The sequence below is a fragment of the Mustela nigripes genome, chromosome 2 (genome assembly GCF_022355385.1).
Source record: "Mustela nigripes isolate SB6536 chromosome 2, MUSNIG.SB6536, whole genome shotgun sequence".
Lineage (NCBI taxonomy): Eukaryota > Metazoa > Chordata > Mammalia > Carnivora > Mustelidae > Mustela > Mustela nigripes.
This window is the reverse complement of record NC_081558.1, coordinates 157432224-157576402: the sequence shown is the minus strand read 5'-3', so window position 1 is coordinate 157576402 and position 144179 is coordinate 157432224. Positions and strand designations below refer to the sequence as shown.

General features: G+C 40.2%; 1 protein-coding gene across 1 annotated transcript; it reads left to right on the top strand.

Moving 5' to 3' along the window:
* The first annotated feature begins 29143 nt into the window (after positions 1-29143).
* On the top strand, positions 29144-130958 carry GAP43 (growth associated protein 43). The gene is made up of 3 exons (XM_059388115.1): positions 29144-29292; positions 83072-83681; positions 130277-130958. Exons 1-3 carry the CDS (start codon positions 29263-29265, stop codon positions 130363-130365), a joined length of 729 nt encoding a protein of 242 aa, XP_059244098.1. The 5' UTR covers positions 29144-29262; the 3' UTR covers positions 130366-130958.
* The last annotated feature ends 13221 nt before the right edge of the window (positions 130959-144179 follow it).

The following is a 144179-nucleotide window of genomic DNA, read 5'->3' as shown; positions in this document are numbered from 1 at the left end:
TTCATTCTTTGGTTCAAAAAATTAGAAGAAATACCCACAAAAAGGCAACTAGAGTTGATTCAAAAGGAAAGAGAAAAGTGTTTCTGAAATAAGCACGGAGATGAAAAGTACAACAGAGGAAATATAGTTAGTTAATATTATAATAATGTTCTTTAGTGATAGGTGGTAACTTACCATGGTATTAGTGCTGAGTCATGTCTGAGACTGTTGAATCAATATGTTGTCCGCATGAAACTGACATAATAGTGTATGTTAATTATACTTCAGTTAAAAAAAAAAAAAAAAAACAGGGATGGCTGATGAGGGAACAGAAGGCTGACAGGACAAAGCAAAAGCTGACACCTTGCAACCTTTCCCCACCCCCATTCCTGAGTGGGACCTATGTGCCATTCTTTAGGACTCGCCCACCTATCTTAAGGTTAGTACCTTGCTAGAGGGAAAAACCTGACAAGCACAAGGCCTCAAGTCCTCCTGTATCTCTCTCATAGGTCATCTTTAGCACATAAAAGTTCTTTTGAAACCTCCCTTTTTCCTTACCTCCTCCAACCCCATCTATTTAACCTGCCACCCCTCACAATCCCAGGCTCTGCCCATGGGTCCTGTCCCTGTGCTTTAATAAACCACCATTTTGCACCAAAGGTGTCTCAAGAATTCTTTCTTGGTCATCGGCTCTGGACTCTACCCCACTGAACCTCACCTACATTCTAAAACCTCAGATGCAGGGACATTCCTGCATGTGAAGCCGAACACCACTAACAGTGTGATGTGGAATGAGTTTCTCAGGCAAGTGAGCAGAGAATGGATGCTGGCTCAAACCCTAGCTCTACCTTACTTAGCTCCTGGTCTGGACAAGTTCCATAGCTTCAGTTCCATAGCTTCAACATCCTCACTTGCAGCATGGAGAGATGGTACTATGCCTGATTCCGTCGGATTTTGTGAGGCTCAAGGCCAACTGCCTAGCTTATGGTGTTAGCTGAACAAACAACAAGGCCTACTGAATTATGGAAGAATGAGAGGGAGCAAATATGGAAGGGAGATGAAAAGGTTTCCAAGGACCAACCTCTGTTCTGAATTTTGCCAGAATCAGATCTTGCCCTTCCTCTCCGAAGATAAACATGAATACTGGCTAATTCAGTTTGGGTCTCACGCCCTCTTTTTGTCTTTCCCTGTATAGCAGTGATTCTTGAACTCTGACATACATGAAGCAAACATGGACACTTGTCAAAAAGGATCCAGACTCCTGAATTCAAATTTAAGAAACTCTGATGTTGTAGGTCTAAGACAAGGCCCAGGGATCTACATTTTAAAATGGCACTTCCAGTAATTTTAGTGAGTATTACAGGTGGATTCTATTCTGAAACCTGCAAGAGAACTGCAAATAGAGAGTATCTAAATGAATCCATGACACGGAAGGAGCAATACATCAAACATTAGAAAGCGTAAGCAGAGATTAATGTACAGAGTGTAATAGTAATTATATTTGGGAGAGGCCTGACTCAGGATGACATTTGGAATGAGTAATTTGATGGACTGAGGCCCTGCTATTTTTTAACCTTTCAATAAAACAGCTATCAGTTTGGCTCCCTTTATGTGACTCAAAAGCCCAAACATATAAATATTTGGTACTCAGGTGGTAGCCTGGATATCCTCTTTTAATCTTACTGACTCAGACAGATGACCTTAATCGTCTAAGTCTTTACAACAGTTCTAGGCTTAAGTTATTTCTGTAATCAAGTAACTATTCACAAATAACCAATTTCACAAAATTAGCAAGACAGGAAATAAGCAAGAGCAGACTGCCATAAGTAGCACATGTTTCCATGTGGCTAATTGCTGAAGACTAGCTCTTCTCAGAATGTCAATGTAACCAAAGGAATCTATGTAGGGAAAAGGGACAGTAACAATGACAGCAATGAAAACAAAATTTTTAAGTAGAAAGAAAATCTCATAGTTCCAAATAGAGTTCGCCACAGTAGGCCTCTTTAATAGTGATGGGGATATCCATGAAATAAAAGCTTACTGGCAGTGTAATGCCATTTAATCCCAGATTAAGATGTGTTCTAGGAAAATGAAAATTTGTGTCTTCACTTCTCAATTTAACTGAGTAGTGAGAAATCAAATCCTTCAAGATTGTCCTGTCTACACCCATCTCTTGCAGACCTTGTCTTCACCCCATCACAGCATACATACTTCTTCTGCTATACTCCATGGGCTCTTTCCCAAAAAAAAAGAAAAAAAAAAAAAAAAAAAAAAGAAACAAACTTGTAATGGCATTATCATATTGGTATGCTAGACCTATTACCTCGATGGCCCCAAAGGAGCCATGCCTCTTTCAGCGCTTGGGTAGTCCCCTCCCACACAGAGTGTGAACTAACTGATGATTTGGCCATTGAGATAGCAAGCATGAGGGCTGATAAATATTTGCACACTGGGGATTATCTTTTGGAACGTTCGCTTCTAGAAGCCAGCTGCTATATTATAAAGAAATTCGGTCCTGACTACTGACCGATGAGAAGACCAAGTAGAGTGAGGTTCTGGAGAATATCTTGGACATTCCATCCCCAAAGTGAGCTCCCAGCTAAGTGCAACCACTGGAGTGACCTCATTTCCATGACAAGGAGAAACAAAAGAATGCTCAGCTGAGCCAGTCAACCCACAGAACTGTGAGAAATAAAAAATAATGAACATGTTAAGCCATTGGTTTCGGGGACTGTTCTGTAGCAACAAAAAATTAGCGCAGAAATTGGTGCCTAAAAGTAGGGGGCTATTATAACAAAAACCTTAAGTATATGACATTGGATTTCTTTACACCTAGGAATTTGTTTTTACTGAGGTACAGGTAGGTTAACAGATGAGGAGAGGAGAAGATTGCCAATCAAAAGGCAGTTTGTTCACTTATAGTTAGCTCTCAAGAGGAAGAGGCATGTGAGGCCACAGGGAAAGAACCAGGGTCTGTCAGGAAACAGGAGTAAAGGAATAGCATGGGTAAGAGCCTTTATTGCAGTTTTCATGGGAAAGAATGGGCAAGGTGGAGAATCAAGGTAAGCCGATTTAGGATTGGTTAGTTTGAATAATTTCGGCAGGCTCTGGGAATACAGATGGAGTTGTATGATACCTGCCCCTGGAGTGATTAGGGCAGGAGCTAATGTGTGAGAGCTTGGCAAAGTGGGTAGTTGGTGGTATGGGCTCTGGATTACTTTGGCATATGTGAAGGGTAGTCATTCGCTATCTCTAGGAAATAGCTAACCAGGGGAGGGACAGTCTCTCCTGGGTCAGCAAGGCCCCAAGATTCTTCAAAGCATCATGAAATACAAAAACTAAAAAACATGCTTAACACAGAATTTAGGACTGCATGGAAGATAGAAAAATGAGAAGACTGCGGATGGATCCTGAAAGAACTAAACTTTCTGTCAAAGGCTGGAGAAAAAGGGACCAATGTTACATATTGGTAGAGGAATGAAGGAAATTTTTAACCTGTCGTTGTTACAGGATTTCTTTTCCTTCAGTGTCCTCTGCTCTTGGTCATGCTGTCTCAAAAGAGTGAAGAGGTAGAGGGTGCCTGGTTGGCTCAGTCAGTTAAGCATCTGCCTTCCATGATCCCAGGCTCCTGGGATGGGTCCTCTGGTAGCATCAGGTTCCCTGTTCGGTGGGGAGCCTGCTTCTCCAGTTCCTGCTGCTTGTGCACTCCAGCGCTTTCTTTCTCTGTCAGGTATATAATAATAATAATCTCTAAAAAAAAAAAAAAAAAAAGAAGAAGAAGAAGAAGTAGACCAAAGGGTGATGGGCAGCAGAGCTAAGTTTTTTGAGTGATACTGAGTGATAGTACAAAGCTCCCCAAGAGGCATGGGACCCAGGACGGTTGCTGATTTGGTGTTTATATCTAGGGGTTTTTATGGGCTTCTTAGTGGACTGTTTTAATTTGATTAATCCCCCACGTGCCTGTCAGCCAATCAGGTTTTTTCAACTACCTATCACATGGGAAAGGGTGGAGGGCCCCTTCTAGAGCAGTGTGAAATCCTTGTAAGGGTGGTTTCCTCTTAGGTTGGGGCCCTTGTCCCAGCCTGCCTGCCTTTCAACTATCCTTTGTTAGTGGTAACTTAGAAGATAGAAAAATTATATACCTAATAAAGTTGAGAATTTAGCTAAGAATTTGTCTAAATTTAGGTGGAATACTGAATATGCCAGTTGGTGCTTTAAGTCACTTACGGTAAGATATTGCAAGAGAGGGGCACCTGGGTGCCTAAGTGGGTTAAGCCTCTGCTCAGGTCATAGTCTCACGGTCCAGTCCTCGGATAGAGTCCTGCATCGGACTCTCTGCTCAACAGGGAGCCTGCTTCCCCCTCTCCCTCTGCCAGTCTCTCTGCCTCCTTGTGATCTCTCTCATTCTCAATTAAGTAATAAATAAAAATCTTGTAAAAAGATATTGCAAGAGAATTAGAAGCTTAAGATAGTACTATTCAGTTTTCAAGCAGAACATAGAGAAAATATTTCCAACTCAGGACTTTTTGAATGAGACAAGATAGCTGTTTCTCATTTTCAGTCTTTCGAGTGGGTAAAACATCTTAACATAAGAATTTTCCGCAGGGAAAAAGATCAACCCCAAGATGCTATCAGTCTAGAGGCCTGAGGGCAAATAGAGAATCAGGGTTGCAGCTGTTTGATCCCTTGTCTAGGCCCCTGAAAGATTTAAGGCAATGCTTCATAGATCCTCTCACATGAACAAAATCACTTCTTCTGAGAATCTTAAGGGCATTTTACCACAAAACCTGTATTCTGAGCTCAAATCGGGGAGACCTCTGTATCTGTGGGTGTGGGCTTTGCCTAATGGAATGGATTTTAAAACTGGATATCTACAAGTCCACGGCATTTTTTAAAAGAGTTGTATCAGCTTGGACTCAAAGGAATAAGTCAAAATGAAAAGATGTCTGGGCCCCCAACTTCTCAGGAAGCCATCTGAGAGCACCACTTAGCAGTAGGCATAGACATTATTCATAGAAAGGAAAACCATCTCCGAAAGTGGAACCAATAATCAAGAAGATCAAAAAATGGAGGACAGCAATGGATTAAGGAACCAGTTCTCGGGATCACAACAAACATTCTGTTCCCCCAAGTAACATGTGTCCCAGTAGATTACAAAATTGCTATGGAGCAATAAACATACACCTTCTGCCTCCTCCCCCTGCAGTCATTTTTGGAAAGGGAATATCCATTGAGTTTATCCTTTCCTATTTTCACAATTGAATGTATGAGGACATCCTAGGGACCACATCTTCATGTAAAACAGATTTCTATGACAAAGTGCTTGACCCCGGGCCTGAACCTGATGCTGAAGTGGAATGGTATTATTTGGGTCTGGGAAGAAACTGAATGTACTTTGAATGTAGGAGACAAGCATCATTGAGGGTTAGAGGGCAGACTCTGGTGTTCTTTCCCATTGGTTGCCCAATGATGGATGCTTCAGGGTATTCCTACCCCTGTGTAGCCCTGTTCCACATCAGGCCTGGGACTGACCCTGTGACTTGTGTTGGCAAATGAGAATTTCACAAAGTGATACAAGCTGAGGCGTAATAAGCACCCGTAATCTGGAGCTTGACCTCTTGGTGCTCTAGTCTAGTCAGACTAGACTGCTGAATAATGAGAAACTGTATGGAGAGAAGTTCTGGAGGATGAGGAGCTATTTGGGATGTTCCATCTCTAGTTGAACTACCTGTGAGTTCCAGCCAAATATGTGACCTCACTCATACCCCATGGAATTGAAAAACTTCCCTGCTCAGTCAGGGCAGTGACGCAACTCACAGGATCACAAGAAATGATAAATCACTGTTGTTTTAAGTCAAGGGATGGCAAACTACAACCTGAGAGCTAAATTCAGCCCACTGCCTGTTTATAAATAAAGTTTTATTGAGAAACATTATACCCATTTGTTTACATATCATCTGTGGCTGCCTTCGCATGACAATGGCAGAGACCACATGACTCATAAAGCTGAAATGTTTACTATACAGCCTTCACAGAAAATTTTGCTGATCCCTGTGTTAAGCCACTAACTTCAGCAGTGGTAAATATGTAATAGGACATTAATGAAACAGGGGTTTCATTCAATGGAAGTAGAGAAATGTCTAAGTTTTTACTAAAAGTAAGTATATGTTACAAAGAAGTAGAAAAGAGGAAGAAAAGCAAGGAGAGAAGAGAGGACAAAATGCCTAGAAAGGAAGATGAGTTATAGGAAAGAGATTTAATAAAAAACAAACAAAAAACAGGGAGAAGAAAGAGAAACGGAGAACAAGCTTCCTGTGGAGTGGATGTTAAAGACAAGAGTAATATTTGAACCTTGGAAATTTTTGGTTATAATCTAGGAAGTCATGTTTTTGTTTTGTAGATGGTCATTATTTATATTATAACTAGTGAAAGCATCAGTGTGGGTGGTTAGCACAATATTCATTATACCTTAATCTGTACCTCAGAATTATGATTTTTATTAAGTGTACAATATGCTAAATTAAACTGCTAAGGAATGACTCCTGACCAACTTCAGCAAGAAATGGTGATGTGTCCTAACCCCTTCAGGGTGCTGTAACAGAACGCCATAAACTGGGTAGCTTATAAACAACAAGAATTTGCTTCTCACAGTTCTGGAGGCTGAGAAGTCTCAAGATTAAGGCACCAACTGATTTAGCGTCTGATGAGAGCCCTTTTTCTGGCTTATAGAAGACGCCCTATGGCTCTAACTTCCCCGTGGCAAAAGGGCAAGGAGTTTCTCAGCTCCTTGTATAAGGACGCTGATTCTGTGCATGAGGGCCCTCATGACCCAGTTACCTCCCAAAGGCTCCCCCTCCTGATACCATCACATTGGCATTAGGTTTTTCAATACACAATAGTTCCCCCACATCCCAAGGGAGTATGTTCCAAGACTCCCAGTGGATAGTACCGGACCCCAAATATGCACATGTTCCCCGACTTCAAATGGGTGAACTTACGATTTTTCAACTTTGCAATGGAAAAGCAATACATGTTCAGTACAAACTGTACTTCATATTTTGAGTTTTCACCTTTTCTCAGACTAGCAATATGTGGTAGGATGCTCTTTTGTGATGTTGGGCAGTAGCAGCGAGCCACAGCTCCCAGTCAACCAGGCAATCATGAGGGTAAAGTATATGCTTACTGTTTGTACTACAACCATTCTGATTTTTACTTCCAATAGCATATTCAATAAATTATGTGAGAAATTCAACTCTTCATTAGAAAACAGGCTTTGTGTGAGGTGATTTGCCCAACTGTAAGCTACTGGAAGTGTTCTGAGCACATTTAGTGTAGACCAGACTAAGATATGATGTTGAATAGCTTAGGTGTATTAAATGTATTATCAATTTATGATATTTCCCTCTTACAAAGGGTTCATTAAGATGTTACCCCATCATAAGTCAAGGAAGATCTGTATTATGCCTTTTCCTATATATACATACCTAGGATAAAGCTTAATTTATAAATTAGGCACAGTAAGAGATTAATAACTAATAATAAAATGGAACACTTAAAACAATATACTGTAATAAAAGTTACATGAGTGTGGTCTCTCTCCCTTTTCCTCTCTCTCTCTCTCTCAGTATCTTATTGTGCTATATTTACCTTTCTTCTTCTTGTGATAGATGTGAGATGATAAGATGCCTACATGCTCAGATGTAGTGAGGCGAATGATGTAGGGGTTGTGACGTAGCTTTAGATCACTACTGACCTTCCGATAGTAGGATCATCTGCTTCCCAACCATGCTTGACCACAGGTAACTGAAACCACAGAAAGGGAATCTGTGAATTGTTATTGTTAGACTACTGTATGAAATCTGAGGTGGCACATTCAATCAGTACTATCATGTGACTCAGGTCTGCTCAGTGACATATAAGAAGAAATCACTGGTAGGGACTTTATGGAAAGCTTTTTAGAAGGACAGACCACTGGCTTTTTGCCTCCTTTTGCCCTTTGCTTTTGTCATTTCACTCATTCTACCTGGAACACAAATGTGATCTGTGTAATTATAACTATGATCTTGTAACCACAAAGATGATGCCCTGAGCCATGGTTGATAAAGCAGAAAGACAGAATGAGCCTTGGCCCCAAAGAGCACCTCTGAATTGCCAAATCAGCCCTGGATTACATATATCTTATATATTTTGTTATGTGAGAACAGCAAATCACTTCTTTGTTTATGCCATTATTTTCCAGTTTTCTTTTATTTACAGCACCAATAAATCATAACTAAATATGGACAAAGATGTAGGTGAAGAGCCCAGCTATAACATGAGAGCAGCTCTCTTCTTTTGAGCTAGAATTTAGTGTTGATCAAGCAGCCCCTTCTTTTATCATTTTGTAAATGATGAAGAATAAATGTATTTGGCTATTTTGACTTGTTCAGAGTGACATAATAGAAATTAAAATTAATTACTGGCCAAATTATATTAGGCTATGCAAACCAGTGCATCATAAATTTCCCTTCAACTGCACATTCCTTTTAACCCACAAATAAGGCAGATAGATTTTTTTTTTTTTTTTAAGTTTTAGTATGGAAACATCTGCAAAACCATTAAAACAAAACCCCTGTGCCTGCTTTTTTGTTTTTTGGGTTTTGTTTTTAGCTTTTGAATTGACTGATTGAATTCTGCAAGGACCTTCAAACTAATCTTCCCCTCTGGAGTATTCTTCCTAATACCAGCCAGTTCTTTAATTTTCTGACACCAACTTGGTGTTCAGCAATTGAACTCAGTTATGACATTAACTTTAGTGAGCTAGCCCAGGCTCCACAGGTTACGAGCTCAGTCCCTAAGACTGCTCCTATACCACACACCAGTCCTGTACCACTGGCACCTCTGACTGACCAGTTATAAACTGGGAGTTCCCATGACTGCCTCTTCCAGCTCAACAATGTATTAGAATGGCTCACAAAACTCAGGAAAGCACTTTAGATATGTTTACCAATTTATTACCAAGGGCAAAACTCAGAACATCCAAATGGAAGAGATGCATAACAAGGTGTGAGGAGCAGGGGCACAGAGTATCCCTGCCCTTTCTGGGTATGCCACCCTCCCTGCAAGAAGAGGAGTTCAGCAGCCCAGAAGCTCTCTGGACCTTACTGTTCAAAAGTTTTTATAATCCAATCTCCTGTCCCCCAAAAATGGAGGGGTGGGCTGGAAGTTCCCATCCTCTCATCACAGTTGAGTCTTTCTGGTGACCAGCCCCTCATCCCTGAGGCCATCTAAGGGCCCCACCCTAAGCCACCTCATTAGCATAAACTCAAAGGTGATTAAAATGAACTTCTTAGGAATAACAACAACAACAGCAACAAAAACCCTTTATTACTCAGGAAAAGCCAAAGTTTTTAGGAGCTCTGTGACAAAAACTGGGGACAAAAACCATCTATATTTCTTATTATGTTATATCCTCCATTCCTTTGTCTTCCTCTACTTACCATAACAGTGACATATGCAGAAATTCTGTATTTTCCCAAGCAGTTAATGAAATGAATATAAATTTTGGGTGCCTGGGTGGCTCAGCTGGTTAAGCGTCTGCCTTCAGCTCAGGTCATGAACTCAGGATCCTGGCACTGAGTCCCACTTCGGGCTCTCTGCTCAGCAGGGAGTCTGCTTCTCCCTCTGAACCATTCTTTCTCAAATAATAAATAAAAATATTCTAAAAAAAGAAATGAGTATGAACTTCATAAAATCTTTAACTCTTAACACCTGTTAAAGCAAGCAAGGTAGCCAGATGTTTAAATTCCTCAGGTAATCCTTAAGTATTAGTTGATGTAAGTGCATCTACTCCATCTGACCTTTTCCACCATAAGCTCTCCATAAAGTCCAGGTTTTCCCAAGACAAATGGAAATAATTTTGTATGGAAGAAAGTGTAAAGGCCCTTAACCTGGGTCAATCTACTCAGGCAGATGGATTCCCTGAAAGATGGATCATGTATTTGTAAAGAGTAAAACTTCCTTCCTCTTCAGCTTGTCAAACCTTTCAGAGTCTTTGACATCTCTGAATAGCCCAATTCAGCACCGTCAAAAAAATGGTATTTCTATCTAAGATGGAGATAGACAGCTCTTTAGATTATGGAGATGACTATGGTCATACAGACTAAGGATAGGAGGAAATCCATACGGGGAACAAAGGTTTGTGTTGGCTATTCTAACTGAAGTTCTACTGTATAGATGGGACAACCTTGGAAGTCTGGAACTTTGACAATAAAAGGCCTGCATGTGATGGGGGAAACAAAGGCAAAAGAAAAATTAAATTTCCTTACTACTTACAGCCCATTGCAAGTCCTTTAAAAAGGCAGAGTGACATTCCTTGAGGAACTCAGCTGCCTCAATGTTAATACTTGTTATCAGCAAGACCCCCAGAATCCTGTGAATCTGCTTGAATATATAAAAATTCCTTTGGAAACTTCATTTACCTCTACCCCCAAAATACATGTTGGCAATCACCACCCAAGTATATGACACACTGATATCATCTGAAGGGTTTCATGACTGAGTTTTTACTTAAAAGTAATAAATGACATTTTCCCAACAATGGCTGGCCCCCTCAAGGTCCTGGAAAACTTGTTTCCAAAACAAGGTTTGGAGACTTGTGCTTTCCCTAATCCCCTCCCAACATGAAAGTATATAATGGGCCACTCATGACCTCAGTGCAGCTCTTCCTGCCCACGGGTCCCGCCCTCTTGCTTAGATAAAACCACCTCTCTGCACCAAAGATGTCTCAAGAATTCTTTCTTGGCTGTTGGCTGTGAACCCCAACATCTTTCCTATCTCACAGGGACCACAGAATTTATTAAATCTACTCCAGGGAAGTTGCCCAGACCATGGATAGTTGCTGTCTGAAGTGCTTTCTTAGCTCCCACTTCCAGAGCCCACCCATAGGCCTGAGTGCTTTGCCTAGAAATTTGTTTCTCTGACTTCAAATACCCCCAAATAGCAGCTGCCTCCTCTGACCCTTATCACACCCTCACCTGCCCACCATTCATCCTTGTAATCAGTTCTCTGCTCCAATTGGTTAGACCTGACCTCACCTGACATCAACTACCATCTGTTCTTAGAGCAGAGCCTGAGGCACATACAGGCTGTATCCCTAATCCAGTTATTGCAGTGAGTCCCCCACGGCTACCATTTAACCACGGTAACTGCCTCCCCCCAAAAAAGGCATCCACACATATGCATGCATGTGGATGTGTGCACACAGCATACACACCTAAAAACACAAAGAGCTCAACACTCAAACTAATTATCAGATGGTTACAAAGCTAATTCCTGGAAAACGGAGACAATTCTGATCCTTTTCGCCTTTTTTTTTTAAAGCTATATTTTTACTATAAAATTTCCTCTTCAGTCCAAAAAATTTTTTTCAGGAAATAAAGTCTTCACAGAATTGTTTTCTGTGCCTACATGTACCAAGGCATTTAGGCAATTCTAATAATTTCATTAAAATAAGGAAATCACTAAAGAAAACAGTTAGTCTGCTTTTCCCCCCAAACACACACCAAAAAACAAAACCAAACCAAACAAAACAACTATTAGTTTACCAAATATTCAGCTTCCGTTTGATTAACTATTGGGTAGACCAGCCTAGAAAAGAGAAGGAGTCCAAAGCAATGGCAAAACTTAGTAGAAGCTGACCACTATAGGAACACAGGAAAATTAAAGCTGGACATACGGTTAAGTATAAACCCAGAGGGAAAAAAATAGATCAATCTATTTGTAAGATACAACCTTAATATGTCTAGAATAAATGGTCTAAGTATTTGGACAAGGATTATAGCTCATTTAAAAACTACACAGGCAGATATATGTGTAAACAAATAAATATCCAGGCAAAAGCTTAAAAAACATATGTATGTATTATATTTGGCTTATATATAAAATATAATTTATAGCACTGTTCTGTTTGAGTGAATGCTTCCAAAGAGAACCAAGTTAATTAGAAACCTCATACATACATGTAGCAACAAAAAATGGAATACACACAGAAAGACATTTTCTAATAAGGCATAATAAGTAAGTAGGCATATAAAAGGAATGATGACTTTAAAAGATGAAGTATGATTGCTTTAAAACTCTGTCCACAAACAAGATAAATTGAAGAAAGTAAAGTAGACAGAAAATAATGGCAAAGAGCAAGCTGGAGATAAACACTTGGGAGAGTGAGTCTTCCTAAGTAATCAGAATGAAGGAAATGCATCTGGACCACAAAAGGCACAAAAACCAGGAGCCAGCATATGCTTGGCAATCTTGTCTGTGTAGCTTTACTAAGCTGATCAAAATACTGCCAATTTGTTTTGTTTTGTTTTCTGCCATCATAATGGATAGTTACTGAGCAATTGATTGTATCATTGTGCAGTTGGTTGGCTTTGGTCATTAAGATGGATGAAATGATTGGACCAAGTGTTTCATGGTCTGGTGATCTTGGTCACCTTAATGACCCAGTTGTATTGACTGCAGAATCCTGACTGCCATGCATTCTCTCCATCTTCCACAGACATATTTTGATAATACCTATTACTGTCCTTACAGCTATTTCCTTGCTGTCTCTCCTTTTTAAAAGTCTCAGAGAACTAAGGTGCTGCTAAAGAAGATCTAAAATTAACAGAAACCAACGATGTAACTATATTAAGAATCACAAATCTGTAAACACACTGTAGATAATGAATTCATGAACACCACCTACTACCAAGATTTTTTTTTTTTTTAAACGTTAAGATAAACTTTACCTATGGAAATACTAAATTGAGATTTGTAGATCCCGACATGCCTTCTTTTTCCCCCACCCCAAAATAATTTTAGGTAAACGATAAGTGTAAATTGAATTCTAGCAACTTCCGGGTGTCGCAATCTGGTCTCCTGCAAACCCACAGGCTTGGTCCCGCCTCCTATCCTAAGCCAGTGATTGGCCGAGAGGCTGGTGAGACTTTGAATTACATCCTAACCCTAGACCTGAGGTCTGAAAATTCAGCTGTGTTTGTTGGGCTTTCTTAATGCCTTACAAGCCTCTTTTACAGCCTTTCAGAACCACTGTACTGAAGCTCTGGGCAAGCCAGTCCTGGGTGCGCGAATCGCCAATGTCAGGAGACTGGTCCCTGCCATGTACTCTTACTTCTGCCTCTAACACGGTTTACAGCCCATCATCCTGGGACTGTCATCCCCTCTCCCTGTGACCGGAGCCACACTCCAAACTGCAGTACATCTGGCTAGGGCCTGGGGCCCACCTGGCACCTGTCAGCCCTCCACTCCAGGAACTGGAGCCTCGCCCAAACACAGCCTTCTGGCGGGGATTCTGCAACATATGGGCACAACTCCCAGAATCATGACTGCCACCTGCCTAGCTCCCAAGGGCTCACCCACTGCTGTGCCCTGTCTTACCAGATTGAACCTTGTGCCCAAGATCGCTTAAACCATTCCTCAGCTTGCGCCATGCTTTTCAGCTGGGCTTGGTCCTTGTCCTTTCTGGGACTAATAATGCAGCCCATTTCCTTGGCTCCTGTTCCACTGACCCAGGGTTTCTGTTATCTCAAATGTTTCTCATGCAAAACCCACGCACACCCCAATCGAATGGAGAAAACATTACACTAAAGACCAGAACACCAGGGTTTCTAGCATTGTCTCAAACACTAAATTCTCATTTTGACTTTCTCGGTCTCAGTTATCTGACCTATAAAATGAAAAATGTTGGAAGCTCTTTTTAGTTCTGGTGTTCTTTAACTTTATGAAAAGGCTTAAGATTTGGTTTAAATATGTGAGGAAATTATAAAATGTGTATGTGTACAGTTGGTGAGAAATGTTTTCATTAAGACTCAAAGGTTAATATTATACAGTCTGATTTGTTGTTTTTTTTTTTTAAACATTTTTATTTGTTTGTGTTTATTTTTTGAGAGAGAGTGAGAGCAAGAGAGATCACAGAGAGAAAGGGAGAAATAGACTCCCTGCTGAGCAAGGAGCTCTATGCCAGTCTCTATCCTGGGACCCTGAGATCATGACCCAAGCTGAAGTCAGATGCTTAACCAACTGAATCACCCAACCAACCCTGATTGGGTTTTATTTAGTATTATATTCATGATCTAGAAAAGGAAGCAAGCAGAACTCCAGTAAAATTGGCAAATTATATTAAAGTTTTTAATTTTAATTATATTAAAGTTTTTAAAGTATTTATCAGCACTGGTAAAGAAGACAAAACAGTGTAAGTGGACCTAAAGAGATTAGAAAGATGATTAGAAAAAATGAGATTTTTGCCTACTAAAATGCCAGTGACCAGGGGCGTGTGGGTGGCTCAGTTGGTTAAGCCTCTGACTCTTGGTTTCAGCTGAGGTCCTGATCTCCAGGTCCTGGGATGGAGGCCCATGTAAGCATGCTCAGTGGAGAGTCTGCTTGGGATTCTCTATTTTTCCCTCTGCTCCTCAACCTGCCCTCTCTCTCTCTCTCTCTCTCTCAAATAAACAAAATCTTTAAAAAAATGCCAATGATCGGGGCGCCTGGGTCGCTCAGTGGGTTAAAGCCTCTGCCTTCCGCTCAGATCATGATCCCAGAGTCCTGGGATTGAGCCCCACATCATGTTCTCCGCTCTGCGGGGAGTCTGCTTCTCCCCCCCCCTCTCTCTGCCTGCCTCTCTGCCTACTTGTGATTTCTGTCTGTCAAATAAACAAGTAAAAATCATTTTTTAAAAAATGCCAATGATCAGAAGAAGAAGTAAGGAGAGAAAAATTGTTCAAGCCTGATATTGTGCAGGTGGGAAAGGCAACAGAAACATTGTCAAACTATCCAGAGACAAGTTCAGTACAATTTTTGAATTAAGAAAACAATGGAGTTCCATCAACAGATGAATGGATCAAGAAGATGTGGTATATATACACAATGGAATACTATGCAGCCATCAAAAGAAATGAAATCTTGCCATTTGCAACAACATGGATGGAACTAGAGCGTATCATGCTTAGCGAAATAAGTCAAGCAGAGAAAGACAACTATCATATGATCTCCCTGATATGAGGAAGTGGTGATGCAACATGGAGGCTTAAGTGGGTAGAAGAATAAATGAAACAAGATGGGATTGGGAGGGAGACAAACCATAAGTGACTCTTAATCTCACAAAACAAACTGAGGGTTGCCGGGGGGAGGGGGTTTGGGAGAAGGGGGTGGGATTATGGACATTGGGGAGGGTATGTGATTTGGTGAGTGCTGTGAAGTGTGTAAACCTGGTGATTCACAGACCTGTACCCCTGGGGATAAAAATATATGTTTATAAAAAAAAAAAAGATAAAAAAAAAGAAAACAATGGAGTAATGTAAGGTAAAAGCCAATACATATTGGGAAACAGAACAGCTATCAGACAGTCACATCTGATCTTAACCCCCAAGGCAGACAAGAGTTGATTTTCAGCCCTATTTTCCCTTATTTTTCTTTCATTGTGGAGGCTAAAAAAAAAGTAAAATAGTTACTTTTCCAATCTCCCTGATGTTCAGAAGTGGTCATTCAACTCAGAACTGTCCAGTACAATATAGGGCAAAAATGTGCCTGAAGGATTCTGCAAAAGTTGTTACTTTGTTACAAAAGGGGCCAATATTGGTGCTGTTTCCTCCCTGTTCCTGTCTGGAAAGTATCCATAATACCAGGAGCTGCAGCAGCCATTTCATTGTCAGAGGCAACATACGTGGGATTGATAAACAAATGAACAAAATAGTTCAAGATATAAGAACAAAGAAAATAAAAGAACCTGGGTCCCTAATGATTCCATCCATAAGATGAACGAATGCAATCACCTACCACCATATTTCTTGTTATAAAATACAGAAATGGATTTAGTTAATTACTTACAGGTCTAAAATAGCTCTTTTGTCCCTGGTTTTGTATCAGCACACACACACACACACACACACACACACAAACACACTTCAAAAGCTTCTACCCAACAGTGAAGACTTTTATGTAAATGGCAGTTTTATCTATAGTACCATTTCTGGAGCAGGAGAGTTGAACCTGGATAATTTTTTTAGGTCTGTTTTCAAAAATTAAAAAGGGAGAGAAAAGAAAGTTATCTAACAAGTTAAGGACTTTAATATTGGTACATTTATCTAGAGTGGAATATTGAAATTCTGGGTTGAGAACATAAATGAAAGAGTACTGATCCCAAAGAGCCAGGATCTATTCATCAAGAGTAACTCATGCTATTTTTCATGTATCTTTCTTTGATTGAGTATGAAATATTAAGCAAGGAAAAGTTATCCATTCAATGAAAATATACTGAGTTACCTAAGATATGCTGGGCGTGTGCTAAGAACTGGAGATGCAAAGATAAATAGAATTCAATTTCTTCCTTTAAGAAATGTGTTAGTTTCTTAACTTCCATGTAACAGTGAAGATAGGCAGGTAAGTAGATACTATCAATAATGTATGGTAAGTGCTTGACAGGGGCCGGTACAAGAAAGAACATAAGAAATGGTGGCATGAGGAATGTCATCATGATTCATGGAGAGAGATTATTTTAGCTGTTTTTTGGAAGAATGAGAATTTCATCACTCAACATGGGGGAAATTATTCTGTGAATCAAAGTCAGTATGTGTAAAGGCACAGAGATAATTAAGGCATAGACCTCTTTGGAAAATGCAGTAAATTTGGCGTTCAGGGATGGCTCTGGAGAGGTAGATAGGCAGATCACCTGCTGGGGAGGCATTTGGACTTTCTCCTGCAGTTAACTGGGAGTTAAAGCAGGATATTACATAAAGGAGGTCCATGATCCGGTGTGGTTGTTTTAGAACAATGACTCTGGCTCTGGGTAGAGGATAGATTAAAGAAGTGAGCAATTACAGGCAGGGAAGTAATTAGAAACCTATCACACAAAAATCAGACAAGAAAGGAGGACCTGAAGAATTGATACCTCGAGGGTTTCCTGACCTACTGACTGACTGTTGTGAGGGGGAAGCAAGCACACTATTGGCCTGGGCGAGTGAGTGAGCGGCAGTCCTATAAACCAGAATAGAGATTCCAGGAGGAGGTACATATTTTGGTGAGAGGACGCGGGAGGAAGATAAGATGTTCATTTTGGGAGAGTGAATCATGCATATGGAGATCTGTATTTGAAGCAGAATTCCAACGAGGTCTGGGCTGAAAATACAGACTTGGGAGTCACGCAGAAAGAGGTGGTGGTGGTGGAGGAAGCTGTGGGCAGTGCTGAGAAGGCCCAGGCAAGTGGTGATTGAGGAAGAGCGATCTGATAAGAAGAAAGAGGAGGCATCCAGAGCTGGAGGAGGAAAATTAGGAGAATGAGTGTCAGTGAAACAAAGATAAAAGGAAATTAAATGAAAAAAAAAAATAAAAAGCTACAAGGAGTGGTTAGTCTTGAAGCTGCAGAGAAGCCTTGTAAGGTAAGGAATGAAAAGGTGTGTGTGTGTGTGTGTGTGTGTGTGTGTGTGTGTGTGTGAAAGAGAGAGAGAGGGGGAGGGAGAGAGAGAGAGAAAGTGATGGCAACTATGGGGACCTAATTAGAGCCAATGGATTGGGGGAACACAAAGGCAAATCACCAATAAATGAGAAGGGAAGAGGAGGTGAAGAGGTAAAGATGGTGGGCAGAATATGATGCAGGGCTAGAGGTAAAGGACATTTTATTTTTGAAGGAATGGAAGAAGCTAGAATCTTTTAAAAGATGAGGCTTGGAGATTCAGGGGGGTTGCGATAAGAGAGGGAATAGGAGAACCAAGATCTTGAGGAATTTTGAGAAGAGACTATTCCAGATATGCAGGGGAAACTTCCACCTCCACTTTGCCAGGTTCAGATTAAGTCTGAAGGTGGCAAAGCAGCAAATGAGTGAAGTCTCACCTGAATGCATTCACTTTCCAAGTGGAACAAGGTCATAGTATCGGTCATGCTGAGAATAGAGGGGCAAGATGGAATAGTAAGCCTAAGAAAAGTGAGAAAAATGGAAATCTGCAATATTCCAAATGGGAAACGAAAGCAGAGGAGAGAAACAAAGATTTTTCCGGCACTGTTTATATGCTATGTTCACATGTTAGGGGGGTGGAGGTGGAAGAGAGGCAGATTGAATAGACAAAAAGGAGGCATAATTGATGACTCCTGGAGAAAAGTGCTTAGCTTTACATACGGGGAGGGTAATCTTTTCCTCTGACATGAGAAGGAAGAAAGTGAAGGTTTCTGGACAAAGTCATGCACTCTGTAAATAATCTCTTGAGAGTCTTACGAACAAGGTGGAGAAATTTGGACTGGATGCAAAGGCTATTAAGTAGACAAATATCTCATTGAATCAATGCTGATTAATGGTTTGATGCCTGTGTTTAGGAAGAATTCTATTTGCATGGCCAAGGATTCTGTCCTTGGCCCTGTCCTGTCAAGCTTTTTTTTTTTTTTTAAATTCAGTGCCTTGGATGAGACACATAAAGCTTGCTCATCAAATATGTGGATGACATGAAGCCAGAAGGGATAAAGATGACAGAAATATGGGATGACAGAATTAGGATCTAAAGAGTTATTGGCAGGGTGAAATAATTGGTTGAATCTAATAAGACAAAAATAAATAAAAATACATATGCAATATTTTACCCAGATGAAAAAATAAAACAAAAATCAACAATGGAACTAGACAGTTTCAGGAAGGTGTACGAGGTACTTAGTTAAGCAAGGTCACACATAAACAAATGTTTCAAAATGTCATTTGGAGTAAAATAAGTGATATGATATATGACCATATGAACTTTTGCAAACTAATTGTTGAATTTTCAGGAATTTTGCAAGCTAGTTGTTAAACACAGTCACTATTAAAAATTAAACTACACAAATTTAAAATTAAGTAAATTATATTAAAAACAAATTAATAAATACTCAAAATGTATCATTTGGTTTGGTTTGTTTTTACTACTTACTGTCTAAACTGTGCAGATTATTTCTATTGTATCTATTTGCTGGGAACACTATATAATGCTGTTTTGCTGTGCATGTCTTCCCAGCTCTACAATCAGTGATGACACATTTGTAGCTTGAAATAGGACATGGTGAGAATATTTACACCATTGAAATGGGCAAAAGCTACAAATCATGTCTGCCTTACTCCTAACCCCTTGAGATCCAGTTGTTAAACATTTACCAGCACACTCCTGAACAGGCTCACAATTTAATGGTATGGTGGTGGGACACACATACACACAGATCTTACAGGTCTGTGATGTATTGACTGATATTGAACATCTAAAATTACGGCATTGATTTATTCCTTTCTCACTTCAAGTAGGGATGCTACATTTTAAGGACTGTTGATAAATTATAGTATGTTAAAAGGAGGTAGGAGAAAGCCAGAATGAAAGGACTCAAAATCTTGTTAAATGAAAAATAGCTCAAGAGGTGCTTGGTATGCAAAAGTCAGCGAGTATGGATGAGCTATATTTAAACACTTGCTGAAATAGTATGTGAAAGAGATATTACCCTAAGTGGCCTCAAGGTTTACAAACAGAACTAAAGGTGGGAAACAAATATCAATTTCTATAGGAACAAATAAGGACAATGAATAGGGACAACAAATATCCCAAGCATTCTCAAAAGTTAAAAAAATGAAAAGCTTTGGAAGTAACATACTTTGCTTCAAGCTCAGCGTGTTTTAACATTTGGTAACATCAAACAAGGACCTGGGCCAGATGACCTTATAGGTATCATCCAACCTTCTGGAATCTTTGAAGTTCAGGAACATTTAATGCAAATGACTAAAGATATGCCCAGTCTAGTTTCTGTGACACCAATTACTTGAAGACTTATTAAGAGGGGTCCCATATCCTCATTTTCCTTCAGACCGTTAAACACATCCATTCAATGAAGGCCTCCAGAAGACATCAATATGCTAAAATGAGGGGAAAAGACTCCTTTAGGAGTGAGGATGAGATATTAGGAGTGGGGATGACAAAACCTGAATGAGAAACTCCCTCATCTTAAAAAATTAAATAAAACTTGAGTCACTAGTTAGTTACAGGGACATAGACAAGATGACATTTTTGAGCTCCCATTTCAGTACCTCAAACCTTTCAATGCTGTGCAGTCTACATTAATGGATTAAAATACATGAAAACTAATATGAATATAATATCACTTTCTAGTAGTAAACGTCTTTATGTTGGTCAAAGAGACTATGGTGTGGACTGAAGTGTAGTGCAATTATAGATGATCTGGGAGAAATAGTACATGCTAATTTTGCCTGGGAAAATCAGAGAGGTGTATTTCAAACAGCAGAGAATCTTAAAACTTGAATGGTGGAATTTTTTTGTTGAATTTTAGAGAAGTTGGAGGCTTTGAGATGAAGGAAAGAATAGAGACTTGGAAATAGAAAGCCAAATAATCAGCAGAGCAATTTTGGAGGAGCTAACAGGTACTAGAGGGGATTTAAAGGAATACCAGATGAAAATTGTTGGAAATAAATATCCCAGAGCCTTAAGGACAGAGAATGGGGAAATCTATTCAAGAAAATTCCGAGGACAGAGTACATTAGCCCCTCTAAGTATGTTTTGGATGGATTCACTAAGAAGAATTTTAATGTAAGGAAGAGTAGATTTGGATTTCAGACAGAAAAAGAGCAAAGTAGTGTAAGCACAAAAAGCTCAGTTCTAGACTTGGCAGAATCATGGACAGGGGAAAGGGAACAGTAGAAAAATAAAACAAGGGATTGTATTATAGGATGAGCTGCCCTGTTTGAATGAAGGTTGAAATTAATAATGTTTAAGTGAAATCTATCAATACTTCAAGTCAATGTGAGCAAATTAAATAATATGAAGCCATATATCTGAAATTTCTCTTACTGTCCAACCACACGTTGTAGACTATACAACACCTTCCAAAGCCTATAGTCTATCAAAAATAGTAAAAGAGGTATCAGGAGACATGGGAGAGGATGAAAGGTGATGAATTTAGGGGTATAGTCTTTGGAGGACACCTCTCTGACTCCCCAACAGAGTGGCAGTTAACATTTAATGGAACGCAAATGGGGAGCCTCATGTTCGGACCCCACCAAGAGGGCTGCCCTTTGTCACCTCCCCAAGCCATGTACACTCTAGAAGGAAGTTTAGAATGGGACAAATTCAGGATAGGAGTGAAGCTGTGAGAAACAGCCATTCTGTATAGAATAAAAATCACAATTATGGATTAAAACAACTGGGGATCCTGAAAGTTAATGTTTGAAATTTAGTTTAAACAGCCTTCCTCCCTCTTTTTTTCCCCTTCTCACCTCCTTTTTTCCCTTTTTCTCTCTCTTTCTCCCACCTTCTTATTCTTCAACAAGGGTTTCTTGAAGACTTAATGGCTCTGTATCAGTACTAGAAACCAGAAGCAAATTTACAAAGAAGCTAATTCAGCTTAAGTTTTAGGGCTCCCTACTCACATGGGCCATGAGCCACAGGTTTATACATTGGTATAAAATCTTAAAGAGTCAGATATCTTAATAATAACCCATTCAACTTCTGTCTGTTTCTACTCAAATTTCCCCTCAACCACATTTCCCCTCAAGTCAGGTTGTGTTGAGTTGCTGTGGACAGTTCCCGGAACTAGGTAAGATGTGGTTGTATTGGTGTTACATTTAAATTGGATTTAATGGGATATATTTATGTTTCTTCTCAGGGTTTTTATGTACATAAAGTTGTTGCTAACGATTCATGGCTGCAAAGAATACAGGGAGCCAACTCACTGGGCATGGTCACCTGAAGTGCAGAACTAGAGGCTGAATTCAAATGCAAACATCACTTGGCTTATGTCATGTAGCGCCTGAGTCATGTGGTAAAGATGAGAAACAAGATTTGAAATGTATGAACCAAAATCCAGTCTGTGGGGAATTTTTCCAATCATCAGCTGTGTAAAATTTAATGTGAGAGAATCAATTTTTACCAAAGCCTAACCAAAACTGAAGTTTTTTTTCTGTTAGGAATAAACTTGATAATGCCACATAATTAATAATTCATAATTTATAAATGTACCATGCATATTTTTTTTTCTCTTTCTGGAGCAACTATTTGGAATTTCTCAGAATTCCTGTGTTTTGTATTACGTCTGGTGCCCTTTACCAAAAACACATCTGTATGTGGAAGTCTCATGCTTTAAGCCCCACAACTATCAAGAATAAAAACAAATCCAGTCAGCTGTGTGAGAGGAAAGACTAGATTACCTTTCCATTCTCCTTCAGAATATAGCATTACAGAGTTATTGTTATACAAAGAGATGATGAGAAAACATGCAGACAAAAATGTAGGAATTATAGAGATATGTTAGACATGTAGTATTTTAAAATACTACATTTGTTCTTCCAAATTTTGTGGTATTTATGGTAAAAATCATTATATATATATATATATATATATATATATATATATATAAATTCTTATTCCAAATAAATATCCATTTTCATACTGAACTTGTATACTTTTTCTTAAGGAAGTCTCCCCTAAATCATAAAAGCTTTAAGTCCCATAAAACCCTCCTATACCCCTGCTAAAGACAGGAGAAACAAATTTTAAAAAGGCAGGGAGGGGCACAGTTGGTTAAGCCACTGCCTTCAGCTCAGGTTGTGATCCCTGAGTTTGGAGTTCGGGGATGGAGTACCACATTGAGTTCCCAGCTCCACGGGGAGTCTGCTTCTTCCTCTGACCTTCTCCCCTCTTGTGTTCTCGCTCTCTCTCTCTCTCTCTCAAATAAATAAATAATCTTTAAAAAAAAAACAGCAATAAAAAATCTAAGACGTGCAGTCAGAGAAAGACAATTACCATATGATTTCATTCATATGTGGAATATAGGAAACAAAACAGATGAACATAGGGGAGGGGAAGGAAGAATAAAATATGATAAAAACAAAGAGGAAGGCAAACCCTAAGAGACTCTGGACTATAGGGAGTAAACTGAGGGTTGCTGGTGGAGGGGGGATGGGTAACTGGGTGAGGGGCCTTAAGGAAGGCACTTGATGTAATGAATCACTAAATTCTACCCCTGAGACTAAAAAAAAAAAGAAAGAAAGAAAAAGAAAAGAAAAGTAAGTCACGGTTCTTGCCGTCTAGGAATGCACATTGCAGGGAGGAGACAGGCTGGCAAATAAGCTATCACAAAACTTCAGGGGGAATAGAGAAGTATGAGAAACATTCTGTGGTTCTTTTCATGACCAATTCAAATGAAACTTTCATTTCAGCCCCCGATCCTGTGTTGGTGGTGGAGGGTTGTGTAACCCGATGGAATTTTTCACATCACCTGCTATTAATACACTCCCAAAGCCCCTGAGTTAGATCTGTTCACTCAGGCAATCACAAGCTTCCTCAGGAGCTGCGTGGCGACTGAGTCTTGGTTTGTGGGCCACAGGTCTTCCATCTCCTCTGGTGCCACCAGCACAGCACAGGTCTCATCACTGAGATTCCTGTGTTCTGGGATATTGACTACTCACAGACTCAGATGGCCTCCAATGCGCTGGAAGGAGAAACTATGAGGGTATTTGAGGCAAGTTTGGAATGATGGATTGAGATTGAGGGGGTCCTAAAAACCATCCAGGTCCTTGTCTGTCAGCAGGAAGCAGGATGAATTCTGGCGGTGAGGCCTTACCAAAATGCTATCAGCCTAATTAATGTGGTGACATCATTTCACAGAGGCTTGCCTCTCCCTGGATCCCAAAGTAGCCACGTCTGCCTGGAAACCTTTGGCAGGCTCAGACAACTTCTGAATCTTCTTTCTTAAAATCTGATCCTGCGATACACTTGAAACTTGAAATGCTTCCTGAAAATGAATGCTTTCAGAACTGACTCATCACCTCCCTCACTGGACCAGCCCATTTTCTGGACCTCCTCATGCCTGGGTTTGGTATTTTCAGTCTCCAGGTTGCCCAGGCCCAATCTCCAAACCACTTTCAGTTCTCCCATTTTCTTCTTCCCCTAGGAGATTCTTCTGTGAGGTGAGTGAGACAAAACAGGGAGAGTATGATATACATGGTACCTGGAACATACTAGGCACTCAGCAAGTGACATTTCACTTTTTCTTCACCTTTCCTCCCAGAACTAGGCATTAGAACAATTCCACGATTCTCTCACCAGGTCCCAGTGTGTCCTTCTCTCTATTCCATACTATACAATATTAACACAGGTGTTGTCTAAACTATCCTATAACAAACCTTATGTCTAATCCCCTGTAGGAGGTTGACTATCTAAATCCTAACAACTCCTTTCTATGAATGTGACCTTACTTGAATGAAGGATCTTTGCAGATAATTAATTTAAGGATCCTGAAATGAGATCATCCTGGATTTAGAATGGATCCTAGATTCAATGACAGTTGTCCTTATAAAAGAGGAAAAGATAGATGAAGGGAAGGCCCATGTGGCGAGAGAGGCAGACATTGGGGTGATGCATCTTCAGACCAAGGAATGCCAAGGACTGCCCACAACCACCAGAGACTAGGTGAAGGGTATGAAATGGATTCTCCCCCAGAGGCTCCAGAAAATCCTGTCAACATTAAATTTCAACTCCCAGAAATGTGAAAGAATAAAACGTTTTTGAAGATTTATTTACCTCAGAGAGAGACAGATAGAAAGAGCACAAGTGGGGGGAGGGACAGAAGGAGATGAAGCAGCAGGCTCCTCACTGAACAGGGAGCCCAATGCGGGTCTCCATCCCAGGACCCTGAGATCATGACCTGAGCTGAAGGCAGATGCTTCAATGAATGAGTCACCCAGGTGCCCCTGAAACAATAGTTTTATGTTGTTAAGCACCCCCAGGTTTGTGGAAATTTGTATAGCAGTCCTAGGACACCCCATTTGCCCATCCGGATGTGGCCTGCCCTGCTAAATTTCTTTCTTATGACTGCCCCTCTTCTCCATATTGACAATCCCTTAATCATGCAGTGAGAGGTGGTACATTTTACCTTTTCCAGTATGACTGCTTTCCTTTCTCTAAAACTCAGCATGTCTTCTGTACTTGTCCAAATCCTAATCATGAAATGGAAGGTCAACACTAGTCCACGGTGACTTCTCTTATGTTCTAAATTCTTATAACACATATGTGACATTGAATCATGTTTTGTCCAAAGAGCATTTGTTTCGTTTTTCACATGTGTCTGTATCTCTTTGAGGGTGGGATGTTTTTGTAACACAGAAAATGTTGAATAAGTAAGTGATGTCCAAAAGTACTGATGGAGCATGCAGGTGTTATGGGCAGAACCGGGTCCTTCAAAAGACACACGTTGAAGCCCTAACCAGTACCTCACAATGGGACTGTATTTGGAGACAGTTTTTTGAAGAGGCAATTGAGGTTAAATGAGGTCATATGAGTGGACTTTAACCCCATATGACTGATATATTTTAAGAAGAAGATATTTGGACACACAGACACCGGGAATTCAAGTGCATAGGACAACCATGTGAGAAGGCAGTAAAAGGGTGGCCATCTACAAAGCCACGGAGAGAGGCCTGGAATAGATACTTCCTGGAGAGCCCTCAGAGGAAACCAATCCTGCCATTGGACTTCCAGTTTCCAGAACAGTGAGAAAATAAATGTCTATTGTTTAAGCCACTCAGTTTGTGGCATTTTGTTATGGCAGTCTTAGCACCAGAACACAGCAGGTAAAAAGCTAAGACTGAAAATCAAAAAAAATAAACTCCTAAAAGGGGGAGTAAAAAGATGAACATATTTTCTATCTGCACTGCCAACACTCTTCTCTCAAGTGCCAGTCTCATTCCTAAAATGACGTACTCTCTGATGGAGCCCTTCATAAAGCCCAGAGTCTTCCAGGTTTATTACGAAAACAATATCACTTTAGTATGAAGTTCAAAGAGATCTGAGAATGGAACTGGTACCTGACCTCCACCACTCTTCACCCTCTTCTAGAATGATGTTACTGCCTAATCTACAGGTAAGAAGTTACCTGACAGTCTCATGAGATGACATGCCAATTAAAATTATATAAAGTTCAACCTTGGGGCTTAAGCCCAGGCATTTTCTGGGATTCATTATCAGAGGATGAGGATTAGTGGTTCCACGGAACAGTTGGCAGGTGGGCATCAGGACAATACTGATATTTTATTTTATTTTTTTATTATTTTATTTTTGTTGTTTTATTTTATTTTATTTTATTTTGTTTTGTTTTATTTGCCAAGATCAGATCAATGTGTGCTTTTCTCCTTCTCATTCTTTTCCCATCCTATAACTTCTATTGCTCAGGATAAAAATGTATTGGAATTGATTCCATAATATTTAAACTGAACTTGGAATTCTGAGCTCATATCTGTAAAGTAATTTTAGAGTTAATTGACAGAAGGTAGTATGTCCGGAGGGCATTCAGAATGGCAAAGACCCCAAATACAGAGGCACCTGGGGGTGTTTGAAGTATATGATGTTGGGTCAGAAGTATACAGAGGGCTCACTGTTGGATGAGGGTATCAGCTTGTTCTCCGTGGCTCTTGAGGTGAGGGCTGCGTCTGTTAGGTGGACCTTGCAGAATGCTGGTGTCCTTTCAACACAAAGACTTCCACTGCATCCTAATCCCCTAAGGACCAGAGGTAATGAGGTGGTAGAGGTCCATTCAATGCCATGTAGCTTAGTGGATAAGAGGGTTTTGGAGTCCTAGTTTTACCTATTATTAGCCATGTGACCTAGGCTAGGTACTTAATTCACTTAGCTTTAGTATCCCTACCAAAATGGAATTAACAATCACACCTCCCTCATTTGGGTATTAGATGAAATAGTGCACGTCAACTACTGGAGAAACTGGTGCCAAGCGGGAGGTTTAATGTATTTAGTCACAGTTCATCCACTCCTATGCCTGGTTTTGAGCTCTAGTCTCTGCCTGACTTCATTATGTCACGATGTTTCCAAGGTCCCTTCCAAAAAATAAAAGGGAAAACAAGATATAATTGAGAGGGCGGAGGGGAGTGAATTGAAAAGGAAAGGACTTGGCCCCTTTCTACGGCCAACTTGGTTGCCATAGTTGACAAAATGGTCTTATCAGTGAAGTGATGTATCTGTTTAAACACCAAAAGAGGCCATTCCATTTCTTCTCCTTTGCCCCCAGTCCTCATCTCCTCAGTTTCCTTTCTTTTCCACTCTTCGGCCCCAGGCAGGCGGGTGGGACCATCATCACCCATAACTGGACTGTCTCTGATGGAGCTGGTTCTTACCCATTCTTTGTCCTCCTCTACCACTTCCAAGCAAAGAAGGTTGTTTTTGAAAGCAGACTCTGACTAGACTCATTATAACATCAAAAAAAATATTAAACTCAGAGTTTAACTCTGTTTCCTAGCATAAAATATGAAAATCAAGAAGTAAATGGGAGTAAAAGAACAAGTAAGGAAGGATTTGAAGCAGGTCATGCTCAGAAAAACCTCTGGGGTTAATGTATAACCATCATCCCTTGGGTGTCTCCCTGAGATAGTCCATTCTGAGAAAGATGTACCTTAAATTTTGTTAAAATGTATTAAGCACCTATTAAGCTCAGTGATCCTGATAATATGTGTGATAATAAGCTGTCTGGTTGACACCTATTAACTAGGCTTGTGTCTAGGAGAGACTGGAAAGAATGTGAGGTGTTTAATTGGGGATGTTTCCTGTCACTAAAGGACAACAAGAAATAGTTTGGTAAGTTCTTTGAGATATTTACTTTAAAATGCCATCAAAATTTCAGAAAAGTACAGTCTCTGAGGTAAAGCTAGTATGAAGTTAAGAATGGCTCCATTCTAATATATGCTTTACATACATTATATTACTTGGTCCTTATAATGCCTTGTTGGCATTATAATCCCTATTTGACAGATTAGAAAATTAGGTCAGAGAGGGTCATTAATATTCTCAAGATCACACAGTACCACACATCTAAAAATCATTTTACATACACTTTTTCTTAAAATATTTTCCTTTACTCAAATTATGAAAGAGCACAGAAGGAATTGAAGACATAGACATCACGTTATATGGTTTCTTCTTGTAACAATTAAGTTTTTAAACGTTTTAAGGATTTTATTTATCTATTTGAGAGAGAGAAAGAAAGGGAGAGACAGAACACAAGCCAAGGGGGAGTAGCAGAGGGAGAGGAAGAAGCAGACTTTCCAGTGAACAGGGAACCTGAAGACATGGGGCTATCCCAGGCCCCTGGACTCATGACCTGAGCTGAAGACAGAGGCTTAACCAACTGAGCCACCCAGGCGCCCCTACTTTTATTCTTCTTGCCCAAACTATAAAATATCATTTTGGGTGCCATTAGTATCACAGACTTATTTTTCAAATGTGTTCCACTTTTTAAGTAAAATTAGAAGAAACCCCAATTTTCAAACAGGTGTGAGTGCATTAAAAACCACCATGTGATTTTAGATATGAATGCTGATTCCTAAACATTAGTTATCATTTTCTTACCTTACGTGCTTCAAATGTTTAAAATGCTACATATTCATGTGGATTTCTCAAGGATATTTGAGCATATATGAGATATGGTTTTTGTGTATATTTAAGCTTATATATATGTGTTTTAGATTATATGAAGACTGAGAACAGTATACATAAGTGTCTATTTACATATTACTTCATTTTTTTGAGACAACGTAACCCTCACAATTATTAAATGCACATAAAATCTAAATAGCAAATATCACTTATATTGGTACAAGTCTGACAACGGTGTCCTTTGCTCTTATATTATCGGAAAAGAGAAGAGTTAGTAAAGAAATACAAGCTTTCCTCAAGCCCCTCTTCCCTAAAACACATTCCATCCAATCTCCTGAACTGGCTGGAATATCCGTCTCTACCCCCACCCCACCATCCTCTCAATGCAGTGGGAAAGTCGGTGGGTAATTGGGTCCAGATTGGAGATGTTTAAATATTCATGAGGCTGGCAGGGGACTGGGAGGGGGTGACTGTTTAGAATAGGGGTGGGGGCTGGGGAAATGATTAGTCATTGAAAGCTAGTGAACAATTCTGAGAAAGAGAAAGGGAAGAAAAAGACAGACGGGGGTCAAAGGGGGAGAAAAGAGGGGTAGAGAGAGAAGAGGAGAGAGCCCGAGAGAGGGAGAGGGAGCGAGAGCCAGCGAGCATGTGCGATGAGCAGTAGCTGTGGACCTTACAGTTGCTGCTAACTGCCCTGGTGTGTGTGAGGGAGAGAGAGAGAGAGGGAGGGAGGGAGAGGGAGAGCGCGCTAGCGCGAGAGAGCGAGTGAGCAAGCGAGCAGAAAAGAGGTGGAGAGGGGGGGAATAAGAAAGAGAGAGGAGGAAGGAGAGAAGGCAGGAAGAAGGCAAGGGACGATACAACCATGCTGTGCTGTATGAGAAGAACCAAACAGGTAGAGCTAAAGATTTTTACTTCTTGCTGTTGTGAAATTACCAGACGACAATATTTCCCTGTAAAGGCAGAAAAAAAATATATATATTTTAACTGCTTCTGCTCTGCCCATGGTGCTCGCGTTTCCTTAGCATATGGTAACTGATGGTTGCATCCCAGCTTTTATTCCATTCTGTCTTTCATGCTCTGGTTGGGGAACGCTGCTACTAACTAGGGTGAGGTTAGGAAAAAAAATATATGCCTGTTTGGCTAGAAATAAGATTTGGGGGGTTCTTAGTGAATGCTTAGCGTTTTAGCTGTCTGGTTTTGCGGGTGTGGGTACAGAAAGGGGTGTGGGGAAAAGATGTGGACTCTACCTACAAGATGGGGAGGCAATCCTTTAAATTCTTTGCAAAAAGCGGGGTCGAAGGAATCCTATTCAGTAATGAGTGTTGCTTGTTCTGTCGTACAATTTTCTCACATGTGCTGCGGAAGAAGCCTTATTTCGTACATGCATGAGCTTTAAATGGGCGCAGGTATTAATGGAAAAACATGTGAGGATTTATTTATTTATTTTTCAATGAATGAATGAAACTGTGATTTGGAAGATTTTTTTTTTTTTTTTAAAGGAGATTCTAAAGACTACTGGGGCTGGGGGAGAAACTGGCCGTGTGGAGGGGGAGAATCCCCTTCCCAAGATCGTAGCCGATTGTGCACCAGCTGGTCGGAGGAGAGGGTGGACCACGCCCCTAGGAGCTTTGGGTTCCGATGGGACGGGAAAAACGAGCCGAGTGTTACCTGTTGGAGATCAGGTCTTTTCCCTTCTCCCTACCCTTGCACCTTTCCGGGGATTGTCAGTGACCGGAGATGGGCTAACATTTTGGATAATAAGCATGGTGACTCATTTTCATCAGAAGAGGGACACATACAAGCTTACCGAGAATCCGCGTCCCTCTCTCCCTCCCCCACTACCCAGGTTTCTCTTCTATTTCAAATTGCTCACTTATTTCTTGAAAGACATTTTAGAAACTTGATTGGGCTGAGGGTGGGGAGGAATGACGAGTTCAGTATTCTGCAGCAACCGACAGTGCCCTGGCATTCTCCAAAGGAAGCTTTCAAACATTTATTGGAACATGTTTGAGTGATTTTGGCGAAGGTTAAAGAGAAAAATGGGTGTGAGATGTGGGTGAGTGTATGTGCGCGTGTGTGTGCATACTCGTGGGAGGGGAGGCAGGTCTTGGTCGAAAAAAGCCCTTTGCAGATTGATTGCCTTAGGGGTGGGGTGCAAAAGATAGGATTTGGGCATTATTCCTGTGCAGGTATTGGATATTGGGCAATTTGTAATACATTCGCTGAATCCGAAGGGGGTGGAGGGGAGTGCAGAAGAAACAGCCTGCCAGCTTTGCACATTTAGCCATCGCCCTGGAAGGAGGGGTGGGTGGTGATGAGATGAAAAAGGAGAGGAAGGGGAAGGGAAGCAGAAGCAGAGTACCAGAGAAGTGGATGGAAGGGATGGAGAGGCATGAGAAAAAAAAAAAAAAACAGTTAAAACAAACAAACAAACAAACAAATAAATAAAATTTTCAAAGCAGCAGACACCCCAGGGTTTTGTGTGTGGTGTGTGTAGGGGGTGTTTGAAAAAAAGCATGTGGGTTTTACGTGTACCACTTCCCTAAACTGCTGTAGGGTTCCAGAGATTGATGCTTCCACGGGCTTATTTCTCAAACCAGGACATTTTCTTTCCTTGTCTTCCTCCATTCTAATCCATGAATGCAATGGACACAGGTGGCTGGGTTAAGCACACTGTCAAGGAAACGTTCTGAGGTTACCCCACTGGTGAGCCAAGGAAATAAAATTTAGGAAGGCGGAGCCCTAAGGAAGCCAATGCTATTCATTAAAAAAGGCTTAATTTGGGGTAGAAAACTATGCCGGTTTACAACTTTTTGCCACCCCATGTAGACACATATAAGTATACACACACCCCCTCCAACAAAAGAAACCAAGCATAATTTTAGAAAGGTAATTGAAGCTAAAAGAATTCCCTTCCCCAAAAGGGGGACAGCTACCTTCGCTTGGGTTCTATCTCACTAACAGCCCCAAGCGTTCACGGTGATGTGCAAAGTGATACAGCTGAAATTGTGTGCTTAGGGAGTTGTAGCAATTCACACGTGAATGTGCATAGCATTCGCATACTTCATGTACAACAGTCATGCATGTAGTCTGCACAGATCCCACATGCCCGCATGTGGTTTAGCATAAATCATAGTCAAGAGAACTAAATGAAAGGTATGGAAATTATCATATTTGCCCATGCATTTGATACATGTGTACTTCTGTGTGAAATGGCCATGTGCCCTATTGAGTACTCCTGTGTCTCATTCACGTAAGTCAGGATTTAGGATAGCATTAAATCAGACAGAAGGAAATGGTGTGTTCAGGGCGTGGGCTCCACACTACACCGACTGGCATTTATATAGTGTGAGTACTTAAGTCTCACACAGGTTTCCTGCTTGTGGGTGAAATGATCCACTATCGTTCAGGGCAGAACCCGGTTGTGTTTATCCTTCTGCCATCTATTCATCATCCTAGTCCTTAGCAGGGAATAAAACAAGGGCAAAAACCTGCAAAGGTCTAAACTCTGCCACACCCATGAAATCCAGCAGAGACGTGGGAGGGGGCTGGAGGGACTGCACTTCCTTCCTCTTCCACTTGAGCGGCATAAAGAAGCAGTCTTGCTTGGATTTCTGAGTGGTAATACATGGCCAGTGGGTGAGAAGAAAGCGTTAATGATCTTTATTAGCCATTAATTACCACTATGGATTATTATAGCAGGAAGAAGAGAATGCAAGTGGGGTGGCGATGAGAACATGGTAAAAGAGTGGGCAAAGGGGAAATAAAATAAAAGAATCCCTGAGATTGTACTGGTTTCTGATTTTCAAATATCTTGGGGCTAACTTTAAATAGCTTAATTACCATGCGTATTGCAGATGATGAAAAACTTGCAAGATGTGATCTGTGTCCACAAAGCCAGAACACTGAGGTGTTTCCTTTGTTTAAAGATAAGGATTTTAAATTGTAATCCAAGTGTAAAGAATAGCAGTGCAAGCGAGGAGCCCCTTCATCCCCCACTTCTCAACCCCACCAACATCTGCTTTTTTCCTCATAAAACAAATAATTCTCATCTGAGAGATTGTGATCTGTGGTTTGGAATTCCAGCCTCACTGCGCCGTTTCCCTTGCGGTGCTGGAAAGGTGTGGAAGGATGCCGCCTTGCTGCCCGGTGCAGATGATTCCTCCTAGTGATAAATCGGATTCCTCCTAAATCTCCCTGAGCCACACCCAGTGTCACCCAGGGACTAAGTGAATTAATTAAATGGAGGCATTCTACTTAATATAATTGAAACTGTATTTTTTTTTTAAATGGTGATTTCTATGACACATTTCCAAATTTAAACAGAAGAAAAAAATCACTTAAGGGCTTTTTTTTTTTTTTTTTCCCTGCCAAATTATCTGGACTTGCAGAGAACCTTAGAAAATTCATGGTAAATCTAGAAATGAGTTCATATCTGGTGACTGTAATTCCTTCTAAACCATGCCAGGGTGCATACACAATGAGCCCAGCTCCCTCCGGCTGTCAGTGTGCAACCGCCCCCCCACCCCCCACCCCCAACACCCAGGCTGAGGCAAAGGGGATAAGAAAATGTAGGGTTAATTTTCTCTCTTGCTGAGTTGGCAAAACTACAGAAACCTCCTTTCATGTTTTAGACCAAAGGGCTGAGCTCCAGTTCACTGAGAGGGAGAGTAGCCTGGGTCTCCTTTGCCTCCACCATGGTGAAATTGTCAGTGATTGCCTGGGGTTGAGTAGTCCACATACTTGAGTTTTACCTGACCCCATAAAGAAGGCGGGGGTGTCTTCCAGTCAACAGGCGTGCATATAGATTAACCAAATGGCCCCCTATTTCTCATTGATAGAGTAAGACAAGTCTAAAATCATCCTCTGATATGAAAGGAACATTTCAGAGAATGTGCATATGCAGGTCATCTCCAGAGAAGATACAGCATCTAATTAGTTAATTAATTAATCTGTTAGCTATCACAGAGGCATTCCGGCACCCGAGCATATCTGTTATCAATCAAGAAAGTGACTGTGGGCAGCTCTGCCTTCAGAATTTCTGAAGTGCATTTGGATTGCCTCTGCACCACTGTATTGAAGTCTGCTTAACATTCTCTGAGGTGCTGGGAAGAGCACTGTGCTGAGAGTCCTCAGGTCATGCTACTTATTCATTCTGCGATCTTGAATGAATCACATAATACTGGGCTTCAGTTTCCTCCTATAAGATGAAGACTGAAAAACAAAACAAACAAACAAAACAACCAACCAAACAAAAACCCCACCTTGCTGACCCTAAAGGGCTTTGGTAGGAATCAAACAAAATTCATATGAAGACAAAAATCAATACAAATGTAAGAAAATTTTCTCTCCGAGTTGTGCGATAGGAGTCTCGGCTTGGGATTACCTGTTTGTCAGGACAGGTGCGCGCCTCCCGTCTGTGAGCTGTTCCTTCTGCTCAGGGGTGTTTCCTTCTCCGTAGCACTTCTCCTTCACTTTTGCATTTACTTTAATGACGCTTCTGTTCTCATATTCTAAAAAAGACACCACCTCCAGTGACTGGTTTCCATCTTACTTGATATCTGTTTGGCATTTTGTGTTGTGGTCCGTTCCTCTTCCTGAAATTCTTCCCTTGGCTCCCAGGAGAGCTGCCTTGGGTCTCCTCCCTCTCAGATAAGCTTTTCTCAGTCTCCCTTGCTGACTTTTTCTCTCTCTTCCTCTCAAATATCAATTTTCTCTCGTTAATGATCTTGAGCCTCTTCTTTTCTCATTCGACACATTAATTCTAGGTGGTCTCCTCCATGTTGAAAGTTTTAACCACCAGGGTGATTCCCCAACCTGTAGACTAGGTATCTTTCCTTGGTGGCTGATCCATGGATATCACTAGGTCTAGGTACTTCAGAGACACTGAACTCCTTAGGTACAAAACCAGACTCAGTGTCTTTTGTGTGGTACCGTTTAGTCTTCCTCCAATTCCAACCCTTATACTATAACACCACCTATCCAACTTCCAAGCTCTAGGGACCTGGGAGTAATCTAAAGGAAGTCCTTGCTTTCCTTCCTCACACCTAGATACTAAACTTTTTCAGTCTAGGTTAAAAAAAAAAAAAGCTTTTGAATCCATCCTCTGCTTTCAACTCCATCACAAATAACCTGGTTCCGACTTTTGTTACCTCTCATCTGGACCAAGGCAGTAGCTTCTTGCTTGGACTTCCTATCTCCACCTTGCTCTCCAATTCTCCTTGCACAGAACACTACACTTATCTTTACCTAATGCAAATCTGGTCGTATTATTTTCCTTGTTAACATCCACAGTAGTCCCCTATTAACTGTAAGCTAAAATACAAAGTTTTTGCCATTGATGACATGATCTAGTCTTACCTACTTTTCCAGTCCCATCTTCAAATACCTGCTCCTCCAACCTGATGATACCACATTTGTATTTCAGGCCTTGTTGCTTTTGCTCATACTGTATACTCTGCCCACATGACACTTCCCTCTCTGGCTGGAAAACTCCCATTCCTTCTGTCAGCATTAGCTCTTTGAAGCTGTTCTTTACCTCCCTAAGTTAAGTTCCACTTTCTTTGCGACCACGCTCTATTTTGTAGCATCACTAGTAAATCAGTTGTTATACTACATATTTATATAGCCCTTTTTTGGGTAAACTAGTATCTCTACTGTGAGCTGCTTGGGTGGAATCTTAATTTTTTCTCTCCTTTCAGGCCTATCACAATGTTCGGCACATATGGTAACTGGCTTTATCCGTGGATAATATGTTTCCTAAATAAATACACAGCCAGGTTGACAAACTTCCCATAAATTATGGAGTATCTAAATGCAGGCAACCACTAGTAGATTTTTGTTCAAACTATTGGCATCAAATTTTGAGATGAAGCTAATCGTCACTGATTCTTATTAACATATAAATATGACAATCATCAGTTTTTAATGAAAGCCCATTCATTCACAAAATGAGCCCATTTATATTGTGGTTCTCCAAACTACTGTAACTGGTGCTACCTGGAAACCTCCCTTCAGTGTCCTCCTCCCCCAGCAACCCGGCAAACTAGTTCACCCTCTGAGGTTAGCAGAGTTCCAGGTTAGACACATGGTTACAAGTCTTGGACTTCTGCTGCCCTTCCTTTAAGACTCCCACAGTGCTTACACGTGATGCTTTGCTCCACAACCCTTCCAAATAGAATTTAACTCAATCTCTTGGTACTTACTTGATTTACCTCACTGATACACAAACTTCCAAAAATACATGAAGTGTTGGCTTGTGCCTCAGGGTCTGTGCTCAAGAATCAATTTCACCTTCACTTGGGTTTCTTTCCTTCCCACTGAAGCATCCAATTACTCTATTCCACAAAGGGAAATCTCTCATAGAGGTAAAAGGAGGTTGAATGGTAAGTAGCCCCTCAAATGTCTGTTACATGAATGAGAATCAGATCAACTTTATCTTTCTTACATTTGAATGGACTGAAGGGATTTGGATTCTGAAATAGGCCTATTGTGGTTAACATAGGGCAAATTGCAACCACAGCTCTCCATGAAAATGCTCTTTGCCAGACTCTACGTGGTCTATTTTCTCTGACTGAGTTGGCGTGGCCTTGAGAAGAGCAGTAAGACAAAATGGTTTATAGGTTAAGTTTGTCTTCAACCACTAAAGTTGGGTAATGTTTTCTCATCTCCACACCTTTATTCCATATCTTGCTCATCGTTCTCAATCTCTTTCAATCTCTTTCTTTGAGTTTTTCTTTTTTTCCCTTCTCAGGACCAGGGAGAATTTTCTGATTATGTAAGACCAGCCTATGCTAGTGTTTGAGGCATGAGGCTATGAAAAGAGAACTTAAAAAAAAGGGGGGGCTCCTTCCAACTTTCCAAAGAGGTGTTTTAGACAAAATTGATACTTTAAGCTATGTCTAGCACATAGTAGCTTCTCAATAAAAAATGTTCACTGAAGGAATAAAAGTAGGAAAGGAGAAGGGGCCCCTGGGTGGCTCAGCTGATTGAACTTCCGACGCTTGGTTTCAGCTCAGGTCATGATCACAGGGTCCTGAGACTGAGCCCAGGTTAGGGCTTCCCACTCATCAGGGAGTTTGCTTCTTTCTTTCTCCCTCTGCCCTTGCCCCTGCTCGTTTGTGCTCTCTCTCTTTTTTTCTCTCTCTCTCTAAAATAAAAAATTAAATAAAATCTTAAAAAAAAAAAGTAGGAAGGGAGAGATCATCATAATGGATAATGGGCCATTCGGGAAGATGTTTTGGAGCAGACTATTCCTGTGAGCTTATTCAAAGCTGGCTTTGTGTAAATGCATGCTCAATTCGATTGGACCTCCTTACAAGATGGTTGTGGTCAAAGTTAGAATTCCCTTTCCTGTCTGCTGAGATCAGAGTGCCACACTTGCAGAGAGTTCTGGTTATAGTACGGGAGTGTGACCCTCCAGATTTCCTATCCTTAATTATTTACAGATCTTATTCTTTTAGATGTTCTTTGTTTAATGTCCTGTTTCATGTCTTTGTAGTGAGATAAACCCTTCCCCAGAGTTCTAGACCTGGCTCTGCCAATTGCTTGTCGTGTGACCTTGGGTAAGTAACTTAATCTTTCTGAGCCTCAGTTTATCCATCCATAAAAAGAACACTCCATATTTTGACTTGCCTTTTACTAGGTTGGTGTAAGTTTCAAATAAAGTGAAAAAAAAAAAAAGTGTTTTGCAAACAATGTGTTTCTCAAGTGTAAGATATTATTGACTGAGGAATTCCACATACTGAAACCCAAAGTGTTCATGGTTCTATGTAAAGAAGTACCCTTGCTTTCTGTATAAAATACACATAAATATGTGTATTTTATATATATATTCACATTCCCACCTCTCCTTATTCTCTACAGAATAAATAGTAACCAAGCTAATGGATGGGAGCATGGTATAGCTTTATCATTTCCTTGAGAGACTTTAGTGGCAGAATTTAAATAAGCCAATGTTCAAACTGTCATTCAACTCCAAGGGTCAGCTCAAATGCATTTAGAAATCTCCACTATTTTTCTTTTTATCTTTTTCTGTTTAAGTCTTTCCTTCCATTTAGATTTCTTCTCTTCTGCATTAGCTGAACTGGCTGCTTCTCCCCCATCCCCATCCCCACCCCCACCTCACTTCTAAACCAGGTTCTCAGCACTCAGATTACCAGGCATGCTGTGCTCACATTCATCACATGAGGGCCCAGTCAGGCAGAAGAATAGGAATGTGGGGCCTGTGGGAGCGACTGACAATGGGGATGAACCCTGATTGGTGGAAAGCAGCATTCAAAGATTATCACCTGAGCATCATTTTGATACAATTTAAAGGTTCCTCGATGCATCAGGAGTTAACCTTGATCAGAAGAAGCGATACGCTATCCTGAACCTTTTCCAACCCAACTCTAATGCCATACATAATCTTCTAAACTCTCAGGATCTCTACAAAGGACATTTCAGTTCTCCTGTGTCCCTGATTGATAGACATAAATACCAATTTAATAAAAACAAATTTATCAAAGTCTCATATAGACAGTAGAATTTTGCAACCTAAATAATTTAATTTTTAATATATGGATAATATTTGAAAATATTTTAAAGTGTAGTAACTGGATCAAGCTTGTCCAGGAGATTCTGTTTATCCTAGAAGTAAAAGTCTAACATAGGGAAATTAATATCATGTTTCTTTTGGAAAATCTTTCATAATCAGGCTTATATAGAATTTAATAGAAAGGCATATTAACTAGAAATTTCAAAATAAGCTGGTGTCCAGAGAAAACAATCATATATTTTTTTTAAAGATTTTGTTTATTTATTTGAGAGAGAGAGACAATGAGAGAGAGCATGAGCAAGGAGAAGGTCAGAGGAAGAAGCAGACTCCCCATGGAGCTGGGAGCCTGATGCCGGACTCCATCCCGGGTCTCTGGGATCATGACCTGAGCCAAAGGCAGTCGTCCAACCAACTGAGCCACCCAGGTGTCCCCACAATCATATATTTGATTATGTTTAGAGTTTATTAAGGGTCAGTATCACTCCTTAATCCCTCACTCTCACCACTTCTCTCTCTCTGTCTCTGTCTCTCAGTCTGTCTCTCTGTTTCTCTTTTTCTCTCTCTCTCTACACACACACACACACACACACTTCTATTATTTATGTGTATTTTGATGGGGTATAAGTAATGGAAACCAACTTTAAATCTATAAAAGGAACCTCTCAAAGGGAAACTAGATATCACACAAAATTAAGAAGTTGAATAGCCAAGCTTATAGAAACCAGAGTCAAAGTGGGAACCTCAAGAGAGGAATTCATAGACTCTATTTCTGGAGACCTGAATTTAAAAGACTCAGTTACTAATAACCTTAGCTTTTGTATCTCACAATTCAAAATTCTAAGTGACAGATAAATATATGTGTGTGAGTGAGTGTGTGTGTGTGTATGTGTGATCTGTTCATATTCAAAGAGAGAGAGGATACAGAGAAAGAACTAGAATGAATGAATCTGATTGGTTCTTCTTGGATCAGCTAGTTACCAATAGACCAATGATCTCTGATGGGCAGAAGGGCCAAGTCACACTCCAGACACAATTTCTGGATGCCCACACTTGTGAATTTAGTAAGAGAGTAAATTGGCTGAGAAGGAGTCTCCTGTGCTAACCAGGGTAGCTAACCAGATCAGGAGGCACTTACCTCAGATGTGGTAGACACTAATTTTTCCCATTGGTTGCTTTTAATTTTTCCTGTATTGCGTATTCCTATTATTGGTAGGGTTATCACCCTGATGATTCAAAAAGGAAGCAGTCATCACACAGACAACTGATCCCATAAAAAAGAAAGGTTAGGACAAATCTTCACAGCTGGAATTGATAAGCGCTGGGTTTTCAAGGTCTTCTTGGAACTGAACTCTGGCAGGTACTATCTGTCTAAGAGGAATACTAGTTACAATGTAATCTTGCTAATTTCATATAGGGTAGCTTTGCTCTAGTTTTTATTTTTTAGTTTTTGGGATCCATTTCTGCAAAAGGATGGGCAATAATGGGTGTAAAACATCTCCCTTGGATTTATATCAGAGAAATGCTACCCCTTGATATTAGTCATCTCATTTTGAATGTCCTTGAATTAATTCCAGCAATAATCATCATATTTATCTATTTTTAGCAAATTGGCACTTTCTAAAATATTGAGCTGTTGTCTCCATATGCACCAGTTTGCTCTAAATGTAGAATTTTGGTAATTAGCCTTACATCCATTATTTATAATCTCAGTTCCAATAACTATTCAGAAAATGTTATTTTTAAATGAGAATTTGAAAGACCCTAAGATCGTTCCATTAATGACCATATAAAAGAACTAGATGAGGAAAATAAAAAATAAATTAATTAAATGATCTCCAAAGGTTAAGCAAAAATGGGCTGTTTCAGAATCTAAATCTAAATGGATTCAGAATCCAGTAGCACAACTGGTCTAGGAACTGGCCTAGAGTAGGAGCTGTTAGAATGCAAATTCTCTTCTCAGTCTTTGTTTTGGTTCAGAAACCAACTTACCTGCTTGAGGTATAAGATGAGAAGTAAAATCTAATTACCAAACCAGGTTCCCAACAGCTATTCCAAAGATGCCTTCCACAGTTCCATCGAAACTCCAGTAGAGGCAATTGTCTCCATTATTTACCTCCCCACCCCGCCAATCAAAACAGGATTTCTTTAAAAATAAAATTCTCAATTTCTAATAATCAACTTGCAGTTAAATTTCTAGGTACATGTCCTATTGAGGGCTGCACGATTTGGCTATCCAGACACTCACATGTAGGGTTCTAGTGGAGGAAGGGTAATAGGCATTGGGTATGATTTGGTGGACAATGCATGGAAGGTCCTTTCTCTTTAATAAAATCACTTTTAACAAGGTGTAATTTTATTTGAGAAATGTAAAGTAATTGTGAGACTTTATAAGTGACCCATCATCAACTTCCCCATTTCGTCTTTACCCAGGCATTTGGAGAATTTTTTCTTCCAAAGTTTTATTGGATTGTTTCTAAAAACTTCTGAGATTTTCAAAAGGAAGGAGAGCATGATATCATCTCATTTAAAAAAAAAAAGTCGCTTTTTCTTTAGTCGGATCCGACGTGGGGGTTTGGTTTGTTCAAAGGTATTTTGTTCTGAAGAGTACCTTTTGCGATCTTCCCTTCACCTTGCCTTTCAAGGACTTGTTTACTCAGATCACTTGGGAAAGCTACTCTGGAGAAATCAGGTTGGTATTTAGTATTCATTTGAATAAGTCTTTCATGCTAATATAAATTCAGTGTTCCTCATGGTTTGATTGCCTTTGATTGAAAGACACTGGGGTGATAGCGTTTGATAACTCAGCCAGATTTGTGCTCCATACTGAGAGCTGTATAGAAAACATGAAGACTTAGTTTCTTGCATATTCTTTCTTCCATCTTGAAGTTCATGCCTTACACCTCTGGGGTGAAACCAGGATAGAGGAGGAAATGAAGATTACTATAATTGAAAAGGGAGGAGGAGCTATAAAACAGAATTACTCAGTTTGGAACTGGGCCATAACCCTTTAGTAAAAACTGTCATGGGAACTTTAATGACCACAGATGGCTCCGACTTCAGATGGCTTCTGAACTTCAGCTGGAAGATGCAATAAGCCCACAGTAAGACCAAGAACATGTGTCTTCAGGAAAGAATCTAGGAAGTTTGGGCATTAGTATACTTAAGTATGTTCAAGCACATTAAGGACCAAATTCAGGTTTATCCTCACTTATGTGGGAAGAAACTATTGATTCTTTTCTCCTACTTTTTTTTTTTTTTTTTTAAGATTTAATTTATTTGAGAGAGAGCGAGCAAGAGAGAGCCAGACCATGTGCAGGGGGAGGAGCAGAAGGAGAGGGAGAAGCAGGGTCTCCGCTAAGCAGGGAGCCCGACACTGGGCTTGATCCCCGGACCCTGGGATCATGACCTGAGCCCAAGGCAGATGCTTAACAACTGAGCCACCCAGGCACCCAAAACTTGATTCTTGACTTACAAATGCCAATTTTGTCATCAGAGGTATTGTCCTATTTAATGCAAGACTATATCTTTCAATACTTATGGTTTTTCTGCAAGCCTCTCCAATTCTATGTTATCATTAGTAACATTGGAAACTGGCTCATGAACAAACTGAAACTTATTAAATATATTTTATCAATATTGTTCGATGGAACTTTGGGTATATTGTAAAAATCCATCCATAAAGAACCAAAGTATAAGAACCATAGGAAAACCAATAGAAAATTTAATTTTCTTTTAATCAAGATTTTCAGATACTAGAAAATTTTTTTTCTTTTTATTCTTTTTTAGTGCCTCAGAAATTCTCATGTTAAATTAATCATCTTCTCCCTAGATTAGAGCTCTGACCCCTCTACTCTTGATAATGTCTTTGAGAGATAACAGCACATTCCCAGTTTCCCAGCTCATAACCTGGGAATAACTGATTAATCTTCCTTCCCTCACAAAAGCCAAAATATCAGCTACCAAATTCTACTTGCGGTATCTTTCACATCTGTCCTTTCCTTCTTCTGCCAGCCTTTTTCAGCCAGCAATCTAAAAGACAACCAAGATCTAAGGCCCATGATTATACATAATGAATTAACCTCTTTCCTATGCATCTAGACGGGTACTAGAAATACAACATCCTTGTGAGAATGGAGAAGATCATGACTCAAGGCATTTATTTATGTTTTGTGGTTCACATGAGAAGCCTCAGGTGAGAAAGGCTGGAGAGTCACCAAAATTCCTTGCTTTTGGCATTGACTTTGCACACTACCTTTGGTTAATCTTATATTTCACTCCCCATTTTTTCCAAAATGTCAACGGTGTATTTTTTTGTTTACAGAGTCAATTCCAATTTATTTATTTATGATCGTTTTTAAGGGCTACTCAGAATCCGGAACCAGTCTCCTATTCTTGCCTTACCTTCTACTCCTTCTGCCATTGATTAGGCTTGTGGATTTAAACAAATTTAATCTTTCTCGATTGTCATCTCCTTTAATACAAAACAAGAATATAAGATTAAGTTGTGTCTAAGGCCTTCCAACTTACAAAATAACATGTTCTATAGCTAAGCTGATCCCCTGCTTTGGCATCCTGTTCCAGCCTGACTTAATATGACTTTAAGTATTCATTCGCCTATACTTTTGTTCACTGTCATTCCCTTCTGCCTACTTCAGTTCCACTGAATCTGAGTCCTGAACCAAGAGTTATCTCATTTTGATGGCCTTTCTGACTACCACAGTTCTCTGTGACTTCTTCCCCTCTTAGATCTTCAGTAGTATATACCACCTGTCTTCCACATTAAACAGAGCTTCACTGAATTGGCCATGTGCATTTATATGTACCTGATTTCTCCCAACTAGTTACAAACTCTTTGAAGGTAAGTTATCAAATTCAGTGTCTAGTTCAAGAAACACATACTGATTGACATCTTGATATCTCCTCTTCCATAGCTCTGCATTAGACTCTGAGGCAGTATAAAATACGAACAGAAGTTTCAGTAAACTCTGGGAAAGACAAGTGGAACTATCTGATCTTGCTGGGACATCTGAAATCATGAAAAATGTCTTCTCTCTTGAATATCTTTACTTTCTTGGCTTCCATAATGCCTGTTTTAGCTGATTTTTCCTCTCTTGCACCTTTGGTTGCATATTCTTTATCTCCCCGCCCCCCTTGGCTCCTCTTTCTCTACTAACTGAAAAGTTGATGTTACCCAGGCTTTTGTCCTTATTCCTGCATGTTCTTTCTCAGCGGAAGCTCCATGAGTAATCTAATTCCTACCCACAACACCTGCATGGACTAGTGGGTCTCAAATTCTCTAGGCTTTTCAATCAAACCTACCTAATGGGGTCTAGAGCTTTATATCTAATTGGCCCATAGAAATCTTTTCCTTACAGTCAACAGGATCCCCAATTTCAACAAACCTTAAAGATCAGTCATCATTTCTTGTCCCCAAATCTCTTCTTTCTTATCCAGTCATTTAAATGGAAACAGAATCCTAATTCATTTCTCCCATCTCTCTTTTATCATTAGATGCCACTATTTTTTCCAGTTTTTATAAGTAAAAAGCCCCTTTCATTCTTCCTTTCCCTCACTCTCTACCTCAAAAATATGTCTTGGCTCTGTCCACTTTTCTCCATTTCCTCTGTCTTTGCTAACCCATTCATCTCTCATGGAGACAAATGCAATAGCTTTGGGATCCTGGTGGCTTAGTTGGTTGGGCATCTGCCTTCAGCTTGGGTCATGATCCTGGGATCCTGGGATTGAGTTCTGTATCTGGATCCCTGCTCAGCAGGGAGTTTGCTTCTCCCTCTGCTCCTCCCCCCAACTCAGGTTCTCTCTTTCTCTCTTGCAAAATAAGTAAATAAAATCTTTAAAACAAACAAACAAAAAACTCAAATGCAATAGCTTTCCCTTCTAATCTCTTTCCTTTTAACCTCAGTCCCTTACAATTGTTCTCTCCTCAGTAGCTAGAGTGGTCCTTTATAAAGAGTCTATCAGATCATGTGACTCTCTCACTTAAAAACTTTGATAGCTTTTAAAGTTGCTTTTTTTTTTTTTTTAATTTTTGACAGAGATCACAAGTAGGCAGAGAGGCAGGCAGAGAGAGAGGAGGAAGCAGGCTTTTAGACTGCCTGGGTGGCTTAGTCGGTTAAGTGTCTGACTCTTGATTTTTTCTCAGGTCATGATCTCAAGGTTTTGAGATCAAGCCCTCATTGGCTCCATGCTGGGTGTGGAGCCTGCTTAAGATATCCTCTCTTTAGGGCACCTGGGTGGCTCAGTCAGTTAAGTGGCTGCCTTCCACTTAGGTCCTGATCTCAAGGTCCTGGGATGGAGCCCTCAGGCTCTTTGCTCAGTGGGGAGCCTGCCTCTTCCCCTGCCTGCTGCTCCCCCTACTTTTGCTTGTTCTCTCCCTTCCCTTTCTTTCTGTGTTGAATAAATAAATAAAATCATTAAAAAAAAAAAGATTTCCTCTCCCTCTGCCCTGACCCCCCATATACTCTCTCCAAAAACAATGAAAACCAATAAAAAAACAAACCAACCAAAAAACAACCATTTTTAAAATTTTTTTAAATTTATATATTTTTAAAGATTTTATTTATTTATCTGACAGAGAGAGATCACATGCAGACAGAGAGGCAGGCAGAGAGAGAGGAGGAAGCAGGCTCTCCGCAGAGCAGAGATCCTGATGCGGGGCTCGATCTCAGGACCCTGAGATCATGACCTGAGTGGAAGGCAGTGGCTTAACTCACTGAGCCACCCAGGCGCCCCCAACCATTTTTTTTTTAAAGATTTCATTTATTTATTTGACAGAGAGGGAGATAATAAGCAGGCAGAGAGAGAGGGGGAAGCAGGCTCCCCCCCAAGTAGAGAGCCTGATGTGGGGCGCTCGATCCGAAGACCCTAAGATCATGACCTGAGCTGAAGGCAGAGGCTTAACCCCTGAGCCATCCAGGCACCCCAAAACAACCATTTCTGATAGCTTCCCATTCCACTTAGAATCAAAACCAAACTCACTATCACCAAGGCTTATAACATATATTCTTGGTCTACTAGACTTTTCGTTTTTAAAACTCATCACACAACATTAATTTTTCAAGGCTTTTGCATGGATTACTCCCTCTACCAGGAATGTTCCTTCTCTGGCCTTTCCTTGAGAGGTCTTCTGTGACAAATATATCTGAGTGGTATCCAGGAAGTCAACTTTCTAGCAGATCACCTCACTTCTTTTATTTTCTTTTAGGATTGCCCTCAATCTGATGTAAACAAACAAACAAACAAACAAACACGTTAAATTTCTGGTCCCTGCATATCTCTTTGAACTTCAAAATCTACCACTCTTCACATCTACACTCTATTTCAATTGTATAATTTCATGGATTAAGGCCATATTGTTTCATCTTTTCCTTCTTTCTAAACACTGTTCCTTTTGCCTGTAATGTCTTCCTTTCTCTTTTTATATAACACACTTCTAATTTATTTCCGTAACATGGCTGGAGTGGTTTTCTTCTTTGTGGAGACTCTCTCATCCTCTGGGCAGATACGATGATCCTCACCTTTCTGCCATATTGTGTTAGTATACATTTCTGCTACAACTTTCAACAGACTTTATTATAAATATTCATTTACATGAATGTGTATCCCTTTTACTATACCAGGAACTCCTTTAAGGTAGTAATCATGTTTTATTTATTGCCTATGTGCAGATAGCCCTAGTTCAATGCTTTGCACATATTAGACTCCCATTGAATAAAAGTTGAGTAAATGGAGCCTATGCAAAGGGACAAATATCAGTGTCTAGTGAGTAGTATGTGATAGCAAAATTTGGTTAGATCTAAGGCAAAAGTCTCCCAGTTCCCACTGATCAATCATGGAACCTGCTCACTCTGGCATGGTTTATAATTGGGCACCTAATAGATATCTCACAGAACTAATACCACACAGACTTGGATTTCACCCAAGTAGTGCCAGCTGGTTGCTTCAGCAAATAACAGGCACCATTTTGTAGAGAGATACTTCAACATTGACAGGAAGATAGCCATACTTGACGCTATGAACTTCATATGATCTGGGCTAAGGTTGAGATAGCCATTAAAAATATATTTCTATAGTCTTTTTCACCCATTAATCTGCCTCCTAAGCCTAGTGCTAAATATCAGCCCTTTCCTGATGCCTAAAACTGGTGTCTTCTGGTATTGCTCCCACAGGAATCTTGGTGAGTTTTCATATCTTCATCTTTGTTAATGATCTGACCTAAATATCTATATATACATGTACACACTGTCCGTCTCTTTTCATTCTTTTAAATTCCTAGTTAGAAAAAATATGCATGTTTAATTTTTTTTTCCTGGTCCCTATATATGCACTATGTCTGATGTTGTTGTATTTATCCCCCAAACTGGTAAACAAATGGAAAGATACTAGTCCATTTTCCTACAGGGGAAGGAAGAAACAAATGGCCAGGTAATCATTGAGTTATCAACATCTAACTTATGTCTCTCACACACAAAAATATTCTTCTGGGGAATGGAGCTGAAAAGGAATGGGCTCTCCCTTGGGATTCTGGAGAGCGAGAAATGTTCTTCAGTTTAGTCTGTCTCCTTTTTAAGAAGGGAGAAGAATGATCCATGCAGGGATCCACGGTTACTAGGGAAGGGGGGTCCTTTTAAACCAAAGGTCACTTTAAAGGGGGCAAAGGGGTCCCTTTAAACCAAAGCTAAATAATATAGAGATTAAATAGACTTCTTTGGTCTGGAAAACTTCAACACTTTTTCAAATTTATTTCTTCATGAAATGATATTCTAGGTTTTAAGCTGCTAACTTGCAAAACAAACTTTGGTAACACATCTCATTTATAGGTTGGGGTAATTGCTCACTCTAAAATCATATTTGGGAAGGACCAAAAGAATATAATTTGCCTGCTTAGGGAATGGGTGAACATAAGGAAGGCAAGATGAAACAGACTTCAGCTGAAAAAAAAATGAGTCACTTTTCTCAGTTGTACATTTTATTATTTTCGTGATTATGTGGGAGGAGAAGATGCTTGAGTAGTTTGGGTTGCTGAGTGAGTAGATGAGAGAAGCAAGTATTCAACTTCGAAGAGTTTGCTTTGGTGGGATATGGTGGATCTTTGAGAGACCTACCACACGTAGGTAGAGCCACTTTGAACCATTTCTAGAAGGGGATTCATTTTCCATCCCACTAATCTAGCCATATATTTTTTGTTTCTGTTTTCCACAGAATTTTGCATAGACTTTTCTCTCAACAGAGCCCTTAATAGGGTGGAAAACCATTTTCCCATCAAGGCTCTGAGCTTCTCAGTTGATGTATACCCAGAGACACTGCATTGTCAGGCCACTATAGATTTTAAGTTGCCAATAATTTTTTTTTTTAAAGACAGAGACACAACAAGAGAGGGAACACAAGCAGAGGTGTGGAGAAGCAAACTTCCCACTGAGCAGGGAGCCAGATGTGGGACTCGAATCCAGGACTCTGGGATCATGACCTGAGCTGAAAGCAGATGCTTAACGACTGAGACATCCAGGCGCCCCGTTGCCAATAATTTTATTATACTCCAGGAATAACCAGTGAATCTGGGTTGTTCTGATTAAACCAAATTTCAGCCACACTGGAGATAAGAGAGTTTCTGGATTCCAGTGGAAGGTCTACAATTTGACCTATAGACTTTGTACCTCTGTTGGTACCAGAAGACTAGAGGATATAATGGCGAACCCTTCAAGGCACTCTGTATATACAAGTTTTATTACCACCTACAATTAAGTGGTGCTATTTTCTCCACCTAAAGTATTTTCTTTTCCTCCATTCTGCCAAACCGTGTTCTGCCTCCAAATATTCTGTTGCAATATCACCTTTATAAAATCATTTCAGACATTTCCTCATTCCCCATCTGCTTCCATACTGCAATCACTATAGTAACCTCCCTAGTAATTCCTCCTCCTCCATATTGTTTGTGTATATGAGTATATGTTGCATAAATAAAATGCACACATATACATAGTCAGAGAAAGAGAGAGAGCATTTTATACACTTTATTTATTTATTTGTGTGTTGTCCTTTGCTGTTTCCCTAGACACTACTTCAGTGTTGTTTCTGAGTTCTCTTTTAGATTTCACGAGGCACTGTACAATATTTGCACATTCTGGGTCTGCAGTTTGCCCTACTCTCTTTTTATTTATCTCCCAGGGAAGTTTCATTATATGTCTGATGGTGATGGTTATCATTGACTAGTAGAACAAAAGGGATTTTTACAGTTGATGTAGTTGTTTATTTAATTTCTCTTTAGCCACAGAAACTTTTTGTCCCAGATATTTATAAGAATCTCAAATACGTAAAACAGATAAAGATGCTGATGGTGGCTAAACAGAGTTTGGTGGCTCAGAGATCTGTCTGGTCAGCACCCCTCTCCTTCCTCTGAGATCTCTCTGAGAAAGCCTAAGGAACAGAGTTTTGGAAACACTGATCTATATCCAGTCCTTCAGGGTGCAGATGTTGGAAGCTGTGTGATCGAGGTCATTCAGCACAGGAAGGGCTGAACAGAAATTCCTTCCTATATCAGTACTACTTCTTTCAGAGGATGAAAGAGGATCATGCTCTCAATTTCTACATGTACAAATTCCTAAATATTCCAAATTTGTGTTGTGAGCATTTATGTGGCTCATCAATAGACAGGATTCTTCTATAAATGAAGACGAAGTTATTTTTCTTTTGTCCACTTTTTGACTCATTCATCTTATTTTTCAATTAGTCTTCTTTATCAGGATGAATTTTGGGGGATAATATTTTCCTCAAATATTATATGGATGTCATTCATTCATTCAGCAGACATTTATGAATCATGTACTAAGCCAGAAACTATGTGAGATGCTGGAAATAAAGAAGTAATTTTTTAAAAAGGAACACTCTTTACCCTCAAGTGTATTTGATAGACCTAGGTGTGTCTCTTTTAAAGTCTGTGTTCTAGAAAGTGCTCCTAAATAATTTTAAAAATTTCAGTTGTATTTTTCCATTGCTCAGGGAAGCTTCCCATTATAGGAATAAACTAGTGCTTCTTCTCATTAGATATGAGTACCCAACTTGCCTTGGAGGCCTGGAAGGTGAGTTTTATGAGTAAGAGAACATTCACAAGTTTTAATGCTTAAGTTACAGAACTCTAAAGTGTTTTTAAGGATTACGTGTGTTAATTCATATAAATACTGAAAACTACACCTGGCATATATAAGCACTTAATGTCAGCTACTGCTCATTATAGTTGATTTTGTTGATGATGGTGTTGTATCTGTATCAAATAAATCCTATGTCTCAGAATCTTTTGGTAGGAATTCATCAAGGGCCAGTTTCTGGAATTTGGGGTGCATGTGTGCATGTGTGTATGTGTGTGCATGTCTATGCATGTCTGAGGTTTAATGAACATTCATTGGTTAACTGAAAAATGAGTTATTAATGTCACTGATTTAGATTTTGTACACTCTGCACTCTCAGTGCTCTTTAAGGCTAATTAATATATATTGGTTCTTAGAGTCTAGAACTCAGGGATAAAATTAGCCTATCTTACAGACATGGCCAATAAAATAGGAATAGAAATTTGAGCCTGCCTCAGACTTTGGCAACTGGAAAGAGAGCATTTCAAGATCACTCAGACACTTCAAATCTTTAAGGAAAAATGGAAACATGCAGTGACAATTCTAAATTATCCTCAGTGGTGTGGGCATCCAGGATCTGGTGGCTCTGGTGCCCATAGTCTGATGTCCTAACCAGTCGGTGGTCTTGGCTTGTCTGTGTTTCCTGGATTTAGCTTGCTTCTTGCCTGTTTTTCAAGTGGCGTTCTCTGCCTTTCCCATTAATAATGTCAGCTCTAATATTGTCCCAACGTAGTCTAGTTTCTATTGCTTGCACTCCAGAGTTTGACTGATGCAACCCAATACTTAAGAAATCAGCCCCAAGCTACTATTTTTCCACCTGGATTACTGCAAGAGCCTCAGGACTTTGCACTTGCTGTTCCTTCTGCCTGATATGCTTTGTTCACACCTATTCTCTTGACTCACTTCCTGACTTCCTTATGGCTCTGCTAGAATCTCACCTGTGTAGATCTCATCAAGGACACTTTCTTTCCTCACTCTCTATATAAAGCAGCACCCACCCCAATACACGCTTTCTGGACCCTTTTATACTTTTCATTTTACTCTCTAGCCCTTGTATCCACCCAAGGTATTCATTTATTGTTATCAGCTCATCCCAGGGCCATGTAAACATCCTGACTCTTAGTTGCTGATATTTTCTGACTCCTAGTACAGAGCCTGGCACTTATTAGATGCTCAATAACTATTTCTTGAATGAATGAATGAATTTATATTCTGCTCAGATGCAATAATAACAGTAAGCTAAAGTGTGCTATAGCTAATACCTCCATTCCACCTTCCTCCATATCTTTCTTGATTTCTGTCCTTGAATCTTGCTCAGTAGCATCCTGTATATGTCTGCCTATCTGTCAGTTTCAGACACGTGATACAGTAGATTTGCTGAGAATAATGAAAGAAAAATTTGGCCCTGCCTACCACTACAGAATGCTTATTTATTTCTTCTCTTACATTTTAATTGTTTAAATATTTGGGGAGGATTTTCCTGCTGTGGTAAATTTATACTCATTAAATTGTCAATGTGACGGTATTAGTTATTTATGTATTGTGGGCGCTGTAAGGGGAAATGCTTGCTTTTGCCACTGGCACCATCTGGCTTTGACTGATTATTGTATTTTACCTGATAGTCTTTGGACAGGACTATCAGGGTGATGAATGGGTGAGAGTGGGAGGGGTTCAAACACTGGTTGAGAAAGGATAACAAACCTGTAGCAGTAAGTAAGACACCAGGAGGCATTCTAAACACTGAATAAGATAGAACATCCATCGCATGTCCTATTTGCATTCCAGGTTAATCTTCAAAGAGCCAACATGGCAAAAACATTCCAAGATAAAAATAGCAAGATCTCCTAGAAAAGATTCAAGTTGCAATGAAAAAAGAAAAATCCTTTATGTTTACTGATGAATTCTGTGTATAACTTTTAACAGCATCAGTGACTTATAAATGGAGATTTTTTTTAAATGAACCTTTTAAAGACATCCCAAGACATTCTAAGAAGAAATTCAATTTTGTAGGAATTGAAGATTAAAATGTATAATGGCAAACAGCACCATGTCAGGTACCGACTTCCGTGGTTATAAGCTGATCTTGAATCAAAATCTAGTTCCTCACTGGCATTCTCACAGTCCAGTTTTCATCAGAGGCTTTATTCCAGACAGAAGTATGATGATAACTCTGCTAATGTAGGGTGTCTTCAGCCTAGCTGGATCATTCTGACAGTCTTGTGAAAGCAGGAAGCCTAAAGAAGCTATTATTTAATCTTTCACCTTTCCCCAGAGAAAGATATATTTAAGGCACATGTGTGACTGTTCCTTATATTATTTTGGTTTATCACTAGATCACTTACCTCTTTCATAGTGTCTCAATGCTAGAAGAGACTTTAGAAGTCAGCTCATCCATGAATCCTTCATTTGTTCATCAGGAAATATTTATTGAGTGCTTACTACAAACTAAAAGATGTAGACTGAACATATGAATTACAGATGGTTGTCCCCTCTATGGGATTCATTAATTCCTCCTCATGATATTCTTGTTAGGTTGGAGTTCAACCTTTGCTGGAGTTATCTCCAACATTTCTTGTGTTGCTATTCATTTACAACACTCTTCAAATGAGAGAAATTAGGTTAACCTCACTTACAAGAGTAGAGAGGCCCAACTAAAAATATGCTTACCTCTCATCATTTAAAAAGTCAGATGCAAAGATCAAAGGAGACTCCTTAATGCGCTGAACAGTTAATTTAGTGACCTCTTCTCCTTTGGTCCTTCTCCTTCTCTTGGTCCTGTCAAACTTCACTGTACTTGACCATACTCTATATTCACCCAGAGATTGGAGAAAAATGCTAAATTTTTATATTTGTAACCCAATGAGTATTAGTCTTCTTTTGCTACAAAGAATTTCCCTAACCCTCTTAATGTATTTCAGAACACTTTCCCTTCTTATTGAATGAAACCTCATTAACTCACATTAGTTTTATTTGCATAGAAAAATTAAGCTTTGGAATAAATCTATAGTATTAAAATGAAATTGCTGCATTTGTAAAATGCTTAGAAACATCTCAAGAAAAACATTTCTTAAGGCTTTTCAGCTTTGGCCTTGGCAAGAATTAAGGCATTAAGAGTTCCCACAAAATGAAAAGTAAAATGGCATGCAAACACATACATATACACACAAACTCCAAGTGTGAAATTTTCGGGATTATTGAGGTTTCTAGATTGGCTCTAAGGTAATGGTCAGTTGTCACTTATCAGAACATTGGTTCAATAATAACTTAGAAAAACTAAACATTGGACTAACTTTTAAATTTAAAATATGATACTAAAATCAAAGCTATTAGATTATGCCTCTTGATAAGATTAGACCATGATTTCAGATTCTCTTAATATTTCCTCCCTGTCAGGGTCCAGAAACTCAGGGCCAAGGGTAAGTCAGCCTTAGATAAACAGATTGTCTGGCCTAGGCCACCAATCTGTCCAACATTTGTGACCTATAAAGATTTTTCCTGCAAGCAACTCTGCTTATGCCAACTGTTTATATGCACAGTGGAAACTTCCAACACTGTCATTCCCAGGTTTGCTTTCCTTATACTTATACAACTAATTACTACTGCCGTGGGTCATTCTTTCTATCTTTCTTTATCTTTTTTTTCCTTTCCTTTCCTTTTCTTCTCTTTCTTCTTTTTCTTTTTTTTTCTTTTTCTTTCTTTCTTTCTTTTTTTTTTTTTTTTTGCTACATACTGGAGCCAAGAAAGGCTCACTTAACCTATGCCTATGGCTTTTGGTCAAAGATAGAAGCCAAAGAAGAAGACCTAAAGATTATAGTGTTCAAGCTTTGCATACTATGCCTTGGTCATGTAGCAAGGACTTAGGAATGACTGCTGTAGGTGGAGATTCAGAAAGGGTATAAGGAGAGATAGGGAGAGAGAGACTGAGCACATGCTTCAGATCATTCTGAAGAAATGGAAAACAGTAGAAATACTTCAAGACAAAAGAGGGAAAGCTCAACAGGTATCTTGGATTAAACATAAGCCCTCAGAAGTATTTGTGGTGACCTAAATAGATTGCCATTTCTTATATTGACAATATAATCAGGAAAAACCCTAAACACAAGAGACCACTCCACTGAGACTCACTTGCAATTTGATATCAGATGATATGTTAGAAATATTCTCTCACATTGTTTTCTATATTAAATATCTTTTTCCAGAAAAGTAATAACCAACTTGTGTTTTCTGAGCCCCTGCTGTGGGCCTAACTCTAAGAGGACATATTATGATGGCCAAGAGAATGTAAACCCCAACATTTAGGAGAGGAAAGAAGACTGATATTTAAGAAATATATACAAACTGAGGAATGGCACTCATGAAAATAATGAAATAAAGCAGTCTGTAATTAAGGGACACAGGTGTTATGACAGATCCTTGTTGGAAGAGACAGCAGAACATGAAGACTTAAGGATGGGAAAAGTAGAGAGTGGCCAAGATGAGAGAGGAGAAATGTATTCCAGTTATATGGTATGACACAGGGCAAATTGTGGAGCTTTGAGGGGACTATCCTGAGAAAAGTGAAGAGTGTTTGATGGTAAGAATTAGAAAGGGAAACAGGCATGTAGATGAGGCCTAACCCCACCCCTGCCCCCCAAAAAATGGCCTCTTCTGGTAAAAAAGTTGTGTCATGAGCAGCTTTTGGCTAAAGGAGTGACATTATAGAAGAGGTACTTAGGGCACAAGTGCACTTGACATTACCTGGGGAGACTGGAGGTGGGAAGGTGAGTTCAGAGCCCAGTATTTTTTCATATATGTGTAGGGAAATGAAACTGGAAAGTTAAAAGCTGGTTTGTTAAGAAAGACCATGGTTTTGGTTTCTAGCTTGGGTTGTATGAATAAGGTATCCAGAAAAAAATGCTTAATTGAAGATTCAGAAGTGGCAAGAGAGGAGACAGGGGCAAGTGACTCAAAGGATGATTGGAATCTTATTCAGCTCCATGGGCTTCAGTTAAGGAGAGTTAGGAAAAAAAACCAAAAACAAACAAACAAACAAAAAAAAAAAAACTGAGAGAAAGGCTTACTGTCCCCTCAATGCCAGAAGATACTTCATTAAAAGGAAATAAATAGGGGTACCTGGGTGGCTCAGTTGGTTAAACATCTGCCTTTGGCTCAGGTCATGATCCTGGAGTCCTGAGATAGAGCCCTGTGTTGGACTCCACGCTGAGCAGGGAGTCTACTTCTCTCTCCCTCCCTCTGCCTCTCCCCCACACTATTGCACTCTCTCTCTCAAAGAAATAAAATCTTAGAGAAGGAAGGAAGGAAGGATGGAAGGAAGGAAAAGAAATGAGTTAGTAAAAAACTAGCATACAGAATCAAAGAAGCCAGTAAGGAGAAAGCTCCAAAATAGAATGGTCAGCATGATTAAATCAGAGTGATCAAGAGGGATGAGAATGGAGAATAGACCACTGCATGTGGGAGGACCATTGATAGCCTCCAAGTGGGCAATTCAGTAGAATGGTGATGATGAGAGCCAGATTGTAGGGACGTAGGAGGGGACTGAGGTGGAAGAAATACAGGCAATTGGCAGAGACCACACACAAGGAATTTGGCACTGAACAGAGGGAGAGAGATGAGATTGTAGTAAAAGAGTGTTCTTTTTTGAGCTGGGGAGAAATCTATGTTAAAAAAGAAAGAGGAATAGAGAAGGGAAGTCTGAAATGCTAAAGCAGGAAACAAAAGTGACATCAATGACCAGACAGTTTCAAATTACTAAATTTCAAGAGGATTCCTCATGGAGAAATATCTTTTGGAATGAAAGGGAAATAGAAGATGATGAAATATTTGTTGGATTGGGATGGTGTATATTCAGGGTATCCTGTCAAAATTATAACACCACTTCCTTTTTTCTCTGTGAAGAACTTCGGTCTGTTGCTCAGAGTGAAAATGAGAATTAAACACGGTCAGGAGAGCTTACTAAGCAACAAGAGTGAATTAAGCAGCATGTTTCCCAGTGGTTTATGAATTTGCATCACCTAGAGATTTTTAAAATGCAATTTTCTGGAGGAGAGACTGCATTTACAAGCTCCTCAGATGATTCTGAAGCATGTGAGGTCAGGAGCCAGTGCCTTACTGAGAGGTGGAGCCATCTTGAAAACACTGAATTTAGGAAGCTAACAAGAAGCTACACTGTCTTCACCCTGTGGCCATTTTCATCCTCACAGTCCTTGAAGTGCTTCCTTTACGAGGTGTATTTGCCTGAGAAAGAGAGGGAAACTCATTCCAGCCTCCACTGGCAAGAGTTCTTGGCTAGGTCCATAACATCTGGGAAAGCGCTAAGGTGTACCAACAACCAAGAACAAAATCTCAATACTAATTAGGTACACGCCTGAAGTTTAGAGGATGAGGTAAACCACTTATTTTTTCCACTGAATTTCCTTTTAGTTCATTAGGAGTTTCCTTGGGGCAGGCATCTGGGAGTGCCCATCTCTCTCTGGACTCCCTTATTTTTCTCTTTCACTCATCCCCATTTTCTAGCCCTTTGTTCCACCTCTTCCCAGACTTGAGATGGGATATTAGATCTCTATAATTTTGTACCTGCTCTATTCTTGAGGGTCAGTGTTAGAAGCTTCAGACATTTGGTCCCTACAGTTTTCAAAGCTGTGCATCTAAATCAACTGACATTTGCTTGGTAACCTTGCCTCACTCTCTGTAGCATAACTTTGATAGATTATTTTATATTTAAGAAGTCAGTGTTTCTTAATCTTGTCTTATTCCTCATAAAGAGTAAAGGGAAAGAAAATAAAATTCAATTCTGCCACACGGGGATACCTTTCATTATTTGAAACTCATATACCAGGAGGCCCACAATAAGAGGAACATAGGATTTATAGTGGAGTTCTGGGAGTTGTAGCGTTATTAGTTTCCTACAAAGTGGAGTCTTAGTCCCTCCCTCCTTCTCTCTTCCTCTCAGACATACATATTTTATTTTGTTTGAAAAGTTAGGTTTAGTGTTTGAAGGTAATCTCATTAGTTTTTAGTTTGGTTGGTTTGGTTGGTTGGTTGAGTTTTTTGTTTGTTTGGTAGAAAAAAATTTTACTACATCTAGGGTGAGGGAGCATCAACCCTGAATGCTGGAACACCGAATTGGACCCTATCATCAAAAGTAAACACATCTTAAACTCATTTCATATGAAAATTCTATATTTTTCCTTCTCTACACTGCATTCCATTTCATTGACCAATGCAGAAATGGGAGGTTTTAGTTTCTCTATTTCCATCAACCGATATACCATTTTTATCTGTCTCATGCTTCTCTTAAGCACAGGTAACTGGTCCTTCCCACCCTCCTTCCTTTTCTGAAATTGCTGTCTGATGTCCGTGGTGACCTCTGCATTTCCATTTCTGAAGACCTTTTCTCAGTTTTCTCTTAACATTTTCACTGTGTTAGACTCTGCTGGACACACCTTCTTGGGATTCACTCTTCTCTTGGCTCCCATTCTGGTTCTTCTCAATGCTTATCCAGCCTGGTTTTCACTGGATCAACTATCTCCTCCTGTCTTCTGTATACAGATAACCCACAGAACAAGATCTTCATCTTTCTGACCTTTTATCTCTAATTTCTTTGTCAGAAATCTCATTCACCTTCCTACCTTCAGTGATCACCTTTACCTAAAGGACTCTCGAGTTTATGCTTCTTGGGGCGCCTGGGTGGCTCAGTGGGTTAAGCTTCTGCCTTCAGCCCAGGTCATGATGTCAGGGTCCTGGGATCGAGCCCCGCATTCAGCTCTCTGCTCAGCGGGGAGCCTGTTTCCCCATCTCTGTCTGTGTCTCTGCCTACTTGTGATCTCTGTCTGTCAAATAAACAAATAAAATCTTAAAAAAATGCTTCTTACTGAGTATCTCTAGTTGAATTCTCCTTCCAGACCTTTGTGATCAAAACTGAACCCATCATCTTTCTCCAAAACCCATCTTCCCTTTTGGAATCCCCTCTTTCTGGTATTTCCTCCAGTCTCAGTGATGATTTTCTCATCTGAATTTCTAAAGCACATACTAACTGTATCACCTATTTAATTCCGCTACTTTGTATTATTTAATTCTTTCATTTTATTTCTTATTACCATTTTATTGCTTGTTTACTTAAATACTAAATCATTTGAGGGCAAGAATTGCATTTTTTCCATCTCTATATTCCTGATTCTGATCTAATTATTAAGATGTTTCAACGAAGTTGCTAATATTTTGTATATATCGCTCATTGTTGTTACTTTTGAAAGGTTGACAGATTTTGATAAAAATTAGTAGATACGAAGATTTAATTGTGTTCAGATCACCATCTTGAGACAAAATGGTGGCTAGTAAATATACCCATAAGACAATTTCTGTAACATTATTAACAGTGGATTCTATTTTTTTTTTAAGATGTTATATATTTATTTTAGAGCACATGTGGGGAGTGCGGGGAGGGGCAGAGGGAGAGGAAGAAAGAATCTCAAGCAGACTCTGCCGCTGAGTGAGGAGTCCCACAAGGGGCCTCATCTCAAGACTTTGAGATCACTATCTGAGCCAAAAAAAAATTTAGTTGCTTAACCAGCTAAGCCACCCAGGGACCCCAAACAGTGGATTCTGTACATTATACATGTTTACACTGAATGTGTCCTGTTATTCATAACTTGTGGTAGAGAGAAGCTATAAGTCAAAAAATTTATGAGGCAAGCTGAAGGGTCCAGAGTTAGGTTAGATTAAACAGACAACCAAATGAGAGGTAAGGCTGAACTAAGAATTGGACACTGGAATTCTACACCACATTTAGAAAAATACTGACATCAGGGGACCTGCATTTCCTTATTTTTTTTCTTGACCAAATTATGGGATAGTTTTTCTAGTGTTAAAGGAAGCTAAGGAAGGTCTGAGAAATGGTTTCTCCTCTTGCTTTGTGTTTTGTGCTGTTAGTTTACCAAGAGTAACCTCTACTTTAACTCCTCTCTTAGGAGTAGGTTTATAGATTCTTAGAATTAATAGGCTGGAAAAGACTTGACCATCTAGTTGAAATCCCTTCTTTACAGATATGCAACCTCTGGGCCTTATCTCTTAGGCCTCAACTTAGTACTAGTCCTAGAGTTTGGGTAATTCCATCCAAATGAAAATATTGCTGTTATATTAAAAACACTTTAAATTTTAAATGCTTTGCTTGTAGGTTAAGTTGAAAAAAGTAGGTTCACTTCTCACTTTTCAGACACTTAACATTTGAAATTTAAAAATTACTCCTAAAGAATATTTCCCAAAATAAATGCTCAGAGCAATAGCAAAAAGAAAATACCACTCCCTTTGTCCTGTCCACTTTTCCCTCTACCCCAAATCCACTGTATATAAGCATTTATGCATTGCTTCTGCGATAAGATAATTCTGCCATTCTTAAGGCTGGAAAACTCAGTTCAGTTGACTCTTACCTGTTTTAAGTTTTCTGCTCCGTTGTAAAATAGTTTCCCATTGTTTTCACTTTAATTTTTCAGTTGACCACTAACTATATAAAACAGAATTGGTGCTCAGAGGAAAGTACCAAGTGATTCAAATATTGACTATTATATTCATTTTTAGTATGACTTTAAGCAAATCACATACTTGTCCCCTTAGCCACCTGCAGTGGATGAAATAGCAAATCACACAAGTTTATCTGAAAAGTTCTTCTCTGGAGAAAGAGACTTAGGAAATACAAACTCTCTCTTTGTTGAAGAGCTCAACTCTGCCCAGGAAGATCTGAGGAAATGGTGAGCAAACCCAATACTACTTCAGCACACCTCTCTCACCGTCTTTTTTTTAAAGCCCTATTTTATTTGAACACTGTGTTCCTGAGTCAAAAGAGTACTTCAGCACAATCTGCCTTCCTGGGGGCAAAGCAATCTCATACAGTCACACTCTCAGAAAGGCAGATACCGCTGAACATTGACTGGACAAAAGATGTTGTGTTGTGTTGTGTTTTTTTTTTTCTCTCCAGCAAAAATTACTCAAATTGCTTGAGAAAAAGACACAATATGATGTTTATCCCTGTTTACAGATGTTTAACCAGTGCCCCTTCAGAGGGTCATGTGCCTATGAACAGCATCGTAGTAATTATATCCACTGCTGCAAAGAACAGATGTGTAAATTGGTGGTTTCTTGGGGGAAAATAATATCAAGTCCACTTTCCAGAAATGCACACAGTGCAGTGCAGCTGGAACACTCAGTATGGAGGTCTCTTTAGTGTTTGTAACTGAATGTGCTTACATTTAAAGAGTACAACGGTTCCTTGGGGCATCTAGCAGGGATGTCCTGGGGCACCCAGAAAATAATTCAGGTTGTTTGGTGGGTTTAAAAATTCCTAGTGATATTAGACAAGTTTTCATATCCAGAGAAGGTAATAACAAATATTTGATTCTAAGGTTTTTAGGCAAGAAATATGTATTGAGGAAAAAGTGTAATTAGAAACCTATGCATTTAAGATATAAAAACCAGACTTCAGTGAAACCAGATTGCATCAAGGTGATCATACTTCTGACCTATGAACACCAGAATATTCCTAAACTCACCATTGCAGGGGCTGTCAATGATTGGGGGTCCCTAGATCCTCCCCTGACAAGTAGAATTCAATAGTTCCTTATTTTAAAAGCCTATGTTACCTTGGATAGAAGAAGAAATAGATGAAATTATTTCTACTATTGGATTTCTTATACTAAAAATACTTGCTGTCCCTGAGAATGTATATTTATATGACTATATGGATATCAGTATTTAGACCTCTAAAAATTAAACAAAACACACACTGAACAAGGTAAGCTTATTGTTTTGGAATAGCTTATTGAACAGTTCTGTTATCACAGATACGGATATCACTATAAGCCTCACTACTGTTTTTCTGTATAAATTATCTTCCTCTTAAAATGTGTCAAATTTCATGTGTAGAATGTTATACAGTGATTCAGTGTGTGCTTAAAAGATGTGATTTCTCCTGGACCCAGGCTATCTGTACCTTCACATATTCCAAAACTTTGCAGAAGATCAGTATGTATCGTACAACTTAGTAAATGTGCTAAAACATTGTTAGTTAATTTGCATTTACATTACCAACTATAATAAACAATGACATTATGCTGACTTGGGAATTTTGCTTCTGGGGCAGAAGCATAATCTTCTTTTTTCAGGCTATGCTTTTCTGCATTCATGATTCCACACAAACTACCCAGCCGCACCAAACCATGGTTCTGTGATTGAAATGTAACAGAGGAATGATCTAGTCTGCTAATCTGGATCATTCAGGACCAGAATGAAAGGATTATAAAGATACCTACCAATTGCCTTAGGCCAAAGCATCCCTTTTGACACTAATGATCTAATTCTGTTACCTACTTTGTTCTAAATTCAGCCTTCTCGGTTCTTTGCGGCCTTCAGGACTCAAACAAAAACACAGGAGGCGATCAGGCTAGCCCCAGCTCTGCATCACCTCTAGTCCTCTGATGCCTCACCTCTAGGCCTCAGTTCCCGTGGCTGTGAAATGACATGGTTTGATGACCTCTTCAGACTTCACGTCTGTGTTCACTGTGTCTGCACACACTGGAATTTAGAATAGGAATTCTTGGTCCTATGCGTGGGTTAGTGCCAACTGTCTCTAAAATCAGGAGGCAATGGGGTAGGAATAGAAAATTCTCACTGTTGCTTAATACAGACATTTTCAATAATATCAAGGAAGTTATTTCCAAACTGGAGTGTGGGTCAGATTGGAGCCCTTATTTGGTCCAAATCGGTGGGTGTACTTATTAAAATGCATTTCAGGTGCTCTGCAGCTAGGTCTATACCAAACTCCCTCAGTGAGCATCATGGGAGGCAGGGCCATTGAACCTGATTTACTTAAGCATTCAGGGTGGTAAATATGTATGCGGAAGTTTGAAAACCCCTAGTATTGATAAAAGAGCACTTTTTCTGCTAATCTGAAATTTTCTTGGGAGCAAAATCATTTAATTTGCCCTAAACCTCAATTTTGTAATCATGGAAATATAATGGAAACAGTATTAGGGCATCCTGGTGGCTCAGTTGGTTGAGTATCTGACTCTTGGTTTCCACTTAGGTCATGATCTCATGCTCGAAGGACAGAGCCCTGTATTGGAATCTGGGCTCCCTGCTCAGCAGAGAGTCTGCTTCAAATTCTTTCTCCCTCTCCCTCCTCCTCTGCCCCTCCCCTCCAGGCTCACGGCTCACATGTGCCGGCACGCTCAATCGCTCTCTCTTTCTCTCAAATATATAAATAAAATCTTAAAAAAAAAAAAAAAAAAAAAAGGAAACATAAGTCTTTCCCAATTTCCCAGAAAGTAAAAGGGTTAGTGTCTTAGTAGAACAGCCTTTTGGAAAACAGCTTCTTAGAAAAGCAAGCACTTTCCTAGTTACAAATGGATTGTATTTCAAAAATACAATGTTAAACCTGAAATATACAATGCTTTCTCTAGAGAAATAACGTAAAATAGTCTTAAGATTTCTAGACCTGTCTATAAAATTCAGGTTAAGCCAAATGTAGCTAAAATTCAGTACATTTGTAATGGAAGCACAGGAGAAAACAATAATGTTACTGGGTTTTGGAAGGTAATAGAACCAGTTTTTTATATCTAATTTCATTGGAAAAAAGGAATACCCAAACTTCCCTTTTCTGGTAAGGTGTTTTGCTACCCCAATGAACAGTGGGAATGAAAACTATAGCAAAATTTTTGTTTATTAGGCAACTTTGGGTCACAATGGGATTCTCTCTCTCTCTCTCTCTCTTTTTTTTTTTTTTAGAGAAGGAGAGAGGGAAGGGGGCTAGGGAGAGGAAGAGAGAGAATCGTAAGCAGGCCCCAGGCTCAGTACAGAGCCTACACGTGGAGCTTGATCTCTTAACCCTGAGATCATGACCTCAGCTGAGTCAGACACTTAACTGACTGAGCCACCCAGCACCCCCATAATGGGATTCTCTCGAGGAATGAAAAGAGGGGTGGTTAAAAGGAAATTGCCAATGCTGACTGGGTAAATAAAAGTTAGGAGAAATACCATTGGTATTGGCAGTGGGGTAAGGTCAGGGCAGCGAGAAAAAGAGGAATTGAGTGGTTTATGCGAGCGTGTGATGACCTGAAGTGGAAGTGTAGGAGAGGTGAGTTGCTTAGGTCTAAGGAGAAAAACTTCCGCTGCCTGTTTACCAACCCCAGGCAGAAGAAAAGAAGGATGGGTAAGCGATTTTGTCAATTACCTATATTCACCACCAGATGGCAAAACTGATCCAAGGCCTCTTGGGTACTGGTCAGTTTATAGAGAAGGGGTAAGATTATGCAGTCTTATTTTGGTAATTCAGTTATCTACTCCACAAATAGTTATTGAGTTCTCACTTTGTCCTACCAATTATGCTAGGAACTGGTGTAGAAATGGCTAACCGAAGTCCTTTTCCTCAATGACCTTACAGTTGGGTGCGGGGTCAACCAAGCACAACAGTGGGCCTAGACTATTAGTTAATATTCTTGTACAGAGAGATACAGGGGCTTGCTCCTTCGGGGACTTGCCTCACTGTCCACCCAGACAAAACCAAAGATAGGCCAGGAATTCTTTTTCCCCACTCACTGCCGCGCCCACGGGTGGGTGGCGGTGCCTCCTGAACTTCTACTCCAACCGCATTTCTTGGTCTTTCAGAACCAAGTCTTCAGTCTTCCTTCAAACAAACCTTACTAGCCTTTGGCCTGTTTCCTTCAAAATATCCTGGTCACGGTGACGGGTATTAACCTGATGATCCAAAACGAGGAGGTGTTACAGAATTCTGCCGCCCGGGTTATCGTTCGCATGTTAGGTGTGTGTGTTCTCTTTTTCCTATTCTTCCCTCCAGTGCCTCTGTCTAGTGGCATTTAATCTCTTGGGGGGGGGGGTGGACACCTCTTACATTCTTAGTAAAGGTATGGACATTCAACAGAAAAATAATCATATCAACACAATTATATAAACAAACTACATCCCACACTCCTCCAGATTCAGGAACCATCCTTAGATCACCCCAGACTTTTTTTTAAAGAACTGACAGAAATCGTGGGAGTTTGTGGAACAGCATGCCGGGGAGCAGCAGCGAGGATTTAAGCAAACTTTTTAAAATTTTTCCTCAGGAAAGCTGGTTCTGCCTGGTTTCTCCGCCCTCCGTTTCTCGAGGCACACAGACAACTGTGTGCCTGGCCTCCCTTTCCCGAGTCGGGCGTCCTCGCTCAGCTTTTGTCCCGCGGACCCCTCCCCCCGCACTTGGACTCAGGTTTCCTTCCCACTGCGCGGCTTCGCGTCTCTTCCGTCCCCTTTAGGCGTTTCCTCCTGCCGCTCTTCCGGGTGACCTCATCCCTTTGTTTCTCCCCGGCTGTACCGCCGGCCCCGCCCCGTTCCTCGGCCCCGCCCCGCGCCACCGCCCCGACTCTGGGCGGAGCTTCGGACGCGGTGGGCGGCACCTGATCGTGGAGCGCTGCTCCGACCGCACCGCCCCTCTTTTAAAGCCAGGCTTCGTGGGTCGGTTTCCTGTTTTCCAACGCACCAGGGAATGCTATTTTACCCAACCTCCGCAAACTCCTGTTTGGGTGGTAATTGTTGCTCTCGGTGGCCCAGAGAACAAAAAGCCGCGGGCCTGGCCACGGTGGAGGAGTACGGCGTGGAGGGAGTGGGGGGCGTGGGTTCCCTCCCTCGCCCTTCATTAGGCTTTGGCGTTCACCCCTCCCTTGCAGGAGCCTCAGCAGCCGGCTTGCAGGGACTGTGCTCTCAGTCGCGTCAAGGTTACTCTGCGGGTGGGGAAGGAAAAGAGTGAAAGGTGGGTCAACTGGAAGTCGTGTCCCTCCCAGTTTTCCTTGCCTGCAGGCTGCAAAAAGCACATTAGCATTCCTCGGGCTGTGCGGGCCTGTTTCTCCAGTACCCGGAAGGGAGGAGAGCTTTCTGTTTGACTGCAAAAGAGCTTTGGAAGCTGAGCAGCAATGCCTTGTCATTAGAATATAACAGAAGTGAAAAACCAGCTAGGTCAGAGCCAGAGACAATAATCCTTAATGATTAAAAAAAAAATTTTTTTTTTTTCCTAGACTGCTTCATTTGAGCTTACCATTTCCAACGACGAAATGGAGCTCCATAGACAATTGGGGAAGGATGGTGACTTGAAGCAGGCCCAAAGAAGTTAGATGACTTCTGGAGATGTGGCGGAATTTAGACTTGATGGGAGATTTTCTCTTAACCTGCACACACATGGTACCACCATGTATTTGTTCATTCATCTAATATATTGTTTAAAAATAAGCAAGTCAATTTTAGGTGTTACAGACGGACTTTATTTAACACTTCATGAAGCCTGCAGTCTCTGGTTTCAAGGGTCCCAGGGAACTGCAAAATGGGATGAAAGGAAGCTTTTATAGGATAAAGAATGAGGAATACGGAAATAAATACAGAGCCTGGGGATGGATGGTCTGACGGGATATACCATGTTTCTGGTCAAGTGGAGCACTTAGAGGGACATGAAAACAAACTTTCAGGTTATTGACATGGCGCCCAGGCAGGAGTGCCTCCATGTTGGGCCTAGAAGTTTACTTCAAAAATATGTATCAAATATTGAACACTTAGTCTGTAATGGGCTTTGTCTCTGGTTGTGACTTCAGGTCCACTTGAGAGGAAAGCTCCAAGGAAGAGGAGGGGAGAACCAGGGTGTGGCGTTAGCGCTTCTAGGGCCTGAATGGGCCCCTGGCCTAGGGTCAGAAACTGTAAAGCAACCTGGAGAGGAAGACCTAAGTGATGAGGGTAGGAAGCTGATGGGACTTAGAGTTTTCTCTCTTTTTCTGACCTCTTTCTCTTGTTTAAATAGGTTAAAACCAACTGTGGCAGAGAGTGAGTGACTTGGATCTTGTATTTGTTTATTTTTAGCAGTCTTGTTTTTTCCCCCCAACTAGGACAGTAACTTTCATTCAGATTTTCCACACAGACTGATAGTGAGGCCTTAAAAATTGTAGAGTAAGATGTCCTTGAGAATAGCTTCACTGTCTCACATCAAGGCTTTTGGGAAGGTGGGGAAGAGTCAAGTTTTGGCCAATTGAGCAATGATGTGCTCCTGCTTTCTGAAAGGGTTGAAATTAGGCGCCAGAGGAAGGTGATGTCTGCTTTCCTGATGAGGCAGGTCATGACTAGTTCCCAGAAGCATGTGAGCAAAGTCATCCTGAACTGCGCAGACTCATGGGAGGCTGGTCAGTGGACAGACCCTGGGCGCACTCAGTTTGGTGATTCCCTCTGGAGATTGGCATATCTTGAGAATGGTCTTAGTCTCATTAATGTTCAGTGTATAAGGCTAATTTTAGAAGGTAAGTGACTGTGTGGGGGAGACCCTATCCGTACCAGGTAGTAGGATTGAATGATAGTCAACTACGCTGTGACCCTCTTTTCTAGGGAAATAGGAAAATGGAGCATATATCCATTTGTACACAACTAGGACTCTGATACTTAGAATGTTTGGGTCTTAGATCTCCTAGTCAACCCCGTTCATATACAGACGCAAAAGCCGAGGCCCAAGGAAGTGAAGGGACTTCCGTGAGGTTGCAAGTTTGGGCTGTATGATGTTTCTAGCCCTGCTCTCCTGAGGGCTGCTCTCCTGGCAGGGCCACAGCTTCTGCTACTTTACCTGCAGCTTTCTCTGTGCTTTGTAAGAGAAGAGAAGCCCCTCTGAAATTATACTTTTGTCGAAAGAAATATTCAAAAGAAACTGTAGATTTCCTGGGACGGGCCTGTTTGGTCTGGAGGTTGTAGGCCAGTACTTTTCACATTGTGATGTGTGGAAGATCTGTGAAAATGCGGATCCTGATTAGTAGATGCGGGGTGTGGCTCAAGTGCACGGCCTCTCAGCTTCTGGCCCTACGGACACTGTGGATCCAAGTAGGTCTGAGCGCTAAGCTGCAGAATGGCAAACAGCATTTCGTCCTCACTCTTCTTTCTCACGGATAGAACAGCCCTGGGAATTTAAGAAGCCCCCTTTCCCCCTGATACCAGGTCACTGTGTTCCTTCCGCTCATCTAAATGCTTTTCACTCCCTTGTCCTCACTCATCCCCGAGACTGTTAGAAACAATCCCTGGAGACAGGTAGCTTGAGCTGGAGGGTGTGATCTTTTGTCTAGTGACTTAGCACCATCTAACATGGTTCCACAAAAGCTTTCGCACATAAGCAACTTACTCAACTCTGACGGTAACAAAAAGTCTTTTTTTCCTCTCCCACAAGCGTCCGCCCAGCTGTTCCTTCTGGGAGTGCAGCTCTTCTGTGAGTGGCTCGCAGGCATGGCCCTTCCCCTGGGGCTCTTCTATTCCCAACACTCACTTCTGCCCTGCATTTCTTCTCGGGCTGTGTGTGATACCTGGATTCAGGTCTCAGTGTCTTTGTGTCCCTTTTGAGTTGAGCAGGCAGCGAAGGAATGACAGGACAGAAACACTTCTAAGGTAGGCAAGCTTCAGTGTCACTCAGTTTTCAGTTCCCTGAAGCTGGCCTGCTCTGGGAGGGCCTCTGCCTTTGCTCTATGAGTTCACTTTCAATCTGCCATATTATTTCCTCACCCGTAAAAATAATAATATCGTTTCCTCACTAAAAATAATAGTACCTCCCTCACACAGTTGCTATGGGACTTTCCATGTAACACGCTTAGCTCAGTGCCTGACACACAGTGATCTATAAATGTTAGCCTCTGAAAGGGTTCTGAACCCAGTTGGGGGTGGGGGAGTGCTGCCCTGTACTAGCAATGCCCCAGACACCAGCTGAGTAAAATTCAGCTCAATTCTGACACTGTTTATTTGGAGATAGCATCAGTTTCACAGTTAAAAAGGCTCAGTCCCAAAATATTACCTTCCTCTGCAGACATTAATGGCAAGTTTGGGCTGTTAACCTGTACTTCTGAACAGCTGCCTGTAAGTCAGACGTTCCCAGAACCTCCTCTTTGGGTTCAATTAATTTGCTAGAATGGCTTGCAGAACTGGGGAAAACCATTTATTCACTAGATCCCCAGTGTATTATAAAATGGTATAACCCAGGAACAGCTGGGCAGAAAAGATGCACAAGGCAAGGTTTGGGGAAAGGGTTCAGGGGTTCCATACCCCCTCCCAGGACACCTCTCTTCCCAAACCTCCATATATATAGCAACCGGGATATTCTTGAAACTCTAATTTTGTGTTTTCATGGAGGTTTCATTACTTAAGACGAATTGATTAAATCACTGCCCACTGGTGATAGATTCAATCTCCAGGTTCCCAGGTTATTCCCAGGGGTCAGAAAGTTCCAACCCTCCAATCACTTGGTGGTTTCTTCAAGCCACCTATCCCGTCTCTAGGTGCTTTCCTCAAGTCACCTCATTAACATAACAAAAGCTGCCTTTACTTCGAACAACTTGGGCAACTCAAGGGTTTTAGGAACTTTGTGCCAGAAATGGGGAGAAAGACCTAATATATATATTTCTTAATAAAAGTCACAATATCACAGCCTCCATTAATAAGACAATACTCCTGCCCTCAAAGATCTTATAAAATAAAGGAGTTTGGGGAATAAGTCCACCAATAACTGCAATATAAAAATAGTTAATGAAAATACAACCAAGGATGCTGTGGGAGCTTAATGTAAAAGTATACCCTACCCCAAGATTGGTAAGTGATAATCTATGGGCTAAAAATGTGTTGTTGCTTTTTTTCCCTACATTTTTAAGTGGTTGACAGGAGATCAAAAGAGTAATGATATTCTGTGACCCTTTTTAAAATTACATGCAATACAAATTTCAGTGTTCACAAATAAAGTTTTATTGGAGCACAGCCATATTCATATTTATTTACACAGCATCTAGAGTTTTTTTACACTACAACGACAGAATTGAGGAGTTGTGGCAGACACCATATGGCTCAGGAAACCAAAAAAGAAAAAAAGAAAGAAAAAAGAATTACTTTCTGGCTCTTTGCAAAAAAAATTTAGACTGTTCATTTACAGTGATACGAGAAAACTCTCCTCCTGCCAAGGAGGTAAGGGTTGGGATGAGCCATGAAGGGCAGGTGGGGTTTCAGCAGACAAAGGACAGAGAAATGTTTGGCATATTATAAGTGAAGTCAGAGAAGTTTGGGAGTGAGGCGCGTGTGCAGTCAGCAGCATATCAGTTACTTGGCTCACGCAAGAAGTTGGAAGGGCAGACTGGGTCCATTCCATGAATTTCTCGAATGCTAAAACAATGCATTTCTGTCTAGTAGGATAAGCAACAGGAATATTTTAAGAGTTTTGGGAGGGGCAGAGAGGGTGTTTTGGGGTAGCAGAAGTGAACAAATTGTAAAACTGTAATTCTGTTTTCGCTTCATCTGATAAAATGTGTAGCGGAGAGTGTCTGTAGTTTCAGCTTTCAGGGAATAAGAATAATAAGGGAATGAGAAAATCTTGCTCCGCGGTGGAATTTCAGACTCTTGGCAAAAGAGAATCTTTGTTTGCGTTTTCCCTGTACACCCCCTCCGTTCCCGTTGCCAGCCACCCCCATTATTCCCTTAACTCTCCACAGTGAATTTAGCCTTCTGTTGCTTATTCCTGGCTTGCTTGTACACCATGGGCAGCCAGACTGTACACACACCAAGGCCACAGAGGTACAAAGCAGTTATACTTTTTTAAGCTCACTGGCTTTTTTTTTTTTTTCCCCCTTAAGATTTTATTTTTAAGTAGTCTCTACACCCAGCCTGGGGCTCGAATTTACAGCTCCAAGACCAAGTCACACATTCAACTGGCAGAGCAGTCAGGGGTCCCAGGCTCACTGGGCTTTTATATGTGACTTTAAACTGTGAGTTCAGCCTGGGTAGAAAGTAGGGAATTATTCTAGCTTGGAGCTGTCAAGTTGCCCCAACGTGAGTTGCCCCAACCACAAGGGAAAATGCTTATTGGATTGCCCTTGAATCTTCTATTTGTAGTCTTGGGTCTAGTCCTGAGCAGACATAGGCATATGGGGAATCACTGACTTCCAATGAGTAAATTGGAAGTGAAGGAAGCATCACACTACCTTCGTGGGACTTTGAAGCTCAGGACAGTTTCCAAATCCTCTCTGTTGTGACAAAATCCCGTCATTTTTTTGCAGTTTCACAGTGCTGGGCAAACTTGGTGCTCTGTGTGGCTCTCTGGGTTGTATGATACCACTTATGAGAGGGTTATGGCATACCTCATAGCTATCTATGCCTCAACAAGAAAGGTGAATTTTCATTCACCTCAAGACCTCAGAATCAAACTTAATATTTCCTTATTTTTATGAATTCAGCCTAATTATTCTGGCTCAAAGATCACATTATGATAAATCCCTGTATGGCTCATACAGACTAATTCAGAAGTTGTAGAATTTGTCTTGTCTCGTTTCAAAAACAGAGTAGAAGGAACTTTCTTTGATGGCCCTAAATGTTGCAGTGTTTCTCCCTACAGAACCAAAAAGTAGGAGGTATGCTGGTTCTTTGTGCCATGATGAGCCCTGTTACTAAATTCCTCCAATGAACTATGTGGCATAAATAGTATATGACAGTTTTTGAGACTATCATCAGAGCAGCTAGTATGTTCTAGAGCATCTAGAATGTTCTAGATGGATTTCCCTGTTTGCTTCACTACAATTGTGAGAGAAAACACAGAGTAGTTGGTTCAAGGAAAAGGCATTGTCTAATTCAGGAACTCTGGCTGAATTAAATCCTCAGATTTGGGAATAAGTCACAGAACCTGCTCTGTACCACCTGCTCAACCCCTTCTTTTTTTCTCATGTAATTAAATAGCTGTTCTTCCTGACTTGGAGTCTCTTCCTACCACTTTCCCCAGTATTGGTTTTTCTGATCTCTGATATTTTCTCTCTCTTGCTCCCAATACCCTGAATTGGGTAATTCTCCCAATACCAGAATTAATAAGGAACCTGGTCTCTGGGCCGTTCTCAACATCTCAAGTGTGACTCTTCCCTGTCAACATCTTCACAAGGAAAATGAGTCATGGCATCACCTGGGTGATGAGGTCACACTATCACAGCCCTAGCTTTGAAAATGTATTTGTACTTTTCTATTGTAAAGAGATTTTTGAAAGGGGAAGATGAAATTGTGGTGACAGCTCTGAAGCCTGGTCCTTTAGACACTCAGAACTAGCCCAGCCCTAGCAGGTAGTGGCCTTGAGAAAGTCCTGCTCTGAATTTCCCCATCTTCTTCTCCACCTTTCACCTTGCTGGGAGACTGCAGGGAACACCTGGCAGATCAGCCCTGTCTTTCTGGGATGATTTTATTTCACGTGCAACCTATACACATCTTTTGAGTTCAAATCCTGACTCTGCCACTTACCAGTTGTATGATTTTGACCAGTTACTTAAAGTCCCTGTGCCTCAGTACCTTTACCTGTAAAATAATAGTTCCCACTGTATAACCTTGTTAGAATTAAGCTGGTCAACATATATAATACATTTAATAAATATATTTGTGTGTGTGTATAAACTGTTTGTAGTACTGGGTACATAGTACTATATAATTTTTTCAGTTTATTATTAGTATCATTTCCTTCAAAGATCTGATGGTATTTTATAATCTTTGCCTTTAAAAGGTTTTGTTGTTGTTGTTGTTTTGGAGGGAGGCATTTATTATTTTTATGAAATGTGCATAGCCCTGAAAAAAAATTCCTTTGTGAGCTATCAAAGAGAGAAAATCATAAAATATTTATCAAATAATGCACTTGGTCCCTAGTCTCCAGAAAGTAGTAGTTTTCACTTCACTCATAATATTTTCTTCTGAACAATTATTTATGGAGTTCTCAAGTATCAGGCACTACAAATACTATTTTCTTTCATCTGAAAGAAAATTTGGGGGGCACCTAGGTGGCTCAGTGGGTTAAGCCTCTGCCGTCGACTCAGGTCATGATCTCAGGGTCCTGGGATCGAGCCCCGCATCAGGCACTCTGCTCAGTAGGGGACCTGCTTCCTCCTCTCTCTCTCTGCCTGTCTCTCTCACAATCTCTGTCAAATAAATAAAGAAAGAAAGAAAGGTCATTTAAAAAAAAAAAAAGAAAATTTGCCCAGTAGGTATAGTATCCCAATCTGAAGATGAAGACAGTGCATTCTAAAGAAATCAGTTTACTCTGGGTCATACATACATTTGAGTAGTGGCCAAGTCAGGATTTGAACTCAAATCATTTGACACCAAAACCATGCCAGGGAACTCGTAATCAGTGGGTGTCAGTGACTAATGATCATGAGAGAACTAGATGCCAAAAACAAAGGGAGGGATAAGAAAGAAAGAATGACAAAGACAAACACATCATGAGCAAGTTTAGACTCAGTTATGGTTTACCATCTAGTAGCTTGGGAGTAGAAACCCCATTAAATGGAAATCTGTTTGTCCTCCAACTCTGTGCCCTTTACCTGGCATTCTTGCTGCACCCACCAAAAAAATACTCCATTGTTTTTCTCACACATGGAAGAATACCACAACATATCTTCTAAAATCAGAGCGAAAACATACTTGCACTTTTCTTTTTTTTTAAGATTTCGTTTATTTATTTGTCAGAGAGAGAGAGGGAGTGAGAGCACAAGCAGGGAAGCAGCAAGCAGGGGGCCCCATGAGGGGCTCCATCTTAGGAGCCTGGGATCATGACCTGAGCCAAAGGCAGACGCTTAACCAACTGAGCTACCCAGACATCCCCATACTTGTGCTTTTTGAAAGTTTTCTCAAGTCCTGCATTTACCTGGTGACTGAGCTGGTTCATTAAGGCCTGTGCAAACTATTGCTGATCAGTACCAGTGGCCGTATAAAATCATCCCAGCAGCCACCTCATATAAATAAACCTATGGTAAGAAACTTGCCATACGAGTGCAGTTTCGGGCAAAATCACCTAACCCCCCTTCCAAACAGGTCTCTGCTCATATCCCCTTGTACCTAGAGATTCTGGAGCTGCCTCTGTTCCGAGATCTGACATACAGACCAATTCTGATAAGTGAGAAGAGCTGTGGGTAGTCTACATGCTGATGTGAGGGTTGCTACTTCTTTGATGATTCCTTCTGAGTGTTTAGTGTTGAATTCTTGAATTCTCTTTTACATTCCTTAAAATGTAGGAGACTGGAGGCCTGTGGTTAAGACCCATTCTACCACTTGTGGGCCTTTCCGTTCTGTTTCAGATTCTTCATTTTGCAAAAGGAATAGCACACTTGCTCAGCTTAGACGGACAGTTTTATGAAGTTGAAATTACTTCATAACCAGTAACACAAAAATTCAAGTTATTGTCTTTTTTTTTTTCCTTAGCAGATGGAGTCCTAGTTCTCGTCCATCTCTCATCAGCTAGATTTTATAATGACATGCACTCTGATGACACATATGTACACTTAATAGAAATGAAGTACAATGACTTTCAGAGGTGTTCTACTAACTATCCAGTGGGGCTGTGTTGGATAGAGCTGGAAATCCCAAATCATGAAGCCCCTCTCTCCTCAGGACCAGATGCTCCTAAGCTAAGCCCCACAAAATGTCAGGCAGCTCCATCCACAGCTTTTATCAGGTAGGAGTATGACCAGACATGAGTAAAGAGCGTAGCCCTCAGAACCTATGCAGGCAATTGTTTTACTGATGTGTAAGGCCTGGAGCTTGATCCACAGGATAGATATATGAAATAGCAGCTGAATGAGATTTTTCTTTTCTTCTTTTCTTTCTTTTTTTCTTTTTCTTTTCTTTTGTGTGTGTGTGTGTGTGTGTGTGTAAGGGTGGTTGTCAAGTGAAGGGCATATATTTTGAAAAGGAATAGACTTGAATTTTGAATGAATTTTCATCACCAGATGCTGGACTATGTGGAGGTTTAAGGGATGGATATAGTTAGGGAGGATTGGTGTGTGTTCAGTGGCAGAGGAGAGGGATTATGGTTTATGCTTGACACTGGGAATAGTTCCTCCCCCCTTCTCCAGGATAAAAAGAAGTGGATTGAGTATTGTGGCACATTTTAGACAGATTTCTGCTTATCTCTTTGAGGATAGATAGCTCTGGAACACTGTAGAGTTAAGGAAAGGACTCTGTCCTCCCTGGGTAAGGATACCAGTAATCACGGAAATGAATAAGGTCCTCGGGCCAAACCTCATCAGTATGGTAGGGAGGGAAATTTTTTTCCTATACATTTCAAGGTCCTTCAGCTTGACTAAGAATTAAATTAACATGAGACATGAGAAAAACCCAAAGCTTTATTACATGTGCATAGAGGCCCAATAATGAAACTGAGATCCAAAGAAATGACCAAGGTGGGCAGTTTTCATACATTTTAGACAAAGAGATGATAAATTTGTGAGCAATTGACAGGAGAAAGACAACAAGTGTTTGGGAACTTTAAAAAGGAATCCTAAGCAGAATTTAGGCTGAGGTAATAGGTTAGGGGAAAAAAAAAATAATAACAACAGCTTTCTCACTTTTAAAGTCCCCATCTCTGGTGATAAAGATATCATATTACTTCTTAGTACAGGGAGGGTATTTCTCATATAGGAGATTTGTTTCCTGCTTTTAGGGGGGACAGAGAAGGACTTGAATGTCCTTGAACTTGTTGTTTCCCAAGTAGTTTCAGTTCAAAATAACTAATATGCCAGTGTGGTATATTTGGGGGCAGCCTGTCTTGGGCCTCTATAGTACTTAGCTTATTAATATGTCTTAACTTAGTTTAACGATAATGTAGAAATTAAGTGTGTATTCCTGGGTGGCTCAGTTAAGCATCTGCCTTCGGCTTGGGTCATAATCCTGGGGTCCTGGTAATGAGTTCCACATTGGGCTCTGCAGAGAGTCTCCTTCTCCCACTATCCCTTCCCCCCGCTCATGATCTCTCTCTCTCTCGCTCATCCTCTTTGATAAATAAATAAAATCTTAAAAAAAAATTACTGTGCGATGATAGTGAAAATGATAATGATCAACATGAGAAAAAGTTGCAGCTAGCCCTTTTTGAACATGACAGGGACTGTGCTAAGAACCTTATCTGTCATCCTCGCTCATGTGACCCTCACTCATGTGATCCTCACAGCAATCCAGTGTGAGAGACTTGTTCTCCTGCTCGGTCCTATAGGTAAGAACACTGAAGCTGACCAGCCAAACTCAGGAGCTGGGGATTAAGTGACAGAGTTGAGATCCAACCTGACACACATTGAACTCTACAGCCTGTACTCTTAAATACCAGGAAATCCTGGCTTGCTACGTTCTTTAAAATGCATTGGGTGAGGAGTAGGATTGAGGGAGGGTCCTGTCGCTTCGAGGCTGGATAACACAGGTCCCTTTCTGTCCTCAGTTACCATGACTATAAAATAGGCACAACGATGTGTTCCTCACATGATTATGATGAGGACTAGATTGACATACTAACTGAAAATGTTGTATACTCGCTCTATGTGTAAGAAGAGAGAGAGAGAGAGAGAGAGATGCCAAGCGTCAGTGTCCCAGAGTGGAGAAAGTACACCTGGCCAGTCAGCAGGCTGCTGCTTCTGGACATGTCCTCTGGTCACTGGCACAGTGTGGCATAGAGTCACATCACAATAAGTACAAATAAATGTTTTTGGAGCATCAACCACGAGCTGGCACTGTTTTAGCTACTGTGGTTTTGAGTGTTGTAGAAAACTGACAAGGTCCTTCTTTCCAAAAATTTATAGTCCAAGGAAAGAGTCAGTTAGTAATGAAATAAAAATACATCGGGTAATCATAAACACAAAGAAGGAAAACAAGGTAAGTAGATCAAGAGGAAGGCTGTGTATTAGAGTGGTTGAGAGAGGTCTCTCTCATTCATGTATTCATTGAATGAAATACGTCAAGTACGACTGACTTAGAATATAATTTATGAAAGAGGCTTATTAAGAAGTAGAAGACCATGGGGTGCCTGGGTGGCTCAGTGGGTTAAAGCCTCTGCCTTCAGCTCAGGTCATGATATCTCAGGGTCCTGGGATCAAGCCCCGTATCAGGCTCTCTGCTCGGTAGTGAGCCTGTCCCCCCCGACCTCCACTGCCTGCCTCTCTGCCTACTTGTGATCTCTGCCAAATAAATAAATAAATAAATAAATAAAAAGAAGTAAAAGACCAATAATCACTATTGAGTATAAAAGGAAGAATATAGTAATTTATTTAAATACTTATTGTGTCTTGTATTCCTGAGTGTCCAACGAGAGGCATTTGGTGTATCTATCTGGAAAGAGGATAGTTTTCTATCAGGTTTCCTGGGCCCTAGGGCTTCTCTTCCTCCTGCTGGGCTCTGAGCAGCTTCTCTGGCAGCTTGGGGCATGGTTTGCTCTTGGGAACTCACACCTGGGAGCAATTCACCTGTGATGGTGGTATGAGGGACTGTCTGTTGATTGGCTGCTTTTCTGTATTTTCCCTAATGTATTGGCTGCCTGCTGTTCTCCCTCTTTGCCCAGGTGTTAGTAGAGAAGCCTCCCAGTCCCTCTCAGTCCCCTGTGTGAGCCGTCTTTTCAGTACTTGTTGCAGAGTGTCTCCCTTTTGTTTCCTGCTCAGGGGTCCCCACAGGCATGGAGACCTCTCCAAGAGCAGAATTCAGTGTCTCCCTCACCTTGCCTGCCTTTCCTTCCTTTCAGTGTGCCCCTTGTAGAGGTAGTGAATACTTACACAGGTAGTGAACTACAATGGACAAACTTGTCAGAGGGGCTCATCCTACTGCTCAAGAATGGAGTGCCTTCCTCACAGACCTGACTCTAAGCAAGTATTTGCTTGGGCACCATGTTTGCTGTACTCAAAGGATTTCTGAAAGAGTTTTGTTGAATTCTGTCTATCACATGCCCTGATAGATGGACCAGCATTAAGTATGTGCCTCATCTCAACTTGGGGCTCTCCGCAGCTTGTAGAGGGAGAGCTTTCTTCTTTGAATAACTAAGGAATTAATAGTCATCCCCAGCTCACAATCATAGGCCCTGGAGCTCATTATACAGATTAAGTATAAACAGAGGGGAAGGGGAGGAGTCTCCTACAATCCTCAGTGCATATTTTCACCTGTTTTACTAATGGAGAATCAGAGATATATATATATCAGAAAAATAATTTGATTGGTATGACTCTAGCCAATTCATAGATAACTATGAATCAGTTGTCTTTATCTTAGATTTATTGCCTTTTTCAAGTGCCTTTTTGAAATTTTTAAAGAAGATTTTATTTATTTATTTGAGAGAGAGACAGTGAGAGAGAACATGAGAGGGTAGAAGGTCAGAGGGAGAAGCAGACTCCCATGTGGAGCAGGGAGTCTGATCTGATGCTGGACTGGATCCCAGGACCCTGGGATCATGACCTGAGCTGAAGGCAGTCGCCTCTTTTTTGAAATTATTATCAATGCCATTTTCTATAGGTTTGTAATCTCTCTTCATGTCTGATTTCTACTCATTCATTTCTGTAATTGTCTTTGTGTTCAGCCTCACCGTATGAGGTCACACACTCAGGTATTGGGGGACACATGCCTGTTTTAGTCAGATGCTCTTGAATTCCATCCCTGGGAAATGAAGGATTTTAAGGAAAGCTGACAAAATGGAAGCCCAGACTTCCTTGCCTGTCACCGTCTTTCTGAAATGACACTAACATGTTCAAATTTTGGATTCATTCAATAAATATTAATCAAACACCTACCATATGCCAAACACTATTCTAGAAACTGGAAATCCTGCTGTGAGCAAAATGGGCAAGGTCTTTCACATGCCGAATTTTGTCTGTTAGAAACCACCAATTATCCTATGCCCTCTACCTCTTCTTTCTGTCTTTGTGGGACAGCGTTACAAATTCATAATATAAAATAAAAGATAACTCTTTTGAAAAGAAACTGAGTTCTCTTCCAGTAGCACCTTCCACTGTGTTGCATTTGCCATCTCGTATTCCATAGCAGGTCGGCTGCACGTGTCCAATAACTAATACGTGAAAGTGAGCTGAAGACCCATGTCTTGATCACTATTATCTGAAAAGTTAACAATACTATTCCAGTTTTCAAAAAGGGATGTTTAGTTCTCTTATTTAGTCAGCAAACAATAAGCATTTCTTGCTCATGTATTATAACTCTGGAGCTATAGTAATATGCAGCACCCTTAACCTGAAGGGAAAAACTCACTACCAGTCTGCCAGGATTTGCAAAAATCACTCTTGATGTCTTACATGCTCTTAGTCATTATATATTTCCTACCTCACCAGAAACTTTAAAAAAAGGACTTTGCTCTGGACTGAAAAATAGGAGTTTTTTGTTTGTTTGTTTGTTTGTTTGTTTTTAAGAATTATTTATTTATTTTGGTGGGGAGGGGCAGAGGGAGAGGGGAACCAGACTCCCTGAGGAGTCAGGAGCCTGATGTGGCTCTGGAACCCTGCTGGGAGGTCATGACCTGAGCTGAAACCAAGAGTAGATGTTTAAACCACTGAGCCACTCAGGTGCCCCTGAAAATCAGAGTTTAAAAAATGTGATGCCAGTTGTTGGCAAAAATACCCACAATTTCATGGTGCTCACCTGTATTCTGCTCCCACCCGTTGCCTCACACCCTTAGTTAAAATCTTCAAACCAGACTGAGCCTTGAGGAAACCTTGTGTAACCCAGCTGCGTCAATTCATTTTTTTTTTTAAAGCTTTTTATTTATTTATTTGATAGAGACAGAGATAATAAGTAGGCAGAGAGGCAGGCAGAGGGAGTGGGGGAACCCATGCGGGGCTCATCCCAGGACCCTGAGATCATGACCTGAGCTGAAGGCAGCGGCTTACTCCACTGAGCCACCCAGACACCCCTTAATTCATCTTTTAAATGAACCTTTCTTTATTACAACTGCTCAGAAACCTGAAGGCATTTTATCTTCACAACTAGGGGAGGTTGGTCCATTTTCCTTTTCCTCCTCTCTAAGGGGCATTTCACTGGATTGCTGATCTTTGACTAGGTTTGAAGGAATACAGAAACGTTAGCATGAACTTTAATGCTTGGGCATTTTTTTCTAAAGTATATGCCATCTATATTTAAAATAAACTATGCTTAAAATAAAGTGAAATTTTCTATATGAATTTTATCTCAATAAATTATTAATAAAACTAAAGTGAAGGGTGCCTGGGTGGCTCAGTGGGTTAAGCCTCTGCCTTCGGCTCAGGTCATGATCTCAGGGCCTTGCTCAGCAGGGAGCCTGTTTCCATTCCTCTCTCTCTCTGCCTGCCTCTCTGCCTACTTGTGATCTCTGTCAAATAAATAAATAAAATCTTTAAAAAAATAAAAAATAAAAAAATAAAGTGAGCCATTTTAGATGTCTGCCAAATTTTATATATATCATCAATACTTTATTCTGGTTCCTTTAAGGACTGTATAAGATCCTGATAGGCATGAAAACTATAGTATGATAAAGAAATTGTTGCTTAAGATCTCTCTGGCCCTTCGATTTTGCTTCTTAGAAATATTTTTTTGCTCAGAAAATATTTCGATTTATTAAAGATGTTCTTAGAAGAATTAGTACACAAAAATGATTTTTAAAAAGCATTTATAATTCAATCACATTTAAGAGCAATTTTGAAGTATTTTAATAGTAGTATTTATGGCTGGCAGAAGTAGATACCGGGCCCAGTTTTTCTGTGCTTGGAAAGTTGACGCAGTCGTATGATAACTGGAAAACATTGAATGAATTGAGATGTCCCAGTTGAACATATGATGTTATTTTAGTTATGAAAGTCAGGCATTCATAGATTTTTGCCTGAAGTTCTCTTGCAATTTAATAAGTGCAAGTGTTTGGACATCTTAGAATGAATCCTGAGTTGTACGCCGACCTTCCCCAGGGGAAAGTAAACTATTAACCAGGGCAACAATTTTGGATATTAAATAACTGCATCTGTGTTTGGCTTTGTTACCTGTGATTCATAAATACGGTTGAAAATTACTGCCCTTTCACCAAATGGGTTGAGAAATTTGATTGGATTCCAATGAGTTAGTATGATGGGATCCATCCTCAGACCAATATTCATTCAAGATTTCAGCATTGGATGAAAAGTAGAGATTTCACATATTTTGAAATCTTTAGGACTTTAAGTTACAGGGCTCCCAAACAAATTGGTCAATAAAAGCAATAAGCTATAGAAGTGAAGATTCCTAAAAAAGTTATTGCTACTTATAGTGAGACTCTTCCTACATATAAAGCACTGCATTGGAATGTCCTCCTCAGTTAATTCACAGATAACAACAATCCCATGTAAGAAAATGAAAGAATTTTGAAGTTCCCTCAGAAAACCTCAGAGCTCAGCATAAAGTTTGTCATAGGACTGAGTTGAAAAAGTAAATGTTTATTTTTTAATTTTTTTATTTTTAACTAATTTCTATAACCAATGTGGGGCTCAAACTCACAACCCCAAGATCAAGAGTTGCATGCTCTTCAACTGAACCAGGCAGTCATCCCCAAAGTAAATCTTCTTGAGGAGACTTATGAACTGAATACCAGGATCCTCTTTTCTCCAGACTTCATCTAGAACTCACTTGTAGACTATTGGCCTTACTTTATAAAACGGGCATAAGATCAGATGTCTAATGTGAATCCCTGGGAAACTACTGATTGTAAAGGCAGCATGAGGTTATTCCACCACCGCCCCCCTGGCCCCAAAAAAAGCATATTTAAAAAAGAATCGTATGTGGGTGGATACAGTACCATCTGTTCACTAGTGTGTCCATAGTGCCTAGCATAGGTACTCAGTATTGTTAAATGAGTAAGTGAATGGTGGTGTTGACATGATGCTTTATGGATTATCTGTCACAAGAAAGCCTAAGCTATTCCAGGTTACTAATGCAATAAAATAGACTTGGGTTGGAGGGAAGATGACCGGAGTTCAAATACAAGGTGGGCCACTGACTCACTTATGCTATAAATTTAGGCAAGTCACTTAACTTCACGGAGCCATTTTTAGAAACTGAAAGAGTTGTGCTGAATTTGCTGAGTGACCTCTGGTTTCTCTGGGCTCAAATGACCTTTGTCTTGGGTTAGTTCTTCTATTTCCAGTTGGAAAAAATCTATGTGGCCTGACACGTTGGGATTATCCTGAAGCCACTCTTGGGAAACATCCTCTTCTTTCTTGCTTCTCTCTCAAGAAAATATACTCTTAGTCCACTTACCTCTAATATTCTGAAAGGAATTTTATCAGAAAATAACCTGTATTACCTGTATTTTAAGTCATATTAATAGAATCAATTTCAAGTACAAAAGAAAGACATGCACACTCACAATCTAGTACTTTCTAGCTTAAGACCCAGGTTTTACTTAAAATATTTTTTCTTTGGATATTTTTATTCAATCACTTAAGTCTGACCTTATCTTAGATTGGTTTCTTCCCTTTCCTCCCTCCCCTCTTCTCTCCTCTGTCCTCTCCTCTCCTCTTCTCTCTTCCCCTCCCCTTCCATTGTCTCTTTCCCTCTCTCCAAAACATTTATAAGTTTGATTTTTTTCCAACCAATCTGTAAAATCCATTTTCTCTAAATGTCTAATGATGTTAAGTGGTCCAGCAGTTTCTCCAGAATGAGCTACAAGCCTACGGAATATCTTCAGCACCTCTTTGGTTCTACCTGTCTATTTGGCCGCCCAGCTCTTACAAGATTTGCCTTCACATCTCCCCTAACTTTGTTCTTCCCTGATTCTCTCCCTTCCTACCTATCCCTTCTTCTCTTGTGTTCCTTATGCTCTTGAATTGTTCCAGTGAAGGTCATCCCACGATCTTGGCACCCAACCATAGTCTGAGTTCTTCTAAATAGATATTTTAACATAGATGCTATGTACAAACCTCCAGCCCTGATCATTTGGAAAGTTAAAGTGGGAGATAATCTGAACAATTAAAAGAGAAAAAGAGAGAGAAGGAGAGTGGGCCAGTCGGGGGAAGAATCAAGAGGAGCTCGTGCTTTATCCATGTGAAGTTTCCTTCATTATAGCATGCAGAGTCAGCTTCCTTCTTTTTATGTTTCCAGCTTTTTAAAAGTTTCATCCCCTTTGCTTTGTGTTTCTTAAAGAAAAAAAGGGACCGTAAAATTGTAGCTTTTTTTATGCACACCTGCCCACTCTGAAATACTTGGTTTGTCTACTCTCCAAGGAGCAGTATTTGTATTAAAGAGCCACTTGGCATCAATGCCCAAGTGCAGATGTCCTATCATATAAGACTGTGCCTCATTCAGAAAACTCAAGATAGAGTAAAATAAATTAACAACATCTTGGCTCTATGCTCTATTCACAACTGTTAATTTAACAGGGTTATGCTTCCATCTCTGAGCTGAGAGTTCCTGGCAGGGACAGCTGCTCCTGTGCCCCAGATTATGCTGTGTGCCTCCCAGTAGGAGTTATCAAAAGCAGCAGGATGGAGGGAAGGTAGTAGCGCATCAGAGAACCTAACAGTGTCGCAGCATGGTCCCACGAGAAGGGAGAGGAATGGGCCTCTCCGAAATGCTTTTCATGAACTCCTTCATACTATGTACAGGTTCAAGTACTGTTAATGGAGGACGAAGAGAAACTTGTCTTAAATTTTACTGGAAAATTGTCAGTCCTGCTTTTACTCTCATGTGTGGCCAATTTTCAATACCTTTGTGTATCCACTAACATGTTGATGAACCTACATAGCAACGGGCCCACATGCCTGTGCGAAGGATGTCAGACAGACGCACGTCATGATTCACAGGATCTTGGTCACTGGGGCAGAGCGGGTATGACAGATAGAAAATATACCCTTGCATTGGCCTGCTGTGGTTTACCTCCTAAACTAGAGTAAAGGCCAAGATCAAGCCAAAGCCAAAACTGGGGCCAAACACAGGACTTGTTACATGATAAGTACTCTTCTATTATTATTCTTTTGAAGAAAATTTGCTGCATTGTTCACCACTATATTTCCTCATTGTCTAGAACAGTGCTCACACAAGTGTACAAAGGTTAAAAGTTCCAAAGTTAAAGGAAGAAGTGAATGGAGACTATAAGTAACCACATTAGGGCACCATGGTGAGCAATGTAGTTATATAGAATTTCATGTACTTCCTTATACATTTCTTTCCGTGACTATACCTTTTCTCCCTATCTTCTCATTTAATTTCCTTATGGAAAAAAATTATTTACAGCACATATTATTCTATAAATGTTACAACAAATGGTAAAAAACAAACAAACAAACAAACCTGGATTCTAGTCTCTTGCCTTCAGTATCAGGATGACTCCCTTAATGGTAATATAAAACTAATTTTGGGTTTAAATTGCTTTGGGAATAAGAAATTGTGATTCAGTGAATATATGCTACTCTTTCAAATGTGGAAACAGTGTTTTCTATTCTGTTGTTTTTTTTTAACTCAAAAATAATGGCCATGTTATGCATTCAAATTTTGAAGGTCTCTATGTTGATTATTGATGTTAGAACACACACAGGTGAAACTAGGCATCATTTTGTGACCAGCATTCTGAGTGGTCACATTCTGAACAAAGCCCTCCAAGCCCTGAAACTCATTTGCATCTTGCACTAAACCCTGATGGATCTGTTGTCTAAACCTTTATTTATCATACTCTGTGCCTCCATCTGTTGATTTCCTGACCAGATTTGAAATCTTGGGGAAACCAATAGACTTTCCCACGATAATTTCTAAACCATCATGTGGTTTTTCACAAGTTCTCTTTCAGGAACTCTGAAACACAATATCTTTTGGAGCTCTTTGATTAAAACCTAGGATGAATGTAATTTGAGTGATCAAGTTACATCCCCAAAATAAAAGGCTGGCTTAAGTTTGGTAATGGAGCAACATCGAGCTGGGCCAAGAAATCCATACAAAATAACGCCCGTGATTCTGAAAGTCCAAAAGGACATTAGTTTTCCCATAAGATAATCTGTGCTCTCCTCAATTTCCCCATCAAGGAGAGAGGAAAGACTTGATTCGCATCCAGGGTACTGTTGATCCCGTAACTTCAAATATGGAGCCCGACACAAAAGAAATCACTTAATGAATATTCGTTGAGTGCTGTGATCTGAAGGAACAGAACATCACTTCACCTCTTCTTCTGTGTTTTGTTTTTTTTTAACCCCTCCCCCTTCTCCACAAAGGTTGAAAAAAACGATGAGGACCAAAAGATCGAACAAGATGGCATCAAACCTGAAGATAAAGCCCATAAGGCCGCGACCAAAATTCAGGCTAGCTTCCGTGGACACATAACAAGGAAAAAGCTCAAAGGAGAGAAGAAGGGGGATGCCCAAGCTGCTGAGGCGGAAGCGAATGAGAAGGAGGAAGCCCCCGTGGCCGATGGCGTGGAGAAGAAGGAGGGAGAAGGCCCCACTCCCACTGACGCGGTCCCTGCCTCTGGCCCCAAGCCTGAGGAATCTGGCAAGGCAGGCGAAACTCCTTCGGAGGAGAAGAAGGGGGAGGGCGCCCCTGATGCTGCCATAGAGCAGGCAGCCCCCCAGGCGCCTGCCCCCTCAGAGGAGAAGGCCGGCTCTGCTGAGACAGAAAGTGCCACTAAAGCTTCCACTGACAACTCGCCGTCCTCCAAGGCCGAAGACGCCCCAGCCAAGGAGGAGCCTAAACAAGCCGATGTGCCTGCTGCTGTCACTGCTGCTGCTGCTGCCACCACCCCTGCTGCAGAGGATGCTGCTGCCAAGGCAACAGCCCAGCCTCCTACGGATTCTGTGGAGAGCAGCCAAGCCGAGGAGAAGATAGGTGAGCCGCTGCCAGGGCCCGAGCCATGGGTGGGTGGGCCACAGGGACATGGGAGGTGGGGAGGGAAAAAGTCTAGAAAGCTTTTCAGGTAATCCAGGGAAGCTGCATTTAATTCCCCAGAGTGACAAGGCAGAGGGCTGACTCTGGCCCCTTACATTCCCCAGTACCTCCAAGCCTGAGAGAGAACTCGGGCAGATCTGCGGAGCGGCTACTGGAGAGATCTGGCAATTATCTTGTTAGCTGAATCAGCATAAACAGTAAAACTAGGTAGTCCTGTTGGAGAAAAAAAAAAAAGAAAAGTATTCAGTGTGCTGGATGCACTTAGTTTAATAAGTAATTACAGAGGCTACATATATTTTTATAGATGGGAATTAGCTAATATGATTATTTGGCTCTTGGAAGTGCCTGGTTAAAAGTACAGCCAAGTCCCTATTGATCCAGATGATCTATTTGTGAATTGCTGGCAGCAAAAACATAATCTCAGACCACCTTTGCCTATCCCTCAGTATGTTTCTGGGCATTCTCCCCACCATCAATTGGTGAGTAGTATGGGTATGTGTGGGTACGCTCAGAGAATGTTAATTGTAACATTCAATCAGGGTCAAACTAATTAGGAAAATAAGTCTGTTGATGTTGCCAAAAACAAAAGAAAAACCCCAAATATAGAACATGCTGTGAAGTCAAACATAAATTATCATTTTACTACTGAAGATACTACTTTATACCAAATGCATAAATAATTGAGGGTTGACTATGATTACAAAAATGAACTGGATTCTCTTCGGTTTGGAGCTTTAACTTGAAAGCTGGAGTGATTTCACTATTATGGCCCAAAGAGCCTGTGCCAAATTAGAATAGAGCATCCCCTGAGCGAGATCGATTTAATAGAACGTCACCTCCGGAGACTAGACCCATCCCTCACCCTAACCATCCAACTGTAGGGAAGGAGGCCAACAGTCTCCAAAACTGTTCTCTAGTCTAATATGACCCATGAATACCTATCGGCCTCAAAGACTTTAAAGATAAAGTTGCTTCTTTGCATGTTTGAAAGTTTGGGTTCACTCCTTTCGAACTTTGTGAATTTAACCCATAACCTGTCCAAGGACCTATATTTGGACTGGACCACATTGTGCCCTTGAGAAAGGACCTACTACATGGGGAAATGTTTGGCATCTGACCATTATACTGAAAAAGTAATCATTGGACATTTGCCGTGATATGCATGTCAGATACTAACTTAGATATTACAACTGACAGGTGATTATTTTAGGTATATTTCAAGTCTGCGTCTTTCATCTTACCCTCAAATTCTGTGAGTAAGAAGCCAGACTATATTCATTGCTATTGTTATTAACATTCTCTAGCTCCAAACAAATCACACACCTCTTTCTACCAGTGACTCATTCTAAATCATTATTCTAACTACATACCTGCCCCAGGGGCTGGAATTTGTGGTTAAAAAGATGGGAGTGTTTCCCTAGAAAAGGTAAGGCAGGTGATAGAGAATGGGGTGTTGGTTTTAATTTTCTGAGCAAAACCAACCCTGTTAACTACTTTTTTGTTCTTGTTTTGATTTGGTTTTTTAATTTTTTTTTTTTTTAATTCTAGTTAGTTAACATTCAGTGTCATATTAGTTTCAGGTATACAATATAAGTGATTTCAATACTTCCATACCTCACCTGGTGCTCAACACAACAAATGTGCTCCTTAATCCCCATCACCTATCTCACACATCCCTCCATCCACCTCTCCTCTGGTATCCATCAGTTTGTTCCCTGTAATTAAGAGAGTTAACTGCTTGTCTTTAGGCTTAAGGTTATAATCTCAGATATGATGGCTGGAAATTACGTTCTCATACATTTAGAAATTAATCATGATTTTAAAAACAAAATATTTGAATGGTTGGAGTTATATTTTTTAATTGGAATTTCTAAAGTTATGAGAATAAACAAAGACAATGCGATTTTAGGTATGTGCTCATGATTTGGATTAATAGAAAGAAGGAGAACTTGAATCAATGAGAAGTCTAAAATATATTTTTAAGGAAATTCAGTTTTGCTATTTTGCAAAATATGGTAATTCCGAATGAATTAATGAATTATTTTATGTAGTACATGCTTATTAAATGTCATATGATGAATGAATGAATGAAATTGACTAGATTTCACTTATAGGTAATGATTTGTTTACTCTCATTCTTCCTGCAACCTTGCTTACTCATTCATTTATTTGATCAAACAAAGCATTTGGTTTTGGAAAGCAAACAGAGATTGTGTTCTGTTCTAAGTTGTACAGATACCAACTGAAAAAATGTCTCAATTAGTCTAATTTTTAATATGTTCATTGAAAAGTAATTGAAAGTGTAGGTGAAGTTCAGCTTGAAGGTAATTACGAAGGAGGATTTGTTTTACATTGTTTCTGAGTTTGGCTAGGTATTGTCTTCTTGGTTAGATTCTGAAATGCTGTCTGTAGCTTCTTTCTGGACTGATGTGTCTATTAGTCTTGCCTGCTGTATGTGACAAGCACAAATTACCCAGATGTGGTGAGTCTCAGGAATCACAGAAGCTGGAAGTGACAGGGAGATCTATCACAGCATAACAGGCCCAAATTCCCAGGAGCCCTGTGCCACATTTTCTTCTATCTACCATTGGATTTCATTCTAATCCAAGTTAAAATAACAGTATTTCCAATTGAGCTACACTGTCTGGAAGTGGATGTCTAACCTGGGTTGCTGTAGGATTCTGTGGGTACCTGGATATGTATAGAGAGACAAGCAGAGAATGTGAAACAAGGTTTGGGGCAAAACAAGTCACTAGAGAGAATTCAGGACAATAATTTCTGTCAGCAGGAGGGTAAAAAAAATTTGGACCAAATCTGATCACTGCTTTAATACAAATGGCAATGCTTTGTAAATTATAAATATGTTATTTTACTTCCTTTACTATTTATGGCTTTATTACACGTAGATGCCATTTACATGAACCTTTGGAGCTGGTTTGTTTTTTCTTTCCTTTTGTTTTTTAAAAGCCCCAGCTATATCCCTCTCTCTCTGGTTAGCCTCTCTACCTGCCTATCTTTCGGTATGCCTATGACCAAAAGATTTCAGTGTATTTCTGATGACAATTCCTATATAGGAGGAGGAGTGTTGAGGCATATCTAGGACAGTGCTCCCCTTTAGCCATGAGGAGAGAACTTTCAAACCAACTTCGGTGATCATGTCCATGTCCTTGGTGTCTCTTGCTGGATAGTGTCGCTCTCCTCATTGGACTCTCAGTGAAGGAATTCTGTGTCTCTTCTCCAGGATGTTATATTGACTTCCCCCAGTAGAAGACTCCAAAATTTCGGCTGTAGCCATACTCAGTGATAAAGTACTACCAAAGTAATACAGCCAGGTGGCTAGAAATCAGAGAGGTTGAAGAGGTGGTTGCCACAGGGTACTTGACTAATACTCGTGGGAGGTGTAACTCTGCATTACTCTAGGTTTTCTGTATGTTGAACTTGGCTGCATTTTATTTCCATGGTCTCATTACTTCTTTCTAACTGGAGTCACCAGTAATGACCTTCAAAACATGAGAGTTATTTTTTTTCCCTTCAAAATTTTATTTAAATTCTAGGTAGTTAACGTACAGTATAATATTGGTTTCAGGAGTAGAATTTAACAATTCATTACTTACATATAACACCCAGTGCTCATCGCAGTAAGTGCCCTCCTTAACCTCCATCACCCATTTAGCCCATCCCCCACCTACCTCAGTTTGTTCTCTATGGTTAAGAGTCTCTTATGGCTTATTTCTCTCTCTCTCTCTCTCTTTCCCTTCCCATATGGCCATCTGTTTTGTTTCTTAAATTCCACATCTGAGGGAAATCCTATGGTATTTGTCTTTCTCTGACTGATTTATTTCACTTAACATAATACCATCTAATTCTATCCATGTCATTGCAAATGGAAAGATTTCATTCTTCTTGATGGCTGAGTAATATTCTGTTATATATACATACCACCTCCTCTTAATCTATTCTTCAGTCGATGGACATCTGGCCTCTTTCCATAGTTTGGCTGTTGTTGATAATGGTGCTATAAACCTCAGGGTGCATGTACTCCTTCAAATATTTATTTTTGTATCCTTTGGGTAAATACCTAGTAGTACAATTGCTGGATGGCAGGATAGTTCTATTTTTAACTTTTTGAGGATCGTCCATACTGTTTTCCAGAGTGGTGGCACCAGTTTGCATTCCCACTAACAGTGTAAGAGGGTTCCCCTTTCTCTGTATCCTTATCAACATCTGTTGCTTTCTGTGTTAATTTTAGCCATTCTGACAGGTGTAAGGTATCTCATCAAGGTTTTGATTTGTATTTCCCTGATGACGAGTGATGCTGAGCATCTTTTCCTGTGTTGAAACAGGGGAGTTTTGTCATTGTCACACCTCTTTTCCTTTTCCATTTTCTGCTTCCTACCTCCTTCCCTCTCCCCCTTCCTTCCTCTTTTGTTTTTTTCCTTCCATTTATATTAACTTTCTACTGTGCTAGGCTTTAAGATCACAGAGATGAGTAAGGTATGGCTACTGATCTTAAGGAGTCTCGATCTAGTAGTGGGTGTGGGGTGAAATTTAGGGAATGGTGTTGAAAACAATCATAATAATAATCTCAACTAAATTAAATTCTTCAAGAAGGTAAGGACTGGGGCGCCTGGGTGGCTCAGTTGGTTAAGTGACTGCCTTCGACTCGGGTCATGATCCTGGAGTCCTGGGATCGAGTCCTGCATCGGGCTCCCTGCTTGGCGGGGAATCTGCTTCTCCCTCTGACCACTTCCCTCTCATGCTCTCTTTCTCTCCCATTTGCTCTCTCTCTCAATAAAACAAATAAATTAAAAAAAAAAAAAAGAAGAAGAAGGTAAGGACTACTTCTGTATGCCAAGGCACCATGGGACAAAATGTGAGTGAGACAGTGCTTTATGCAATTTGAAGCATGCTAAAAAACGTTTCTATATAATGTGTCTTTATTGCCAAATTGTTAGCCAAAAGAATGGATGCAAAACTTATAGATTCTGGAATCATACTTGTGTCCAGGCCATGTTTCTGTATTTGGGGGCAGTTCTTTCTGTTCCTCCAAACTAAGTTTCCTTACAGCCCAGGGTAACCATCCGTAACATGTTTAGCTCTCCAAAGGACAGGTCCTCTTCCACCAAGCACTGTGAGATTTCCCAAGGATATTTACACTTATATGTCAGGATGCCTCATAAGCAGGTTTTTTTTTTAAATTTTTTAATTTATTTTCAGCAGTATTCATTGTTTTTGCACCACACCCAGTGCTCTATGCAATCCATGCCCTCTCCAATACCCACCACCTGGTTCCCCCAACCTCCCACCCCCTGCCCCTTCAAAACCCTCAGATTGTTTTTCAGAGTCCATAGTCTCTAATGATCATAAGCAGTTTTGATTTGAAATGTGATTTCAACCATTTTCCAAATTTATACACAACTCATAAAGAGTAAAAATTTGGGTTGTACAAGTCCATAAATGTTGTCTATAAAACATGGGCACCCTGTCAGATACCCAGTGGCATGCTGCTTAAAACTGTTGATTATTAAGTTTTTATGGAGCATTTTTATATTACCCGAGTAATCATTTTTATTGCGTTTTCTTGACAATGATCCAATGGCACTTGAAAATATTTTCTTTTCTGCTTTTATATTCTCAGAATAGGGGCAAAGTAATGCCTATTCTGCCCAAAGACAGCCAGTGATGAACCAGGGGTCAGACTGATAGGACTCTATATCGTCACCTTAATTTTAGCCTTGCAGTTCTTTTTTTTTTTTCTTTCTTTTTATTTTATTTACTTATTTGACACAGAGAGAGAGATATCACAAGTAGGCAGAGAGGCAGACAGAGAGAGAGGGGGAAGTGGGGTCCCTGCTGAGCAGAGAGCCCAGTGCGGGCCTCGATCCCAGGACCCAGAGATCATGACCTGAGCCAAAGGCAGAGGCCTAACCTACTGAGCCAATCAGACGCCCTAGCCTTGCAGCTCTTTACATCTCTTTTAAGGTGCAGTTTTATCAATTCCTGCATTTTTCTCTTTTTCTTAGCAGTTGTGACATTTTTTGATTATTGTTGGACAGCACCAACCAGAACTTTCTGGGCTGTTCTGTGTCCTGTGTGCCCAGTAAGATGATGCAGAGGAAAGAACACTGGGCTAGAATAAGGAGACTAGGGTTCTACCTCAATATTTCTGCTAACCAGCTGTGAATTTTAAGCAAGTCATTGCTTCTCTCTAGGTTCCAGTTTTAAGAGAAGGGGCAGGGAGAGTTGGCTTTTAAGGTTTTTTCAAGATTTAAAATGCATGGTTTTTATAACAGCTAGCACTTAAGGAGCATTTTTCAAGTGTCTGACCCTGTGCTGACTGCGACATGGGGGTTACCCCTATTTAGTCATCAAGAGCACTCTGTGGTATAAGTACTTTGACAGAAGAGAAGTCCGAGGTTCAGAGAGATTGTAGTACCTAATCACTTTCAACAGCTAGCAAGTAGCTGAACCAGGAGCTCAGCCTTACATTGAACCCTGAGACCACTACAAGTACTATTCCAAAAAACAAACAAACAAACAAAGACAAGGAGGAGATCCAAGAACCCCAACATTGTGTCTTAATCTAAGAACGTCCCTTTCATTTGTATAATTGGATCCTCTAGGCTCTTGTCCAGGAATCATGAGTGATCACTTTTACAGATGAGTAACTAGTAATTACCCATACTCCTGGCCATAATTTCCTCATAGCTCCATCACCCCAAAATTATTCAGAATATTAAACTAGTTCTGAGTTTGGGGTTCCTAGTTTGAAAATTATTAAGTACTACTCTCATTAGCCTCTCATCAGTTGAAATTGGTTGTTCTTAACAGAAGTACTACTGACTCCATTGAATATGTTGGGAGAGCTGAACATTAGAAAGTGAAATTTTCAGGGGCGCCTGGGTGGCTCAGTGGTTTGGGCTGCTGCCTTCGGCTCGGGTCATGATCTCAGGGTCCTGGGATCGAGCCCCGCATCGGGTTCCCTGCTCCGCAGGAAGCCTGCTTCCCTCCCTCTCTCTCTCTCTCTGCCTGCCTCTCTGCCTACTTGTGATCTCTGTCTGTCAAATAAATAAATAAATAAAATCTTTAAAAAAAAATAAAAAAAAAATTTAAAAAAAAAGAAAGTGAAATTTTCAGATCTCAGATGAAAGTAATTTCATGTGTTCTAGGTTATCTCTACGCTGAATTTGTCTTGTCAAAATTAGTATGTTAAAATTCTGTTTACATCTTTTATTTCCTTTTTGGCAAGTACATTTTTTAAAAGATTTTATTTGTTTATTTGACAGAGATCACAGGTAGGCAGAGAGGTGGGGTGGGGGGTGGGGGAGAAGGCTCCCTGCTGAGCAGAAAGCCCAATGCAGGACCCTAGGATCATGATCTGAGCCAAAGGCAAAGGCTTTAACCCACTGAGACACCCAGGTGCCCTGGCAAGTACATTTCTTTTTTTTTTTTTTTTTTAAGATTTTATTTATTTGTTAGAGAGAGAGAGAGATACAGAGCTCAAGCACAGGTAGACAGAGTGGCAGGCTAGAGACAGAGGGAGAAGCAGGCTCCGTGCCGAGCAAGGAGCCCGATGTGGGACTTGATCTCAGTACGCTGGGATCATGACCTGAGCCGAAGGCAGCCGCTTAACCAACTGAGCCACCCAGGCGTCCTGGCAAGTACATTTCTAAAGGACCCCAGTATCTTTCTACTTGTGACTAAAATAATATGAAGAACTTAGTAGAGAGAGCAGGTTGGAGAGCAATCACTCTTGCTTTTAATTTTAAAAAATGTAAGCTGACAAAAGATAAGAAGAGATGTTTTAGAGTCCAGAAACTCACATTTTGAAAACTTTCATCTATTCTTTCATAGCTCATATTAAATAATTACTATCCCCTCAAAGGAAGCTAATAATCAGAGAGGCATGTAAGTAGCTCTGCTAATTTTAAACTGTAGAGTTATATGTGGAATTGAAAATGAAAGAGTATTTCTTAAAATACAGATTACTTTCAGATGCTAGTATATGTTCATAAAACATATTTTCTCTACACACATACACATGCACACAAGATCCCAGAAGGATTAAAAAGAGGAGGAGGAGGAGACAGAACTGAGAGCAGCAAGGGTTACACAGTCCATTTGCCTAAGCATGGAGAGAGAGAAGAGCACTCAGTTTAATGGACTAGAAAGCACTGAGTGGTCATTACTCTTATTTTCTTCTCACAGTCATAGCTTCATTAAATAAAGAATGGAAAGCTTTCTATAACCAGACATAAAAGGAGGGGAATAAGGAAACCAAGGGTGCTACTTCAAGCTACAAAACCTGAGCCCTTGAAGGTCTCCCAAGATGATATGGTTTACAGCATGCAGAAAGAGGAGGGAGGGGTGTGAGAGGATGTGTCCATTTTGCCAACCCTCTTAGTCATGTGTGAACTTTGTGTCATAACACAATGACTGAATCAGGTGCTGAACCTCAGACCAATTCCTATAAGCAAGAAAATCTGAATCTCTGCCTTTTCAAAACAGCTTTTGCCAGTTATCGATCTCACAGTAATAAAGCTTGGCTCCCTAAGCAAATAATTTATTTCTGGGCTTATTTAAAAGAATGGCCCATAAGTTGTTTTCATGAAGATGATGAATAAAATCCATGTTTTTAATAGATCCAATATCTTACGGGCAGTATTTGGTGCAAGGGCTCTGTATTTTCAGCATAAATAGACTGAACACTACCTATAGTCAAGAGAGCTGGGTCCTCGTTCAGGTTCTGCTGTGATTCCAGGCCAGCCCTTCCACCTCTGGGCTTGGGTCCACACCTGCAAAGTAAGTGTGTTCAACTAGGTCCACTCCACCTTCTAGTTCCAAAAGGCAGGTATGCAGGGATAGACTGACGAAGTATCTTTCAAGTGTGGCCACATGGCCTCTTATTCAATCCTCCTTGCTTTCCTGCAGTCTTTTATTTTCTAAACTATTAGAAAGTGGGTTTAGGGGACAGGGCAGATAATAAGTCTAAATAGAGGGACAAAGAATCCAGGAAGAGTCAGCTTTAAGAAAGTTTATGGTTACACTGGAATCCCAGGAGACTGCAGTAAACAAACAAACAAACAAACAAACAAATAAAATAAACCAACTCAATGAAATTTTCTAATCCACCTTATACTTGAGATTGAAAATGAGGAGATGACAATAATGTTTTCTGATATTGTTAGAGTCTCGTTTTTATCTCTCCTGACCCTGTCTCTGAGATGGAAAGCTATAGCTACAGTGGCCATAATTTGCTGTTAATAGTTTCACTGTCATCTTAGACTTAATTCACTTTTTATTTTTATACCCGTCTTATTTATTAAAACAATTATAGCAGCTCCAAGAGTGCACAGAGCCTTGGATTCCTGTGTAGAGCAATGGCTGCATATCTGACAGACAATTGTCGTTGATAAGCATTTTAAAAAATTTTGTCAGGACAGTGTCACTAAAGCATAAGAATTACATGGATAGGCTCAATACAGTGTCCCTTCAATTCTTTTATTCATTCTACAGCCACAGAAATTGAATCTTAGACCATGAGTGAAATTAGCTAACAGACCTAAGTGGCTGGATTTGGGCTCTCAAACATTCCAAGAAGAGCTGGTGCAGGTGAGGAACAGGCTAGTTGTAAGTACTTAGTAATTCTTATGCATATTTTCAATATTCAAATTCACAAATTAAGGGAATGTAAAAGATAAAAGATTTCAGTTGGATCATCTCATACTATTCTGTTTGGAATAGAATACCATCTTTAAGGTATCTTCAAGGGGAAAAAAGTACCCTGGGAAGGCTAGTTGCTTTTTCTTATAAATCATGTTCTTCCCTGAAGGCATATATGTAGTCAAGTAAGTCCTGAGGCTAGGGTTTTTTTTGTTTTGTTTTGTTTTGTTTTTACATTTTTTTTCAGTACTAGTTAGTAGAAACTTCTGGATTTTGTAATAGAAACCAGAAGGCATTCCCCTAAAATAGTCCCTTCTTGCTGATGCATGGTGAATGTGTGTATTTCTCAGGTAGAGTAGAGATGAACATTTATATAGCTTTGCAAGAATCTTCTCTTTGGGATATGAAGAGGTGAAAAATGTAATTTAGACATGTTTAAGCATATCTATATACAGGCATGTATCTATGCTTGTAGCCTACTCTTCTGCCAACTCACTAGCACGTATGTACACACACACACACACACACACACACACACATACACAGATCTGACATATAGGGAAAGCACTGCCCATGAGTTCAGGCTGTCAGAGAAAATCTGGAAGAACAATGAACTACATGTTTTTCCACTCTTAAGGCCATCAAGAAGCCAAGAGTAGGGGGAGGGGGCAGATGGCTCTGGAAAAGCCTGTGAGTCTCTCAGAGGATCTGTGTGGAGAGCACCCCTGCCCTGCTTCTGCTGGTGGGGGTGTCCCTGGAATGTGTCTGTGAGTGTACAGTGAGTTGGGGGAGCCAGGAGTCAGGACAGAGGCTATCTATGATGAAATTTATAGTGTGTGGAAATGAGACTTCTGTGTGGGCTAAATAGGGGAAAAGAGCCCAGGCAGACTTCCTGGGGCAGAGGTCACCTCTGCTGAGTCTTGAAGGACAAGATGTATCTACTAAAAAAAAAAAAAGAAAGAAAAAACAACCCAATACTTGAGAAACTACCTTTCATTTGAACTAACACAAAAATACAAATAACTCAAGTCCTAATTCAGCAGCAGCTATTGAAGATGAATCCATAGTTCATCTTCATGGAACTCTTTGTTCTCCATGGAACAGAGTTCCATTATATGTTCTGTTTATTGTCGAGTCCCTGGCACCTATAACAATGGGAAATAGGAGGCAGCCAGTAAGTATTTGATGAATGAATTAAGAATAAGTGAAAAATGGTATTATAATAGAAAAACCCCTAAACTGACCTAAGAGACTGGATTCTAACCTGAATGTTTGGGGTAGCAACTTCCTTGCATTCTCTGGGAGTGAGCTTACCCTTTTGTGGAATCAAAATGTCGGACAGAGGCTCTCAGGATCACCACTATTTCTAAAACAGCTCGACAATTCCTGTTTGTGTCACATGCCAACCTCTAGGTAGATTCTTAAGTGCTTAACCAGGAAGCTGTGCTTCTGTCAACCTTTCTCCTGTTTTGGAGGCTGAATATAGAGCTTGCTGGAAATTTTGCTGTTATTCAGAGGCATACGTCATCCCTGAGGTAGCTAGATTTCAAGCCATTCGGAGACCAGAGTGAGCATTTTGCCTCATGTTCAGAAACATATTGAAAACTAGAGGAAACCGAAGCTGCTTCCTTCTGAAAGCAGGTGATTAATTTCGTTCCAGCCCCATGAGTGACCTGTGTGAGGCTCGTGCCAGTGTGTGACAGGTACACCCGGAGAAGGAATGATCTGCCAGGTTCCTTGGCTCCTTTTCCTCATCTGACATGTTTAAGTAATCTTCACAGGGTGTTAAGAGTCTCCTGAACCTGCTGTGCCCCACTATAGGATGAATTGTTAATATGTTCCCAAGCCCACAGTGTTGGGACAGAGACCAGAAAACAGGCTTTCCCGCTCTTATTACCTAGTCTCCTTTCCCACAGCAGTATAAACATAATTTGTGTACGGCTTGGGAGCCGTTCAGGCAACAGACCATAAGGAACGTTGGAGTGGAAGGTTGAACAGATTTCTTCCCACATATAAACTCTCACGGATTCGGTAAAAAAGAAAGACAGGGCACTACTCTATGAAACTGTCTCTCGTCCAGTCAAAAGGGCTGAGCAAGCACGGAGTTCAGCCATGTATTTGCAGCATTTTCCCACCAGTGTAATCAGATCATTCTAGAAAGAAAAGCAGCAGGGGGAAGATGTTTGTTTCCCTCCTTTCTCCTTTCACGTGGAAAGTTTAACTAGGTTAGGTGGAAAGAACCTGTCTTCCCTTGAAAAACACAGGTCAGTTTCCTCTTTCTTGCCAGTTTTTAAGGAAAAGCAGAGGGTAAAAATGAAGCAAAATCTTGCCACTCTCTGATTAGCTATTTATGGATGTTTCTCAGCCCAGCAGAAGGGTAGATCTTTAAGATGTAACACTGTTTTTGTGCTACATTGAGTGTGGCCTGGATACAAGGTGGGTGCAGTTGTTAAATTGCATATTGCTCTTGAACTTCTATGAGCTGAAACCCTTCTCTCCTTTCCTAACATTCTGATAGAGCAGGCTTTTGCAAGAGTATCACACAATAAATGAATAGTTTTTCATGTTCCTATTAATCTGGGAACTCCGGCTGCCTCACATCAGAAGTCTCCACCAGAGGATTAGTTTGAAAGATGAGTTAGAAGGAACATTTATCACATTTTCAGGTATTATAGAATAATGTTTCTCTTTCCCACTCTCTCCCTATCTTCATTGTAGTCATTGTCTGGCCATTTGCCCCGAGTTTCCTGATGATTGCACATGGATATGGTTACAGTGTAACAAACAAACAAGCAAACAAACCAAACCATAAATGATCATGATTGATGGCTTTATCAGATATCTGCAGTGATGTACTAGTAAACTGGCTCTCCAAAACAAAACAAAAACCCAAATTGAAAAAGCCCTGATTTGTAGTATTTGCCAATTTCAGTGGTATAAATACTCCCATCGTAGCTGATTTCAGGCTACCAATGTGTTGTCACTGAACACACAGATGGGAAGTGATGCTAACAGCTCACTTTCAGTAGCCAGCGGGAGCCAGTTTCATCATATCCCAAATGAATATATTTTAGAAGTTAATATACTTTACTTTTTGTGACTAAAATACTGGAGCAGTAGTCATCAGCTCCCAGTGTGTTGGTGTAGAAGCACATAAATAACTATCTATAGCACTCACAAACTTGTGTGTGTGTGTGTGTGTGTGTGTGTGTGTGTGTAACATATGCCTTGAGAACTAGTTTTAACATTTGCGTTGATTTCTGTTATGCACTGTACACTTACCAAAGGTTAAGGAAAAGGGTGAAGTTCAGAATCATACCTGCTCTACAACTAGGAAAATAGTTGCTACAGAAGGAATTGATATATTTATTGCTCTCAAAAGTGTGATCTCAGCGGCATCTTTTTAATTAGTTGAAAGACTTTTTATCTTTCCAGTGGTGAATTCAGGGTTCAGATTGAATCATGACCATGCTGGCTTTTCTGACCTTTAATGCAGAGGAAACGCTGCCTCTTTCCTTTCCTCATATTAATTTTTAGGGAGCATGGTGCTTTTATTCCTAGGCAGAGCTTTGTGACACCATGAAGCCACAGAAGGTGGGATCAGACTCGTGAGGAATTATTGAGGACAGAAGTTTTAAAAAATTTGTAGCCCGGGTACCGTTTGTTCAAATGAGTTTCAAATGTATGTACACGAAACCCCCAAACCTAGCTTATCTGGTTGAGAATGGCAGGGGGAAATGAGGCCCAGGGCTCCTTTTACTCTGCTTCTATCCTTCCCCTGTAAATGGGAAATACATTAAGAAATCTCTCTCTTACTGTCTTTTTACACATGGCCAGTAAAATGGCCAATGTCAGGCGCAGACCTGACCTTCTCAGTCCTGCAGCTGGTTTTCACGATGAGTATGGACCCTGCAGCCATGTTGATTTAGTAGTAGCTTATGTGTATTATTTAGAAGGTCAACATAACACCCCCCTGATTATAGTCTAACTGTTTAGACACAGATAGACTTGGTCTGAGTAGCCTCTCAGCATGGTGTTTTTTTTTTTAATTTTTTAAAAATTCTAAACAGTATTGAAGGGATGCCAAATTTATTTTGTAAATCAGACATCTAAGGAAAATTTATTTTCTAAAAAACTTGCTTTGAAACCTTAAATCAGTGAATTTTGACTGTGTTCCTTAGAGCCCTGAAATCCCATGGGGTAGCCCCTCAGAAGTGGTTTCTGGAAATTGGGTTGTCTTGCTGAATCAGGTGAGCAAGGATCTGGGTCTTCCACTATCCCATAATCCCCTTTTCCTCCACTAACTTTTTTCTGGCTCTTGGTAAAATTTTGACATTCTAACTAATAATAACTGAAAATTATTGTTCTACATTTAAAGCCAATTTCAATCAACTGAGCCACCCAGGCGTCCCCATTTAAAGTCAATTTCAAAAGTCCTTGAATGTTGGCATGATTCAGACGCCACTGAACATAATTCAGAATTCACCTTTTCATTCAGGTGTCCACTCTATGTGTAGCCTGAATTGTTTATTTTATCAACAGACGCTCTTCCCAGATATATTATAGGAATTGTTCAAATTCTAGTTGTTCAAATTTAAATAGGAGTTGTTCGAATGGTTGAAATCTATAAGCATTTGCTCATATTGCAAACTGTAAACAAATGGAAGTCAGGGGACTCACCCAGGGTTACTAACCAAGGCTGAATAAAACTTCTGCATCTGTAGCTTCTTGGTCTTTGAGAAAAAGAAACAGATTAATAATGCAATAATATTTTTTAGTTCTACTCCAATTTTCAGGATAATTATATAAACAAAACATCCTCTGTGATGAGATACCACTTAAGGAATTCCATCCATGCAGTTTTGAAATATCTACCAAAAAAAATATTTCTAGAAAGCTAAGCCCAAAATCTGTCTCAAAAATTCCAAAATAATATGCCACTTTCTTCTTTCTACTCCTCAGCCATGGTGGATAATAACTGTTTATACCTCTGTCTAAAAGGATGCCTAAAAGGGAAACACCCATGGGCGATGGGGCCAGTTCTTATTTTACTGCAGAGATTAACATCCTAAATGTCACTTGAATGATTACAAATCACTTGAATGATCACAGTATGAAACAGCCCAGTTGGGTGAAAGTAGATTCAATCTTGCCATGATAATCTAGGCTTAGGGTTTGAGGGGCTTTGATTTCTTCTTATAACTTCTAATTAAACTTTTTTTTTTTAAGATTTACTTATTTATTTTAAGGGAGAGGGACCGAGGGAGAGGGAGAGAATCTCACTCCACACTGAGTGTGGAGCAGACGTGAGGCTCCATCCCATGACCCATAAGATCATGATGTGAGCTGAAACCAAGAGCCTGATGCTTAACCAGCCGAGCCACCCAGGGTTCCCAGTATAATGGGTTATTTAGAAGATGGCTCATACAAAGCTACAAATGTATACCTTTAGAGTGAAATCTAAAGGATTACCATGGCCTCTAAGGCCCTGTGTGATCAGAATTCTGCTTACCTCTCTGATCTAATGTTTTTCCACTCTGCCCTTCATCACTCTTCTTTAGCCACACTATATTTGTAATGTCTCTAGCACGCACCCCGCGTGTTCCTGTGTCAGTGACTTTGCACTTCATAAGCAGCTTGAGAAAAGGACAGAATTATTGTAGTTTTCAAATTCGAAGACCCACAATAAACGTTATGGGTTTTTAAGCCAAGAATCCAATTGTATTGCTTACAGCCCAACTCGTTGAGCTTTATAAATCAGGCACCTCCATTCGATGACTTTCTGAATATCAGCCAGGCACCCAGACACTTTGCAACTGGAGGTTTGGCTCAGAAGGGAAATTGGCCGAAGTATGAGAAGAAGTCGGGGTCCCAGAAAAACCAGGTAGGGTATGGGTGGGGACCCTTCAGTGAACAAAGAGGAGAGAGGAAGTAGAAGGGAAAAAGAACAGAGGCTGGAAACTAGGAGAGGAAAAAAGGAGTCGAAAAGTCGATGAGGACCGGAAATGAAAGTATCAGGGGACCAAAAAGAATAAGAAAGGAAATAGAGAAAGAAGAATAGGTAGAGAAAAGGAAGAGAGGAAAGCATGAAGCATGGGTGGGGCAGGACTGGGAGACAGGGTCCAGCAAAGGAGGGGCACAGAGCTCAGCACTAGGAGACGGGGGCCCTGCAGCTTTAGATCAATCATGTGCTCTGGAATGGGTAGGACACATTTACCTTCCCCTCTGATAAAAGGATATGGTTTTGGAAGTATCTTCCATCTCCAGCACTCTCTGTTCTTGACGTCACAAAGAGCAGGCCTGAAGAGCTCCCTAGCAAATGGATTTTCTGTCTCTGAGCAGATCTAAGTGACAGAGGGGGCTGGTCCCCAAGGAGGAACCTGCCCCCCCGAACCTCCAGCCTGGGCTCACTGTTGTTAGGGTCCTCTACAGCATCAGTCTCCCCACCCCAGTGCAGCCTCTACCACCAAGAAACCAAGGTGTTTCTTGCTTCCAGGCAGCAGAAGGAAAAAAGAGTTGAGCTTCATTACCCCACAAGTTTCAGTGGATGGCTTTTTTCATACAAACTCATTATAGATTCCAAGGCATATTTCAGAAATATTTTTTTAATGTAATACACGCCATAGACAGACAGTACTGGGTCCTGGGTTTATCCCCAGGTTTCTTACTGTGTGGCTGTCATAATTCTTTTAACCACCACCCCCTGTCTCTTCATTCCTAAAATGGAGGTAATAACATGATGTCCAAACAGTTGTTGTGAGAATTTAGTAATGTAACATATTTAGAGAAACTGGCATAGTATAGCTCCTTAATGAATATCATTTTGCCTTCCCTCTCTTCTGATAACTGGAAATAAATGGTTCTCGAGGCTCCCCTCTTCCCATATGGAGATCCCTTACGCAGATCTTCAAATTGGAGGTGACAGAAACAAGGATTGTCTGTCAGCTGTCCATAGGTAGAACAGTGCAAAAGATTTTTTTCATCCAATAAATAAAGAGAATCTTTTTTTTTTTTCAATCCAAAATAAAGCATCTCAAAGAGTATATAAGTACTACAAAAGGAAAAAGTATGCTTACTGGATACTGCAACAGTAGGCAGAGAATTGCGACAGCCCTGGATTTAGCCAACTCTCTTCCTTAGAGATTTGCAGTGCAAGGGGAAGATCACAGGTGTTAGAATTAGACCCATCTGTGGTTGAATGAGAGACCTGGTCTCTAACCAGCTTTATGCCACTAGGTCAACATCAGTTTTGTTGTCTCTGAAATAATGTAATATCCTTGTTACTGAACTTGGTGGTTCTCAGCATTACATAGATCACGTGTGAAGTGCTCACTATGGTATTGTATTGAACACATAGTAAGTGCCTAATAGAAAGTGACTGTTGCTTCTGGTTCCTTTCGGCTAAAGCTATCAGGAAACTTTTTTCCCCGTGGCATTACACTTCTGATTTTATAAAGGAAATTAATGGGCCAATAGGACATGTTTTATGGCCAGCAAGAGAGGCACATAATGATTTGCAGCCTCTTTTGGGAGTCAGAGACTATTCTATTTGGCCTACCATGTAGCTCAGCAAGATTACTGAGTCCTTACATTATTAACAATGATTGAGCCTGGAATTCAGCCAAGGCCACAGGTAGTGATGTTAAGATTAATTTAGGCTCCATGTAATTGGTCCCTCGGAAACTGTGATCTAGGGATTCAACAGAAACTGTTGGAGTCCCTTAAGGGAAATTGCTAATACACTCTTTCTAGGTAGATACCAGCTTATAAACTGTAACATCTTGGATTTCAGTCTTACATTCTTAGACCTACAAGAAAACTTAAAATATCACATAGACCTGTGAAATGGTGGGGGGGAGGCTTTGAGAAGGTCCTTTAATCCCCTGAAATCATTTGCAACGTGTTATATTGTGTGTGTATATGGATGACATTCGTATGTCCTTGTCTTTCATCAGACATTCAGCTGGGACCATGACACAAAAAGATTAAGATCCATTGTACTCAAAACTATCTTTAGGAGATATATGTTTTAATGAAAGATGAAACATGCTCAGGGATTCAGGTTGCATGGTCTGCCCATGGTCACACAATGAGTACAAGAGTAGAGACAGGAAACCCAGCTGGCCCAACAACTGAGTTTTCACGTAATTTAACTGATTTTTATTTTTAGTATGTATCATTTCCATACTACACTAGGCAATGGGGGATATAGATGTATAAAACCGAATATCTGCTGTTACCAAAGTTGCAGTCCTGTTGAGAGGGGGAAAAAATGGGGAGCCTTAAAAGAAAAAAGAAACTGGGGCGCCTGGGTGGCTCAATGGGTTGTGCCTCTGCCGTAGGCTCCGGTCATCGTGGTCCCAGGGTCTTGGGATTGCCCCACGTTGGGCTCTCTGCTCAGCAGGGAGCCTGCTTCCTCCTCCTCTCTCTCTCTCTCTGCCTGTCTCTCTGTCTACTTGTGATCTCTATCTGTCAAATAAATAAATAAAAATCTTAAAACAAAAACAGGACCAGTAAAAAACAATGTATCTACTTGCAAGCTGAGGGCTGTAATTGCAGAGAAGGAATTCAGAGGTCAGGATGGACAGTAGCGTCCAAAGGAAAGAAGTGAACACTGCAGAGTACTGGTAAGGATACTTTCCCTAGTAGTTTGTGTCCATGTGGGGACGGTGGATCTGCTGGGCCTGCTTATTAAAAAGCCTCAAAGTGGCCAAAGGACTTGATGGTGCCAATGAATAGAGGGTGCCTTATTATATTATTTTTCTCCACGAAGGACTCTGATATTTCTACAAGAGCTATACAAAGCACAATCTACACTTACTAATTCATTGCAAAGCCTCATAAGTAATTTTAGCTTACCTCTTAAAGCAGTTTAAATGAACAGCACTTGGACTGTTTAATCATTTCCGAAGGACTGAAAAATAAAAATTAGTTTCAGGACGGCGTAAAAGTAGGACCCAGTCACAATAAGTTGCACCAGATTGCATCTGCTCTGTGGCTCGCCTGGAGTCATTTCTTCCTGGAGAGTAATTCTTGATTTTAGCATTGCACCCAATTCTGGGAACGGAATTACGCTGGCGCCCTCTGCTGGGCAGAGATGGGAAGTTCAGCAGGAAACAATGGTGTCTGGGTCTCTGCAATGTGGGGGCGGTGTCCGGGATCCTGAGCCCACAGCAGCTTCCAGGCTGGATCCATTTAGTGCTCTTCACAGCTATCCCAGTCAGGTATGCTCTGGCATCATGCCTGAATCCAGGAGCCGAAAGCAGTCATCGAATTTTTGTTGTAAGGAGGTGGTCAGTTAATTATTTATTTATTTATTCATTTTTGTTTTAAAGATTGTATTTATTTGACAGAGAGAGAGAGAGAAATCACAAGTAGGCAGAGAGGCAGGCAGAGAGAGAGAGGAGGAAGCAGGCTTCCCGCGGAGCAGAGAGCCTGACGCAGGGCTCGATCCGAGGACCCTGGGATCACAACCTGAGCCACCCAGGCCCAAGAAAACTATTTCCTTCTACTGAGCAGTTAGAGAGCTGGACTCTCCTTTCATTGAACACAATACCATGACTCATTGTGGGTGGTGGCCTTCTTGCTACAGAACAATAACTCTTGAGAGGCCAGTGAGAAACTCTGAGGCCATGATTTTTTTTTTTTTTTTTTTTGGCCCGTTCAATTATTGTTTTTTTACCGGTGGGTATAGCACATTGATACTCATCACTGATTTCTTGGCTTAAATAATCAGAATTAATGCCATGGTGTTAAACCAAATTCAGAGTGTCTACTCTGATGTTCCTGTAGTACCCTGCTCAGCTGATTTTTTGCTAGAGGTGAAAACAGGTCCAGTTGTAATTAAGAAAGGGGTGGGGGAGTGCTGAGCAGGAAAGCACAAGAGAGGAGTTGTGAGTTCTCCTGGGTGTACATTGGAGGCGAACTTCTGAAATAAAACGATGGGAAGAGTGGATGTAATGATCGTTTCCAACACTCCACTTTTATTTTATTTTATGTTTTTTAGGATCAATAGCATGGACATGGAGGTCTGCCTCTGGTTTCCATAACAACCTGGCTTATTGAAAGACTGCAGGCTCCACAAATCCCCAATTATCAGCCTTGCAGGGCTTATTAATGGAGCTGAGGATCCCAGCGATCATTGCTGGCACGTGCCTAGTGGGCTGGCTGGCAGGAGGGTGGAGGAGATGGGAAGGAGAGATGTGTGGTGAGACAGCAGCCATTTGTCCCCCTGTCAGTTAGGGGAGTGCAGTCATTCAGGAGGCTGTGTGAGCATCCCTGGAGCCTTGAGTGGCTGTGGCTGTCCTTACAGGCAGCCCAGAAATCGGAGTAGAGACTGTTTTTCCCAGCCCCACCCTGAAAGCCATCCTTCTGGAGTAAATCCATATGAATATATCACATACCCTGTATGTTTTTTGAGCTCCTATAATTAATTGAGGCTTCCTCACAAAGACAATGGCGACTCTATATTTCTAATATTAACTCAAGCCTTAATTAACATGTGAAGCCAATGCATATTTCCATCCAATGCATATTTGATAGCTCTGAATTGCTCGGCCTTTGGTCTGGCGCTTGCTTATTAGGTCCTCACCCTAGAACAACTGCAGCAGCAATAATAAAAGTACTGTCAGTAACAATACAGAGAACACTTCTCTTGTTCCAGGCTGTCTGCTGTGACCCTCGATTGGGCGGCATCATTGTCCCTTATACGGAAGTAAGAGAACTTAAATAATTTAGGCCACATGGCTAGCGAGCTTCAGTACACGAGGGTCTCATTCCTACTCCCTCTATGTAATTACTTTTATTCTTCCCATTTTATTTAACTCCGGTGTCCTCAAGATAGAAAAGGAACACCACATTTACAGTAAATTCTGTGTTCTCCAATGTGATTGGGGAATGGGACATTCTGATTAATCAAATGTTTTGATTAATAATTGCCATCTGGGTTATAATTGGATTTCCATTTGGGAAAGGTTTGGGACGTCATAAAATATACACAACATTAGAAGTGTAGTAATCATAGTCATAAAATGCTTCAGGATCATTATACAAATGTCAATTTTTATTGTAATGCAGAAGTGTTAGTTGATAAAGATGTCTGTCTGACAGAATGCCAGATGAACTGTTCTTGTAGCATAGACTCATCAATGCCATAAGACTTTTGAGTGTTGTATATTTCTAAGTACTTTATGTGAACCACCACTGAAGCTTAATGGGATCAGAAAAAAAAATCTTTGGGAATCTTTCAGAGTTAAAGAATATTAGTGCTTGGAAAAGCTCAAACTCATTAAATATTCTGGATCACTGTGTATTTTGTTAAACTGTTTTTGCTAAACCAGAATGTTACACTATGTGGAAAATGAGATATGACATTCCCTTGAGGGAGTTCGATCCAAATCTGTCATAGAGCACTAGGCATAGATCAGGGTTAGCAGAATTTTCATCATAGTTGCTCAAACAATTTTTATGATTTTAGTCTCCAGAACCAGCAATAGGTCCCTATCTTATTGAGGATTGAGAAAATCAGTGATAAGGACTGTTTTAGTTAATACTTAGCATATCATCCGTACATTTTATGTCTGATACAACAACCCTATGGGGTAGGCACTGTATCCCCATAGTCTAGATAGAGAAATCAAGGTACTGAAAGGTTATACAACTTGTTGGGAGGGACACCTGGGTGGCTCAATTGGTTTTAGCATAGGACTCTTGATTTCAGCTCAGGTTATGATCTCAGAGTCATGGGAACCAGCCCTGCATCAGGCTCCGTGCTGCTGAGCATTAACACTGCTTGGGATTGTCTCCCTTTCCCTCGCCCCCCCCCCCCACCTCTCAAAACAAAACAAAAACAACCAGTAAACAAAAAACAAACTTCTTGGGAAGTAGTAGTTTCCAGATTTAAACTCAGGCTGTCTAGCCCATGAGTCTGTGTTCTTAACCAGAGCTGTCTATACTCACTGTCTGCAATTTTCTTCTTGATCTCTCTGGAATGCACAACAATCCATCTCCCTCCCACCTGCATGGAGACAACTTTTGCCGAAGTCACAAATGACCTCTCCTTGGGTAAAATCTAGTCGGCCCATTCTAAGACCTCATCTTCTTTGGGCTGCGACAGCATTTGATAGTTGATCACTTTCTACTCCTTGAAATGCTTTCGTTACCCCTCTTCCTGCCTATTACCTCTTCCTGATTTTTCCCACATGTTGTCTATTCCTTTCCAGTTTCCTTGGCCCTTCCTTCATTATCTCCTGGCTTCTAAATGCTGGGGTACCCCACCACTCAGTCTTGGACCTCTTTTTCTCCATTCACATCTAGTCCTTTGGTGATGTCTCCCAGTTCATGGCTATAATTATTGTCTACAATCTGATAAATCCCAATGTTCCGTCTGCAGCCAGGACCTCGGTCCCTGCTCCAGACTACTGCTTACTCTGCAACCCAACTTGTATATATAATAAATACCCAAAACTAAATATTTTGAAAACCAAACTCCTGCCTTTTCTCCTGAACCTGTGCCTTCTTGAGTTTTTCCATTTCAGGAAGTAGCAGGCCCATTTCTTCCTGAGGCTTAGGCCATGTATCTTGGAATAATCCCAGATTTTTTTTTTAATGACATTAATTCTGTCAGCAAATCTTGTTGGCTCTGCCTTCAAAATTCATCTGGAACCTGAGCCCATTTCAATTTTCTAACACCCACCCGGCTTCAACAAAAGCCATAGTCTGACAATGGCCTCAAAGCCCTCCTCAATTAACATCCCCCTAGGTCCCTGCTGATTTCATCTTCTTTCACTCTCCCTTTCTTGCTCTGTTCTAGCAATACTAATGCCCTTGCTACATATCCAGCAATCATGTGTGCACCCAGCTAGGGAGTGTGCACTTCCTCTGCCTTCTGCCTGGAAATCTTCCTCCTCTAGAGGCTCGTATCGTCCAGTCCCGAGGTCTCCTCAGCTTCTCTTCACATGCACCTCCTCAGGGAGAATTTCCTTCTTTCATATTGTCACCCCACCCTCATCCTGGTATTCTCTATGCTCCTTCCCCCCACAACTCTCTCTCTGTCCTGGCACCTGACGTGCTATATGTTCCACTTACCTATTTACAGTATAAGCTCCACAAGGAGAGGGGAATGTTTGTTCCATTACTGTTTTGTACACTGCTGTATCCGCAGCAACTAGAACAGGTAGCCAGTGCTCAATAGGCATGCGCAATTCATCGGGTGAGGGAGAGGATACCTACTTAGTCAAACAAAGTAGCTGAGTTATCCCAATGGTCAATGCTTGGGTGGCAAAGATGACCCTAAATCACTCTCACATTCAGCTGGTTCACTCCTCATTGCCACTAAAGAAACTTCTCCTCCGCCCCCTGGATGGGTGTTCCCCCATCTCCCTTTGGCCCTGCGAGTTCCTTGCTGGCTCAGTTCTCACTTGTGATGCCGTCCCTCCTGTTGACCAGAGATGGTGGCAGCTGGACAGTGACTAGACCTGGCCTATGTCAGTGGTACCAGGGGACCAGCCCCCTGTCCTAGTCTCACTGCTTCACAGTCATTCCCTATAGGGAGCACAGGTCAGAGGGCTGAAATCGGTTTCATCTCCCCACACAGAAACACATCTCTAAAAGCAGAGAATCATTTTAGCAATTCAGAACCATTGGGATTTCTGCCCTGACTGGAAATAGCTGACAAAAACACACCTTTGCTGGGGAGTGAGCTGCCTTTCTCTCATGTGAAATCATCCAATCAAAGTCATGGAAGCTTTTATGTCTAATAAAGAGTCCCTAGTGGATTGAAATGTTCTGTTTATCATAAATTACAGTTAAGTCAGCATTTACCCCTTAGTAGCCCTTTTTCAAGTATGTTGAATTTGCCTAATGTTGATTATAGCTCGATGTGGTAATGATTGGGGCTTTTTTTTTTTTTTTTTTTCCCCACTCAGGAGCATTTTAGGAAGAAACCACTGCATACAGATCTGCAGACTATATATATATATATATATATTCCCCCCCACCCAGGCATCTCTGTTGGTTTTGATTAATCAGAGTGGCAAGGATTAACTCTCACACCATCTATAAGCTTCGCACAACTGGAAAGCAGTTTTGTGTCCAGATACCTCTAATAAAACCTTCAGGTCTTCTATTAGTCTCTTAGGTGGGCAAGGTTGCCTGAGTAAAGGCAAAACACCAGGAGACAAGAAAATCTAGTCTCTTTTGCTGTGAAGAGCTTTGGTGAGAAAGGACTGTCCTGCAGGAGCAAAGAACCCAGAGGTCCCTGGGGGTCTGTCTGGCTGTGGTGAGGTAGAATGGAGATGTGGGTAGAGGGGAGAGCTGGGAACAAAATGAGGTGACGAGAGGGTGTGGGTAGTGCTTCCTGAAAAGCCCAATACAGAAGGAATGGGTGGTGGAAGGAACCAGGATAATAGCATGCAACTGGAAAGCTTTAAAATCTATGGATTGGAAACCTCTGATGATAGGAATCTGTTTATGAATAAAGAACAAAATATATTAGTATGATTGATGATTTTGTTCAAGATTGGTAACTCCTCATTTCTTACTCACGACCACCCTTGATTTGAACAGCAGCCCAAACCTTGCACATCATGGGGGAAAACGGGAGCCGTGGACAGGGAGGACACGTCAGGTATAAAGGGCTGTGATTAATCTTCATCGCCGAGGGCTCGTGAAAGTGGCAGCCGGTCCTGGGGATTGGAATTCCCTACTCCCGAGACTTCCACAGACAATTGTTGATTGTGTCTGTGTACTGTGGAAAACTTTCGTTTACTGAAGAAATACTTCGGCACTGGCAGGAGGCTGATGGGAATATAATCATTCCAGCTCAGCTTTTCATCTTTAACAACCTGTGTCCTGACACCTGCTGGGTATGGCAGATTTGTGCCTTGTCACCATGTGTGTAATGTGCATGAGAAAACCAGTAACAAGGTTAATGCCACCCTTTCACAGAGAGAGTTTTGTTTGCTCTCGCTTTCTCTGATACTACTCTAATGCTCTTTGCCGATACTCCCACCTTCCTTCCTCCACCCCCACCACCATGTTCCCACCGGATCTCCTGAGAGTAGTTACTCCTCAGCCCATCAGCCAAAGTTAGTGGGTTTCCATGGTTACCAGGCAGCTGGTGTCTAGACACGGAAAGATGCCTTGCAATTGAGCTGCAAATCTAGCTTCTATCTTACACACCCCTATCTTCCCTCCTCCTCTTTCCTCCCATTTCCTCTTTATTTACAGCAGGCATTAATGCTAACACAGGATGGAAGTTCCTTTTGACAGGCCATTAAAGGAAGGAGGGGAAGAGAGAGGGGTAGAAAAGCCAAACTCGCTGTCTTGTCCTATCAGTGAAGTGCAAAAACAACTGAGGTGGCAGACCCTGATCTGACTTCTCTTTCTTCTTCACAAAGGATTTTATTTAATCAAAATATTTTAAATTAGAAAACAGTGCCACTAGTCCATTGGGAGCCATGAGCATCTTTAAGAGCTCGTAAAAGCATTTCAGCGTAGTCTTCAGCTGATGGCCCTGAATTGAGGTAGAACCTTTCAGCGTCTCTGGACAATCAATGTAATTTCTCTTTCTCTGATGCTCGGGGGAATCATATATCCCTGGGTATTACCAGATGGAAAACTCTGGAGCGGGAAAGAGGCACATACAAGGAAGGGCTTTAACAGCGACACATCAGATCTGGAAGAGTCAAGTTTGATCTTCCCTATTTCTTCTGAGAATGAAAGCTGCTCCTGGTAACTAGGAGCTGGCCTGGCACTCACAGACAGACCTTGATATTCTCCTGTTGAAGTAACCAATTTTATAGAATGCCAATATCAGAGTCTGTGTGATGCCTCAAGACAAAAACAAGACCACAATAATCACGTCTGAACACAGACTAATTAGGGGCATTGTCTAAACCATAAAATGGCCAAATATTTCCCTAGCTGGCTAATGGGAGGGCTGATACCCACCTCATTCCTTCTTTCCTTCTAGAAGATGGAGAAACATCTGTCCAGATGCCCACTCATAAAATGACCCCTGTTTCCTGGGGTCCAATTCAGACCAAAGCTCTGCTTCCTTGAATCCAGCTCCAAACCCCCTAGCACAAGTCCAGATAAATCCCTTCTAACCTTGTCCTACTGTGATGTCTCATGGCTTCCCACTGTCTTTGTTCTCCCTTGGAGCAACATGTCAATAAATCCAACTTCATTCAACTACAAGTGTTCTTGGTAGTCCTTGGCTGGACAGTACTGATAATCCATAGAATTTCTTTCTATATTATAATTTATAGTTTAATTACTTCAGTCAAAAATCTTTTTCTCATTTTCTCCCACATCTTCTGACTATTTTCTGTGCTATCTTTATCCCCAAATTTACTACTACATCTCCCTGAGTTTACCAATTCTCCTTCTAAGATCTCATAATAATCTAACTTAGAAAACAAAATTAACTCCTAATTTATCTTTCCTATCCCTAGTATTTTCTTGCTTTTCGTCTCAACATGAGACCAGATGACCCAGGCCCCTGGATGAGTTTAAAACCTCTCTACCCACATGAAAAAATGTTCAGTGTCACTCAGCATCAGGGAAATACAAATCAAAACCATGATGAGTACCACCTCACACCAATCAGAATGGCGAAAATATACAACTCAGGAAACAACAGATGTTGGCAAGGATGCAGAAAAAGGGGAACCCTCCTACACTGTTGCTGGGAATGCAAGCTTGTGTAGCCACTGTGGAAAACAGTATAGTTTCCTCAAAAAGTTGAAAATAGAGCTATCCTACAACCCAGCAATTGCACTACTAGGTATTTATCCAAAAGATACAAAAATAGTGATTTGAAGGGGCACGCCCCCTCCCAATGTTAACAGCAGCCATGTCTATAACAGCCAGACTATGGAAAGAGCCCAGATGTCCATCAAAACTTGAATGGATAAAGATGTGATATCTATAAGGAGATATTACTCAGCCATCAAAAAGAAGGAAATCCTACCATTGGCAGTGACATAGATGGAACTAAAGGGTGTTATGCTAAGTGAAATAAGTCAGCCAGAGAAAGACAAATACCATATGATTTCACTCATAAGTGGAATTTAAGAAACAAAACAGATGAACTTAGGAGAAGGAAAGGAAAAATAAAATAAGATAAAAACAGAGAAGGAGACAAACTGTAAGAGATTTTAACTATAGGAAACAAATTCAGGGGATGGGGTAGCTGGGTGATAGACATTAAGGAGGGCATTTGGCACTGGGTGTTATATATAACTGATGAATCACTAAATTCTACACCTGAAACTAATAATACACTCTCTGTTAACTAAATTGAATTTAAATATTTTTTAAAAAGCCTCCGTACTACTCTTTGAAAATTTTGTAACCAGAAGCAGCAGTGATGGCAAGGACATGGGTCAGAGCGCAAACATCGAACATGTTTAAACAAAATTATAGTGAGACTATGACCAAAAAAATTTTTGATTTAGTACATTCTTATTTAAAACAGGAGGAAAGGGGCGCCTGGGTGGCTCAGTGGATAAAGCCTCTGCCTTCGGCTCAGGTCACCATCCCAGGGTCCTGGGATCGAGCCTCACATCGGGCTCTCTGCTCGGCAGGGAGCCTGCCTCTTCCTCTCTCTCTCTCTCCCTGCCTCTCTGCCTACTTGTGATCTGTCTGTCAAATAATTTTTTAAAAAATAAAAAATAAAAAATAAATAAAACAGGAGGAAAGACATGTCCCCTATTTCAGACTCCATGATGTCAGATAGTTTGTTGGGGCAGGAACCATCTCTTCTCCCTTTCACATTATCATTTGCTGGCTTTAAGTAACGATTTTAGCTACCACTATCAGTGGTAGGGAAGATACTTTCAAGAGGGCCACCTTGGAAACAGAAAGACACTGAGAGATGACTGCATTGGTTCAGACTTTAATATCTCCACTGCCCCCTGAAATGCCAGCCTGGTACACTGCCATATACCCTTCCAGGGCCTCACTAATGACATCACTTACATCATCTGTCTTTCAGGTTGAGTTCTATGCCTGGTTCTGGAATTGATGCCATTCTCATTCCTAGATTAGGTAAATTTAAAGAGCACTATACCTAATTAGCTTAGCATCAAGTCAAGTTTGCCCAAACATCAATAACTGGTCTCCTACTTGGGAACAGTTCCACTAACTAGACTTCTGCTTGGTGTGCTTTACCTAAGTCCCTGTCTCATTCATCTCATTTGTATTCTGGTTCCTTTGAGACTAAGTCTCTGCCATATTCTCATTTATCCTCTTAGAAATGGGAAACTTGTTCATGGATCCATGATCAGAGGGACCCATTGCTGGCTAGTTAACTTCCCCACATGTTCATGGTCTATCTATACTGGCCTCCAACACTTGTTGAGTACTTTTATTGTTGACCTCCTATTTGACTATTGCTTTTATCCGTATACTTCAAATATTGTGTTACTCTTACCCACATGTACTCCCTTCCATTCCTTACTACTGGCTCCATGTCCAAGCAGTAGTTACATGACTAGTCTCTATTGCCTTTGAGTTTGGCACATTTTTCCCAAAAAAAGTATAAATGCAGTTTTTGTTCTTTTTTTTTTCCATTTCACAGTCTTAAGTAGAGAGAAATGTTGCAAGAAAGAACAATCAACAGATATAAATAGGTCCATATAAAGAGAAGATTTTAAGGAATGATAAGGCCAAACTGGTTATATTTGTAGTAATAGTGATTGTGTGATGTCCAATATAGAATGAGATATAGGTTTGGAACCAGGAGTAGATCCAAGGACATAGAGAAATATTTGGCAGCAGAAATTGGAATTTAATGTATATAAGGCCATGTGTTATTAAAATTTTGTTATATGTTTTCAATGATATATAAAGATTAGTAATACGATGGTTATGTTATAAATTCGGCATTTACCTGGTTATGAGGTTAGGGTTGAAGTCATTAGAATGTTTTCTGTTGCAGAGTCTACAGAAAAATGTAGACTTGATTCTTGAATTGCAGTCATGTTAGGGGACAGGGAATAAAAACTAGACCCATCATGGCAAGAGAAACCTAGGAAACAACAGAAATAAATCTAGAACACAGTGTTCACTAAAGTTAAGAAAAAATGAATGTTTTAAGAAACAAAAGTGCATCAACAATTAAAGAGATTAGTGTATTTAAGCTGTTGCAGTAGATACTCTACCTCCCAAGATCCTAGTGGTTTGGTGGAGAATAGTTTTCCCTTAGACTTATAGTCTAGTCAAGTTACAGGTGGGGTGATTTACAACGTGGGTTGTTGTGCAGTCTGTGGAATATAGTCGGTTAGCCGAACAGGATTTGTTTATCTCTGTGTGTAGCTTGTTTCAAAGAGACAAACAGTTATAATCTCAGCTACTCATGAGACAAAAAAGGGGCAGTTGGAGGGTCTGTGTCTGGCTTTGTTACCAGGTACAGGCAAAGAGGGTGGGGAAGAACTATGGCCTTATTACAGGTAAACAAGGGAGTCACCCATGCATCTTCTGGGAATCATGAGAAGGTGTGTACAGCATATCATGGGGAGAAGGGTGTTTTGCAGTGGGCCATTTTCTGGATCACAAAAGGGTGGGAAGCCTTCAGAAAACAAAAGGGTGGGGGAATTCCTTAACTGTCACTATATTCTGGAGCATGAATCTCAAAGGTCAACACTGTCAAAAGAAATAGTTGTCAAAAAAAGCTCTAGAGCAATGGTAAATGACAAAAGACCTTATGACTTAGAATATTTTTTTTTAGTGAACTTGAGGAGAGTACTATCAGAAAAATGATAAAGTTAAAGACAGCTTATAGAAAAATAAAAGATGATATGAAGAAATGATAGCATAACTAAAACTTGGTTTTTCATACAGTTTGATCGAGGAGGAAAAGAACAGGTTGGTCAACTTCTCGAACAAGGAGGCTGTTATCTTTTTGTTTTTGGAATGTCTTGTACATTATATATAATGTGCATATGTATATATATTTACATATATATGTATTTTTTGTTCCATGTTACTCTAGAATAGAAAGCTCCATGAAGGGAGGTAGATTTTAGCTGGATATCAGCAATAAGTTACTGTTAAAATTGGAATGGCCTGCTGAAGCAGAGGTTATCCATCTGCTAGGAGTGTTTTAGGGGATTCTTGTATTTAAGGTGAGGCATTGCTGGAGGGTCTCCAAAGCCCCTTTCTACTCAACATTTTCTGTATGTATGTAGTCTGATTACCTTCAGATAAATAGGGTTTTGGAAGAAGGAAGAGAGTAGAAGGTAGAATTTAGACATAAGATGTGCCTTGGAAAATGGCTTTCTTAGAGAAAAACATTGGGTAGAGAAAAGAGAGAAACGCCTTTGGTGGGTTGAGTTTTCAAATGGGAGAATTATATGATGGCAGGACACATGATTGTATATCTATCCCAGGCAAACTGGAGGCTCACTGCGAATCTTCATTCTTTAACTGCTTCTTGTCCCAATGTCCTCAAATAGACAAAGCTATTACATTCTTTGCCACTAAGTAGAGAACTTTCAGCTCTTTGACTAAAGAGAGAAAAATCAGTACACATACAAATATTACTTTTTCGATATAGTTCTGGTTGTGTTCCAGTGAGTGCTATTGATTTTTAAAGCAATTTTTCACTCAAAGGCAGTGCCGTAATTTGACAGGCCCTAGGAAGCCAACACACACAATGAGCGCAAAACAAATTGTCCCAGTAAGGGATGGGGATTGCATTTATTTACCCACATGCAAGCATATAACACAAACACCTTTTATTGGGCTTTCTTGTTATAATAATATTTTAAAAATTAACTTCAAGATTGAGTTAAAGCCCTCTCAGTTGGTTTTTTAACACTGCTTTTATTGGGAAGTGAAGGGGGTAATAGGTGAGGGGATGACATGGATTTTCTTTTCCTCTTCAGGACATAGTAATGGTCTTTTACAGGTTCTTAGATATGGCAGCATTTGTAGTAATTTTAGCAATTCTAGATTTTACTGTCTGGTAACTCTTTAGTGATTTAGTTTATGAAACCTACCATAGTTGATGATAACTTTTCAGCCCATATTACTAATTTTAGAGGTCCCCATGTTATTCCTCTCTGCATAGAGTATCTGCTTCGCCCCTCAAAATTGGTACATAATTTATTGAAGTTTGATACAACAGTAATCCTTAGTCCTGGTTCTGAAAATGTCCAGAGTATCTAAAAGTACTTCTGGTAACCTTTAAAGCAATTATATTGAGTTGCCTTTCCTTTCACAAAAGAGAAAAGGAATGGAGGTAGGGAGTGGTGAAGGGAAGTGAGGGAGAAAGGGGGAAGGGAGTAAAAGCAGATTAGGGAGGGGGCGGAGAAATGGATTTATGGAGTGCATTTAGGACCACTGGGGAGAGATGCAAGTTAAAATTTAGCAGCTGAATCCACTCATCCCCAAAGGCTGTGAGAGGTACTATGGTATTATGGCAGGGTCTGAATTCTAATTAGCTGTGTGACTTTGGGCAAGTCACAGAGACTCTCTCCATGGTCAGTTTTTGTCAGAGGGAATGAGGGACTGCGATCAGATAACCTCTGAGACCTCCTTCACCTTCCACTATGCTGTAATTTTATGAACAGTTACAAGCTAACGCTATGACAATATATATATAGAGATTTTGTATTTTTGTCCTGAATTATGTGGCTTATGCACTTGCATTGATAAAGTTAGCAACTGCCATGCCTTTAATTTTCTAAACTTCTAAAGTATAGTTACAGCCATAAGGGAAAATTAAGCAACAAAGTTAAATAATGGTTTAGCTAATCTCAAGTACCACCCAAACACATCATAGCGAGTCACAGCAAGGCACAAGCTTAACATGACTCATAAAAGTAGTGTTTTTTTTTTTTTAAATCTAAATGTCACCTAAGCAATAGATATTCACAAGTAGGAAAAATTTTAGGCAGCAATAGTCATTGTTGGAGTGACTCTGACAGAACTAAAATTATGTCTAGTTTTGGTTCCTGTATTTTAACCCTGGAGTCAAATAATCAAATCATTTAATCAAATATTAGATCTTGGAATTTGACAACCTAGGATCCGTTTTTTTTTTTTTTTTTTTTTAATTTTTTTATTTTTATAAACATATATTTTTATCCCCAGGGGTACAGGTCTGTGAATCACCAGGTTTACACACTTCACAGCACTCACCAAATCACATACCCTCCCCAATGTCCATAATCCCACCCCCTTCTCCCAAACCCCCTCCCCCCGGCAACCCTCAGTTTGTTTTGTGAGATTAAGAGTCACTTATGGTTTGTCTCCCTTAAGTGGGTAGAAGAATAAATGAAACAAGATAGGATCCGTTTTTGTTTTTAAAGTCAAATGTTGAAAATATAATCTTTGTAATAGGCATATTACTTCAGCCTGTGTTAAAATATTACAAATGATTAGTTGAATTTTTATTTTTTAAAAATTTTATTTATTTAAGCAATCTCTACAGCCAACATGGGGCTCAATCTCACGATCCTGAGATCAAGAGTTGCATGCTCTTCTGACTGAGCTAGTCAAGCACCCCTGATTAGCTGAATTTTTGAATGAAAACCGGTATAGCCCAGAAGAGTGTTCATTACATTTCTTAAGGTTTGACAGACACAAATGACTCTACTTGCATAACTGATCACTAGATGAGATCTCTGGTGACTATAAGAGAAATGCCTAAGGAAAAACAAACTTGAAAAGACTGCTACAATGTCTAAGCAACCTGTTTGAATGAAAATGAAAAGCTGTGAGAAAGAAAAGCTGAGAAGTAGACTCATGAAAAATGACCAACAAATGATAAGCCGGTTTAATTTTTCCCATCTCCTAAGTAGGGATCTAAATAATTAATATCAAATACCTAAGGGTCTGATTTTTTAAAACTTATAAACTTTCTCCAGAATGCAGCAGGAGAAATTATAGATAAACTTCGGTGGGGGAATACTAGGTTAACCATATTTTAACAAGATTCCGTAAAGTACAGTATTTCCTTGCCTAGAATTTTTAAAAGAGAACAGCCCTTCCTACTCCATCTTTACTCTATCCTTTGAAGTCTGCTATAATTCCTTGCTTTAGAAGGTCCAGAAATGAGAGAATGTTGTGCATAGGTAAGAAGAAAAACCCATCAGAACAGTCTCTACACAGCCTCCCCACCAAGGACTTATCACCCAACATATGCCCTGTCCCCAGATGACCACAAGCCTTCCAGGAAATGAAAAGATCTTTCTCATAATGAAATTTTGAAAAATCTCACTATATCTAATTATATCCTTAAGGTTAAAGGACAAAAAATTTTAGGCTTCTTTCAAGTCTTGGATTTGGTGATCATTACCAAATGAGGAAATTTTTCTGAAAATTGGGTATGATGTCTTGTGCCAGGAGGATTGCCATCCCCTCTGTAAGTTGCCTACTGGAGGCAAGATTTTCTACACATTGGGGGATGGAGATGACTTAGTTCTTGTTCAATGCAGTAAACTTTTGCTACAAAATTTATGGAATCAAATGAGCTAAAACCAAAGATAAGGTTATTTCCTTTTGAAATTAATTAGCTGCTATTCTTGGGAATGAAATTAGGAGATTGCTCTGTTTTTAAGCAGAAGCAATAGCAGAGAAGTTCCTGACTTTCGAAACATTACTATCTAGCAGCCTTGATTCCTTCATCATTCTTCATAGAATCATGGCCTTCAAGTTTGATCAGTTGTCATCTTTGCTGTTGTAATCATTTCGGGACTTTGGCCCTTGATTTCAAAGCCTTTTTTCAGGGGCGCCTGGGTGGCTCAGTGGGTTAAAGCCTCTGCTTTCGGCTCAGGTCATGATCCCAGGGTCCTGGGATCGAGCCCCATGTTGGGCTCTCTGCTCAGCAGGGAGTCTGCTTCCCCTCCTTCTCTCTCTGCCTGCCTCTCTGTCTGCTTGTGATGTCTGTCTGTCAAATAAATAAAATCTTTAAAAAAAAAAAAAAAACAAAGCCTTTTTTCAAAGAATTATTTTTTTTTCCCACTCTACCAGCAAAAAACTTTATAAGTCCCAGACTTTTCCTTCCCTTTCTTGGGTTATCTGGAAAAAAAAAAAAATGGATCTGTGTACTAAGATAAGATAAGCATGAATTAGTGAAGAGAGAGAGACGGTAACTTTCATTTCTTAGGCATGTAGGTAAGCAAGGTAGTGGCAGAGAGTCTCGTTTGCTCTCATTTAATGCACATCACAAGTCTATGAGAGAGGTATTACTATTATTTCCACTGATGAGAAAATAGAAAAGCCAGGGAAGATGTATATTGAATACCTATATGTGAAACCCCTTAATATACTGCTTGACACATAGTAAACCTTAAACCAATGTTAGTTCCTGTTCAGTCACTAGTAATAATAGTCAACACTTAATGAGCACTTACTGAAATATGACATTCATTGTTAAATACCTTAAATAATTAACCTACTTAAATCTTATAACAACCCTGTAAGATGGATAACAATACTACCACCAATTACAGACAAGGAAAATGAGGCTAGAGAAGGTGAAGTAACTCACTTAAAGTCAGGGTAAGTGTCAGAGAATTGAAATGCAAATATCTGACTCTACAACCAGATTTCTTATTCACTACTCTACGCCATCATCTAAAAATAGTTATGCTTTTAGTACATATCTATTTTTTACATTTGGGTTTTTTTTTTTAACATGAGTCATTTGTTATAAAATTAGAAGATAAACATAAAATTAAAGCTAACCAAAAAAAAAAAAAAAAGAAGAAGGAAGAGGAGGACGATGGGATAATGCTTTCCTTGGCTCTGAGCCAGGATAATGTTGAGGTTCTTTTTCATAATCCAATGTTTTTGAAATTCAGACAGGCCCCTGCAATTCAAACATTACAGGTCCAGAGTTTTCTGTTTGAGGCAAGACAGGTTTTATCTCCATGTCACAAAGCATTCTTAGGATTTTCCCTTTTTCCATATTTTCTTTCCCCATAAGTATTAAATGTGTATCTTGTGATAAGTATGATACCAAAAGTTGGGGTTAATGTAAAAGAATTGATTCACTAAAACGTATATATGTGCCAGGTACTTTTCTAGGCATGTAGGACTTATTAGTGAATAAAATAAATTTTAAAAAAATCTCTGCCTGAGGATCATTACAGAGGAACTGGTCTACAGGATCATGAATGACTTTCTTGAGAAGTTAACCTGGATGCTAAAACCTAAAAAAACCAAGAGGGGTGTGGGTTGGTGGGAGTGGTCTTCTCTGATGAAGGGAAGTCCTTTATTATTTACTTTGTTTATAATTGTCTGAACATGGTTTTAATAAAAGGTAGACCAACTTAAAAAAAAATCTCTGCCTTTGTGAAGTTTAAATTCTAGCAAATGTATCCTTTTCCTTTGAAAAGTTAGTACGTAGTCAAGAAGACTTAAAGGATACCACAAACTGATACATAATGCAAGCAATATGATTTCTGTATAAATAAAGAGAAGGAACTGACTAATTATGCCTAGGATTGTTTTGGAGGTGGGGAAACAACATTTGAGCTATGTCCTGAGGGGAAATTAAACAGCAAACTTTGATTCAAATCTTGAGGACTTGGCTGTGCACACTGACTGGGATAATTGGCCTGCCTCCCAACTCCAGTCCTTACGTTTTAGCTAAAGGAGTAACTTTGGTCCCATTCTGTAAAATCTGAACCTGCGATGCAACTGTTGTATGAATACTTTGTTGGTGGAAATCTGGAAGGGAGTGAGAAAGAGGAGATACCAAAAGAAGAAGATAGTCAAAGATGTGGGTTCATGAAAAGTGAAGTCTCTACCTGATCCTACAGAGAGCTCTGAAGTACAAACTGTACCACAGCCAGACTGTTTTGTCCAAAAACAAGGGCACAGAGTCATAGGGAGCAAACGGGGCATCACCTTTCAGGCACTTCATACCTCTACTCAAGGAAGAAGAGTGGGCCATTGGCAGCCAACACCCCCAGCAGCTGGGAGATGGCAAAGGGGATCTGAGAGGGTCCAAGGAACGTAGGACATCTGGAAGGCCTAAGTAGGGGTATAGAGATGTAGCAAAAACTTGAATGGCAAGCAAAGGGAGAGATAACGCTGTGAATTAATTTTTTGCTACCCCTTTTTGCTTCGGTAGGCCATTTATAAAATCTGAAATAGGCATGGCTTATTTTTTACTTCATTCACTAAAAAAAATCTTGAAATATAAATACAGATGGTCCCCGACTTACGATGATTTGGCTTACAATTTCTTACTTTATAATGGTGTGAAAGTGATACACATTCAGTAGAAACCATACTTTGAAGTTTGATCTTTCCTCAGGCTATCAGTATGTGGTACAATCCTCTCTCGTGATGCTGGGCAGTAGCTGCGATCTGAAGCTCCAGCCAGTCAGGAGATCGCAAGGGTTAACAACAGATACACTTCCCACTACTCTGGACCCACATGGCCGTTCTGTTTTTCACTCTCAGCACAGCCTTCAGTAAATTACATGAGATATCCAACACTTTATTATAAAGTAGGCTTTTTGTGAGATGATTTTGCCCAACTGTAGGCTAGTGTAAATGTTCTGAGCTTTTTTTTGATAGGCAAGGATAATTAAGGATGCTCAATAGGTGAGGTGTATTTAAAGATTTTATTTTTATTTCTTTATTTGACAGACAGAGATCACAAGCAGGCAGAGAGGCAGGCAGAGAGAGAGGAAGGGAAGCAGGCTCCCTGCTGAGCAGAGAGCCTGATGCCAGGCTTGATACCAGGACCCTGAGCAGAAGACAGAGGCTTTCACCCACTGAGCCACCCAGGTGGTTAGGTGTATTTAAATACATTTTTTACTTATGATACTTTCTTTTTTAAAATTTATTTATTTTAGAGAGAGAGACAGTACCTACAGGAGTAAGCAGAAGAAGAGGCAGAGGGAGACACTCCCTCCACTGAGCGTGGAACCCTGCTTAGGGCTTGATCCCTGGGACCCAGAGATCATGACCTGAGCCAAAATCAAGAGCTGGCTGCCTAACTGACTGAGCCACCCATGCACGCCTGACTTATGATACTCTCAAATTACAGTGGTGTTCTGGGGACACAACCCCATTGTAAGTCAAAAACTGCAATGTAAGATTAGCAAAATGGAAGAGGCATTATTCTTCAATACTCCTGATTTAAAGTTGGTTCTTGAAGACAAATACGACTTTTATTCTGATTAAAGGGAACCTCTTTCATTTTGAAATCAGAGTCCATAAATATATCTTCTTAGTACAATTAAAAAGTCTTACTCTAGATACCCTGCCTTCTTTTATTTTTCCAGTGAGTGTGTCTTAAAAATTTTGTATGCCTTTTGACCACCACTGGTTTTACCAGTGGCCAGATTTTTCACATTAATGTTATCTGCCTGGCCTCTAAGACCATTGAATTTGTAAAGGCTAGAGAGACACAACTAAGCCTTTCTCCCAGCTAGGATGCTCCTCACCTGGGATACTATAAAGTGAAAAGGGGCAGTAGAGAGTTGAACTCTTATCAGATGGAATTTTGAACTCCTTAAAAAATATTCAATTTTACAGAAGAGAGAAAAAACTCCGTTTCTAGGCTAACCTGTTTCTGATCATCACTATTAGGAACACCCAATAGCACAACATCCACCTTTTCATTCCTAACATGGCCCTTCTCCAAATTTCTCAGTGTCAGAGGAGCCATCATTGTTTGTGCTGACTCCCCATCTTCTACTCCTCCCTCCGACTAATGGTCTAACAGAAAAGAGTGTCTCACTGGATCTCCAGATTCAACTGCCAGCTCAGCACATAGTTTAGCTAAGGGGAAGAATGAAGGGGTGAATCTACCTGATGGTTTTGCTAGAGTGAAAATCCCCTCAATTTTTGTTTTCATTTTTAACCTTTAAAAGTTGACGCCTGGGTGGCTCAGTTGGTTAAGCGACTGCCTTCAGCTCAGGTCGTGATCCCGGCGTCCTGGGATGGAGTCCCACATCGGGCTCCTTGCTCAGCGGGGAGCCTGCTTCTCCCTCTGCCTCTGCCTGCCATTCTGTCTGCCTGTGCTCGCTCTCTCTCCCTCTCTCTCTCTGACAAATAAATAAAATCTTTAAAAAAAAAAAAGTTGACTCATTCATTGTGAAAACAGTAAGAAATAATGTTAACACTGTTTAATTTTATATATTTATTCCATCTTGTCCCAGAAATGACTAAGGGCAACTATGTGAGCCACATAAATTACAATTAAAAAAAATAAAAATCTTTCTGCATGTTCCTAATGGGGGAAGAAGATAGAGCACTCATTTTGATTGTTTGGCAGACATTTTATAGAGAAAATGTTTAAGAAGATTTCAAAGCCAGTCAACTTGTATGTTCTTTGACGTTTGTTTTAAATTTTTTCAAAAAAGTTTCTGGGGTCATTTTTCTTTCAGGAAAGAAGGATGGAAGGGAGGGAGAGAAGGAAGGAAGGAAGGAAGGAAAAAGAAAGGAAGGCAGGCTAAAAAAATAACTTTTGCTCCAAATGTTAAATGTCTTAGATTCTTTCCCAACCTCTATAACTAAATAGCTATTTAAATAATCAGTCACTTGTATCCTTCTTTTCTTTTTTTTTTTTTTTTGATAATTTTTTTTTTTAAATTTATTTATTTGACAGAGAGAGATCACAAGTAGACAGAGAGGCAGCCAGAGAGAGAGAGAGAGGGAAGCAGGCTCCCTGCTGAGCAGAGAGCCCGATGCGGGACTCGATCCCAGGACCCTGAGATCATGACCTGAGCCGAAGGCAGCAGCTTAATCCACTGAGCCACCCAGGCGCCCCACTTGTATGCTTATTTTCTGATCAGAGTCATAGACTACAGGAACATTCTAGGGGAGAATTTTCTTAATCTTTTTTCTGGGAAAGAAGTTTTTTATCCTTTTGGGAAATTTTTCCCTCCTCCTGAGATGAGAATGTTAAACTTGATGAGTGTTTTTCACTCGAATCTTACAGCTTGGATTAAAGTCTCAACATACTGCATTCTACCCTTTACATTTTATAAAGCCTTCTCAAATGCTTTCTTTCAACTTCTAAACAACCTGCAATAAGGTGGGGGAGCCAATATTATTTGTATTTTTTATAGGTTAGGGAACTGAGACAAAGAGAGAAAAAGTAACTTCTCTGAGATCCTGTGGCTTTTTGGTGCAAAGTCAAGGTTGGAATACAAATCAGCTTCATCCTAGGCCTAAACTTTTAAGACACGTAAACATGTGTATGTATGTTTACTGGGACCCCACCATCATGCTGCCTTTGAGTATTCTCCTTGGTTAAATTTTTGTTTGTTATTTTTTGAAACCCTCAAGTGAACAGTGTTATAAGCAATAGAACTATCCTCTTTTTCATAAAGTGTCAAAAAACAAGAGATGGGGGCATAGGTAATATTTACACCATTCTGCTGGTGTATACTGGCTCTCTGCTTTTAAAGGAATTTAAACTGTGAAATATAGTTTTTAAAAAGTTGTTCAAAATGTGGATGCAAGTGACCACAAAGCCACGATCCTAGGCTCCAGATTGACATCTGGTCCATAGCTCTTGCTCTTAGCGAGACCATGTGAGCAACAAAGGGATGTATGCAAGTTAGCTACAGAATGGTTTTTTTTAATTACTTTCTTTTGAGCCTTCGAGGTGGTAATGTTTAATATTCAAGAAAAGTGAAAATAAAAAGGGAAAGCAAACACGGCAGCCCAGTGTGATTGGTAGAGTAATTGTGGGCATGGCCCCAGGATGATAGCAGCTTCTATTTAATCAATGTTGACAAGGCTGGGGAGAGCTGGGCAGGTCCCAAGAGATAATGTTTTACTCGGAAATCCACTCAACCTAATTTCAGTAATGTAGGGCTGTGGAGGGGCCTGGATCTGAGCCAGTAAACAGGGCCATTAGAGCTGAGGGTAGGCGATGGCAGCTGGGAACACCGCCATCCCTCTAGCAACTCTGCAGCCTGCAGCCGGCCGCCCGGCTGAGCACGAGGGCAGAGGCGGCCGCATCTGCTCCTGCTGTTTGCTCACCAACAGAACGCAGACGTGCTACTCTCAACCCTTTCGAGGAATGAATGGGCTGCGAAAGTCAAGAGTGTCTTCTAGACTGGATTTTGATAAAGATCAGAAAACCAGTTTGGCATGTCTTTCAAGGACTACTGAGACTCCATCCACGTGGGTCCCCCTTAGTCTTTTAAGGCCACCACCACACTGTTTCAAGTGCATATACAAATGACTTCCCTCTTTCTTGCTGTTTTAATGTGGTCTTGATCTTTCCCAGGAATGGTGGTTACGGATCAAGAATGTGAAAACTGTCAGGGTTTTCCATATTTTGAAACTTAGGTGACTTATTAAAGATACTCCACTTTTCAAATCCAAGAGAAATGATGCCCCTTTGGGCTGAGTTCTTCTTGTCCAGTTACAACTTTATCCTTTACCACTCCTTCTGCAACAAGCAATACACATGAGAGTAATTACTGTCGTGGAAATATGCTAGTGATTACTAGCATATGAATCTCAGGAAGGTAGAAATTCTTACTTGGTGTTTTCATTGCTGTAGCGCCACTGCTGTATTTGCAACCCGTGGAATGGTGTGTGACACATAGTGAGGCTCGGGACCTTTCACTGAATATATGAATGAATAAAAACATTTTTTTTCTTCCTTTTTTTAGTGTCTCCAACTCTAGAATATTAAGAATACATGACTCTACTGTCCGTGATGTAATTTTCCTCTTAACACAGACATGGTAAAATTTATGGAGCTCCCTAATGAACATATCATTTCTAAGAGGTCTTTGGGTCTGAAAAGTAATGGTTTGGGGGCGCCTGGGTGGCTCAGTGGGTTAAGCCTCTGCCTTCAACTCAGGTCATGATCTCAGGGTCCTGTGATCAGGCCCCGCATTGGGCTCTCTGCTCAACAGGGAACCTGCTTCTCCCTCTCTCTCTGCCTGCCTCTCTGCCTACTTGTGATCTCTCTGCCAAATAAATAAATAAAATCTTTAAAAAAAAAAAGAGAGTAATGGTTTTGTCAAGGCTAAAATGGCAATGCCAGAGAAGGTTACAGTTCTTTACCAGATGTGAATGTCATCTGTTCAAATTGACTATATGTAATTTTTGAGAATTTAAATAGTTAATATATTTAATATCAATAATTATAAAAAATTTTCCAATTTCATTTTTTTTTTAAAACCACTTTTTCCCCCTTTAGACCAGACTGCTAAAATGCATCACCAATTTTTGGTTTGGGGTTTTTTATTTGTTTGTTTTGGGGGGGATACATTCTGCCTTACTATAAAACTGAATTTATGGAGTTGATTTCCCTCAGTGAAGACTGATTTGGGGGAAGAAGCCATCGTTAGGTAGAAAATAGTTATGTCTGTTAATGAGAATAAGTTACTGGTCACCTGAAATGCCCGTGATTCCTGTGAATGACCTGTAATTCCTTTAATCTTGTTTTTCCTATAATGTCTTAACCATAGTATTGGGCTTCCATGTTTAATATGAGCAAAAATGCTCTTCAGAGCCAACCCAAAAGAGAGAAACCATTTTCTATCCTTTAACTCTCTGGATTTCAACAATCATGTGAACAACTCCACGCTTTCCTTATTTGCTAGCCCCGGGCCCATTCACTTCCACTTGCTTGTTCTGTGTCACCCGGTACAATCGTTTGCTTCCGCAGCCTCTTCTCAAGCAGTAACTGTCTCAGAGGGAGGTTGATCCTCTAGATGGGGAATGTGATTATTTACCCTAATTGGATCATGATAATTGGAGTGACCAGCTGGCCTCAGCCATTCATCTGTCTCTGACACTCACCATGGTGATCAAAGTTTTTGCACAAAATACTAAAGATTACGTATAAACTCATCTCTAGCATTTACAATTATGTAATTAGTGCCAGAGAGTGCCAAGACCAGATTTCATATTGTTGAAGACTAATCAAGATTCTTCCCTGCATTCTGAGCTGCTTTTATTAAGGCCAATTTTTGGACTTTGTAGGCTGCAGGCGTAGGTACCCGTGGACCCCCCACTCTAGTTTCCACTCTGAGCCCACCCATCCTTTTGGGTAAAGATAAGGGTGGTGGAGGCAATCTAAAATAGAAGCTGCCTAGATATCTCTGTCCTAGTTTGAAATTTACTGCTTGCCATTGACAAACAGTCCACCCTTAGGTAAGCTGCTTCATTTCCCGGTACCTCAGCTTCCCCAGCTGTCAAATGGGATGATTAAAGAGCTGCAGTCATCCAATGACATGACACAACTACCTACAGAACTGCTTTGAGTGAGCATATAGTAAGAGCTCAACTATATTAGCTAAACACTTGATACAATGGGTCAGCAAAATCATAATTTGCATTTCTTTCCAGGCAGTGAGGCTGTTGAATAGAACATGTATGAAACTGTAGATATGCAAGTGTATGGTCAACATGATTTATTAACTACAGTGACTTGTTTAGAGTTGGTATCGGAAAGAGAAGGAACAAGTTCACAATATCCTGTTCTCCTGGTATTCAGGCTCAAATGGACCCATTTATGCATAGCTCGGATTCTGTTTCTAATAACTTCCCTTTTGTCCAAAGTTAAAATCTTGCCCAAACTCATACACAGTCTCGCATAAAGTGAATCTAGCTAGAACAGGCCTGTTCTCCACATCTGATTACCATTTCCTTTATTAGGGTATAGGTTTATTTTGGTTTGTTTGTTTCTGTTTTTGTGTGGGTCCTAAAAAATATTATTATGAGTTCTTAGCTTGCCTTACTTTTGTGGTTGTAGAAGATTCTTAGTTTAGATTATTTCCTTCCTCCATATTTTTCTCCTCATAATTTCCTTCTGGCCTATATAAATTTCTCTGAATCCACTGACTTGACACATTTTATTTCTACCAGCCAGTCATCCCGTCTAACACAAAGATGACCTCTTTTTTCATTATTCAGTAATATCAAGTAAATAAAAATTTTAAAAACCCTCTCATCTCATATAAAATATAATGTATATGTGATTATATGTATTCAGTTAAATTGAGTTCCAGCTAACTGACATGTTCCCTTTTGCAGTCAAATAATTGAACTTCATCAGTTTTAATTTTATGGTTTTTATTTCAAATTTTGGAGCCAATAATTCATTTTTAATCTCAGAAATTTCATAGGTCACTAAAAGCCTGTGGACCCTAGTTACTCGTTTCTGATGCTGAATTGATAAAACTGATTTGATCTTGACCTCCTCTGTCAAGTTGGCCACCCGATAAAATGGGGACACCAAGATTAGTAGAACTTCTAGGCTTTAGTCCTGGGTAGGCTATGAGAAAAACATAGAATTATGGTTTTAGGGAAATACCTGGACTTCTGTTTCCTCACCTATAAAATGAGGATGTTCATTCATTCTGTCTTTCAAAAAATGTTTACTGAGAGCGGTTTCTGCACTAGGTTCTGTGCTAAACACAGGGGAGTCCAAAGTTGAGCAAAATGATATTGTTGTTAGCCTTGAAGAGTTGTGTGTAGTGACTAGATGTTCTTTGAGACCCTTCTCCCTGCCAGCTCTATGATTATGGATTTTATTGTCTGTTAAAGGTGTATTGTTGAAAGGTTTAAGTGAGAGCAAGAGTATTTGCTGTTTTTTTCACCTCTTCTTCTTAACATCTAGAAGAATGTATGACACATTGCTGGTGTTCAAAAACAACTGAACAAGTAAATGAATAAATAATTATATTTCAAATATTTTGAAGATTTGGGAAGAAAGAACATGTAGATATCGAAGCTCTTTTAGTAGCGGGTGGACAACAGCCCTTGCTGTCACCATAAACAGATGTATGCCACTTTTACCCTCTCTCCCAGGCCAGGACAAAGGGTGACAGGAGAAAGTATGGGAATTGAGGAGGATTTAACCTGATTCCACTCGAACAGAGGACAGAAAGTGTGGCTGCTTCTCAGGATTCCTGAATCTTTGTTCTTTTGCTTTCCCTTTTGGAATGTTTCCTTATTCTACAAACAGTACTTCTCACCTTCCCTCTCCTGGTTCTACCTTTCCTCTCAAGTTTTTAAATCTCACTCAAAATGACCTCATAGCTCCAAGTTTTTATTTTAGAAAGAAAGGCTTAAAGTCTTGTCTTCTTCATACAACTGAACCTTCTATATGCTTCTAGCCACTTTAAATCAATATTCTGTGTCTTCTGAGTTTGGAAGAGGGCATTAAAAACATTGTTCTCTGGGTGGTAAGGATAATGAACCATTTTGGGCATATTGGGCAGCGCTCGGGAACAAAGTAAATTCTCTAAAAGAATTCCAAATTGCTATAAATGAACCTCATTGAAATAAACCTGAAAACTTTCTTCCAGCAGAAAATCAGCTGATTCATTAGTGCACCGAAGTTCTGTAATCCGTGGGAAACAATGCTGGTACATAGAGTATTAAAAAGATCAGAACTGAGTTAGTCTTCATACAAAAATTTTCCTGGAAAATATGATTGGTATGCCAATAATGTTCAACTTAGAAGGTTATAGCCTTAAAATATCTTTATGAGTAATGGTAGGTAGACTTAAAACTGTAATAATTACATTTTGTAAATAATTTATGGTCAATGACAAATCCCCAAAATAAATCAGACTTAAAAACTTTGGTTAAAAAATGAGTCATTATAGGGGCGCCTGAGTGACTCAGTCAGTTAAGCATCATTCTCTTGATTGCGACTCAGGTCATGATTTTAGAGTCCTGGGATTGAGCCCCACGCTGGACTCCCCACTCAGTGGGGAGTCTGCTTGTCTCCCTCTCCCTCTGCCCCTACCCCTCAATTGCATTTTCTCTCTCTCAAATAAATAAATAAATCTTTAAAAAAATGAGTCATTGTAACATTAAAATAATCCATCATAGCTGCTCCCTTATTTAACAGACCAGCCTCATTTGATTCTAAAAATCAAATCTATTTTCAAGGAGGGAAACATTTTCTGCTACTGAAGGATTTAAAAGAATATCGTTAGATGCTTGTTGCAAAGAATGAGTTCCAAAAATGTATTTCCAGTGGTGGTCTTATTTGAATGTGGATGTTGAGCTTTATCTAAATATAAATATATAGCTGAATGATTTGAAGGAGACGTACATTTATATAAACTCTTCTAATGGTCTCCTATAAGGCTCTGATTTCTCTAATCTCAACATTTCTCAGTTTTTAGTAAGGCTGCTTGTGAAGTTGATCCTTGGCCAGCATCTAGCAACTCGGATTTTGAGAGAGTTCTCACCATTCCCTAAGAGTCTTTACTGTGCCTAACTCTTTTTGCAAACAGTGCGGTTTATGCTGGACATTTGTTTTCCTTATGGGAGTCTGGATTTGGGACATGCTAGGTAGAGGGTACCCACATGACCAGCCTCCTGTAAGAACTCAGTATTTTAAGCTCAGGAGAGCTTCCCTAGTGGATGACATTTCATACATGTCACAGTTCATTGCTGGAGGAGTTAAGCACATCCTGGATTATTCCATAGGGAAAGGATTCTTGGAAGCTTATGCATAATTTTCTCCAAACTTCACCCCATGCAACTTTTCCCTTTGCTGATTTTGTTTTATATCCTTTACTGTAATAAGTTATAACATGAATAGGACTATATACTGAATCTTGTCAGTCCTTCTATCAAATTATTGAGCCTGGGGGTAGTCTGAAGGACACCCAACAACGGGGAGTTTAGGTTGCTAACACAGGTGATTATGAAGCAAAGGAATTCTCTTCCTACTAGCTGGCGTATTAGTAAAGTGACTGTAATATGAAATCTGTTGACTGACTCTATCAGGAAACAAGGCAGAAGAGTTAGAAAATTTGCTTCTTTCTTTTTTTTTTTTTTAAGACTTTATTTATTTATTTGACAGACAGAGATCACAAGAAGGCAGAGAGGCAGGCAAAGAGAGAGGTGGAAGCAGGATCGTGGCTGAGCAGAGAGCCCGATATGGGGCTCAATCCCAGGACTCTGAGATCATGACCTGAGTTGAACACAGAGGCTTAACCCACTGAGCCACCCAGGCGCCCCCAAAATTTGCTTATTTCCTGAGGAAAAATTATGCTTCAAAAAGACGCAGGCTTCCTTGCTAAGCAAAGCAAGCACCTTGCCTTATGGATAAGTATATTCGGTTGGAATGTTCTTTACTGCAAGAAACTAGAAACTACTATGGTTTAGTTTAGAGGTCAGCTATTTTTCTCATAATAATAATAATAAGAAGAAGAAGAAGTCTGAGGAAAAGATGTGTAGGAGTGATAGGTCACTCAGTGACAGTATTTTCCCCCATCTTTCTGCCCCATCATCCTTAGTGTATAGTTTTTGTCTTCATGATTATGAGATAGCTGCCACACTACCTGGTGCTGATTGGTATTTGTGTCATCAGGAAGAGCAGAAAATAAAGGGTAACCACATCCTCTGGGATCCTCCCTAAGGAATTCTGTCTTTATATAATTGGCCATCACTGTGTTACATGGACACCCTAGCTTCAGGGGGATCTGGAAATTCAACTATTTTACCTCCCATCCTTTATAACACCACAAATAAGAGGCAAGAGAGTTGGGATGGCTGTCAGTGATCCACAAAAACTCTGTCACAGTTAGCCTGACATTGATGGAGAAAAGATACAAGATTGTTGCCGATTCCTTATTTGAAGAGCCTACATATGGATATCTTGATTGCAAGGCTGAGAGATTAAAGACCACGGGAATTTCTGTTCAGTGGCTCCTTCCCCCAATACATAACTTTGTTCCTGAGCTCATTCATACTAGTCACTGAATAGCCTCCTGAAGGTACCATCTTCTGGACTAGGACATTATATTACTGGGGTAGCAAAATCTCTTTTTATCTTAAATCTCTTATGAAATGGTATGAAAAGGAGAAATGCATTGCATTATCATATGAACGGATGAGACAAAATACTAACCCCCTCTTCCCCCTCCCCACCTTGTTTTCTTCCTCAGAAGCTGTAGATGAAACCAAACCTAAGGAAAGTGCCCGGCAGGATGAGGGTAAAGGAGAAGAACGTGAGGCGGACCAAGAACATGCCTGAACTTTAAGAAATGGCTTTCCACGTCCCCACCCTCCCCTCTCCTGAGCCCTGTCTCTCCCCACCCTCTTCTCAACTCCACTCTGAAGTTTCCCTTCCTGTCCTGCTCACATCCGTGAGTCTGTCCTCTCCTACCCACTAGCCCTCTTTCTCTCTGTGTGGCAAACATTTAAAAAAAAAAAAAAGCAGGAAAGATCCCAAGTCAAACAGTGTGGCTTAAACATTTTTTGTTTCTTGGTGTTGTTATGGCGAGTTTTTGGTAATGATAATCCAATCATTTTGGGAAATTCTTGCACTGTATCCAAGTTTTTTGATCTGGTGCGTGTGGCCCTGTGGGAGTCCACTTTCCTCTCTATCTCTCTCTGTTCCAAGTGTGTGTGCAATGTTCCGTTCATCTGAGGAGTCCAAAATATCGAGTGAATTCAAAACCATTTTTCTTTTCCTCCTTTAAATGTGATGGAATGAACAAAAAGGAAAAAAAATCAAAAACCCAGTTTGTTTTGAAAATAAATAAATAAACAAATAAATAAATAAAGCAAATGTGCCAATTAGCGTAACTTGCGGCTCTAAGGCTCCTTTTTCAATCTGAATATTAATAAATCATGAGAGTAAGCAAACTCCAGTGGCTCTGTGTTTCTGTTCCACCTTCTCATTAGCTGGTTTGACATATTGGTGCCTCACATTTCATCTTCTTTCTGTCCTCCCAGTCTGACATCAATGACCCTGATAACGAAAAGAAGGACCAAGCCTTAGACTCTGGTCAGGATCAATTGCTTTGGTCCTTGATGGGATTGTTGGAGGCTGTGCTAGTTTGCTAGGGCACTATCACTAAGTATCCCAGCCTGGGTAGCCTAATCAGCATAAATTTATTTTCTCACAGTTTGGAGACTGGAAGTCCAAAATCAAAGTCTTGGCAGGGTGGGTTCCTTCTAAGGGTGAGGAGGGAAGAATGTTTCAGGTCTCTCTCCTCAACATATACACGGCGATCTTCTTCCAGTGTCTCTTCGCATCACTAGTGGGTATCTCTATGGGCACATTACCCTTTTTTAAGGACACCAACCTTATTGGATTAGGGCTCACCCTAATGACCTCATTTTAACTTTATTAACCCCTGTCAAGACCCTATCTCCAAATAAGGTCACATGTGCATTGGGGGAAGAGGGGCACAATTCAACCCGTAACAGGCACTAAGGTTTGCTTCTACTCAAATCACCCTAGAGTATTTTCATGACTCTGGAGAAGTATCCAGTAGAAGGTTATTCTAGGTTTTGCTAAATTGAAGATTATAGAGACAGATAGAACTCTTTGAAAACTCCTGACTTTTGTTTAGATGAGTTATTTTAATCCAAGTATTGATAGCACATTGTATCTTTTTCAGCTTTAATAAGTTAATACTTCTGCTCCCAAGGCAGCTGCCATATTCTCGATCATTTATAATCATTGTTCCTGCAGTGGTGATATTATATAAAGAAAAGGTATACATTTAGCACATCCATCCTTTCCAAATCTCCTAGTTTCCATTTTCTAAGCACTCTCTATCAGAAGGTAAACAGTTCTCATGAGAAACAGCAATGTTCCTAAATCTTGAAGTGTCTGTTGCTATTCTTTTTCCCTCTAAATTTCCCAAATCAATCTCAGAGCAAACTCCTAACAAGTCCTACCTGGCCTTGACCCTGAGTCTTCTCATAGACAGTCATGGCCAGTGGACTCCCTTAAGCTTCCTATACTTATTTACACATAGAAATCCCTGACAAGGAAAAGAAAATTGTGTTAAAGCCTTTACGATAATGGAGATCATGGAAATAAATGATTTTAGGAGGAACAACCTACACCCTGGTAACTTTACTCAGCTCTGTGTGGAGCTGGAACCTATTTGAAGAAAGCTGATGTCACATAAGGGTTGAGTCCTCACTGGATCAAGGGGTCTTTTTTTTGTCACTGATAATGAGTGAAATTTTCACTGGGAGAAGCAGCCACACAGAAAAAGGTCAAAAAGCATATCCTAACAACTTAAGAGCTTTTTTTTTTTTTTACTTCATTCTGAGTTGGTGTGATTTCCACAGAAGACTTTGGAGCAAGAACCTGGGACTCAATCATAATCTCATTAAGGTCTCAACAGGTGTGAGATTATGAAGTGTTGGAGAAGGTCATCCATTGGTTGGAGTCATATTGTCAGTATATTACTGAGGCATTCTCTTTTACCTTCAAATTGTTTTGGTAGGATAAATGCTTTCAGTTCTTCCTCAAATCTATACTTAAAAGTAACATCCTTGTGACTTAGCATGGTTCAACTTCCTTTTCAAAGCATAATTTTAAAATTCTTCCCCTGAATCCATGGTCACCCTGCATTTTAAGTCTATACTAATATACACTGTTTGGTGATCTTACTGGTTGTGTCAGAGTTGGGATTTTGTTTTTTCACATGTGAATATCTATTTTTTGCTTTATAAACTCTTGGTTCCTTAGTAGAATTTTCAAGGTGGGGGAGGATACATCAGAGAAGCTTGTAATAATCCTAAAGGATATACCAGGGATAATTGCAGTCCTCACACTGACACAAAACCAATGTGACTCAAACTTATACCATAATGCATACAAAGTCAGGGTGATACTGACTAGTACAGACCAAGATACAGAAATAAATAGGTGCTAAATTCTGGTCAGAAAGCAACATAATTTGTTGATTCTAAAGCATCTACATCTGGAGTACTTAAAGGAGTACTTAAATAAAAATTAAAACTAGGTTGGCCTTTCTCTTTCCCCCATTTTGCTACCTGTGGAGGCCTGCAGGGAACAGGATTCCTAAAAAAAAAAACAAATATGTCTGGAAGTCCAGTTCAAGGACATTTTTTGTTGGCTATAAGTGGGGTCTCTGGAACCAGAGGGAGCACACAGCTTGTCTTAAAATTGAAGGTGATTATACTCAATGGAACCAAATTCTATCTAGGCAAGAGATGTGCTTATGTATGCAAAGCAAAGAACAGCACAGTGACTCCTGGTGGCAAAATAAACAAAACCAGAGTAATCTGGGGAAAAGTAACTTGTGCTCATGGAAAGAATGGCATGGTTCGTGCCAAATTCCAAAACAACCTTCCTGCTAAAGCCACTGGCCACAGAATCTGTGTGATGTTGTACCTCTCAAGGATTTAAACTTTCTGAAAAGTAAATTAATAAAGGTATAGAATTGTTCTCATACTTTTGTTAAAAGAAAGTTAGGGACACCTGGGTGGCTTGGTCACTTAAGCATCTGGCTCTTGATTTTGGCTCAGGTCATGATCTCAGGGTCTTGAGATTGAACTTTGAGTTGAGCTCCATACTCAGCTGGGAGTCTATTGGAGACTCTCTCTCCCTCTGCCCCTCCCCCAGCTTGTGTGCTCTCTCTATCTCTAAAATAAATAAATCTTTTTAAAAAATTAAAACTAGGTTGAAGACAAGTAGAAAAGCCTCAACATCAACAGGTGAATCTTTCAGATAGTAATAAAACCATATTGTGGGCACTATTCCCAATATTCTACCGAGAGCAAAACTATGGCTGTGTCTACATGAAGTAATCTTTTGATTGAGCTGTATTATTTGGGTCTAAAATGTTCAGTCATGATGTAATACAATTCCTATGATTCTACTCACACTTTGCCCAGCATTCACTCTTTCTCCTCTATCATCCATCCATGACTTTGTTTAGGAATTTGGAAAGCAGGCTGGTATCTCTTTTTCTCATATAATATTTAATTATGAGCAAATTATGTGATAAACTTGTGCCTGCTGCTCCAACCAGACCCTCACTTTTTTTGGTCAGTATTAGGTGTTCTGGGGTTCTTTTACAGTGGTCCCAGCCCATATTCAGCTCATAGAGAGATCAGGGAGGGATTCTTAAACTCTGTCTCAACTTCTAAGGAAAAAAAAAGACACTTTGGAGCTCTCAAAAATGTGTCATTTCCAACATCAGCCAGGCCCAGAAAATCCAGTTCTGCGGTTGGCATAGAAGCCTGAGAAATAGGAAAATCAGATTAATGAATGATTTCCATAGAGTATTATTGAGATCACCACAAATCCCATTAACTTTTTTTTAACCTTTCCATACATTGTCTGTTGTCATGGAAACACAGCTTCTGCTAAGCTGCCTATAAAAATAATTTAATGATTGGTGACCCTTCTAGCTAAATGTTAGCTAATAAGCATTAGAAATGTGGGCTTTCTTTATTTCAAAAACATGAAACAAAACAACCCCCACTCCCCCCCCAAAAAAAACTTCCACCTAAATTTTTTCCTAGGGGATTAAAACTCATGCCTGCCTATCATGTTGGTAAGGCTTGCATCCGCACCCACCACCTCTTTCAGTCACATATTTACTCTGACATAATTGCAATTCTGTCCTGTTTTCCTGGAAAAATATTCACCATCATCAGCAATGAAGGCAAAAGTATAGCTATGAGAATGATGAGCTACTAAATGCTCTTGGAGAATTCTACTAAGGCGGCAAATGTATTTTGAGTGTACATTTTCCAGTGGATTGATTACTTGATTTGTTATTTTACAGGTATGGGTCACTGTTGGTAATTACAGCATACTTAGTATTGTAGATGGTACCTTCATAAGTACCTTTTTGTTGAGACGAGATGCTTCCATACCAAGAAAAACATTACAGGTTAACATTGTATCACATGTGATCAGACTGTGAAAGTACATGGGGTTGTCAAAAGAATCTTAAAATAATTTTATTGTTTAATTACCCAAATAATACTGTTTCATTGTAGAGAGGTAAAAAATATTAAAAAGAAAAGGAAGATAAAAATACTCACCAGTTTTCCACCCACAACTGAGCATTTTAACTTTTAGAGATACAGCTTTATATAATCTGTCTGCCTGCTTATCTGTGTTCTTCCCTTTCTATCCACGTATCAATTTATCTCTTTCTCTATATATATACATATATGTATATATATATTTAAAATGGGCTCATGCTGCACATATTTTGTAAATTCGTACTTCACATGAGACAGACATTTCCAGACAGATTGCTAAATGACTGACAGAGGACTTTAAAATCCCTGGTTCCCACTGCTGCTTCCCAGTGCTTTATGGATGCCTGAGGTAAAGGGGGAAATGTACAGCTCTATACATATACACTTATTAGAACATTATCCTATGTAATTTTTAAGATTTTGTTTATTTATTTGACAGAGAGAGACAGAGAGAGGGAACACAAGCAGTAGGAGAGGGAGAAACAGGCTTCCCGCTGAGCAGGAAGCCTGACGTGAGGCTCGATCTCAGAATCCTGGGATCATGACCTGAGCCGAAGGCAGACACTTAATGACTGAGCCACCCCAGGCACCTCCTATATTTTTGAACCAAGGGCGAAGGCTAATAAATCTCTACAATCAAGGACATGACTTTATACAAAGTCTCACGTTGGTTGCACAATCTGTTGGCACACCATTGTCACCCTTCATTAACCTGCCTGCGCGTGACCATGGGCTGCTTTCCCTTATCAGGCTAAGGAACGGGGGTTAATTGAAAAGAACTGATGTCCTCCTGCAATAATGCAGGGCTGCGAGCATACAAACAGAAACCCATCTTTATTTGAAATTTTGATATTTTGTTTATCCCTAATGCATTTATCATTGCATTCATTTTGAGTTTTCAAATATTGCATTAAAATGTGATTTATCTTAATTATGGAGGGTTTTTTTTTTTTTTTTTTTCACACTTGGGGGAAACACCTCACTTGCCTCAGCCTGATCCTGGGCTTGAGGCTCCCAAAGGGAATGCTGGAATTGTCATTTTCTAAACAGACACTTCCTGCTGACTGGCAGCTGTGACTATGTGAGCTGTTAGGGACACACAGGGACTGTAAGGCTTGAGAGCGGATGAGGCCATGAAGACTTCAGAATTAAAGGTCTAATATTCCTAAGAAGTTAATAGAATAGAATTACTTTACAATGTTTCCTCACTCTCAAGAGAAAGTAGAGAGGGTAAAACACGGGGACATAGGCAATATAAAGTGGTCTGAAGTTGGTCGGGGCTGTGGCAAAATGAAGAATTCATGCCCTACCTAAATACTCTGGAAATAAACTTAAAAAAAGTAAAGGAGAAGAATGCTGGCCTGCCAAACTAAACCCCCGGTTCGCGATGCTTGCTGAGCTTTCACCATCCCTTACTGCCTTGGAAGCGCTGGGCCTTGAAACTAGACTTGGTCGGTTCAAATCTGGTCTTGGCAGAGAAGCTGATCCAATAGGGCCTCTTAGAACCTGGAGCTAATGGTTACTAAGTGTTGTGAGAACTAAATGATCATTTATTAACTCACCATGAGTGCAAATATATGTTTAAACTGTAGATAAAAAGAGGAATATTTCATGTTATACTGAGGGATTAAAAAAAAGGTATCTCTCTTGTTTGGAATTTTTTTAAGCATAGAAGGGAGACCACTGCTTTTTAAAAATTTCTTTTTGGGACACCTGGGTGGCTTAGTGGGTTGAGCCTCTGACTTGGGCTCAGGTCATGATCCCAGGGTCCTGGTATCAAGCCCCGCATCTGGCTCTCTGCTCAACAGGGAGCTTGCTTCCTCCTCTCGCTCTGCCTACTTGTGACCTCTCTCTCTCTCTCTGTCAAAAAATAAATTTTTTAAAAAAATCTTAAAAAAAAAAAAAAAAAAAAAAACTCTTTTCCACCATGTTGGAAAAAGAAGATGCAGGATAGAAACAAAAGGAGAAATGTTGTGTCTCTCTGTCCTTGTTTTCCCACCCTCTGGAGCCCTTCCACTCTACCTTGAGTAAGTGGAGGCAGAGAAAAGGCTGGAGATGCTAGGGGGTTCAGCGAGTGAGGGGGAATGCCTAGCAGGCAGCCAGAGAAAACCACACCTCCAGCCCGGGAGGGTAGGCAGCTCCCGCCTTCCCACGGGAGATCACCAACAGTGCTCTGCAGAGCTGCCCTTGCTGACTTTCTGACCTCCTATCAGCCTGGGCCAATGAATCCTGCTTTCCTCCCCCACCCCCTGCCAAGGCAGCCAACCCTGTCTGTGTAGACGACTCCTGCCAGACCATAGACCGCTTAGGTGTGGGATTTTTGTTCTACTCAGTTTTATACTCTGGTTACCAGTGTGTCTGAAAATAGCAAGTGGTTATCAAATAAATGCTTCAAGAACACGCAAATGGGTGAACAAATAAATGAAGAAGTAGACTTTGATTCTTGCCTGTCAGTCTCTACCTCCCTTTCCCTTCTTTTAGTTTTGTAAACTTCCCATAGGAGCTCCAAGTTACAAGTAAAGCTCTTGTCTAAGAAGAGGAAGAAGTACTTCTCTGAGAATTCAGCACGCTCACATATCACAGCCAGGGATGAACTTGGAGCAGCAATGGCCCTGTCAATCTTACAAGTTGCAATTCAGGCACTAAATAATGGATGGCTGAGAGGTTCTGGCTACAGTCTCTCCCCTGTCCCTGCTTGTTCCATACCTGACTTTGCATCTTGGCCCTCCATTACTGCATCATTGTCTTTGCACTTGCTGTCGCTTTCTGCTGGGAATGTCCTTTCCCCCGATACTACTTTCAGGTCTTTTCTCAAACAGCATCTTCTCACCAAAGCCTTGCATGCCCAGCTCACTCAATATTTTCTATTACCCTTTCCTGTGAAAGTATTTTGGGTGGGGACAAGTCTTGTCTCCATTTAAAATACTATTTCCTTGGGGTGCCTGGATGACTCAGTCCGTTAAGCACGGGACTCTTGATTTCAGCTCAGGTCATGATCTCAGGGTTGTAAGATCGAGTGCCATGTAGGGCTCCATGCTGGATGTGGAGCCTGCTTAAGATTCTCTCTCTCTGCCCTTTATCTCTGCCCCTCCCCAGCCCTCCACCACTCAGGTTCATGCCTTCTTTCTCTAAAATCAATCAATCAATCAACAATAATAAATACGATATCCTTTACTCGATTGTATTATTCACCTGTTTCCCATCATTACAATGTAAGCTTCATGAAGTTAAGAACTTCCACTGTTTTGTTTCTGTCTTCAGCTCTTAAGACAAGAGGGCATTGCATAGAAACTCAGTAAACAGCAAATGAGTTATCGCTCTCAACATGGCAACCACAAAATTTACTTAAGTCTTTTATTTGCTCCCTGAATTTAGCACATACTTTTTGACCTTCTCACTTTTAAAACTGGTTTCTCCTAACTATAGCATTCATCCATGGACCACTTTCTCACATCATTTGTAGTGGAACCAATGTTCCATCACACCTTTTCACACTCTTCCTGTAATAGATTATCTCTTCCTTATATTGAATCTATGCTACTTAATTTGAATGCAGCTGATGCTGGATCTTTTCTTTCTTCTCCTCAATGGAGAATAGATATTAGAACCAGGCCTAGCCAGTCAGCCCATCACATCTCCTGTTTTTGGAAATTAGCTTAGGCACCAGAATGACCAGAGTCCTCCTCTGGGATTTTTCTCTTATAAATGGCTGTTTGTTCATCATGTGGAGAAAGCTTGCCCAAGAAATGGCAAGAGACAGAGTCCTGGTAACATTATCTGGTCACCTAGTTCTAACAATGCCTGAAGCAAGTACTACTCTTGGACTTTTCAGTTATCTGTTTTAATACCCTTTTGTGCTTACGTGAGTTTGAATTCTATTTCTGCCATGTACAACTTAGAAGATTCCTGATATACCAAGCCCTCTATGTTTGCCCCAGTTCCAGTTACCTCCTCCATGTAAGTAACCCCCTGGGCGATGCTCCTGGTTTCTGTTGGCCCCTGGAAATTTTCGCATCTGTGGCATAAACATGGTGATTTGTTATCCAAGTATATAATATATCACTCCCCCCACTGCATGTTGATCACATATTTTCAAGATTTAATGCATAAATTGAAAATGCTGAGAGAGAACACCATTATGTCTACAGAGGAGGAACACATGATAATGTAGAGTTGAGATGGGAAGGGAGGTTCGGGATGCCGATGATACTTTTTCCAGCCCCAAACTCTGACTTAGAGTCATAAAACATGCTATATTCTTAGAAGAACAGGATCTCAAATGGGATCTACTCTTGAAATCATAGGTGTCTCTCTCAAATATCAAACCTTAACTTATATCAAAACAACATATGGTATAAAAGTAATTACTTATCTTAATGAACATGATTCCTTTGCTATTAACAAACTAAGTTGAACAAATATTTTAAAACATTTACTCTGGGTATATTACTGTTATGCTGAAATAGAGTGGGTGTTGAATGAAATAAAAATTAGTATATTTTTCTTGCCCAGAGTAGAATATATGTATGTATGTATGCATACAACACATAAATATAATATGTATGTGTGTACATATATATATACACATGTATATGATAATTTGATAATATGTAGAAAATGAGATAAGAAACTAAAAATTGAAAACAAAAATAAAACAAAAACACAGAAGGCTCAGTTTAACAGCTATAATACAGAATCAGTTGTCATTAGTGTCTATCCTGGATCTCTTCCAAAGGAATTAGGAAAGAGGAAGAGCTCATTTTGTCCTTAAAATAGGATTGATTAGCCAGCACCCAAAGCCTGCCTGGAAGGGGGCTTTCTTGTATATTTGAAAAGACAAAGTCAAGTCCCCCCCCCCCCTTTTAGCTTTTAGCTTTTATTTTTTCCCCCTTTTAGCTCAATCTGTAGCTTGACTTTCTCCAAATAGTCTTTCTGAGGCCCAAGTAGGACCTACCACATCATGTTGTGTAGTATTAAGCAAGACCTCATCTGTTACTTTAACACTATTACCAGGGCAACTAACATGGGATCACTTCTTCTATTTCTCCACGCTCAGTCTAGAAGCTACTCCAGGTTCAAGTCTTCATGGGTTGATTCCACAGAAATGTGTTAAACACTTGTACTGCCCAAACAAAGAAGATACTGCAAGAAATAAGATGTGGTCCAGAAAATCAAAGGGTGTCAAGGTAAAACAAGGGCAGTGCAAGGTTGTGATGCCTCCTGTGGAGGAACAGTGCTGTGAAAACCAGGCAGAGGTGCACTCAAACTGTGTAGACAATAACGAAGGCTTCCTGGAGGAGGGGGAGAAATTAGAGACATTTAGTCTTTAGTGATGTGGAAGTTTGTTGGTGAAGAAATAGAAGAAAGAAGTCCTTCCTAGAGTAGCCACCTTTACAGACCTCAGTGTACAAGAGAATAACAGATGCATATGCTTAGTCATCTGCCAAAGGATCTAAGGAACAAAAATGTTTACGAACCTTATCCTACAGAAATTTTAGAGACTGGATTTGTGGTTTAAGAAGAAAACTGTAAATATCAGTCTGTCTGCTGGAGAATTCTCTCTTACTTAGGGAAGGGTCAAGCTTTTTATCTGTTCAGACCTTCAACCTACTGTCCAATCAGTTGAAGGTCTGAACAGACTGGACTCAAATTGGAAAGTTGGCTATTCCTGGTCCTCCAGCATGATGGCTCTCAAACTCAAAGTAGAATATTGGCCCTTTAGCATCTACAGTCTGCCAGGCCACCCTGCAGATTTTGGACTTGTCAGCCTCCACAACCATGTGAACCAATTCTTTATCATCGATCTCTTTCTCTCTGTACACGTGCCGTATTGGCTCTATTTCTCTGGAGAATGGTGATCAGTACATATGATATGGTTAAGGGCTGATTCAACAAAGCTTGCTGACAGACTATCTGGAGAGTAAGGAAAAGGGAAGTATAAAAGATATTTCTCAAACTCTTGTCATTAGCGACTGCATACAATGGTGCCATTTTCTGGGAAAGCAAAGAGCGAGGGAGAGACAGGTTTGAAAGATTAAATGAGTTTAGTTTACATATGTTAATTTTGAGATGCCTATGATACATTTAATTGGAGATGCCAAATAGTTTTAGGAGTCTCTAACATAGAAGAAAGAGCTAAGCAGGAGCTATAAAAGTTAAGTATTATAGAGAATATTCAATTGACCTGGAGAAAGAGAGAAGATGCCTCAGACCAAGCTCCGGAGCATTCACATGTGAGAATGAGTAAGGGAAACCAAGAAGCAATAGCCAGAAAGGCAGGAGAAAAACCATGAAGGTGTAAAATTCTTGAGAAAGAAGAGTGTTTCAAGAAGGAAAAAAAAAAAAAATATTAACTATAAAAGCAATTTCACTGATGTATAATATACATGTAATTAAATGCACATATTTTAACTCTTTACTGTTCAATTGGCTTTGAAAAATGTGTACACCTGTGTAATTTGTAATCCTTATGACAAGATATATAACATTTCCATTATCCCCCCCAAATTCCTTTTTAGCTTTTTCCTGGTCCATTTCCAACCCTATCCCAACTCCCCAACACCAATGGATCCTTCTTCTATCACTATATATTTGAATTATCTTTTCTAGATTCTCTCATAAACTGAATTGCATAGTGTCTGGTTTCTTTCAAGCAGCATATTTTTGAAACTCATCCATGTCGCTTAGTGTACCAGATGTACCAGTAGTTCAGACTTTTCTGTTGCTGAACATTATTCTACTGTACAGATACAGTATAATTTGTTTACCCACTTACCTGTTGTTGGACATTTGAGTTATTTCTTGTTTGAGACTATTATGAATTAAATTGTTATTAGCATTTATGTACAGGGTTTTTTTGTTAACATGTGTTTCCATTTCTCTTGAGTAAATAACTAAGACTGATATTGTTGGATCATGTCGGAAGTGAAGTTTCATTTCTTAAGGAGCTGATGACCTGTTTTCTGAAGTGGTTACACTATTTTCATCCTAATCATCAGCGTTGGCAGAATTCCATTTGTTCCAAATCCTCTCTCGCCAACCAACGATGGATGTTATGTCTTTATATTTAAGCCATTGTATTGGGTGTGTAGAAGTAGCTCACTATACTTTTAATTTGCCTTTCATGGATGATTAAAAATAAAAATCCCAGCAAATTTTTTTTTTTAAAGGAAAGATTGGCAAGCTGATTTAAAAATTTTTTTGGAAAGGCAAGGGGCCTAATGTAGTGTAATTTTGAAAAAGAACTAGCTTGTACTACCTGATTTTAAAATTCACTATAAAGCTACAGTAATTAAGACAGTATGGTGTTACCATATCTCAAAGGAAGAGAATAGAGTTCAGAAATAGACCCACACTTATATATTCAATTGATTTTTTATAAAAAGCCAAGGTAATTCAATGGGGAAAGGATTGTTGTTTCAAAAAAGGGCACTAGACTGATAGATATCTGTATAGAATAAAATAAACCTTAGCTCTTACATCAAGTCATATACAAAATTTAACTTAATCCAAACTGCATTTTAGGATGCAAGGTAAAAACTAAAACTATAAAATACCTAAAAATGTAGGAGAAAATTTCTGTAATTGTAGAATAGGCAAAGATTTCTTATACAGGACACAAAAAGTATGATTTATAAGAGAAAAAAATTGATAAAGTGAATTCCGTCAAAACATCTGATCTTTGAAAGATGGTATAAAGAAAATGAATAGACAAGCTGAAGATTGAGAGAAAATTTTTATATATTATATATATTTTTATGTATTTCATGTGTATTCTCACTATTGAGTTATAAGAATTCATTGTTATACTCAGATACATAAAAATATAACCTGAAAAATGACTGTATCCAGAATAGACAAAAAATTCTTACGATTAGTGGTTAAAATACATATATATGTGTATATATAATATTGTATCATCTAAATTTAATACATATATGATTCAATTAAATACTGGCCAGAATACTTGAACAGACATTTTACACAAAAGACCAATAAAATAGTTCTAAATAACTGCTTCTTTAACTAAGATAAATAAAAATAAAAACGGGGGGGCACCTGGGTGGCTCAGTCATTGGGTGTCTGCCTTTGGCTCAGGTCAGAATCCCAGGGTTCTGGGATCAAGCCCTGCATCAGGCTCCCTGTTCAGCAGGAAGTCTGCTTCTCCCTCTTCCAATCCCCCTGCTTGTGGTCTCTCTCTCTCTTTCTCTTTCTGTCAAATAAATGAATAAAATCTTTTTAAAAAATTGAGGAAATATAATGCTACCTGCAGAATGGCACCTCCCTCCACATCCTTGGTCTCCTGCTGGCTAAATCTTTCTTAACCAGGTTAAGCCCTAACCCAAGAGATTCTCAAGTCACACAAAGTACTAGCAAACTAAATCATACATAATTGATGAAATTTCAAGATCATTTCTCATTGCTTGGTCTCTATTTCATATTTCTTCATAAGTAAAAGAAAGAATAGCTGGATTTTCTGTTACTGATAAAATTTATAATGCTGACCACTGGGAAAAAAGAAAAGAGCATATTCTGATTGGTATAACCAGTGGAAAGTTAAGAGATTGAGTAGAGCATAAATCCAGATCCCTTAAAATATATATTCATATTGTACTTATTCTTCTCCATCTCTTCTACATTAAGTTGGTTAATTTAGCAAAAGAAAAAGGAATTTAAAAAAAAATCTTTCCTTACATTTTTATGAGGAGCTGAAAGAGGGAAACCTGTGTGGGGAAATGCTGAAGCATTGTTATTATGAGTAGGATTCTCTTTACTGTTATTCCAGCTTTATCTTATACCTTCAGAAAAACCATCATACTTCATTCTTCCTTCTCCCTGTGCTGGCGCCAGGCAGGGCTAAATTGGCAGTGTCTGAAGCTGCATAAGAAAAATTGCTTTGCCCTGCTTCCATGACATTGACTTCAGCTCTGAAGACGATGGGGAAACATGTCTATTTCAGCAAGGTAAGCAGAGAGGATGTTCATGATTACACCAGCCAATGCTCCTGTCTTCCAGACAACCACCTTCTTGGAGATTGGGTTTTTTAGTGCACTCTTGAGAAATAACACAAGGAAG

Bases quoted from the DNA above. Each gene is read 5' to 3' on its own strand.
- GAP43 (XM_059388115.1), top strand. From the start codon at position 29,263: ATGCTGTGCTGTATGAGAAGAACCAAACAG. The intron at 29,293-83,071 runs GTAGAGCTAAAG...TTCTCCACAAAG, and splicing joins GTATGAGAAGAACCAAACAG to GTTGAAAAAAACGATGAGGA. The intron at 83,682-130,276 runs GTGAGCCGCTGC...TTTCTTCCTCAG, and splicing joins CCAAGCCGAGGAGAAGATAG to AAGCTGTAGATGAAACCAAA.